Below are 104,792 nucleotides of genomic sequence, written 5' to 3'. Positions count from 1 at the left end.
TTCTTCGTTTAAGATTTTATCTGCTCAGTCATAGGAGCTTTCAGGGGACTCTTCAGTTCCGGAAGTGATGTAAGTGTCTAGGAACAGGTCTGGGAAGTGAGTCTAGAGCCAGGACTGAGACTAGCTCTGAAGCTGGATCAGAAGGTAGGTCGGAGTCCACGTCTGAGACCAGCCGTCTGAGGCTAGATCTGAGACTAGATCTGAGACAAGGTTTGAGACTAGGTCTGAGGCTGTCTGGAGCTAGGCCTGAGGCTAGATCGGAGTCTATATTTAGGACTAGGTCTGAGGCTAGGTCTGAAATTGTCTGAGGCCAGATCTGAGGCTAGCTCTGAGGCTAGGTCTGAAGCTGTCTGAGGCTAGATCTGAGGCTAGCTCTGAGACTTGATCTGAGGCTAGATCTGAGAGTAGGTTTGAGACTAGTTGTGAGGCTATGTTTAGGACTAGGTCTGAAATTGTCTGAGACCAGGTCTGAGGCCAGGTCTGAGGCCAGATCTGAGGCCAGGTCTGAAGCTAGGTTTGAGGATCGGAGTCTAAGTCTGAGACTAAGTTCAGGGCTGGATCTGAAGCTGACTGGAGCCAGGTCTGAATTCAGGTTGGAGGCGCGGTCTTCAACTAGGTCTAAGTCTGAGGCTAGATTTAGAGCTAGATCTGAGGAAGTTGTGAGCCCAAGTCTAAGGTACGGAACGAACTAAATTCTCTCTTTCTTTCTATCTCTCTCTATGTCTCTCTCTCTCACTCTTTCTCTGTCTCTCTCTCTCTCTCTCTCTCTCTTATGATCCCCTTGGATCGAAATCATGCTTGATTTTCAGGGTTATCAAAAGCGAACTCTGTGGCACGATTAATGTGTGCCTACATTATACAGATATATATATATATATATATATACATAACATATACATAACATATATATACATAACAAAGCTTGATAAGCGCCAAGTATCCGTAAGTAGAGCTAAATTCCCGGCAGTCGCGTGCTGTAAACCAACTGAAGATGAGGCGAGTGAATTGCAATTTGCTGCTCTTCTATGCGATTCTCAGTTGGCAAAGTGTAAGCAGGACAGATCAGCTCAGTGATCTATATAAGCATTATATATTCTCCAGCTATTCGTGTGCTGCAATGAGGCGCACGGACTGCGCCTGCTGCAGCAGCAGAGATGCGGAGTCTTTGCCTCTGTGAAGGTGACAAATGGACGCGAAGCCACTTGAGTTGAGTTGACGTAAACTTTCACTTGGAGCTAATTTGCTATGGCTATGGCCAGGTGGGAGCGCGTGAGAGTGGGAGTCTGCCAGCAGCAGCTACTCCTGCTGCTCATGCCTCCGCGTCCGCGTTGTTTGCCTGCCGCGCGCTAACTGCGTTTTGTGAATGAAGCCGCTTTGTTATGTTGCCAACAAACAAACAAGCAAACAAGCCAGCAAACAACATAGCAGCGGGAGCGTTGCCAATGCCCACCACACGCCACCCAACCACCCAACAGCCAGCACCCGCACCACCCACTCCACTCGTGCTTGGAGCGGCGCCATCGCCGCTGCAGCAGTGCTCGGCTGTCGCTCGGCTTGACTCCGGCAGAACTGTTTGTCCCATTTCCGCCGGCTCGTACACGTGCAGCGAGGGTTGCTCAACAAGTTCTAGAGTCAAAAAAAATGGCTTTAATTTATGAAGATTTTAGTGACACAGCAAGAGTGATAGCTTTTTCAACAGCTACAGCTACGCAGCTGTTTAAGTTATTGATCATGTTTAGCTGCTGTAATACTTAATAATCTATGCCATTTAAATATAATTTAAAAGTTGAGCGCTTAAGCTTCGACTTATAAAAGTTTTAGCCGAAGTTTATTGGCTGCTGTTGCAGCAAGACAGCCACAAGTGCAGCTTGCAGTCGAAGCGTTTTTGGCTTGATTGTGACAGTTATTTAAAAGTTGTGTATTTGCTTATATAATGGCATAGATGTAGCTATAAAATAAAATTAGAAAGAATGAAATGTGTTAAGTTATTTATGTTTTATTGCAATTTATTTTTGTATGGCTCTTAATGTGTCAGCTCTTTAATTTGGTTGTGTTTCGTGTGTTGCCTGCTGAGAGTGTGAAATAAAAAAATTAATTAAATTCAAATGCTCAATTTTATTATGTTTCAGCTACAGCAGGCAACTCATGAAACACACCTCGCATATCGCGCTGATTGGCTGACTGGCAACTCGATGAACTCGCACGAACTTTTGTTTTCATTTCAACGCCAGCGCCGAGTGAGAGGGGGGGGGGGGGGGGTTGGGGGCAGGTATTACAATACTTTATTAAGTAAATCCAAAATCCATATGCAAATCAGCTTTGGCTAAATGAATGAATGAATGCGTGAAGGCAAAGCCGTGCCAACTCGCTCAATGTCAACGAATGTTAGATGCAAGAGAGGGGGAGAGCGAGAGGGTGTTGGAGGTGGAGAGTGGGAGTGGTAGTGGTAGTGGGAGTTAGAGGCAGGCTGTGTGAGTATCTGATGGCAAGTGAAAAACTTTCACATTTGTGACAATTTCAAATTCATCAAAGACATGCAAAGTTGTATCAAAAGTTTTCCGTGCGCGTTGGCAATCAAAAAGTAACGAACATAACTGCTCCACGACCCCAACGAAAGTAAAGAAATGTAACTGCTGCAACAACAACAACAATAGCAGCAGCAGCAGCAACTCAAGTAACAACAGCAAATGGCATCGACAACCCAACCAAAGCAAGCCCAGTTCAGGGTCACCTGCCATTCATACACAGAGACACACAGCCAAAGCTCCACCTGCCCAACCCTTATACAGACCATATATAATTGTTATGCCTGGAGCAGACACATATATATATATATATATATATATATATATATACCTATACTATTCAGTTGCAATATCATTGCGAATCGCACTTAAGACAAAAGGCAAATTCGAGTCGCATTAATCAAATCGCAGTCAATACTCTACGGGGTAGCTACTGCCACCCCTAGGCGCTGTGTAATGCACCCCTAACGGAAACTCATTGCTCATTGCCTCATTTCAAACATCTCCGCCAATAAAAATTCAAATTTCTCAGCCGGTGTCAAAGCTATATTTAAGTATATACACATAAAGGCGGTACCAATAGGCACCACTGAGTGCTCGGCCTGGCAGTGATCGACTGCGAGATACTCTGTTCAAGGCACGCAATAGTAGTCGCCTCAAAAAGCGCCTTTCTTTATTATCTATTTATTTTGTGACCCTTAAGGCAATACTCAGCAGATATTATAGCTGCCTGAAGTTTCCTCAAAAGATCTTCTTCGTTTAAGATTTTATCTGCTCAGTCATAGGAGCTTTCAGGGGACTCTTCAGTTCCGGAAGTGATGTAAGTGTCTAGGAACAGGTCTGGGAAGTGAGTCTAGAGCCAGGACTGAGACTAGCTCTGAAGCTGGATCAGAAGGTAGGTCGGAGTCCACGTCTGAGACCAGCCGTCTGAGGCTAGATCTGAGACTAGATCTGAGACAAGGTTTGAGACTAGGTCTGAGGCTGTCTGGAGCTAGGCCTGAGGCTAGATCGGAGTCTATATTTAGGACTAGGTCTGAGGCTAGGTCTGAAATTGTCTGAGGCCAGATCTGAGGCTAGCTCTGAGGCTAGGTCTGAAGCTGTCTGAGGCTAGATCTGAGGCTAGCTCTGAGACTTGATCTGAGGCTAGATCTGAGAGTAGGTTTGAGACTAGTTGTGAGGCTATGTTTAGGACTAGGTCTGAAATTGTCTGAGACCAGGTCTGAGGCCAGGTCTGAGGCCAGATCTGAGGCCAGGTCTGAAGCTAGGTTTGAGGATCGGAGTCTAAGTCTGAGACTAAGTTCAGGGCTGGATCTGAAGCTGACTGGAGCCAGGTCTGAATTCAGGTTGGAGGCGCGGTCTTCAACTAGGTCTAAGTCTGAGGCTAGATTTAGAGCTAGATCTGAGGAAGTTGTGAGCCCAAGTCTAAGGTACGGAACGAACTAAATTCTCTCTTTCTTTCTATCTCTCTCTATGTCTCTCTCTCTCACTCTTTCTCTGTCTCTCTCTCTCTCTCTCTCTCTCTTATGATCCCCTTGGATCGAAATCATGCTTGATTTTCAGGGTTATCAAAAGCGAACTCTGTGGCACGATTAATGTGTGCCTACATTATACAGATATATATATATATATATATATACATAACATATACATAACATATATATACATAACAAAGCTTGATAAGCGCCAAGTATCCGTAAGTAGAGCTAAATTCCCGGCAGTCGCGTGCTGTAAACCAACTGAAGATGAGGCGAGTGAATTGCAATTTGCTGCTCTTCTATGCGATTCTCAGTTGGCAAAGTGTAAGCAGGACAGATCAGCTCAGTGATCTATATAAGCATTATATATTCTCCAGCTATTCGTGTGCTGCAATGAGGCGCACGGACTGCGCCTGCTGCAGCAGCAGAGATGCGGAGTCTTTGCCTCTGTGAAGGTGACAAATGGACGCGAAGTCAGGCTGGCCTCGAGGCCCTGGATGGCATTGCTGCGTCTGCGCTACGCCGGTGAGGAAGGCTTTCACTGTGCCGGGACGCTCATAACAGATCGTAAGACAGGCTGAGCTACAATAGACACTCATATCACATGTCCGTCACTTGCAGGCTTCGTGCTGACAGCTGCCCATTGCGTGGCGCCCTTTGAGCTGTGAGTTCACAAATTGCGCATAACATTTTACAGGGCATCCATGTGCTGGCCATTTACAGGGTATACGTGCGCTTGGGTGAGCACAATCTAAGCACCGACACCGACTGCAAGGTGACTGGCAAAAGAACTATGTGCGTGCCGCCCGTTGAGGATGTGGGCGTGGCAGCGGTATACAAGCACGAGGAGTACAGCTCAGCTGCCAAGCACAATGATATAGCGCTGATCAAGCTGGAGCGACAGGTGGAGTTTAAGAGTGAGCACTGCCAATCTCAGGTAGAAGAAGCTGTGACCGTTATGCACTTTGCTTTCAGAGCACATCAAGCCGATCTGCCTGCCCATCGGTGTCGAGGCGAGTCAGTCCTTTGTGGTCACTGGCTGGGGCATAACGGAGAATGGCACCGCAGTCGATGTGCCGCGCGAGGCAGCCATTGAGCTGCAAGCGAGACAGACGTGCGCCCATACCTTCGACCGTATTGTCAAGCAGAGTCAGCTCTGCGCTGGCGCCACGGCGAGCGACTCGTGTCGCGGCGACTCCGGCGGCCCCTTGTCCTATCCGGCGGTCTATGCGACTCGACAACGCTTCGTCCAGTTCGGCATTGTGAGCTACGGCGCCCGCGACTGTGGCAACGGCTATCCAGCTGACTACACCGATGTGGCCAGCTACTTGCCCTGGATAACTGGCATAATAGGGGCGAATTCCTCAAAAGATTAGAGCAGTTGCAAGCATCAGTATCACGCAATCAAATCAAAACATTATCTTTACATACTCCATATATATACACCAGAAATATGAAAAAGAAACAAAATATTTTAAATAAAAATGTAAAAACGAAACTTTCTAATTATTTATGTAGTAATTTTATTTAAATGTTTTATTTTATTTTAAATGAAATATTTTCTATTAAATTTATAATTGCAAAATTCAATTCAAAATTCAAATCTAGCGCCAAATAATGTCCAAAGTGTGCACAATTGTAAGCTACTTGCTATATATATCTCTCATAGCATGCAGCTTTATGCTGTCAGCGCCACAGCATTTGGCAGCCCTGAAACGCACATACAATGTTGTAAAATGACGTTTGCTGCTGACGTCTCGTAGCCGTCGGCTGTCAAGTGACGTTTGCTGTCGTGGCGTTGACAGAGATAGAAAGTAGCAGCCGCCGCATTGGGTTTGAGTTGTACATCGAACTTTTCCTATATTAAATTACACACCAAAATCACAACAATAATGCAACGTCAAATGCTCGTTCTCTGCTTGATTGCCGTCGCCTGCGCCACGGGCGCCCAGGCCAGCTGCAAGGCCACGTTGAGCGCATTCAGCACACAGGATGCAACAATTTTGACTCAATTGGCGCATGTTGCAGAGTTCACACTGCAGTGCAGCAACTCGGCACAGCCCAGCCTGTTCGCAGAGTTCCCCTGTGGCAAGGTTGTGCCCGTTGCCAAGGTGGGCGACAGCAAATATCAGGTGAGTTAGCGGCCTCGTTCAGTGCAACTAGAATCTCATCCAATGCATTGGCAGGTGAGCTGGGTGGAGGACATCAAGCAGGGCAGCAGCGGCAATGTGCAGGTGCGTCTCTTCGACGAGGACGGCTATGCCAATGTGCGCAAGGCACAGCGCGATGGCGATAAGATCTCCTCAGTCAAATCCTTGCTGGACATCACTGTGCCCACAAAGAGCGCCTACAAGGGACCCTGGATCAAGGCTGAGCTGCTCGCCGCTGTGCTGGTTGGCGGCGTTGCCTACTTCGCCTTCACCACCAAGAGCAAGGTGCAGTCGTAAGGCCGAGCATGTGCGTCAACTTCTTGAATGAAATTCATTCACCGTACCAAGTAGCAACAAATTAACGGCATTAATCGCGATTCATGTGTAGGATTCCAGAGAGATTTTTTCCATTTTCATATCGTTAAGTTTCATAGTTCCAGAATCGTGTAAATAAATTGTTCCAAGTCCAACAACAATTAAGACGACAAACTGCACTTTAATGCATCTAAGTTAAGTTTACTTAAGTTTAACAATACAATTTGTAAGTTGCTTTAAGATAGATAGAGGACGTCTCAGTGGACCGCTCCAGTGGCCGCAGCAGCGGAGAGGCCGCCACCCGCACCTGTGGCTGGCAAGCCACCATTCATATTGCTCTCCTCATCGGATGAAATGTCTATCATGCTCTCCACTCGCGACGGCGACATCACATATACGAAATGCTCAGTGGAGCCCTCGGGCACCATGCCACCGGCAGCCGCAATCAGCGTGGAGCCATCCGGTTGCTGTGGCGGCGGTGTATCGGTGCAGTACTTCAGATTTGCCGTGCTGCCCGACTCCTCGGGCGGCGGCACGCCGTTGCAGTCAAAGTTCTCCAGCTCCAACTCGATGTCGCTGACGATACGCATGCAGCGCATCTTGGCCAGCGATTGGAACTTCATGGGCATGGCGCGCACCTGTCGCGCTAGACTCAAGAAGAACAGCGTATTGGCGTCCAGTTCACGGTTAGCCTGCAGCACAGCGGACACATCCCAGTCGGTGGGAAAACGCGGATCGCTCATCTTACGTGTCTTGGCGGGCGAGGGCTGGGAACAGTTGGATGCGGCTGCATTCGAGCTCGTACAGCTGAGGTTGATGGCTGTTGTCTGCGGCGACGGCTGCACGCGCCTCACCTTTGAACTGGGTGGCGCCGGCGGCGGTGGCGGTGGCGTCGGGTTGCCCAGCCCCAAAGCTGATGGCGCATTGCCATTAAGATTGTGTCGATTGGCCAGATTCTGGAACAGGCCAAGCGGCGCTCCAGCCGCTGCCGCTGCGCTCAGCTCCTTCTTGAAGTTGTCAGCGGCAGCAAACAGATGCGGCTCGATAATCAGGCAACCCACATTGTTGGCTGTGCTGCAGTTGGGCGTCGACGTTAGCGGCAAACCTGCGGCAGCTGCTGCAGCTTTTAGCGTAAACATTTGTGCGGCAGCCGCTGCAGCGGGCAATCCACCAATGCCCATGGGCAAACTGGCCAGCGTGGCCAGAGCCGCAGCATTCGCACTGACTGAGCCCTTGCCCGCGGCACTGAGTGGCAGGGCGGGCAGAGACAGAATACCGCTGTTGGAGCTGCTGTTGCTGCAGTTGGCAGCTGGCGGCGTCATCGAGCTGAGCGTCAGAGGCGCCACCGCCGCACAATTGCTGCTGCCATTGCTGTTGCTATTGTGGTTCTGCGGCGCCGCGCCGGAGTTGCTAAGCGCTCCGGGCGAGACGAGGCTGGGCGGCGTGGCGGCCACGCTCGGCGTCAGTATCGGCGTTGTATAACTGTTCACCGTCTGCGTGCTGAGCGCCGAAGTTGATGCTGTCGCTGTGGCTATGGTAATCTTCAAGTCATCCTCACCTCCATTGCTGGCCGCCTTGGCAAGCACCTGATAGCCGAAGTCACATTCATTGTCGTCCTCATCGTTCGACTTGCCATTGCCATTCGCCGAGTTTCTGTGGAGGATGCAAGTGTTAAAGTGTGATCTATGCGAAATCTAGCTAGGGCAACTCACCTGCCAGGTCCTTGAAACGGCTTCAGGAACTCCATGTGATCCGCGTGCGCCCAATACTGATATTTCTTTGAAGTTTTTGTGCCAACTCGAAAGGAACGCAAATATTTTGTATAACTGTCGCGAAGGTTTTTCCATTTTCGCTTCGAAGCTTCTGTAAAAAACAGACAAAAATGTTCCGTTAGTTTAAAAATGCAATGGAAAGTTAATTATTATTATAGATCTAAGTATACTTATTTCATGAACGTATTTCATACATCTCAACAGTTTTTAATTGCATACTTTTAGAGTGAAATTACTCTTAAAAGGCTATCTATTGACAGCACCCATACACTGCGCGTCATCAGGATAGCACCAATTTAAGGTTGAATGTCATTTATCATCATATAAATCCCACAATGCTAAAAAAAAACAAATTTCTTATAGGAACAGGAACAGGAAATGGCGTTAAGTTTCATTCAAAGGAAAAAACAAATTAGCAGAAGCAAACGAGTGTCAGAGGTGGCACTATAAGGATGACGCATAGTGTATATTGAAACAAGCGTTTGTAAATATTGAATTATATAACATTTGATGACATCCTTTCTTAAGAATTTAAGCACACACACTTCAAATATACATTTATACATACATTCAAAAGCACTTCAAAGCTTGTATCGCTTTTCTAGGCAACAATTGTGTTTTCAGAGATGAGCGTTTATTGCGATCACTGTGACCATGACGTTTAAAACATGACTGAGGCTCAAGTTATTACATACAACTGATACTTCGCATGTTCCTTGTAATAAATTCATTGTTAAATAGTTAAGCTTTTATTTCTTGGTTATTATCTGCACTGTTCAAAGTTTTTTTTTTAAGTGGTCTACGTCTTATTTTAGAGCGAAATACAAATCACAATGTGAATTGCTTAGCTCTGCTCAGCTCTGCTCTGCTCAGCTCAGCTCTGCACAGTTCAGCTCTAAGCATTTACAGTTTTGACAACATCAGATTTTTTAACTAAATATATTCCCAACTCTGTTACTTTCATACGCCTTAGCTGTCCTTCAAGAGAAAAAGGCTTTTTTATAGTTTTGATTTAGTCGATCGTGGTCTGTTGAACGGAGTGGACGTTCGCTTATGCGTCATTTTGAAGGGTAAACAAGTGTCAATTAAAAGTGTGGAGTAAGTGTGATTCCAGGTGAGTGAAAAAAAATTGACACACATACATAAATACAAGTGTATGCACATATATATTATATAAATATTTGTTGCTAAATTTGAGGGCTATTGCAATATTTTCTGCCAATTTCCTTTTCACTATTGTTTTGAATACGTATATATATACAAATGTAAATGTATTTAAGATTTTATGAATTTATGTATGTATGCATGTACTTTAATATAAATATTTGCATTTTAAATTTTCGGGTGCACTTGGAAATATCACAAATAACTTAAGACTTACATTTCCATTAATAAGAATTCCACTCACAATTAGAATTTTTGGTAAATATTCCAATGAAAGTGAAATGCAACAGCGACCAATTGGCCTGCCTGCAACAAAAACAAAGTGGCAACACATTTTGCGTCTGCATTTGTTTTTATGCTGACATTCGAGGAACCGAAGTGAGAAAAGGCGAAATGTGCGTGAGAGTATGAAAGAGAGATTGAAAGAGATAGAGAGAGGGGGAAATCGATGCGCAGAAGCAACAGGGTGTCACAGTTTGTACTGTTACAGAAAACTGAAAACATTACGCTGAATCCTAATCGTATTCAGTAGCTATATTATATTAATATTCCGTGCTCTGTGTTCAACAAAAATTAGTAAAATAGTTATACTTTTTTGTAGTCAATTTTGACAGTGCTCATATTATCCTGTTCTTAATACCACTAGGTTTGTGCATACGTCAAACTGGGTGACGTTAAATTCTCTCTCAGCATCGCACTGACAACAATAACAATAACAGCACCACAGAGCGCGCAGCTTGTATCAGTTTCGCTCTTATGTTTTTGTTTGCCTTTTCTGCGCGTTCGTGTTTTCATTATACTCTTATTCAAGCGATGTTCATTTTGCAATCTTATTTGTAACAATGGTATTAAATTTAATTGTATAATATCAAGTTGCTTGTTTTCAATTAATATATGTATATATGTTTATTTAAAATGATATTGATCTTCGCACTATTAATTTTTTCATAATATATAGATAGGAATACGAAAAAGTGGTCCGAGAAATACGTGGTAGGGTATGTGGATGTTGGTGTGCAAGGGCTGCTTTTCTTGTTTTTGTTTTTGTCTCTCACTGCAATTCGCCGACCGCGGCCGCGTTCTGCACAGCGCCATGCCATCCGCACCGCACTCGCCCCCGCATACAATCATCTGTAGGCGCGCTCACACTCTGACACATGCACACATACAGAATACAGAATACATATATATACGTATATGTATAGACAAGAACACATACACAAAATAAAACGGCCGGCGGTTCGTCGTCGCAGCGACGACGGCAGAACATTTGTCCGCTTTGCTGTGCGACGCGGGCCGCTGGTTGAGTGTGTGAGTTTCGCAGTATATACAAGTATGTGTATATATATATACGTATATGCATGTATGCGATTGTGAATGTTTTCCGTGCACGTAGTAATTGAATTTAAGCGAACAGGCGGCCGCAGCGGTTCTCAGCTACCGCCGCACAACTTCCCTTTTTTCCCGTAAATTTCTTGGTGTGTATGTGTGTATTTGGCTTGTGTTTTGTTGTTGTTTTTTGTTATGCCGCTACGGCGATGTTGGCTCCTTACCCACAGATAATCCAATCTCGTCCGCTATTTGCGTCCAGACTTTCATCTTCACCTCAACGTTCTTATAATCAGGATTGTGATTATTGTAGACGACATCGTACTTCTTGACAATATCAATGAAATCGGATGTATTATCGGAGGTTGTGGAGGATTCACTAATCGCTCGAGCCACTTTCATTTCCTTCATGGCTTATCGTTAACGGTTTTTCAAAAACTTTTTGCAGCGGCGCTTTGGCAGTTTTCACTAATACACACACGTTCGCACGCACGCACGCACATGCATAAGCGACACGAACAGAAATCTTTTTATAGGCGTGTGGGCGCGCTATTGACCGTTGACGGCAAGACCACGACCACAGCGCCTTCCCCCTCCGAACGAACGGCAAAGAACAGGCAAGGCGAAGCGTACAGGCAACGAGCGAACTGCGAACAGCAAACAGCGAGAGACCAGCGAGCGAACGAGCGAGCGACTGCCGTTTTGTATGACCGCCTCGACAAAAGTTGGACACTTGAATGAGGAGAGCGCACATGAGCTGCATGCACACAACCTAACAGAGGCATCGGCAGCGGCGGCAGCAGCAGCAGCAGCAGCAACAGCAGAGACCGCAGCAAGCAGCGGCGCCAGCGACGCGACAGCAGCCAGGCAGGCAAGCAGGGCAACAACAACAACAGTAAGAGCAACGCGCCAGCGTACGAACGAAGCGACAGTGAGGCGAACCGTCGTTGGAGGACGTGTAAAGAAGAACAAGAAGCAGCACAACATCATCATCATCATCATCGTAGTCGCCGTCGTCGTTGTTGTTATTGTTGTTATTTTCGTTGGAGTCGTCGTTGGCGTTCAACGGCAGCAGCAACGGCGGCAGGCAGCCAGCCCCATGACATGCACATACATACATACAAATACACACAGACACAAATAAAAACACAGAAACATAGACATACATTTACGCACACACTGAGCCGGGACACAGCGACAGCGCAGTTTGGCGCTCGCAATAAGCGCGCAACGGTTGCGACGCCATTGCCGCCGCCACAGCGCCGCTCCAACGTTTCTGTCAGCCGCCCACATTCGACGCCCGCTGCTGTACGGAACCGAACGGCAGCAGCACCAGCAGCAGCAGCAACAACAACAAAGCAAACTCAATTTCATGACTACGTTCGTCCGTTGCTGTCGCCGCGACCCACAAGGCAAAAGCATGAGTTTGTTATTGTTGTTGCTGCTGCTGCCGTTTCAGTTTGTTTTTGTTGTTTGATGATGCCTTTCTGTATATATATAATATATATATACATATATATATATGTGTGCATGTGTGTGTGCATAACACGTATATGTGTGTACGAACGTACAACTAACATGCCAGATCTGACGAGTTTTGTACTGAAAATCCACCCCGCTCTTGCACTCCCCGCGGAACAACGACTGTACGGTATTACAGAGGGGTCCTGTTTAGGGGATATGAACAATATTATGTCCCTGAACATTACTAAGAAGATCTAAGACATAAACTAGTCATCAGTTGAATTGAAGACATATCCTAAATACCGCTCTGGTTCTTTAAAAAATTATGCAATAAGTTTACCTGAAAAGAAAGTGAAAATCGGAAGATACTTATCGACACTTCAGTGACTGTACACTATTGCGTACTATTTCTCCCTCTTAGAATTTGCATATGAAAAGCTTTTCTAACGGATGTTCTCAATCGATTATGCACTTATTAGTGAACTCTAAAAGCTCCACCAAAGCTCAGATCACTTTCTTGTAAAACTCAAGTTAAGCTGCGTTTGTGTATTTGTATGTGTGTGTTCACATTTGTGAGCTTTCGGCGACAGGCTTAATACAGTTTATTTACACAGGCATTGCATACACGTGAATTTTGTAAAACTGTTGCACCTTCATTCAACGGCACACAGGCAGTTGGCATTGAGATTGCAGAAACTGAAGTTCAAGGTCATTACTTAGCATACTTATGTATGCACGTATATATATGTAATTGCATATATATTTAGCTCAGCATTCGATTTTGACACCCGCTGCTCGAAGTGATCGTCGTTCATGATGCATTGCACTGCTTCCGATGTCTAAATGCTTTTGTTGTAAAGTTCAAGCGCTGTCGCCGCTCTTATCAGTTGCTACGGCCACCGCCCTCTCTCCGCTCTCTAGCGTTCTCTTGCTCTCTATTTTCGATTCGTACTCTCCATCATTCCCTCTTCCTCTATGTGTATTTTTGCAACACGGCAACTCTTGTTGTTGTTAAATAACTTTTGCTGCCGTTTGCCTCTTCTGCTTTTCTTCAGCTTTGTTTTGAATGTTGCTGTTGTTGTTTTTGCTGTCGCTGCTGGGTCCGCCGTCGCTGCGTTGACTCGCATTTAATTTTGCCATCTCCCTTTCTCGTCTCTTCATAAGCTGCTTTGACTGCGGCCCGAGCGAACGAACAAAACGAACGGCCGCCCGTCGCTGACGTTGCCGTTGCCTTTGCCGTTGCCGTTGCCGTTGCCATTTGCCGCTGCCACTGCCACTGCCGAGCAGCATCCCAAATTGTTTCCATCGATTCAAGGCAGCAACGTTGTAGAATTTTGTGCCAGAGCCACCGCCCCCTCGGTCCACAACATCCCCAGCATCTCTTGCTGCGGCTCTTTTCCTTTTTCAAGTTGTTTTGTTGCCGTCGTCGTCGTCGTCGTTGTCGTTGTCGTCGTCTCGGCCAGCGCCACACACTTGGCCCACTCAGCTGCTGTCGCTGCTGCTGCTGCTGGCTTGCGACGACTGTAGCGAACCTACGACCAGTTCCCTTCCCAAGCACTGCGTCCCGCCCGCACAGCTCCTGCTACAGCATGTGCGTATATGTATGTGTGTGCGATTGTGTTTGTGTGGCGGACTAGCGTGGCCCAAACTAACACGTAGACGTCGACCCGCCTGCATATACATATGTATACAAGCACAGACATACACATATACATGCAGCAGTATATGTGTGTGTGTGTATGCTTGTATCTCTTCAGCTTGTGCGCGTTTTTGTTGCTTTTATTATATTTTTTCGCTTTTCTCTATGTCCCGTACTTCAGCCAACGACGGTGACGATGACGATGACGACGACGACGACGACGGCGGCGGCTACAGCGACGGCAACAGCAGCGGCAGCCAGAAAGCACCTTCCTTTTACCAGCTCCTATTGCGAATGACTGCCGCACACACCGCCAGTTCCCCGCCTCCTGATTTTAGCGCCCCCACCCAACTGAGTGAGCCGCCAGCCGCGTCCTTGTGGCCTCCCCATGCCTAGTCACCAGTTCCCATCGTCATCATCGTTGCCATCAAAAGCCCGGCAGTCAGCCCAGGGACGGCAAAGCGCGTCGCCCTCTCGCTGGCCTCCCGTTCATCTTCCCCTCTCACTCTTTTTCTCTCTCTCTCTCTCTCTCTCTTCCTCTTTTACTCTCCCTTTTCCCTCATCACCAAGTACTAGCGCCGAATGGCTGAGCGGTCGGACGGGCAAAAGCAGGGGGCAGCTGTGCGAGAGGCGTGGGGTGTGGGGCGTGGGGCGTTTGCGTGTGGCGGCGTGAAGCCGGGGGCATGGCTGTGTGCATGGGCGTGTAGAAGTTTGTATGTGTATGTATTTGTGTGCATGACTATATGTATTGTGTGAGCGCGTGTATTTGTGTCTGTGTGTGTGCGCTGTTGTTTTTGCTTTTGTCGCTTTCGTTGTTGTTGTTGTTTCTGCTGATTCTCTGCCGCTGCTGCTGCTGTGTTTGGGGTTTCGCTATCATGTTAAAGCGGCGCGGCCTACAAAGAGCGACGAAGTTGCTGGCGCAGTCACCGCTGCTGCCGCTGCCACTGCCACCGCCGCCGCTTATTTTGAGCTTTTACTGTTGTTGTTGTTGTTGTTGTGGCTGCTGCTGCTGTTGGTGTTGTTGGTGCTTTTCGCAAATCGATAAACGATGTCCGGGACGGGACTGCGGCATAGCCAAGCGCTTTGCGTGTATACCTATATACGATGCGTACATATGTATTTGTAGTACATATGTACACGCTATATACACACATGTATGTGTGTGTGTGTGTGTGTGCATGTATGCGATTGCATGTGTGCCTGTGTGTGAGGCCAAGCGGACCCAACATGTCCCGTAGCTGCTGGTCAACAGTGTTCGGATTTTTGATGCAGTTATCACTGCGCTCGAACTTGTAATACATAAACTGTACATAAAAACAAAGGAATTTGCATGCACATACACATGTGTAAATGCATCTAACTATAATGCACACTCATGAATATAGATACATAGATAGAGGTTCGCTCAAAAAAGAACACGATTGAAAGCTTACTTTTAAGTCCTTTAACAATTACTTTCTAGTATGGGAGATAATGTAATATCCTAACATACACACATACACACACATACAGGCATACATGCATACATGTATATACATATATACATCTACAGTTATAATAGTTCCACTTGTTGGAGTAAGAATTTACATTTTGTATTTGATATATTTTTGAAATGCATGTACAGTGGATATCCGATATAAAGCAAAGTCGCCAAAGTAACGTTGTGTTCTGCGGATATGTATACCTGTATTTTCATTCATAAGAAAATACAAGCACATACATGCCCAAATGCTTATGTACACTATATATATAGTAATATTATATTGTTATATATAACTACTGCATATGAGCAGTCTGATTGTTACTGTAAGCTGAATACTGAATACGTGGTAGAGATAGAGGAAGACAGAGAAAGATAGAGAGATGAAGGAAGAGAAAGATAGACGTAATACAGAAAGAGAGCGAGAGAGAGAGACAGAGATAGGATGGGAACGAGAAGGAAAAGAAGAGACATAAGTTTGCAAGAGAGGGAAAAAGATAGATAGAGAAATAGATGCTGAAAGATAGAGTTAGAGAAAGAAAGTGACTGATAGTGCAATAGATAGAGAGAGTGTTAGAGAGAGAGAGAGAGAGGGGTAGAGGAAGAGAGAAATATATATAAGTGAGAGACAGAGGAAGACAGGGGGATAGGAAAGGCAGAGAGATATTTTGGAAGGGAGCCGGTAAGGGAGGTCAAGCAAAGAGCGAATGATGTAATATTGTAAGAGGGAAAGAGAGAAAAATATACAAGAAAAGAAGTTGGCACGGAGAGAAAAAGCAAGGAAATATATATTTTTGGTTTTGTTAATGCGAAAATTCAGATCAGCTAGATATAAATGAAGTAAAAAAAAAATGAAACCCTCAATACGAAACTTATTAATTTGCAACTGAATAAAAATTGTTATGAAAATTGGCTTAGACAGCCGATTTCGATATATGTATATAGTTACGTATCTACGTATATCAAAAACATCTATTTCTTGATTTTGTCCTAAGTTCTAAACCCTTTTTTCAATTTGTCATTTATCAGAGTTAAGTCGAAATGTCGAACTTTGAATATTATCTGCAAAGTATTGCCGATGAGATACGTAATCCCAACGACCCCAGCAATTTGAACGATTTTTATGCCGTTAAGGATTATGTGTTGGACATACTGCGCCTGCAGGACTCATACTTTGGTCAAATATGCCAAAATGATATATTATTTGGTAAGCGCCAGTAAAATATTTCAATAGCAACCAGTTAATACGAGAGTCGCCCACTTCTCAGGTAGTTTTGGCCATAAAATACGTATCTACGATGACGATGAAATGGATGTTTTGATGGAGCTACGCTTTCCGGCGTACAATAGAATCAAACGGGTGCTGGACATTAATCTGCCGGGCTTTACGTTTCTAGACTTTTCGCAGGCCTGCTTCGATACTATGATAGACCGTTGCCTGGCCAACAATAAGGCCCGGCTTCTGTGTCAGTCGAAGCTAAGGAGATGGATAAATAAAATTTTTACGAATGCCTTGAACAACTATGGTAATGTGGTCCAAGGCGACTACGAGGACTACGAACTGAGCTACGTGTGGCGTGGAGAAACCTACACGATCGAAGCGGTGTCACCCTGTCGCACCTCTTCCATTGACTTTGTGCCGGCCGTAAAGTTTGTCGACTCAAAAGCTTTCTGTTGGCACGGAATACCGATGTTTTCGAGCATTCCTGGCAATATGCAACATTATACATTTATGATTAGCTATTTCAATTCAGAGAAAGGGCACTTGAATTGTTGTGGGCAAACGTTGCGAGATGTTTTGCGCCTGCTGCAGGCTTTACGAAATTCCAAGAAATTACTAAAGCTGCGCTGCACTCACTTTGTTAGCCTGGCCATTTGGTTGGCCAGGCGTGTGGGCCACCAGACTATATTTCATATGTCAGTTAGTGAGCTCTTTTTGATGGTATGTACAAAACATTTAGTTAATTGATTGATTGAGTGATTTTTCGTCCTGTCTGCGCAGCTGTTGTCCGACCTATGTGATGCCTTCTACGATGGCCATTTACGCTATGTCTGGGACCCTGACATGAATCTCCTCAGCAACTTTAAGGCTAACCAGCTATCCCAGTATCATGCCGAATTAGTGCGTGCCTACAATATACTTTATTCATATACGCATCAGCCAACTCTAAGCTTTAAACGTTGCCTCAGCCACTTTACATAGACAAAGCTAAATAGGACAAAGCTTATTTCGCGATGAAAGATTACAATTTTTATATTGTATAATTTTTTAGTTTTGGTATAATCTCTGTTCGATGTATGTAAATGTTTCTTTTAATAAAAAAATAATTTTAGATGTTGTTTTTAATCCCTGAACCCTCGCAAGGTATTTTCTATCCATATTTCCCGCCAAGATTTGAATTTTCCAAAAGACTATTGAATAAATTGGATTTTTCAGTATATTTATAAATATATAGTTAGTTGGATGATCATTCTCTTATAATTAATTGAACAGCTGAAGAGTGATGACTTTTAATAATAAATTGACACTTTAAATGATGCAAAGATGAAAACAACAACAATGAAGCTATAGCGTATTCGATTTCAGTATTTTTGTGTGCATATACTAAATGTAGGCAAAAATAGGTGATCTTAACTAAAATTTTGTGCCTTTATCCTGTATGCAACTGCATTGTCACACTGCATTTACAACAACAATTAAAAGCCCTAACGGCAATATTTCAAACAAATATTTTCATTTTCCTAAAATAGTAACTACTAATTAAAGAAAAGTGGCTCATAGTTTTCTTTTAAATTATATTCTACTATTAAGATGGGTGTTTTGGCCAATAGGCTTCAATAGCTCCACATCCTTGGGTATTTGAATTGCTTTACCTTGTTTGTCCTTAAGCTGTAGTTGAAAGAGCAATTGTACGAGAACAATTACATAATTAGCCAATGCGTTTAATATCTGAAATATAATATATTGCGTATATAGCAAATACAATTTAAATGAATTATTTGTTGAAAGTATCTAACTTAACTACACAAATATAAAAGCAATTGGAATTAATGTTTACATAAATTAAAAATCCATTAAAGTAAATTGAAGATTTTAATGAGTACATAAAATGAATCTGTTGGTTACATGTTTATACACATGAGGCTAGGCTCATATCAAGTAGCTTGGGGATATGTTGCTATGTATTCACTTTCTTAACTGATTATGTGTATACACAATGTAGCTAGAGGCTTACCAAATAGATCAGCGATATGTTGCAGGGAAAACTGGAGCCAATTCGAGCCGAATGGTTATTGTGCATGCGCCAGAGCTGAAAGGATTCGACTGCCTTTTTAAGCGTTGCGGGGTTGCCGAAGTTATTGGCAAAGTTGCTGAGCAGTTGGAGACAGTTGCGTTTCTGGAGAGGATCAGAATATTTGGCATTTGATTTAGCCCAGTTAAGAGAGAATCAGTTTTACCTCACGCTGCAGCAGGTAGCCGTAGGTGCTAATCATAAGTAATTTATAGATGTGCGCCATCAGATGCAACGATATAAATGTATACTGTGTGTCCCAGGCCTCCAAGTGGAGAACCTTCTGGCAGAGCATGTACACAAAGCACGTCATGTGCGCAAAGTCGTAGAAGACGCCAGCGCCGCTAACGTAGCCGCACACACCGTTCATCACGTCCAACAACTGGGAGCAGCGCTTGGTAAATTTAAACAGGTGATCCATGTGCTGCAGCAGCTCATCATGCGAATTGGCCTCGGTTGCCTTCTGGTACTGCTGCTCCACCAGCTTCATGATGAGACGGTAGCGTATGCGCAAGTAGTCCATTAGGGCAATGTGCATGAAGCCCACCGTGCCCAGCATGGAGGTCAGCATCGAATAACTGCTAGCAATGAGTATGGTCGACACGTAGCCGCAGCTGCAGTGCGTCGTATCGAACATCAGCGCCAGCGATGTCGCCACATACATGCAGAGCACCGTCATCGAACCGTACCAGAACTTGGAGCGCGTGCGATGATAGCGCCATTGAACATGCGTGAACTCGGCTGAGATTTGTGTGTCCAGCAGTTGCATGCTAGCCAGCAAGCCAATGTGCCTAGTGCGATTCACATCCAGGGATATGCAGTGCTCCAGGTAGGTCAAAATGCACGAGATGCATTCCCAGGTGAAGATGATCTTAACCAGCGGCGAGAGGCGACTGAACATGGCCTGCGACATTTGTGGATCACTCAGCTTCACGTAAACGCCGCCCACAAATCCACCCAGCAGGCTAACGCGCGCAGCTAGTGCATAGAGAACTCGGAGCCGTGTTGATTTGGGTCCACCCTCGCTCTGACTGTGCAGCCGAAATGTGAGGATGCCCGAATAGAAGAGCAGCCTGTACAGGCTATCGTAGCAATAGACGAAGCCATCGCCTCGCTGTGTGCTCGGTTGCTGCATGCCGTCAAGTAACTGAAGCCACCTGGCTATTGCCACACGGCCCTAAACGATTAGGCCCAGTTAATTGCTATTTGATAAGATCGCGTTTGCTTAATTGAAAACATATTTTGCCAGTTGGGGTTTATTTAGCGCCTTTACGCTTACGTACATTACATATGTCCTCTATCTAAAGCGCATTTTACTTCTAGTTGTTCTGGTTGTTGTTGTTTCTGTTGTTGTTGTTGTTTTTGTTGTTTACTGAGCAGATTTTGTTTAACTCTAGGATTTTATTCAAATATGAAATTTTTTAAACTAAATAAGTTTTTCTGGTTGTCCTTGAATGTGGATGGTGATGGGGCTACATGTCACAAGTACCCCATCTTCAGGTTCGACGTTCCTTCTTATCACCCACAGCTCCATTGCTAAATGCATGATTATGTGAATCGGGTTTCTTGCGTCGCAGCGCCTTCTGCAAGACATGCGCATCCGCTGGCTCAATGCGTTTGTAGTATTGCTCTTTGGTGTCGACGATCTCAAAGCCAAACTTCTTATAGAACTCAATGGCGCCATCGTTGTTGATTTGCACGTGCCTGCCAAGGAAGGTGTAAGGAGATACAATAAAGGAGAGCAGCACACATTTTGTAACCACTCACAGAAAGATGCTATCGAAGTTGCCATCCTTTTCGGCATAGTTTAGTATATGCTCGAACATAATAGTGCCAATGCCCAGACGACGGTACGGCGATAGGCAACCAAGTGTCATGATGTAGAGACGTCGTTTATTGTCCGTGGTATCGATGCGACAGCAGACGGCGCCCACAACAATGTCGTTGTAGTAGGCGAGCTTGGCCAATTCGCCGGCTTCCAGTACGTCGACGTAGAATTTATCATTGTAGGAGACGGGAAAGACAACCGTATTGAGCTTCTTCAGTTGCTTTATGTTATGTGGCGTAACATCGCCCAATTCGATGCTGGACCTGAAATAAAAGTTCGACCACACGATGATACATTTGTTTCTCGTACATTTTTTTAGGTTAGGGTTTCGGCGCCTTTGGCTGTGCTTTTTATGACACAGAACATAGTTCACTTACCTAGTCATATTATATGTTCACAATATTATTTATACTTTAACAATGCGCTTTGCGCTTCAATTTTTGTAGAATAATTTGTTAAATTAGAATAAAGAGGGTACTATCTTGATAAATTATTTTAACGCTGTCATCGATAGCAGATATATTTGTTATCGACAACAGAAAACAGCTGCTAAAGTGATTTAGAAGTAAGACCAATATCGAAAAATACCAAACGATTTGTTTGTTAGAAATTTCGTCACAGGGTGTATAATCGATAACTAAGAACAGACAGAGTCGTATTCTGCTAAGTCTATTGTGAAAATAGTGAGTTTAGATGAGTTTAATTTCATACGCAAAATGAATCCAAATATGAATATGATGCAAATGTCTGGGCCCTCTATGATGCAAGTCTCGCCCATGATGCAATCGTCGCCTCAGCCTATGATGCCCACCGGGCCACCCGGCCCAGTGCCAATGCAGCAGCAGCATCAGCAACAGCAGCAGCAGCAGCAACAACAACAGCAGCAACAACAACAACAACAACAAGCAGAAAAGCTGGACAACATATCGAGAGTAAAGAGCCTGTTAGGACCTCTACGAGAGTCTATGTTCCTAACTATTCGTTCCAGTGCCTTTACGCTGCAGCAAAACAATTTGGCTGACAACCTTAAACGGGATACAGGCGGCCATGGGCATGTGCCCCGATTTGACAAGCACTTGGAAGATTTCTATGCGTGCTGTGACCAAATGGAATTGCATCTCAAAACGGCGATCCAGTGCATGCAGCAGTTGACGTCGTCCCAGCATTATCTCCCCGGAGCTGTGACTGCCATGCGAATGGACAACTTTATGCAGGACAATCCCGCTGGGCCCATTCCATATCCCACTTACTTGAACACAGTTCGTGTCCATGTTCAGTCGGCAAAGGATATCCACGACACACTGATCAGTGCGGCGCAAAATATATCTCAGGCCGATTGATAATTATAGTACGATTATTTTTTTGATTATAATTGAATTAGTTTTAAGGCAAATACCTAGGAAACATTAGATTCTATATTAAAGCAAAGAGCATTATTGATATTATGCTACGTTGCATTGAGTAAATAAAATGATATTCTCATATTTGCATTCATTGATTGTTTTCATAAAAAACACCAGTTTTGGATAATTTTCTTTAAATATTGCTACTCGCAGTATGAAAAGCGCCATCTATGAATTTTGTCATAGAACTAGAAAACAAGCAGGCACGTACACATTGTTCAATTTGTCACTTATTATTATTTATTTTCTACACACTTGGTCACACCGCGGATACACTGAGGCTTGCCTTTGCGGAAATACCGCGAATATTTATTTGTGTATAGCAATTTAACATATTAAATGCGTTCATGCCAATAACTTACAAATAATGACTAGTATACGTAAGAAGAAGAACATGAAATGTGATCCTAAGGCGACCGAGCAGATGCGCAACTGGTTAACAAAGAAAAAAAACACAAATAGGTAAATCATATTGAAAATTAATATAATTTCAACCGTAAATATATTTGCCTTGCAGTGTTCCTCCAGTTCCATTCAATGTATTTAGCAAAGTAGTGGAAAACTTGCCGGACATAGCATTTCAGATACAGTGCAACGAACCCGGCTTCGCGAGCAAATCACTGGATGAGTGCGCGCTCTGGTATTACAATGCATTCTACAGTGAGCCCACAGTACGAACGAAATACGAATACAAGCTGAGATCTTGTCCACTGCGCGTCAAGCAGAAGTTACTGCAAATCAGCTCGGCTAGTTCGCCAGAGACGACTGAAGAATCGAGTGATAATGCTCGAGCTCCAACCGAAGATGGCTACGAGGTCACAGTAAACAAGTGAGTGAACGAATGGCTCAACAAATATGTCATATTTACCATATTTGCTATGTACAGATGTGGTCGCTTCCTGTTTCCCGTTTCGTTAGCCACGTTTAAGCGTTACATCGATAAGGACGAAGTTCTCAACATGATTGTACGCAAGGAGACCAAGGATAAGGCGAAGAGAGCAGAAATCTTACAAAATAAGGCTGTGTGCCAAAAGCTTTTGCGCAAGTACTATAACTCGTTCTACATCAATCCGAGCCGGCGCCACATGGAAAAATGTAAATTTGAATTGGCGCCAGTAGCACTAAGGCAGCAGCTATTTAAAATGGGCGTCCCATTGGATAAGCTAGCTGTGAACACCATGCAGAGGAAGTCAAAGTAAGAAGCGTCTGTCTACATCTGCATTTAATACTTAATGTAACCGACAGAATAAGGCGTGGCCAATCCTGTAAGGACGATGAGCTGAGTCCATTCAGTCTCTGTCTGCCTGTCCGAATGATTAACAAATCTAGGGACTTCAGATTTAAAATATACTAGCGTGTATACATCTCTATATATCACTGTTATATACAAAACATTATATATTTTGTATTGAGGATAATGGAGACTAAAGATCCCAAATTTACTACGTAGGCGCCTTTCTGAACAACATTGTATGCATGACAGCTCGAACGTTTGCAACAGATGTTTGCTTTGACGATTGAGGTATCTTCTAGTCGGGCACTACCGACTAGATCATTCCTGCTTAAATATAAATTTAACGCATCGCTGTTTTACTTGCAGCAAGTCGCGCCATCATGAAGCCCAAGTATCACCTGAAAGTCCACGGGGCAAACATTTAGTTGAAAAGACTTCCGAGCTTTCGTCAATTGTCAGCTTCAGCGAATTCGAAAAATTCATTATCAATATATTTGATATTGTGTGGATGCTAAAGTTGAATGATCCGGAATATTCTTACAAAGGATTCGAAGACTCTGCTTTTGAATATTACCTTGCCTTCTATCTAAAGCCCGAAATCCGCGAGAAATATTCATATCTAATAGCGCCCTGTACAACAGCAATCAGAGATCGCATACTTGCCTTGCCCAACCAAGAGGATAGAAAGACTTTGCTCCAAATGAAGGATCGGGGACAACGCGTGGCTTCATACCAATATGATATTACTCAGCCAACTTTACAAGCTGAATTAGTCGATGTAGTGGCAGAGGAAGATAAAGAGTAAGAGTCCAAAGAGTTCAAAATCTATGGCTACTAATAGTACATTTTCAGACTTCAATCTCCCGCTAAAACTGAAGAGGAGAATTTACTGGAGGTGGTGTCGCCTGGAGAGGAGAAACTGCCAGGGAATTTGCCACCTAGTAAAGCTTCACCGGTAAAACTGTCTGAATGTTTACCACCTATTGGGTTTAAGTTATTCAAACGCTACATCAGAAACCTGGACGACATTGTCCAACAGATGCTGACTTGCGAAGAGTTCAAAGACAGAACTGAAGATGAATGTGCTCTGGAATACTACAATAGATTCTATAGAGATCCACAAATACGTGAACGGTTCGAATACCAAGTGAGACCCTGTCCGGGTAGAATACGTGACAAATTACTATCTCTGCCTGATGAAGATGAACTATTGGTCGACGTCGTCTCAAGAGACGATGAGAGTAATATTTCAAGTACTGCTGAATGTAAAATAATAACAATTGAGGGCAAAAGTTATGAGTTCTTGATTAGTTTCGAAACATTCGTGAAGTATATAAATTATGAGGAACTTCTTGAACAACTGGCCAATGCGTACGGTATGCGAGTGGGAACAGCTAACGAATATCCATCCGATGAGCAGTTAATGAAGCGCTTTTACTATTTGTTTTATACCGAGCAGAGAATACGAATGCAATTCAAATGTCATTTCAATGCAGCTCCACTTGAGCTAAGGGATTCATTAATGCAGCTGGCTAAACCTGTAGGCGAAACAACGTAAGCAAATCTTGTTGTAATATGTCAAGTAAATGCCTAATGAATATTCAATTACAGGGCATTGGCTGAGCGATGTCAAGTTGTGGCAGCTGAAGAGGAAGCAGTGCCCAGCATAAACACAAGCATTAGGTAATTTCAAATACATAATATAAGAAAGTGTGTTTCTTAATTAGTCAAACAAATTACAGTATTGTAGAAAGGTGTGAAATTGGTACCTCCGACTGCGAACTTGATGTTGTGGAGAATCTGGGCAGGTATGAAAATAATATATCTTTCTCTTCGACCTATAATTAATTAGTACTCCTGTTATTACAGCGCTGGTGTCTTTAAGTTTCCTGTTTCATTTGACACATTTATGCGCTGTATCAACCACGAAGAACTCCTCAGGCCATTGCTACTGCGCGTCACACAGGACGAGGCCCAGTTGGCAGTTATGACGACAAGTTCTCAGCATCCTCAGTGCCAGAAGATACTGAAAAGATATTATCGTTCGTTCTATGTGCGTCCAAGCACTCGCAGCTTATACGAATATCGGTTTGCGAATGTAAGTGCTGAGCTATTGGAGAAGCTATTAGAATATGCTGTGCCGCTGGATGAGAAAGCCATGAAGCAGATGGACGACGCAGCAAACGAACTTGCCTTGGCCAACAAGAAGCTAGAGCAGGAGAAGCTCGATGAATTGATGCAAAGGCTACCTGTTACATTCAAAATTTTTGAGCGAAACATTATGAACCTAGAGGAGATTGTACAAAGCATGAAGGGTTGCGAGGAGTATAAAGACAAATCGGAAGATGAGTGTGCCCTGGAATACTACATTGCTTTCTATACGAAACCACAAATACGGGAAAAGTTTGCATATGAATTTAAACCATGTCCGGGTAAACTTCGTGAGAAGCTGCTTCAGCTGCCCGCTGGTAGCTCAGCAACTGAGTTGCTACAGTCCGGTGTAATAGAAAGCGAACAAAACGAGCTCGCTTTACGGCACTCCGAGGTGAAAGAGTCTCAGCCAAAGGAGCAATCCGAAACAATGCCTGAAACACTCGATATTGACTGCAATGCGAATCAAAGGAACATTAATAACGCTTTGGTGCAAAGCGAACGAATTCTAATAACTTTACGAGGCAACACCTATGAATTTCCTGTATCGGTTCAAACCTTTAAGCGTTACATTAACTATGATACTGTACGGATTGAGCTGGCGAATTCCTATTCGAAAAATAAGCAAAAGGTTGAAAAAATACTAAACGATGAGCGTTATGATCTAATATTGTTGCGGCGCTTCTATCACTCATTCTACATCGATCCGCGTGCTCGCCAATTGTGTAACTATAATTTCAATGCCGCACCAGCCGAACTGCAACAGAAATTGAATCAATTCGCCGTGCAGTGCAGCCCTGAGCCTTCACAGCAAACACCCGCAACATCGTCAGATACGGTTTCAGCGTGTGCTGAAGATCATACAAGGAACTCAAGTGATGTCCATACCAGTGACTCAAGTGGTGCAACCAGTGTTAGTCCGGTTGCAGAGTCAAATGTAGAGCAGCAGGCGTTGGTCGAGGCGCAACCGAACACTGACATTAAGTACCCCGTCTCGTTTAATATATTCTCCAACATTTTAAACTTGGATGAGATTGCCCGGCAAATGCAAGAGGAACCGCAGTATGCAAAAGCTACAGTCCATGATTGCATGCTCGCCTACTACGATGCTTTCTATCGCACTCCGGAGGTTCGCGATAAGTACAAATGCAACTTCAAGTCTTGTCCGGCTCTTCTAAAAGCCAAATTGCTCCAACTACCAGCAAACCCACCAACGTCCGAATGCAGTCAGCCAACGGAGCGTAGTGAAAGCATTGAGGACTCAGCTGCTTTGTATGCAGCTAGGAAAACAGAGCTTGAAAAGTAAGATTTCTTATATTTTTTTACCAAATCGATAAACAAGGTTATTTTTAAAACTTGCAGCATGGCTAGGTCAAATGTTGTTAGGTACACGCCATACAACTTGAGGTCTTATATAGAGCTTCGAACGCAGTGTACGAAGAAGCGCGAACTGTTGGTAAAACATTTTGTTGACAAGCAACACTCTGAGCTGAAACAACACTTGGAAACTGCACGGGAAAGCTTGGTGGGCGCGTCTGTACCTGAAAGAGTTCTGGCTGAGGAGAAAGGCTCTGCAGCAGAAGCGACTGCACGTGCCAAAGAGATTGCGGAATCTGGTTCAAAAAAACATATAAGCACAGCAAGATTATCCATATCTAGAACAGTCACAACAACAACGACTACTACAACAATTGAAGAAGCAGCAGAAACTATAACAAATCCAGCTTCAAAGATGGGCGGCCTGGCAAGTAAAGAGGCAATAAGCGCAGCTCAAGCTTCAAGCAAAATATCAGTAACAACTGCAAGTACCGAGACAAGCAAAACTAATAGTGTGGAAGTGGAAGTGGCCAAAACAGCTACTAGTGAACCAGAGAATAATACTAGTAGCGCGTCAACATCCAACATAATAACATCTGGAACTGCACTGAAAAAAACTGCAGCGCCAACTGCGCTGAACAGAGCTCAAGAAGTTGCAACGGCGACTAACGCAGTCAATGAAATGGTAGAAGTTCGGCATCTGAATGAAATATTTAAAGGATGCAATCCTACACAATCTGCCTTGGTCAGAGTGCCTTCCAGTGCATTGACTGCAGTGGAGGAATTCTTTGCTCAAACCGACGAGGTAAACAGACTTAAGTTTAAGAATTATGGTTAACTTAATAACCGATAATACTATTTGTTATTTTAGGTGCACAACATTAGATACCTGCTCTGCACAAGTCGTGGCCTTAAGAACACAATTTGGCGCGTGCTCTCGCATTTGAGCCTCTCGGAGTTTAAGATGTATACAAATATATATGGAGGCACAGCGTTGTATGAGGATGAGAACATTTTGCATTTGTGCTATTACTTCGTACTGAACAGGGGCAACTGGCCGGTTAACTTTTATGTGAAACTGCAACTGCTGCCTCAGCTGCTGCGGAAGAAAGGCGTTCAACTGAACGCACTTGATTTGAGCCAACTGTCACCCAAGATGCTGCATAGCTCAGATCTTTTCCGTTTCACAAATTTTGACGAAATTGTGGAACGCATTTACCATGCACGCACTGGCCAGGCAATCGAAAACTTTCAAGATCTGTTCGATGAGGCTAACAAGTTCTATGCCATGTGCTGGTCGCGGGATCAGTGGCTGTATGAAGTGCCACACATAACAGAGGAGCTGGCCCATTCAATCAATTTTACAGATCATGTACCAATAGATGAAATAAGTCCACCTTCCACATGTGAGCTGTGAATGTCTTAAAGTGCGGTTCATATGAATTAAAGCTCATCTTCTGTTTTTAGTACCGCTCTGCATGAATGAGAGCCAAGCTACCGTCGAGTCCATATCATCCCAAAGCTCACAGGAACAGGAAGAACAGAGCAATGCAACAAGTCCCACTGCGCCTGCTTCAACGACAGAAGGGACTACAGCCATGCCAGACTTGGATGCTAACGACAGTATGATTGATCTAAAATCATGTGTTAATTAATATTTACATCGTTTCAATAGTATTGCAGGCATCTGAATGTCCACCCACACAACTTAATGTGTCTCTACGGCCACCTTGTTTTGTGGACATGGAAAGTGTGTATCCCGCCTCGCAAGCAGCGGAGACCCAAAAGGATCCACTCAATCAGAGTGGTCTATCAGTTCCCGTCAAGGAGGAGCCTATCCAGTTTCTCAACATGATGCGTTTCTCTATTAATAGCAACAATTCCAGCGAAAACTTCGATTGCGAACTTATACCCTCTGAGGAACAAGTCATTAATCTGGACACTGAGGAGGAGAAACAAGCAACCGAAGACTTAGCTTGTTTTGACATAATGGATTCAATCATTGACAACGCGCCGCCTTCTGCCTGTCCAGCCAGCTCAGCTCCTACAGAGGAAGACATATATAAAAATATACTGGCAGGCGTGCATCGGCTAGACGATGAGGTGGAGACGCCCCCCAACAATATGTGGGTGCCTGCGGAGAATCAATTACCATCTGCGCAGACTGAAGAAACAATTGATACGAATGTCAAGCCCGCTCTAGCTGTGCCAGACAAACCCGTTGCGAACAAGAAACAAATGCCAGCAACCAAAAGCCAGGCTCGAAAAAGGCCACGTCTAATGGCTGACAATGTGCCACAGCTGAGGCACGAATTTCGACCCTTGCCGCTTGCAGCTGTGGTTCGCATTGAGCCATATGCCGTACAAATGATGCAGAATGTGCAAAATCAAGAAGAGGCTGCGACCTCCAACCAAGAGGAGCAGTTGCAGAATCATCCCGAATCGCGAAATGCCGTTACTGCGTCTCAAGCGCTCGCCACCGACAACACGTTGATGGAGTCGTCGGAGTTGCAACATTTGCTGGATGCACAATTCGTTAATCAGCGCAAGGTAAATGTTGTAGACCAAGTTAGTGATAGCAATAATAATGATAGGGCTGCGAGACACGAGCGCATTGTGTACCGATCTTTGGAACGATACCTTTCCTTCAGCTCGCTGACGACTGCTCAAATTAGCAGGTATCACATCAATAGCCTGTCCGTGGGCAGCCCGTACCAACAGGCATTGATCTGTGTTAATGGGAGGCACTGCAACGTCTACGGTCCGTTGCTGCATGCGTTGTTCTCGCATTGTACGGCCAGCTTGCGGGCCGATCTGGACTATTTGTTGCGAGATGTCGACGAATTCATCTATAACTGTCGCCAACAGTTGCGTCCGAATTCCACTGAGGATTTGCGTACTCGCGTCTTGTGCACCTTTATGCGAGTAGCAACTCCTTTCGCCTACTTCCGCCTGGAGTTTGAGAACGAGACGCGCGAGTGGGCCGTCTGCAGAGTCATCTGTAAACGGGAGAGGGATAAAATAAAGCCCAAATGTGATGTACAGACTGCGATACGGCCTGAAATACTGGAGCGTATGAAGAAATTGAAATTTTTGTTGCTACACCCTAATATTTAGCTATTTTGTAAAATAAATTATATTATTTATATTTTGTTGCCTTCTATATGTTTGTTTCTTTCTTTTCAGAGGCGGTGATATTATTTGTGAAGAGCAAAGTCTGCGTTCGGTTGCCATTTCAAGCGTATACAACAGTCCTTAGCAGAAAGTATGTTTATCTCAAATTTATTTGGCCGATTTTGGCAATTATAAAATTAATATATACAAAACAAAATGTTTGTATAAATTGGTAAACATGTTAAATTTGTTGAAAGGTGTTGCACGTGTGAAGCATTAAACAGAGCAATCCAAGCGTTTTTATACTTTTTATACTTATTAAATTATTAAAATTTGTGTAAAGCAATTATATATCTTGTTTTTTTTTTTTTAGTTTAGTGCGTCGAGTTTGAATTGCAGCTCAGAAGGTTTGACAGCTCTGGCGGAAAAAATACTAAATCAAAAAATACTAGGTGTTTTTAACAATTTGCCACTCAAATTGGCAAGCCCAGAGCTGCAAGTTAGAGGCTTTTGCAGAGTTGCTTTGCAATTGTTATGCCTCCTGTTAAAGTGAGGTTAGGTTAAATAAAAAGCGCGTAATTTGAATGTTCTGGAAAAATGTCTTCCTCAGCATGAAACTAAAAATTCAGTTATAATTAAGTTTATCAATTGTATCAAAAGTTGAAATTGACTTGGCAACATTTATATATGTAAAATATGTAAATGTAATAAATTCAGCTCTATTTGTATAATGTCAAGTGATGTTCTCATCAGTTGAACACATATTAATGTAATAAAACTCATTTTGATAAATGTGTGTTCCCTAAACCCTATCAACGCTACTATCTAGCACAAGCCTTTCCACATAGCAGACAGGATGACAATAAACTAACAAACGAAAGAAGAACAATTTAATTAGCGATGACATGTTGCCATTTAATTTTCTTGTAAAAAGTGTAATTAAAAATGTTGCGCTTCGCAGCTGGAGCGGCACTAGCAAGGGCTGGGGCAGCGAGGCAAAGGCCAAGCAGAGACTCTCTGTGGCATCCGTAAACAAATATACACAGGCGATCATATATCGGTTGGTCGGTGATAAATCATATTGCGGCTGCCTCTGGTGCATATTAGGCTCTAAATGACGAGATAATCTATGGTCTGCCCGTCTACAAAATGTTGCAATAAAGTGGCAATAAATTTGGAAAATACAAAACATGCTGACAATTTTCCATATAAAGGTGTGCGGGGTAGTTGCCCATGTGTTCAAGTGTGTATATATATGAACGTGTGTGCGTGTGTGTGTAAGGGAGTACGAGGTCCCGAGGACATAGTCGCCGTCACGTCAACACTTTCAACTCTTTTTGTTGTGGTTGTTGTAACTAACTATAAGCTGCCTTTTTGTTGTTCTTTATTTTCACTCGTATCCTTTCGGCAATAAAAATTCCGCTTGCTATTTATCTTGATTGTCCCTTCGCTCAAGTCCAAGTCCTTCTCAACGTTCGGGACACGGGGTCGCAGGGTCACAATTGTGGCATACATTGTATAACAGTGCCAGAGCCAGCGCCACAGCCAGAGCTCGAGCCATTGGCATGGCCCGTGGTCTGTCGCGTCGCTAGAAATTTTTTGCTTAATGAAATGTACATAAAACTAAACGAAATTAAGTTTCTGACGTGCTCGTGCCAAGAGTCCAAGAGGCCCAGCGCCCCATAACCCTTTCCGCATAGCATTTGCGTTCGCGTTTGCTGCGTGTTTATTACCAAGAACGGGGCATAAAATGCAAAACGCGTTCAGCTCTTAGCCCTATCAAATGGCACAAAATGGCCGACGCCGTGTTGCCGCCCAGTCGAAACCCTTTTCCAAGAACTTCGTACGAGTCCGAGAAGTGGTCGCTGATTTCTGTAGATTAAAGCACTTGCCTTAAGCCAGCAGCTGGCCTGTGGTATGAGGGAAAAGCTCATAAAGTCGAAATTAAATAATTTGTCTTCTTAATTTTCAAATAAATTCTTCATCATCCAAATAAAGGAAACCCCAAGCTGCAAAAACAATTGTGCGCAGCACAACCAAAAAAAAAACACTCAGCCAACCAGAAGCGTGGCGAAATCCTGACAACAACAAAACAGCCCAACCACCCAAGCACCCCCCACTCGGTCGCCCCTGCTAGGAATCAGGCAAGTGCACACTCGCAGTCGAGATGTTGCCGCGCAGGGACGTTTTATTAAATTCGACCTATGCCATGCCATGAATATGCGCGCACTGCCTGCGTTCTGGCGTCCTTATGTCCTCATCCTCATCCGCATCTTCCTTCTATGCCCATTCCTGTGCCTGTGCCGCCCTCGCGACAGTTTTCGTATTGTACTTTTTAATATGTTTGTCTGTCTGTCCGACTGTCTGTCGCCAGGCACAAATAATCGTGTACACCATTAATCCTTATTTCACGGCTTTGTTCTCATTTCCCTTGCCTGAGTTCAGCTTCAGCTACTGCTGCTGCTCCTGCTCCTGCTCCTGCTCCTGCTCCTGCTCCTGCCCTTGCAACATCCCCCACCCTGCCGCACAAGTGGCATGTAAGCGATTATCGCTCAGATAAATGTATGAGGCAGAAATACAATAAATGTAAAAATAAATAAAAGGGTGTCAATGACTTTTGATAATAGAAATGATAGTCCAAAATACTCTCACTATACGCACGCCGTTACACTGCGCGAAATGGCAATGGCAACTTATTGAAATCTTAAAATGTGCAGCACAAAATTTTTAGAGATTATTAGAGATTATTCCCTAGTTCCGATTGTGTACATACTTGATGAGGCTTAACAACCGAGTTCATCTAGATGGAATCCGCTTGAATCTTATAAGAGGCCCATGGGATATTCTTCTTTCATTCATATGTTTTTTTTTAAATCATCGCTGATTTTTATTATACTCAAATTATTAAAGTTAAGTTTCGTTTTTTTTTTATTTTAGATATTTTATTATTTTATTATTAAATTTGTTATAAAGAATTTTTCGAAAATAAGCAAAAAGCATGTAGAAATAAATAAATAAATAAATAAATAAATAAATAAATATATGTATATATATATATATATATATATATATATATATATATATATATATATATATATATATATATATGTATATAGACTGCATAACCTTTCTGAATATCTCGCCAATTCAGCTAAGAGCCGAAGCAACGAAGCTTTCGCGGTATATACGAGTCGAGCACTCCCGACTCTTACTTAATTCGGCTGACAATCGTATGCAAAGCCATTTAAGCGAGTTAAATTGGGACTAGCTTAAAAATGCATATATGAAACCTACTCTATAACGACTTTAATATCAAATCACGTTTGAAAAACAAAAAGAATTTGATAAGAATTTATGTTTGCTTAGCTTTAGATAGTCTTTTTGTTAACATGGTCCTTTAGACAATATAGTCTGCTCTCTTACAATTACCTACCTATACAGCCTTGCCATTTTCACTTGCTCAGGTTTTCTCTCAGTGCAGATGAAATCTTGTGGCAAGAAACCAATAAAGTCCAACGACAGCTTTTAGCAATCACAAAACGATTTGGAAGACACGCACAGCCAACCGAACGAGCAGGCAACCAGCCAGCCAGCCAGCCAGTCAGCCAACGAACCAAGCTGGCAAACAAGCAACAACCCCTCGACTCGCTCGTCCTTTGCTGGCAAACATCAATGTCTTGGTCCTTGCTCCTGGCCAGGGCCAGGGCCAGGGCGTGCTCTTCAATAGTTGCGCACGCTTTACGCTTGGCCTAATTGCCGGATCATCAGCATCAAGATGCTGCTGGCAAAGTCGAAGTTGCTGATGCTGATGCTGATGCTGATAATGATTAAGTTGTGCATGATGATGACGATGATGATGATGATTCTGGTCCTGCTCGGAATGTTGGACTTTTCGACATATACAAATTTTTCGGGGGCGCTGCGCAAAATGAAAAATGACAACATTGCCAGGGTCGAGTGACGACCGCACGCATTTCCCAAAAGCTGGGGCAGCGGCAGAGGCAGCAGCAGAGGCAGTGGCATGACTTTGACTGTGTCCTGTGTGCGTGATCCTTTCTGCATCCTTTTGATGATGCTGAGGGTGCGAAACGTTTGAATGCGAAATTAAATGATAAAAGATAGCAAGGACATACGCACACAAAGCGTATGTTTCAGCCAGGAAGGAGGGCGCTCTGAATGGGCAATATCAACCCCCACTCAGCCCTCGCCCATGGCCCGCCCCTCATTTACGCGCCGTCAACGTTGAAGGTCGAGCACCTGTTTTATTAAAAAGCAAATAAGCGAATTGTGCGAAGCCAGGACACCGCAGACAACAGCGACAGACAGCCGAGGGGTATTGTTAATGTTAATGGTCGGGCGGAAGGGCGGAAGGGCGGTTGGGCGGTTGGGCGTCTGGTGCTGTCGGCCAGCTGGGCAGGGTGCGGCACATCTCGTATATATTAAGGCTCATGGACTCATGACTGTCAAGTGGTTGGCGTAGCATAATAATTGTGCATATTTGGCTTTTTAATAAAATCTAATCGTCATGGCATCAAGCGGGCCAGGGGCCAGCAGGGAGTGGATACGGCCAGTGGGTGTGCCACTCGGCAATAGAAATGGGTTTGGGTATTAAATTCGGGTGTGTGAATGGCTGTGCTCTTGCCATTAGCGGCCAAACAGGGGCAGCCTGGGCAATGAAATTTTAATTAAATTTGCCAAACACTTGCAGGTCGGAGATGTATGTGAAGTGCGGATGATATGCATTTGCTGACCCCAACAACACTGAAATCCTAGAGCAAATTCTGCGCAATGCACATGGCTCATTCCTAGGGCTAATAACGCATATCAACCGCAAACGGCTCAATGAGCAGGCACAAGCCAATTGGCAGCGGCTGCTGGACGACGAGCTCCAATGGCACGAAAAGCAACTGCAGCAGCAACTGCAACAGCAGCAGCAGCAGCAGCAGCAACTGCAACAGCAAAATTGAAAATTGACTGGCCATGGCTTTGGCTTTGGCTGTGGCTGTGGCTGTGGCTTTGGCTTCTGCGAAACGAACATGTAAGGAGCTGCGTGGAGACAAAAAGAAACCCAAGCAAATGCCGAACATGAAATTTTTTGAAATTAATTTCTGTTTCTCTTATCGCGCTGGCCACATTGGGTAAGGACGTCCAGTCGCAGTTCGAGCCAAACGACCGGATACTGCGCTAAACGTGATGATGCATTTAAGATTCTTCCGATTGGTCATTATTGCCTGGCATTTAATGCTCCTGCTGCCTCTGCTGACGGCGTTTTTGATTGATCTACTCATTGACGTGCCCAGTTCCCAGTTCCCAGTTCCCAGTGCCCATCTCACAGCTAACAGCTCCCAGTCGCTGCAGATGACAGAAAATCATCATAAGGCAATGACAGCTGCAGGGGCAGGCAGCAACTGGGGGCCTCTGCCTTGGGCCAGATGACAGCCAACGATAAGCAAAAACAATGCCAGCCAGCAATGGTGTTGGCCAAATGGAAGATGATTCAAGGCTTCCATCAAGCGAAAGAATTCAATGGCTGCTCAATAGAGCAAATTATAAATTCATTTCTATATGTTTGCTTTCAAACATTTTTCAAGCAATTACATCAATACGAATACATCAGGTGAAAGTGGGCTAGGAGGAGACTTAAGCAGAACTAGTTGAAGATATGAACGTATATTGAATAGAATCTATGATGAAAGCAAGTTAAATAAATTTAGCTGATATTTTTTGAAACTTTGCCTGGATTGAGCTCATACTTTGTTGATTATTTCTAATCAAGTGAAAAGTTTTTATGACTTCAAGTGAATTTTTTTCCCATCAAAGGTAGCTGCTGGAGTTGGTATTTAATATGTAGTTAGTAGTTCCATTTTTAGATCGAATTGAAGGAAAGATCTTTCCCTTTAGTTCACGTGCCTGCATTGAGCTGCCTGCTAGGTTGAGAGCTAAGCAATTTGAATAGTTTATAGTCTGTTTAACTGCTGTGTTCTGAGATTTCTTTAAGAATTATTATTACTACCTAAACATATAGGTATCTGCATCAGGGTTACGTGCTTAACACATTTTAACTAAGAAAATGTCAGCAGATTCTATCATCATCAGCAGTCTCTACTATAGACTGCTGCTCTCATGTTTCGTCTAAGACATATATTTTGTTTTGATTTTTATATAATATTTAAAAATTATTTTGAATTTCATTTGTATTATTTTCAAATTATTCTTAAGTTAACAAACTTGAGTCATACACTAGTTGACTATTTCTAGGCAGCTTCACTTAGAGTTTTGCTCACTTTGACAATCTGACAAGAATTTCATCTATGATCTAAGATATTTGTATAACAATTGTTGTATATTTTGCAGGCAAAGCGAAGTTGAACGAAGAATAATCTATAAAAGGAAAGATAGCTGCTCACATATGGTGTGACCCTTTAAATTATTGATTCATTTTAAACAACAAAAACATGATCTAAAGCCTATAAAATTTATAAAAGTTAAAATAAAAATCGTTCAAATAAATTGCAATGCTATAATTTTATTTATGCTCTACTCTACTGGAATTCGCTTTATTTAATAATTGTAATAAGAATTGACATTAGAGACATAAGTTCGGCCATCTCCATAGAGATATTAATATATAGACTTAAAATTTAAAGCTCAAGAGTCTTTATGCCTTCAATGATAGTTGGTTGGACTCTTATGTGAATCAAATCTATGCTAGAAGTTTCAGCGAAGACTACTTGACGTAGATATTGAGCAAATATATGCTGATTCCACAGTATAACAGTCGTAGTATAACAGTTTTGCATAGTATAAAAGAGTAGCGAGTAGCGGAAGAACAGTGTAGCTAGTTGCCTATGCTGCTTGAGAGTTAATATAATATTTAATTGCATATAATAAATATATATTACATATTAAAATATTTCTGAATAATTGAAAATAATATATATATATATAAATAATATTTTTAAATAATTGAAAATGTAATATATTTAATAATTGCAAATAATATATATTTAAATTACATTTTTGAATAATTGAAAATAATATATATATATATATATATATATATATATATATATATATATATATATATAAATTATATTTTTAAATAATTGTAAATTTAATATATTTGATAATTGAAATAATATATATTTAAATTATATTTTTGAATAATAGAAAATTATTATATTTTATATTTTTATTTAATTTATGTTTTTGAAATATTCAAAATATATAATTAGATTATAAGTCTTAATAATAATTGAAAATAAATATATACATATATTTAAATTATATTTCTGCATAATTGCAAATAATATATATTTCAATTACATTTTTGAATAATTGAAAATAATATATATATATAAATTATATTTTTAAATAATTGTAAATTTAATATATTTATTAATTGAATAAAAAATATATATTTAAAATATATATGTGAATAATTAAAAATATAATATATTTAAATATAATATATTTAATTGCAAATAATATATATTTTAATTACATTTTTGAATAATTGAAAATGTTATATATTTAAATCATATGCCTTCATTTCAGAAGCGCATGACTTTCACTTGAATAAACACGCCCACGTGGATTGAACTCTGAGCCATTTGTATTAGTTGCCCCTGTCACACGGTCATCCGCGTCGTCGTCGTCATCGTCATCGACAAATGTCAATTGCTTGCAAGACGGCGGGGCGAGGCACGAAAACAACAACAAACACAGCGTGTTGCATGCTCGCGCGTACACGGGAGGCATGCAACGCGTTGCCGCAGCTCCGCTGCCAAGCCAACTGCGCGATGGGAACAACAACAACAACAACAAAGACTCTACAACAAGCGGTCCATGACTAAAAAGTTTCTCAAGCCTTGGATTGGGATCGTGCGTCATGTGTCTCTGTGTGTGTGTGTGTGTGTGTATGTGTTCATATATGGGACACACAAGCGTATGTAGATGTAATTGTATTTGTGAATTTTGTGTAGCTGCCGTCATCATGAAACAAATTTGGTTGCTACTCGTTCGCTTCGATCGTCTGTGGCGGATGGCCAAGGAGGTGGCTCGGTGGAGTGAGCAACTGTTGCTGTTGCTGCTGCTGCTGCTGCTGCTGCTAACAACTGCATTCGAAGCTCGAAAACGCAACGTTTGCCGAGCGAGCAAAACAAAAAACGACTTGAAAGCATTTTGCAGTTGAGCCGCCGTCGCTGCTGCTGCCGCTGCTGCCGCTTCGTGGACTTCATCATCTTTGGGGCAGCAGTTGGCCAGGCTGCGAGACGCCAAAGCGGACGCAATGGCAATGGCAATTTAATGCTGACGAGCGTCGGCCGTTTGTTTGCCCATTTGCCGACGCAGATAAGAAATTTGCGATTGCTGCCACAGAGCGAGGCAGCGACGCAGCCGCGACCAATTGGGAAAACTAGAAAAGCAACAATTTGATTATCCGGCCGTAGCCGTAGTTCCATTTCCAGGTATTGCCAAAGCGCATGCCTTATCAAAAAGCTAAGAGTCGCGAGTCGGCAGTCGGGCATCGGAACACGGCATGAGCAGAAAAGCGATCGTGTTCGATATCGAAAACTGCGCTTAGAATTTCGTCCTGTTGCGATTGCCCATCGCTGCTGCTGCTGCTGCTGCTGCTGCTGCTGCCGAGCATTGCCTTTGGCAGTGCCGCCAAGAACAAATGGTTGTCCGACCAACTGGACGGCCGGCCAATGGGCCCCTAGCTGGACCAGGAGGAAGAGTAGGCAGCAAAAACGCACAGAATATCAAGTCAAAGCGAAGACTGCAAAACAGAAGCACGCGCGGAATGTGAAAAGTTGGTTCCCATGATTCCATGGACGGAGGCGCTGTTCAAAGACACCGAAATTCGTCGTCGTCGTCGTCGTCGTCGACGTCGTTCGTGGGTTTGTCTGTCGTTTTGTATTGTTTGTTGTTGTTGTTGCCAGTCGAAGACTCAGTCGGAATTGGAGGCTGCTCTCTATATATATCTCTCTCTCTCTCTCACTCTCTGTACTCTGCTCACCCAGCTGGGGGCAGTTGTTGCTTTATTTTGCAGCGTTTATCAGCGATTTGGAAGCATTCAACATGCTGTTGCAGAACATAAAAAAAATATATTGAAACATTTCGCATTGCGATAGACAGACGCGCTGCACACCACAAGGTGCCGTAGCGCTGCTGCATGATGAAGCCACTTAGAGCGACATGTTTGGGCCTTCATAATTGCGAGCTTGCCGCTTTCATAGCATACTTAAGAGCGCCCACGCACACGCACACGCACAGGCACACTGAACGCCTCACACTGCAAGCTTTTGGCCAAGTCATTCGCGAGTCACCTCAAAGTAAATATCTTGAAAACATTTTCATTACGTCAATTTGTCGTCGTCATCTTGGAGGTTGGTCTGGTTGCCGCTTCGGTTCGTTGGCTGCCTGATTACGCCTTGGCCTCCACCGGCTCTATTCATAACTGAGCGCAAGATTTGGCTGGCTGTGGGGTTGGCGGCATGCGCACGCGGCATCCCCCGTGGCACCCGTGGCAACGTCGATGGCAGTTCATCAACAGTTCAGCTCGTCTGCCCTACTTGCCGCATTTTTATTCAATTTGGCTCCATCGAAAGCTCATCGAAGCAACGCAAGCACTTCCGCATCTGACCTTGCCGGCAATGGCTGGCATTCGATTAGCATAAGTTGTTAGAGAGTTCAGCTAAATTATCGAATTTGCAAAGTGCTAAATTTAAAAATTTAACACAAATGGGAAATGCCAAAAAATCATTCAGCGAGAAGCGCCTCTGACCTCTGCTGAAATGAAAAATAAAAACAACTTTTATACATATTTTAGTTTAGTTTTTATTTATATAAGATATTAATAGTAAAACAAGTTAGTTTTATATTTAAATATTAGCTAGGCAAGTCGCTGCTTGTGAAGTCTCAATATATTCGAATTATAACTGAATTATATTCGAATTATAATCAATAAACAGCACTGAATTTCATTTGAATATCTTCAATTTTGTAGCTCTTTAAACAACTGTGTAACCACGATCCGCACTCGATATGTTGTCCATGCTAAATCACATATAGTTGGCAGCTTCTTAAAGCTTAATTGGCGTACTTATTGCGCCCTAGTTGAATTAGCAGCTGCCAATTATTTATTGATTCATTTATGGCTTAAGCTATTCCATACTTAATTATAATAATTCTTAAGATATTCTTTTCGGACTAAATATATAACAAATATTGCACATTAAAATGTATCTCTAAGCTCTATGTGTATAACTAAATATAATAATTTCTGAAATCTCTCTCCAGACAAATTGCATTCAAATTTCTGCGTAATATTTAATCTCATTGGAGATAAATTTAATTACAAACTGATGGGCTGTGATATGGGTACTCTAAGAGTACATAAATAAATATTTTATTTATATAAAAATAAATATTTTAATTTTTATATTTATTGAGGGAGCAAAAGAGAATATTGTCCGTCTTGCAGTTCGTTGGGCTGTCTGTCCGATGAACACTAGGCTAGAGACTTGAATTTCGTAATATATAGACTTGATTTCATGCGTCTGCTAAGACATTGAGATTTGGCCAATACGCTCACTAGGGGCATGACAGTTCCGGTAATACTATATCTGTTATGTCACAAAATGAACAAATTAAATTTGGCACTAGCATTGGAAAGCTAAGATCAAAAGAATATGGCTCAATGAGCTCATGGCAAATCGAAAAAAAACATAACTTTTGGAGCTGCTAATTTGACTTGTTTCTTTTGCTTTTTCATCGTGCTCGAGATGAGTCAAATAATAATTCAATTCAATTGTCGCCTTTGCCTATATATAAATAAGTTAGCGTTTTTTTTTTACTTTTTTTTATAAATAAATTTGTACAATGATGTGGAATTTAAAATGATTTAAAATCAAATTGTCTCGGGTGAGTGAGTGTGAGTATTTTTGCGTGTATGCGTATGTGCGTGGGTGAGTGTATTTTGTTTATATGATGCAATATCAGCTATAGTCGGATACTCCCTACAACATGCGCTAATTTTAAGCTACAAATGTTCAAATTATTATTGAATATATTAAATAATGCGTATTTTGAACTGGGAAAATCCATCATGAAATAATATTTTACCTCCATTCGATAGCCAAACTATTTTGAAGAGATGGAGAGTAGCAGTGAGACTAAACAAGATAGATAATAGAAATGAATGTTATTTTGAGTTCTGTCGGAATTAATGGGAATTGCATAAGTGGGCAATATGTAAAGTTTCAGCTTTTGCAAACTAATAAAGCTGTTTCAAAAGCTGTTGTCTCTCTAGGCTCGCTTAGGGAACATATGGATCTTCCAGGCAAACTTATTAATATTCAGTGTGTCAAGGACTTTTTGAAGCCATAAATTTGAAATTGAAATTTCCAACAGCTGCCCCGACGCATACAAATGTAAGAAACATAGCGTCATAACTTTCATTCATACATACATACATAGTTGCTGTGCGGGATATACGACTGAATGAGTGTCAACAGCAACCTCGCTGCTGCTGCTGCTGCTGCTACTGCCTTTAAAAATGCAAATCAAGTTTCAAATATTTGAACAATAATATTTGTGGAATGCCACGAAATGCCTGATGCCCCTTGAAGCAGAAGGCGGGCGAGAGAGCATATTTAAAATGTCGCGTGCCGTTAACTCCAAAATGCCAAAAAGCCAACTCGCATACATTCTAATTAATAGTGCGAGCAGGAATGGTGAGTGGTGAATGGGCATGGGATGGGAATGGGAATTGTGAATGGGACTTGGGTATGGGTAGACAGGCTGGCGGAGTAAATGAAAGGCTCGCTGCCGCATTAGAAAGCAGCCCGGTGAGTCGCACAAGCAGCAGATGACAATGATGAGGCAAACGGGTCTCGATATGGACTCCTTGTCAAATGAATGCATTATGCAAACGTTCTGAATGGGCTCCATATCCACAGCCATACCCCTACCCATACCCATACCCATACCCATACCCCTACCCATACCCAGAGTCCAAGTCATTTCCTTGGTCACTTAGACGCATCCGTCGTGCGTTATCAGCGGCATTCGAACACAGCTACCGGCTGGGCCAGCCAGCGACAGACACTTGAGTGGCCAGGCCGCAACGTTCTCGTTTCGGTTTCCCAGGCAACGCAGCGGGCGCTGATTTAGCCGGCCACCGGGCGCGTCCTGGCTATCGACGACACATTGACAGGACATTATCGGCACACTTGTAAGCGGCTTATCTTAATTGCTACTGACCTGCGCAACGTTGGGGTCCGCGCCGTGTCGTGCCGTTGGCCAAGTTATTTTAAATGCGTTTTTCGAGTGCCTGCATGCGAAATGGAAATGAAAATGGAAATGATGCGACGATCGCCCTCGAGGGTAACTGGTGACTGCATCTGCCTCGGCTTCTGCGTCATATTTTGCATATTTGTGGCAGTCTCTCTCTTTTTTGGGGCCGCTAATTGAAGATTATGCCTAGCGCGTGTCGCCCGGCATTCCGCGGATCGCTGGCCAGCTGGGTGGGATGCGCTGAGCAGCTACAGTTGGGCTGCCAATGCAGTCCACTAAGCCAGCAAACGGGTTACGCATTAGACGCATACGTGCTCCAAAATGGCCATAAGCAACGTCTTGCGTTTCTTTTATTCCGCAGAAGTGTAAATTGCAGCTCAATGTGCGAAATTATCATTTCCATATCGGGTCTAAGAATTTTAACGGCCATTTGTGTGCGCAGTCAGCAAGCAACGACAGCAGCAGCAGCAGCAGCGACAGCAACAAAATCATGTCGACTCGTACACAAACTTGCAACGTGCAATTGGCAACTATCAACTCGCAACTCGCAACTGGCAACTTGCAACTGGCAACTCGCAATTCGCAACTCTGTTGGCGGATTTACGTGGAATTGCAAACGGCTGTCTTCCTGCTGCTGCTGCTGCTGCTGGCACAGACAGGTGGACACCCAATATGGCTATTGAGTTATTCACTTTGACATGCCGGCAGCGACAGTGGCATTCCGCTGTGAGGGAGCAACTGTTCCAGCTGGGCGGTCGCTGCAGCTCCACAGAGCCGCCCCAAAGCGGCCCATGCAGGATGCGGGCTGCTGCTAAACTGCAGCTGGAATGCGTATTAGCAATAACATTGTGCATATTTTATATTTCGGCAGGGCAGCCGAAGAGTTATGACAACGTTGCATAGTTACCAAAGTATTTTTGGTGCGTGGCAATTAGCAGCGTTGCTCATACGTCGCGTTGTCGCAGCACCACCACCAGTCACATGGACGAGCTGCAGCCACATCCTTTCAATGGGCCAATTTGCACATAAGGTCAGCAGCTGCAGCTAGAGCAGCAGCGCAGCAGCAGCAGCAGCAACAGCAGCAGAGTTCGTGTCTGAGTGGTGCATGGAGTTTATCAAAATACGCGAGTGTCCCTGTCTGTGTCCTTTCGCCATTATTGTGTGCAAGCGAGTGTGTCTGTGTGTGTGTGTGTGTGTGTAAGTTCCCTCAGAGGTAACTGTTGTTGTTGCTGTTCAAGTCCAACCCTTGGCAAAGATGTCTGCTTGCTCTGCTTGCTGCTTGCACACACACACACACACACACATACACAATGACAGCAAAACCTGTTTGTACACTCACACACAGACACGGCCAAGGGGTTCACGCTGTGTGCTTGCATGGGGCGGAGACTTCGCTAGCTGCCGTTGTTGTTGCCTTTTTACTTGCTCTTATCTGATGGCAATAAGCCGAAGCCCGAAGCTGCCCGCTCGGCACCCCTCTCTCTCTCTGACGCCTCTCGCCGGCTTGTTGTTGCTGATATGTTGCATGAAATGAATTGTTTGCTTGCCATGCGAATACATCAAGCCAGGCGCTGCTGCTACGCACACTATGGTCGTCCTGCTCGCACGCACGCCATTCGGCCTGGGCGCCGAGTTGGAATGAAACTAAAACTGGAACTGGAGCTGGAGCTGGAGCTATAGTTGAGCCTGTAGCCATAACCAAACTGTGTTGTTTGGCCAAAGTTTGGCAAATGTTGCAATTGCTGCTGTTGCAGTTGTTGTTGTTGTTGCTGTTGCATGAGGTGTGTTTGCCTCGGTTGGTTTCTTTTACGCCTGTTTGTTTTAATATTAAAATCGATCCAACGAAGTGAACTGCATTTGCGGCACTTGCACTTGAATGCATTTTAAAGCAGCTCATTCGCATATTTTCTGTTATATCCTTCTCTCTCTGTTTACTCTTTGTTTTTATGCTCTTCTTTTTTTTGTCTGTCTTTTATCGTATTTTATTTTTACCGAATTTCAGCGATTTCAACAATTTCTGTTTGCATTCACGAGGCATTTGGCGTTATGAAGTGCATATGTGTATGCATGTGTGTGTGTGTGCGTGTGCATGTGTGTGTGTGTTCATACGTGTGCATTATTAACCAAATATTTTATATTCATCTCTGCGTCTGTCTCTCTGTTATGTGTTGTTGTTCTTGTTTTTATTTTTGTATTTTTTTTTATTTTGTATTTCGAGCTGCATTTCATGGCATTCGACTCGTCTATTTGGGCTTACGTGTGGGTCGTGGGCGCAACGAATTCCCTTTTAATTAACTCAATTTCATGCCATTTACCACTTTTTTCTCTGATCCGAACATATTTCATATCTGTTTTACTCACTCCCCACTCTCCCACCCGCTCTCTCTCTCGCTCTCTGTCCCTGCTGCGGTAATCAGTTTTCAGCTTTTGTTTTCCACCGCTTAAATATGATTGCATAAAATAATTGAGAAAGCATGCAAGTCATGCTCGGAAAACCAACAAATATTCAATGTATGCTTTAATTAACAGTTTTCGACAAACTAACTTTTTGATGCTTCATATATTCCATAACACTCTGCTTACTTCGCTGCCTAGTACTCACGGGACTCAAGCATCAGGATACGCATGTGATATAAGGATATTTGTGCGTATAAAAAGTTGTTGGCAGTGTTTAGTGTACCAAACTTTTCACATTTGCTAATTATGTTTTACTCAAAGTTAGCATGAAAAACTAAAATTGTATTTTATTTTCTCCTTGATGATTTTTTTTTGGTTAATTTAGCATTTAATTATCTATAAAATATTTAAATATATTAAGTTATAAATATGTTACATAAGTTTTGTTGCCAGAGAAAATAGTTTACTTATTTATATAATTTTACTTTGTAATTAGATTTAATTTCCATTTTTTATGAATTGTTTTTTTAAAGCTTGGCAATTATTATGTATTTTTTTATTGATTATATACTTATATTTAAAATTTGATATATGAATGATATACTTATATATATGTATACTTATATTTAAAATTTAAAATATATTTTTATACATATACATGTAGCTTAAACTAATTCTAATTGAAAAGTATTTAAACCAATTAAATATTTATATATTTCATTAGAAGTGAAGGTTCTCTGCGGCGATGCATCAACAAACATCAACTAGTGAGTATACGATTTTTTATATATTAAATATTTTTTTAATAATAAAAAGTGCTTTGCTTTGTCACAAACGAAGATGAACTTAAAACTCAAATTGTATTGATAATAATATTTAGGCTTGTTTTTAATTTTCTTTTAGAAAGCTTAGAACATTTAATGTAAATCGAAAGGCAAATTCAATTCGACATTATTCTTCCAATAGATTATATTAAAAAATTTGAAATAAATATTCAATATTTTAATTTTTAATCTTTTCAATTTAATCGCTGGTGCAACATAACAAATTAATATTAAAGAAAATATCATATAAATATAAAATCAAATATTATACTTCTTGACTAAGCTATATACATATAACAAAGGCAAAATATCATTTGTTAAGCATACTTCCCTAGAAGTATATTAATTCACTCATTGTAAGCTACGCCTACAGTGTATCCTTCAGGCTGATCAAGCTCTACGATAAATTCAAATAAAAAATTGAAAACACCTTTTGATAGTCAATAAAGGGATTAGGCACTGCTGATAAGGCCTTGGACTTGAAGAATTCTTAATATGCATTCAGTATATGTATCAGATCGAACGAAACTTAATGTCGTGGAAGAGAAAATATTTTAAAATTGTTGTATGACAATATGAAAAACATTCAATTTGATTGTTGAAATATATGGTATGCTTATTAGCTTCATCATAACTATATAAATTGGTAGAGAAAATATTTAAAAAAAAATATAAAATTATTATATGCCAATATGAAAAACATTCAATTTGATTGTTGAAATATATGGTAAGCTTATTAGCTTCATCATAACTATATAAATTGGAAATCTAGACAAACTGGCAAATGTTTCTCTGTCTACTAGTGCTAAGGTTGATTGCCTTTGATTCAGTTTAATCATAAGAGAAATAATAATAACAAAAAGTCTTTTGATTTAATAGAGAGTCATATGATCCATTAGACTAAGATCTAAGATCTGAATATAGGAAGTTCTCTAGGCAACAGACCTCCTCAACTTGTTTCGTGTCTAATTACGTGTGAGCACTGCTGCCTAATACCTGCACTCAGATTACTGGCTTTAATCTAAACACATGCTAAGAATATGCCTGAATAGAGACGAATCCCATTAGTACTTGAGTACGCTCAGCTAAATATGGCTTAGATTCCACTTAAACACACGCTCAGCATAAGTTAATCTCTTGGCCCAGTCAAGTGAACTGTAAGATATTTAGTTTTATTAAGAAAATGCGCCGCAATATTTCGAAATTGAGTTTATAATCGAGAATAAGTATGCTGCCTGATGTCTGGCCAGAGGAAGGACTTGGGCCAGGGCGAAACTAATAAACTCGCCTTTTTTCTTCGGTCTGCCCACATTCGCATCCTCGGCCGCATTCATGGACTCTTTTTGTTTGAGCCGCGCGCCTCTTCTAATTGCTGTTTAAGGCGAATAACGAGGCGGCGGCTGGATGCTGGATGGTAGATGGTAGATGGTAGATGGTGATGGGCGGGGCGGGGTTACAAAATTTACCGAGTGCAAATGCAGCTCTACAACTGAAGCTCGAACTCGAGCATTTTTGTGAATTATTTTCCCATTATGAACAGATTAGGTTTATTGTGGAGCCAGCGTGGCGCAACGGGCACCAAAAGGAGTTTTCACTCAGGCGAAAGTAAACGGAAAAACAACCCGATGCGAGCTGCCTTCGGTCTAAGATGGCACAAGACGCACCCGCCCTGCCCCGCCGCCTCAGCCGAAAGGAAAGACTGCCTCGCAGCGCTCCTTTCTTCCTGCTGCTGTCCTCCAGTATGTCCTGCCGTCGGCTTGCCTTGTCATGTCATGAAACGGTGAAAACTTCTGCCGTTGCCGTTGCCGTTGCCGTTGCCTTTGTTAGGCAAATTGTAAAGAACAAAGGGGAAAAGTATTTTAACGCGGTCTGAATTTCAAAAGTTTGCCAAGGTGCTCAATGTGAGTCTGTTTGTGGGCATGGAAATGGGGCAAGTCTCTCTCTCTCACACACACTCTCCATCTGTGTGTGAAGCGCAAGGCAGACACTTGAAATTCCCGCTTTGAAGCGTTTGTTTTTATGCGCAATTTTCCATAATTTTGTCTTATTTGTGTAACGTGTAAATTACTAAATAACCAACAATGTCATTCCTTGAGTCGGAGTCTGAGTTGAAGCTGGAAACGTCTCTATATATGCTTGGAGCACACATTAATTAGAATATCAATGAAGCATGCTACTTTTTCCAATATGTTATACAGGAAATGTCAATTGCGCCACCTTCAACAGTGCCAGAGCAGCAGCAGAAGCTGGGAATTGCCTTTCAGATGGCAAGAGATCAGACATATAAATCACAATAACGCCAGCTCCTGTCCTGACGTGACTGGCCAAACCTACAAAAACCGCACACACACACAGACACACACACACACACACAGAGAGACACATGCACATCGAGTGCAACCGCAGGCCGGCGCACAAATGAACCCGAAATGAGAGAAGCATCTCCGGGGCCCAGGAAAAATGATGTATTGCTTTTTTAACGCTGCTGATAGTCTGCGCAATCGCAGGAGCCGGTGACGCCACATGGATGCGGATGCTGCGGCTGCGGCAAAGCGAACCACAGAAGCTGTACCAGTAGCTGATGTAGCATGATTGGATGACTGTCTGCTTGGCTGGCTGGCCGTAATCAGCGCTGCATGTGGGATCAATGGACGGACATGCAGCAAATGAGCAAACATGTGGTCGAAATGTGTTAATTCTACGTTAATTATAAATTGATTTCTGCTGCTGCATTTGCAGATTTCGGGCAGGAAAAGGACATCTGAGAGGGCATAGCCACTGCGGATGGAGAGAGGCAGATGCTAGCTCTCCCGCTCCAGCAATTAGCTGGCAATTCAGCTCTGATCAAATTTACGATTGGCCGTTAAGCATTTAAGAGCCGTCGAGTCGATCGCTACGTGCCAGCGGGGCAAGCGTAAATCTAGAACGGAACGCCTGGCGTATGCCCCAAAGCAAACATTCGACTCCCGCTGGATACGTTGTTTATTTATGTTTGCGTTTGTGGCTAGAGCAAGGTAATGGCCAGGGCTGGAGTGGGGAATGGCACAGTGGTTGGGGGCTGGCACGATCCACGCACATTCGGCGGCCATAAACTGCGATGTCAAAGTTCCAATAGTTCACGCTGCACGCGTCTCCGTTTGTGCCCCAAAATATATATTCCTGCGTCATCTTCTGCTATCTCTTCTTCTTCTTCTTGTTGCTTCCGTATTTTTATTATTGTTTTTCCATCTTATTTATTATCAACTTTAGTGTGTCTCCTGCTGTTGGCATAATTTAACACGTCCAACAATCTGTTGCCGTTGACATCTCTCACAGTTTCTTTGTTTATCTGCAGCAAAATTAATTTTCCTTCAATTCGGGAAATTCCCATTTTCATCTGACTAATTCAATAATTTGTATGCACAAATCTATGGCCTAAAATAGATTCGTAGGTGTGAAGCAAACACGAGGCTCAAATTTTATTCGAACTAAAGAGTGATACGATAAGAGAAATACGTTGAATTAAACTTTTTGCGATTATCTGAAGGAGTAAATGGGTCTGCAGGCTCTATTTTAATCATTATTTCATTATAATATAATATATAATATATAGCATAGCTAAAGTATAGATCGGCTATACTAAACTGCATAATCCGTCCTTAGACTTTGGCCAACTCAACGAAATCCACAATCTTTATAGTCTACGATTACATATATTTATGAATTTATGTGTGTATAGAAATATGTATTTATGTCTGCTCCATCAATACACCCTGCTATGCGATTCTCATTAATTTAGGTATGAATTTGATTGTAGAAAAACCTGCACTTTAAATGTCCAACAATTTTGTATTCTGTGCAAATTGCTATAAAATATTGTCATTCCGATTTCAGAAATGCTTTGGAGTTTGGCATATTATATAATGTTCATAAGAGCTATGACATTTATAAGACTGCTAACATTAAGTCCTCTAAATTAAAAAGGAGCTTCTTGTATTTTAATATCTTAGTCTAACTCTGCCTATATTATATTTTCTTATATATTCTCTTCTTTACTCTGCTCTATTCCTTTCTCTTCTTGTTTGTTCTTTTCTTTCTGTTCGTTTCAGTTTCTTCTCTTTTAATTTAATTTAATTTCTTCTCTTACCTGTTTCTGTTTCATTCTTCTTGTCTCTTTCTATGTTATTCTCATTGTTCTTTAGTGTTTTTTTCTCTCTATTTCAATAATTTTAATGTTCTATTGTGTTGTCTCTTCTCTCGTCTTTTAGTTTCTTAGTTTCTTATCTTCCTTGTTCTTTTCTGTAGAAATCTTCTTCTTCTTCTTCTTCTATTCTCACTTATCATTGCTTTGCATATGTCTTCTTTTTATTTTTTCTTTAGTCCCCACTTTCCCTCCTTGCTTCCATTTTCACTTCTTCCATTTCTCTATGTTCTCTGCTCTGTTGAATAGAAGACTCTTTTTTCTTTTTGACTTCTTTTCTCCCTTCTCATCTCATATTGTCACTTCTCTTTTTTTCAATTTCGTTCTCTTATTTTTTTCGTCTATTATTTTTTTTTCTCCTCATTTTCCTACTTTACTCGTGTCTTCTCTTTTCATATTTTCTTGAGTAAAGATTCAGTTTATTTCCTCTCTTCTCTTTTCTTCTGTTTCTTTCTCTCTTCTTATTCAGATTATGTTCTAATCTCTATTCTTTTCTTATCATTTCTTTGTGTCTTTTATTTTTAATTAACTTTTCTTTTTCCACTTTTGTTTTCTATTTTTTTGTTGTTAATTTTTCATATATTTTTTAATGGTTTTTTCTTTTGTTTCTTCTCTTGTCGTTGCTTTCTTTTTGCTCTATCTCTTCTCTTTTCATTTCTTCAATTCCTTTCTAACTTTTTTCTCAAACACACTTCGACTTGACTTTTGGTTTCCCTCTATTTTCCCTATTTTTTCCTCTACCTCTTTCTCTCTTCTCTTACATTCAATCATCTATTCTTTCCTCTCAACTCTCTTCTCTCATTTCTATCTCTTTATTTCTCTCATATATTCTATATATATATTTTTTAGCCCTAATCTTTTTAGTATACATCGCTTTATATTTCGTAACAGCCTTTGCTTGCCTTCGACCCAAGACCTAGATAGAGGCTTACGTACTCGGTTCTCTCGGAGTCGCCGACTCTCAGGGAAAAGCAGCTCATTAGCACACAATGCGACAATAAACTTGAGATGTTTGCTGAAGCTGATTCACTGCTGGGCCTCACTCACATGTCGTGTGTGCCGTGGCCAGGCGGAAGAAGGAAGTGCCGCCAAAAGCGGAACCATCTGTCGCAGCCCGAAGTTGAGTGACAACGCTTAAGGAACGAAGTGAAAAAGGTGCAGGAGGAGAAACAGAAGCAGAAACAGAAGCAGAAGCAGAGACAGGAACAAAAACAAATTTAAACACTGACCGTGCAGTTATTAAAAAGCGATAAACCCAGGGCAAACGCATTGGCGAATTGTTGAACACCTTGGCGACGATAGGGGCGGCCCAGTTAGCTTCGAGCAGCAGTGCGAGCCGAGCTGGGCTGTGTTTCGAATTATGGAATTCTTATGCTAAAATAATGTGGCCACGGCTGCCACAACTGGCTGCCACGGCCATCGATCGGTAATAAATTTGTTGCCCGAGCTCAGGCTAACCCCAAGGCAGAGGCAGAGTCAGAGCCAGAGCTGGAACCAGTCCGGTCTGGTCTGGTCTGCGGACAGTGGCAAAAAGACTTGATGTAAATACGCACACGGGAGCATGTCGCGCGTTTGTACATTTCTTTAATTCATGAGCAGCAGAGGATCTGCCTGGCTGGCTGGCTGGGAGACAGGCGAACTGTTTAGGCTCGATGAGGCGCGCAAAGTTGACCAACTGCGCGATAAGTCATTGAAAGTCAATAATATGTTACGCGCCTTTCATCGTATTGTATAATAGCCATAACAATAAGAGCGTCCAGCCAACTCAGGAAGTGACTGCGCTGTATCTGTATCTGTATCTGTATCTGTATCTGTGTATCAAGTTGTATCTGTATCTAGACCTCGTTGCGCCTCGTTGCGGCGTCCACAAATGTGTGTCTTATTTATGAGTGGAGCGACTATCTGAGATTTGTTTTTCATTAATTATGCATCTGGCTTTTGGGGCCCCCGCAGTCGCTGCTCGATGATAAATAGCTCGAGATTAATAAGGCGCCTGGCTAAATGGCGTGGAAAACATGAACATGTGATATTAACGTTTATTAAATTTGTTGCTTGATTCGTATCGTTCTGCCTGTCCCAGCCGAATGCAATCATTAGTTGGCTCTTTGCATAAATTATGACTTCGATATTGCTGCCTGGCAGGATGCGAACGCAGTCAGGAGCAATCGTTCGTTTGATTATGTTATGTAACATTGATGCTTATCGCAGCGATTGAGCGGCCAGCCGAGGGCCTCGTGAAAGGGTATATTGGCTGCCCAGTGAGCGGCAGTCCCCATGTGTATTTATGCTCGCCCACAAGCTAAAGAAGAGCATATTTGAAATTATTTTATGTCTAGCTGACTAGCTGTGCGGTTATGCATATGAAGTCAAGTTTGATGAGCTGAATTTGGGGACTTTCTAAGACATTCACTTATATAAGCCATACACATGAGTCTTACTGCATACACATAAGTGTATTCTGATATTAAGTTCTATTATTTTTTGGATATGCTCACTAGTAGCTTCACAAATCAGGCAGGATCTTTGTGTGTTCTAGTGAAGATCATATATTATATTTTATATATTATATAAGACAGATTGCAAATAAAAACAGCAATTAAAAAAAAATATATATAGTATATAATAATATTATTATTATTTTTAATTTATATTTCATATATTATATATATATATATCATATTATATTATTATATTTTATATATATTATATATTATATTTATGATATTATATTTCTAGTTAATTTTGAGCTAAAGGCTTGGAACTTGATTTAAATATATACTTACAGACCTTCTGAAACTATATCTATTAAAGTTTCCTAAAGAAATACTAATTAAAAATGTATATTAACAGAATATTATTTCTATTTCCATTTTGCTAAATATATTAATTCTAAGAGCTCTTTGCGAATGTGTTCGATTTTAAATAAAACGATTTGTTTCACAGTTTCAACGGCTAGCGACCCATTAGTTAATTAATCTAATTTACCATACTCTGGAATGATTTAAAATGCAGTAAAAAAACTAAATTTTATACTGTCTAACAGCTGAAGTCAGAACTTTTTATCTGCTCTACAGTTTGACCAAAAATAATGTGATTAAAAATAAAAGAATTACTATACGACTTGAGAAATCGAATTGGAATTAAAGCTTTGAGAGTTGGAGGGCTGCAGTCATCAAAGTTTTCTTGAACTTGTCTATAGATATAGCTATAAATTATAGAATATTTCAATGAAGGCATGGCACATGCGAAAATATGAAGCTTTAACTAAAATGTCGACACTTTTTTAAAATTGGACGCTTATTAGGCAGTCCCAAACTCCCGAAAAAAAGCTCCAATTTGTTAAGCAATGCAACTATAAGCTCATATATGATCCGGCTGATATCTAAGTTAACTTTTATTTTAAGACTCTATGAACAAAGGGAGGATCTCCTAGACTATATATAGATAGTTATAAATGTATAAAAATATTTATAGTGAGACTTGAAGTTATTTAATAAAAAACACACGCATTTTGATTGTATTCAAATTGTTTTTATTTTAGTCATGTTTTTTTTTTGTTTTATTTTTTATTTATTTTTGTTTTTGTTGCATTTCAATTTGTATAACCTAATTTGTGAAATTGAAAATCGAAGATATTAAACAAAATAAATTCTAGCTTTCAAATTGTTATGTCGAAGTCGTGTACTATACAAGAAATGTTGATTATTATCATTAGTGTGTTTTATTATTATTATTATTAATAATATTATTATCGCTGTAGTAAATTGTTACCAAAAAACTCTAACGCAGATTATGCATAAGAATACATACATATATATATATATTTTTTTTTATATATGTATATGTTATATGTTATATGTACGTGTATATATAATTATATATTTATAATTTATATGTATGCGTGTCTAACTTGCTGATATGGGATGCTAAAATTAGGGGGGCTTGTACAATACAATACAAAAATTACACAATTTTTAATACGCGAATTGTTTACAATATTTAAGAGTAAAAGTAAATTTTAAACCTCACAGACTCACTTTAATTACAAACAAACATTTCATAATTATCTTTTATTGTTTAGTCAGATTTCAGCAACGTTTAACGGAATCCAAAACTGTTCGATATAGGTATATGAGGGGGCGGGGGTGGTGCCAGGACTCAGCTTCATTTGAATCCTGTCTGCTGTTTGCTTAACATTAGCGGAGCTTCCGTTTATTGTTTGTTGTTGGGTTGCCGTTTGTTGTTGTGATTTATTTGCATTATTTGTTGAGTGTCACTTTCATTAATTTGTACATCAACGAGAATTCCCCTCACACCTGTTGGCGTGGCGTGGGATAACACTGGCGTCCTGTCGTCTAGAACCAGTACAGATCCTTTGACGACTCCTGCACTTGAGCCTCCAGACCTTTTTGTGGCCAACGAAATCAACAAAGAAAAGAGCCAAAGAAAAAAAGGAAAACATTTCATTAAAGCACAATCTGAACAGAGGTCAGAAGTCATTGCCATTGCCATTGCCATTGCCATGACAATGGCACACAAATGCCTCAAGTCCTTGCCGCTGGAGTCGAGTGAGTACGCACCTGCCATTGTCGGATAGCTCGAGTAGGCTGCCGCACTCTCCAAGGCGTGCGCCGTCTGCTGGTCGTGGTGTAGTCTGCGAGGAGGCCAAACAAAGCGTTGGATTATTTAGAAAGATATGCGAAAAGCAGATCGAGCATTTAAATATGTGTTAGCTTGGCTTTAAAGAAGATACAAATTCTTGCAAATGTTTCTAGATAATATATTATTATCTAAATAATATATATTATCGAGCATTGAAATATGTTAAAGAAGATAAAAATTCTTGCAAGGGTTTCTAAATTATATATTTTATTTATAAATAAATAAATAAATTTTATATGAGTTGTTTTAAGATATTACACAAAAGTGACTCTGATGCTTCCCCAGTAGGCCGTTTCGACTCCAGTTTACCTGCTCTTATTTAATCTCTTCTGATTTATTTGCCGACTGAGCGAGCTTTTTGTCTGTCCCACCGCCTCGCTGCTAGTGCCATGTTCTTTCTTCTTCCTTAACATAATGTTACTTAACAGTTGTTCAAACTAATGTTATGCTAACATTGAATGTAAATGGAGTAAATTTTTGACCTATGTACATAGTCACTTAGAGTAATTTTTAAAGATATAAAATAGTTGAGTTTCTGCATATTATGAACTGCGTAAAAAGCTTTATTTATGGCTTGATTTGCTAAACAGAAACTATTTATACGAATTGAAAACATATCGTTTCCTTATCCTTTTTGATTTTTGATAGAAATGTGAAAATTTGATAAAAATATGAAAATTGAAAATTCTGATCCCAAATAAGGATCAGAAGAATTTTGAACGTGAATATTTAAATAATTTAAATGAGGTTTCATAATTGTATATATAGACTGAAAGTATTTTATATGGAAGTACTATTAGTATTATATTACTATTATATATATATATATATAAATATATTTTTTTTATATTTATTTATATATAAGAAATTTAATAAAATTATGTCATTCAATTTATTTGAAAAGGAATTTAAATTTAATTTAATAATAAATTAAAATTTAATAAATTTAAAATTTAGTAAAATATATTTAATAAATTATTTTATTTTTATATTTAATAAATATTTTTTTATATTTGTTTATATCATATAAGAAATTTAATAAAATTATTTCATTCAATTTAATTTAGAAGGAATTTAAATTTAATTTAAAATTTAGTAGAATATATTTAATAAATTATTTTATTTTATTATTTAATAAATATTTTTAAAGAAATTTAATAAAATTATTTCATTCAATTTAATTTAAAAGGAATTTCAATTTACTTTAATATTAAATTAAAATTTAATTTAAAATTTAGTAAAATATATTTAATAAATTTCAAATTTAATAAAATTTAATAAATATAATTTCAATCTATATATATGTGTGTATCTCTAATCCAGAAAGCAATTCATCTGAACTTTCTCAAACACACTGTGCGTTTCCCACTCCAGCATGAAGATACAGATTGAAGTTATATATGAGTTAAAGCTGTAATCTGTATAATATATGCAATATATATTATAAATAAAATCTGTTTAAAGGTGACTCCTCTGGGAAAGCCTATCTTAAAGCAACTCTAACAAGTTTTACCCAAGTTTTCACCTCTTTTTCACCCCGCTAATTCTTAAGGATAACTGTCAGGCAGGTGCTATTATATCTATCGCCACATTCGTTTACATCGCAGTCAAAATTTCCATTTTAGTTCATAGTTTGGTATATGAATTGAGAATAATTCAGCTAATAGAGCCATAAAAGCTGCCTCGACAATTTAGCGTTAGACTCACCTTGTGCCGTGGCTATACTGCTGGGGCAGGCGCAGCAGGCTGCCGTACTGGGCCATGTTGTGGTGGTAGGCATGCGCGTGGGCTGCATGCGCATGCGCCGCATGCGCGTAGGAACCATAGTGCGCGGCCGCCGCATGCGGCACCCAGGGATCTGCGGCGTAGCCAGAGTCTGTCGCTGTGCCGTACAAGTCGCTAACCTGGATGTGGACAGAGACAGAGATGGGGCGCACAGATATGGCCGGTGAGCGAAATTCGAATTACAACTTATTTTGCCAATGCGTGCAGCAGTCGGACTTGGGTAATTGCGGCACGTATTGCAGTTAATCGTTTTCAGTTTTCGTGGCCACTGTGGCATTGTTTATGCAGCCGACACTTACCTGTGGATGCGTGGGGGCGGGTATGGGATGCACGTAATTGCTGTTCCAGAACGATGGTGGGAAATTGCGACTCGACATTGGGCTGCTGCTATCTGAAAAGAGTCAAATCGAAAAGCGTATCGCTGTTAATCCACAAGCCAAACCAGTTAGCCGCATTTGACTGGCCGACTCTAATAGGCCAAACTCGAGGAGTGCCAGCCAGCCAGCCAGCCAGCCAGCCAGCCATTCAATTCAAGTGCATAATGATAAAGTGAGCAGCGGCTGGATGCTCGCAAATGGCTGCTGAGGGAGCCACGTACTTGTGTTGTCGTCGGCGCCATGGCTTGTTGCAAATAACTGAGCGGAATGTTTGTTGTCGTTGCCGTGTTCAGGATCATCACTTGTATTAAATGGTTGTAAATCTACGCGCTTATGAAATCGCAGAAGACGAACATGCAGACATCTCCATTATGTGTGGAGAGCGAGCGAGTGGAGTAATGGAGCTGCTGCTGCTGCTGCTGCTGCTTGGAAATTGTTGCCGAAAATAGCAACAACTTTTGGTTGGCTGACTGGCTGGCGTCTGTGGCATGCATGCATGCACATGTGCCAAGGACTGCAACTGGGGACTGCCGCAGTCAGAGGCAACTGAGGCCTGAGGCCTGTGTACATAGGCGCATTTGCGTTGACAACATTCCAAACTCAATTCAAGAGAAAAATATATACAACAACTGCAGCAGAGTCGCTGAACGGGGCATAGACTCCATGAGTAGCTGTTACCGAGGGTAGGCAGCAGCTTTGAGGATATGTTTCGAACTGCCGTCGCGAGTCACAAGTCGCGACTTGCCACGGCACGTTGTGAGTGTGCCTTGAATGCTGATGATGTGGCTGACTTGCCTCCTGCCTCGGGGCTGCTGCCTGTTGGCTGGCTGGCTGACTTGGTTGGTTGGTTAGCGATGCCGCGTGCCCCATTCAGCTGCGTCGGCTGGCAAAAAGTCGTCATCGTCGCCAACTTTGAGCATCATTCACTCACTCGCCCAACTGACGGTCAGGAATTCCCATTAATGTGCAAACAAGCTGCAGCCACAGCAGCCACAGCAGCCGCTGCAGCCAGCCAAGATTTGACAACACTCTCCCGTGCCGACCGACCGCCCGCCCGCACCGTTTTCACTTTCATTGTGCAGCTCAAAGCGACAGAAGCCGCCAAAGTTGAACTACCTGATAGGCATTCACCTTTCACCTGATCTGTGCCAGCCTAATGAAGTCGCAGCCCGATAACTGTTAGCTGATAAGCGCCGATCGCAGGACACACACATGGCTCGCATCCTTTGTCCTTGTCTGCCTTAATTTAGGGCTGCTTAGGGCTCGGCTGCTTGGACTCTGGCATCTGCGCCAGCGGCGGGTGCCAAGGAATTTTAAATCGAATTCCTTGAGCATCTAATTAAATGCTCGCAGCACATTCGAATATCATATGAAAGTGCCACAGAAAAAGAAAACCGAAAAAAAACGGGGGCCCCGTCCACCACCACCACAACAACAACAACAACAACTGAAGGCTGCAGCTGAGAACGTCTCGGGCCATCTACACATTTTCTCTCGCTGTCGATGATATTTTAGGAGCCAGAACAGAAGCCACAACAACTGAAAGTGCAAGCGTGCCACACACTCAACCTGTGTGTGTGTGTGTGCGCCGTGCGAGTGTATCTCGAGTGAGCAGTTAATTGAAATGCATTTTAAAACCGTAATGAGGAATCTATGCGGCATTCGGCATTGGCACCGCCAGACGAACCGCACAACAACAACAACAACAGCGCACAGCAGCAGCAGCAGCAGTAGCAACAACATCGACCACATCGCATTCCGGCGACATTTTATAGCACATTCCAACTAGATATATCTATATATACATACACTTTTATATATGTGTATATATAAAACAACAACAACAACAACAAGCTGCACATCGCAGCTACAACGAGAAAAATCTATATAAATATACTGAATAGTTTTTAAAAGTGCGCACATCAATGCAAAAATCTCTGTCTGTGTGTGTGTGTGTGTGTGTGTGTGTGTGTTAACCACTCAAATAGACAAATGGCCAAAATGAACTTTAAATACCATTAAGTAGCGTCACAATAAAACTAAAAAAAACCTGAAAAAAGTTTTTGTTTTTTTTTTATTTATTTTTGTTTTGTTTTCTTTTCGTTTGCATTGCGCAAGTTTTACAGCCTGCTTAGTGGGTGAGTGGTTTAGTTGTGGTTCCACATTAACTAAAACTAAATGCTTTTCACAAGCTCTCTTATATACTGTCCGTATTAGTTATTAATAACTAAATTTGAAGTTTTATTTTGTTCTAAAATCCTTTCCATTTCTATTCAATCATTTCAAAATCAAATTCAAACTTAAATTTTTTTTATTAAAAATCATTCTGATTGCCATACTTCATATATACTTTAAATATCACACAAAAAAAAAAACAAATTTGTTTTAATTGTTTCAAGTGAAATATGGAGTAACAAATATTTGAATGCAAAGAAATCTAAATACTTGAAAAATATTTATGCTTAATCAGCGTAGCCAGAGTAAAGTAATCAATAAAACAAATACTATTTAGTCAACAACAATTAGAATTTACTTTTCTAATTGCATCGACATTTGAACATTTGAAAAACCAGCAATAGCTCCATCATCACAACTATCACATTTGAGCTAAATTTGAGCTAATATAACATTCATTTCGCTATTTTTAAGAGACTAGTAAGACAACCTCTTGAAAAGTCCTTTTTAGATACTTAAAAATTCTTTATACATATGTACTTAAGGTATTGATAGATCAGATTGCCACTCACTTCTAACACTTCGGATATAGGCGAACTACTAGATGTTTCTTCCATTGGAAATATTGGGCTTGGACCATCTGAAGTCAATGAATACTTAATTTAACTTTATATTTTATGAATATATATTTATGTATATATTTGTATAACAGTTTAAAAGAATAAAGCCAAATTAACATATGAATTGTCTCTTCTCTTTTTTTTCGTTCTCAATGCTTATATCTCTCTTATCACGTATAGCTCTTATCTCTTTTAGATTCTATAAATATATTCTGCTTTCTCTCTTCTATTTCAGCTCTTCTTTCTCTCTTCTATCTTCTTCTTTCTCTCTTTTCCCTTCTCTCTTCTCTTCTCTCTTCTTTTTCTCCTTTCTCTGTTCCCTCTTCCCTCTTACCTCTTCTCTCTTCTCTCTTCTCTCTTCTCTCTTCTCTCTTCCCTCCTCCCTTCTCCCTCTTCCTTCCCCTCTCCTCTCTCCTCTCTCCTCTCTTCTCTCTTCCCTCTTCCCTCTCCCTTCTTCCTTCTTCCTTCTTCCTTCTTCCTTCTTCCTTCTTCCTTCTTCCTTCTTCCTTCTTCTTCCTTCTTTCTTCTTTTCTTTTCTTCCTTCTTCCTTCTTCCTTCTTCCTTCTTCCCTCTTCCCTCTTCCCCATTCCCTCTTCCTTCTCTCTTCTCTCTTCTCCCTTCCCTCGTCCTTCTTCTCTGTTCTCGCTTCCCTCTTCCCTCTTCCCTCCTCCCTCTTCCCTCTTCCTTCTTCCCGCCTACCTTTTTCTCTCACCTCTGAAATTTCTAAACTCTCTACACTCTCCTTCCTTTTCCCTTTCCACTCTTCACTCCTCTCTTCTTAATGCTCTATTCGCCATTCAAAAATCTTGGCATATTAAAAGTAAATTGCCCAATTCCTTGTTTCAAATATTTTACAATTAGATAAATTCGCTTTTTTCAACTATTTCATATAAATGAAATCTTGCTGTAATAAATTATAATTGTTGGGTGTGCCTAGACCCACACCCACACCCGCACACCCGCACACCCAGACACACACGCAGTCTGTTTCAGGTAGCTCAGTGATATTGGAATAGTGATTGAATCTGATTGGATTTATTCAGGCAACATAAACCTGAATTTGCAATTAACGCGCGTGTCGAATGAAATTTTACTGAGCCAAAAATTGCGCAATCAAAGCCCCAAACTGTGAGCCAAGTCTGCCAAAGCACGCTCCCTGCACGCCCACCCCCTCCCGCCACCCGCTACACACACCCCCGCTGATTGCCACCTGGCAAACTGGCAGCCACAGAAACTCAATAAAAGCCAGCTGAGCATTAAATGCGACTCTGCGATTGCCATTGCCGTTGCCATTGCGATTGCGATTAGCGGTAAAAAGAAATAAAGCCACAAATTGTTCAACTGCTCGTTGATTGGCCAAATTCGTGGGTGGTTACTGAGCTGAGCTGAGCTGAACTTTCACTAGAAGAACACGTACGAAACATAAACATTACCTGGCCAAGCTGCTTAGCATGCAAATGTCTCTGTCTGACGACCAACCAGGCGCTAATTGATTGATTGACCACAATTTTGTGCATTTGCCTTACAGCCATTAGCTGCAATTTATGAGCTTGTCAGACTAAATGGGCAATGGGCATGTGCTCCTAAAATATCCATAAATTCTTAAGCTATATATTTTTGTTAAATAAATATTTAAGAAATTGTTTTTTTTTTTTATTGTAAATTATATGTGATTCGTTTTTAGTATTAAGCAAACTTTCCGCCTGCTATTGGATTGCCTAAGAGGCAATTCAGCTGATATCCTGCTTGTCTTGTCTGTGAGCAAGAGCTGTACATAGATTAGATTCTAGATTTTCTTGGGACAAATCAGGCCATTCATTTTTTGGAATTCAAACACAAAAACTTCTTAAATATCTATCTTATATTATTTTAGAGTTTTCGATTTAAAAATGAGAAGAAAATTAGTAAAAATTTAAATAATTTTTTTTCTTCATAAATGATAAATTGAATTTCCTTATTTTTTGTTTTTAATTAAATTGAAAATAATTTTCAATATTTTTTTTTACTATATAAAATTGTATAGTAAAAAAAATATTGAGAATGTATTTTCAATTGAATTAAAAACAAAAAATAAGGAAATACAATTTAGATTCAGTTGAGCTGGTTTTTGGGTCAGTAAGTATACATATATGTATATATATATATATATATATATATATATATATATATATATATATATATATATATATATATGTATATATGTATATATATATATGTATATATGTATATATATATATATATATATACATATACGAAATTTTAATTTGCATTGCAGCAATATATTTTTTTTTAATTTAAAGTAATTTTTTAAATATATGTACAATTTATTTTTTTATAGAACATTCTATGTTGGAAAATTTTTAAAACTTTACTCTATATTTATATATATATATATATATATATATATATTTTTTTTAATTGTTCATGAAGTGAATAGAATATATTGGTCATGGGCAATGTTTGTTCTGCTGTCAGTGCTTGTGTCGCTCTGCAAACCATTTTGATTGGTTGTAGATATTTGAAATTGGGAATTTATACGCCTCGTTTTATAAAGATTAAAGATTTTTCCGATACGCACATTATATATATATATACTTGTATATATATATATATATCAGCAAGTTTTGCTGGAATCTCTAAACCTTTTCCACAAAGAAAACTGAAATGATAAGAAAACCATTTCAGTTTTTTTTCTTATTGTGGCGTGGAAAATTTGTAAATATAGAAACTTTTAAATCGAGAAGGATATGACATCACTGAGATTTTTTTATTGATTTGATCTATATTCAGGAATTTCCAACTAAGATTCAGTTGAAGTTTTTGCAACATTTCATTTGAATGAAAGTTGTCAAAACATTTTAGCAGCTCGCAACACATGTACTTAGCGTTTCGTTTAGCTTGTCGTGTGTTCTAAACAGATGCGAAAACAAAGAATTGCATATATTTTAAAAATAAAATAAAATGAATATGAAAGAGAACGCGAACGGGAACGGGAACGAGAAATTGCGCGACAGGCCACAAAAGCTGACAGGACAGAGAGATGGGGCGAGAGGGTTGAGTGGGTAGGAGGGTAGGAGGGCGAGGCACTGAGGACTGGGGACAAGCATGAACAAACAAAACGTTTATCTTCATTAAAGGAGGTAATTAATTTTGAAATCGAAAGAACAACCGAGTGGCAAGTGGCAACTTGATTTATTTGGTTTATTGTGCGACGCAATGGCATTCGGCGCTGAGACTGGGGAAAAACTGCAAGTTGAGAGGGCCTTCGGAGGGCGTAGGGCGTAGACTGTATTGTCTGACTAAAGGCACAGGCAGACGCTGATCTTATAATAAGCTAAAGACGCGAGGTTCATTTGAATAGTTGCAGCAAAGCAAAGCAAGGCAAAGGCGTTATCCAGAGCAAGAGACAGAAGCTAATCAGATCTCAGTCTAGGATTTCTCGGAAATCAGCATAGGCCTATTTAGTAGGCATGTTTTGCAGCCACTTCCCATGCCCATTTGCACTTTCATTGGCAATTGCACGCGACATTTTAATAACTCGCTCTGATTCCTGGCTAATTATGAGATTTTGGCCTCGGCTCCGGCTTGATTCTTTTGCTGATTCCGGGTAATTGCGAACGCCAACACGCAAACTGACAGCTGGGACAAGTACATGACATGCGCGGGTCTTTTGATCAACATGTAAATGCTGAGTGTGGGCCGTGCGAGGGGTGCGAGTGAGACTTTGTGGCAGAGCCAGTGTGCACCTACCTTTTGTTTCCTTGTTGCTGTAGTTGAGCGCCCGGGAGAAGTGCTCGTCGACAACGCTGGCCGTGTCGCCGGAGTAGTTGGTGAATACAACGCAGGTGGCCGACAGATATTGAGCGCGTCCTTGGCTGTTGCCGCCGATGCCGGCGACGCCGCCGCCACCGCTAACGCCGCCACCGCCGCCGCCGCCTCCGCTGCTGCTGCTGGTGTCCAGTGGCAGCTCCTTGGACATGGCGCCCGTGGCTGAGCCTACGCCCGCCGAGGATGCTGCCCCCGCGCCATGCAGCGAGTGCGGATGCGAGTGCGCGTGCGAATGCGCGTGCGAGTGCGGATGCCGCGGCGAGTCAGGGCCAGAGGAGCAGGATGATTCGTTGTGATGATGCTGTTGGGAGCCCACCAGGCGCGCTGCAAACAAAATCGTATCAAATATCTCATCAGTTTAACGACAACGATAGTACGGGACTGAGGTGCGAAGCTCATTGCATAGCTGCATGTTGTCTGCTGCATTTCCGCAATAAAATATGATATAAATTATTAAATGTTAACTCGTCGGAATGTCGACGAACAATCTCAAAAATGTGCAAATTAATTAACCACTCTCCCTGTCTCTCTCTCTCGCTCACTAACTGCCTGCCTAACCCTCCATCTCTACCTCTCTCTCTGTCTCTCTCTCTCTCTCACATTCTATACATATACATATCGCTCTCTCAGCCACTCCATCACGTTCTTCGCTACATTTAAACGGCAGCACATTCCTTCAGCCAAGGCGAACAATCGATCTTCGACGCTGACAGCCGCAATGCGAATAAACATGCTTATTTTTATTGGACTTATCGCTCACTAAGCTGGATATCAAGATATATATATATATATATATATATATATATACATATATATAAGACTATCAAACTATATATCTAGCTATATAGACGCATAAAACAATATTTATTTTGCTAGTTCTTAGCATTTTTAACTCTTCAATTTCCTTTTGCTTTTTCGAGCTACTTTTCAATATTTACTAATAATTTTATAAATAAATTTTGTGTTGTATTTATTAATAATTTTGTAGCATTTTTAGTATATTTAAAAATATAATTTTTTCCCTAATTTTTTAATATTTTTCTCAGTAAGATTTACTGCATATTTATTTGCGTATTTCTTTTCATTAATCCAAAGCTAATCTGCATCAGATGCTCAACCAAACCTAGCTCTGATCTTAACTGAATCATTTCTAAACAAGATCGAATTCCGTTCTCTTTAGCTACAACATTTTATTCTTTAGAAAAAATTAATTCAAGTGCTTAAAGTCTTTTAATATATCATTTTATAGCAGTTTCAAAGTATAACTTTATATTTTTAAAATAATATTTTAAATATTTAATCTAAAACATTTTAATTTAAATATTTAATTTCAATATTAAAAATGTTATTTTAAGTGTTAAACATTTTAAAAATGTAAGTTTATAATATTTTATAATTTTTATATTTATAAAATATTTTGTATTATTAAATATATAAATTAATTTGTATAAATCGAATATAGAATATAACATTTTTTTAAATTTTTTTATATAGAATTCTTTTTAAATAATTTAATTTTCAAGTAAAAACTTTGATTATCTGAGCTTGTCTTTATTCATTATGCATAGAACTTTGTCGAAATTGTTAGTTTCTTTAACTATTAGTTATTATCTAATGGCTATTGTCTATTATCCATTGTCTATTATCTGTTACTTTAAAATAGCAGTGAAGCCATTGGCTGAGTCAACAAAGTAGTCTGAGTCGAATCTGAAAATCTAGTCTGCCTTCACGTTGCCTCTAAAGAAGGGATATTTGGGCAAATCAACTTCTGCAAATCTATTCACAACTTTTTGGAAAGACTTCAGATTATAAAGAATTAGCTGTTAATATAAAACATGATTTATTGCTCAGTCTTGCTATGTCAACTATGTCCACTGTTCTTGCTCTCTTCAACTAACAGATGAGACTAGCTAAATGCACATTTCTATTAAGCTATATATAGTATATTATATATATATATATATTATATATATTATATATATATATATATATATATATTATATATAAAATCTCTTATCACTTCTGCAGACACTTCTTATTCAGCTGAGTGCCAACTTACCTTCAGCTTCGCTGCGCGGCACGATGAGATCCTCTTCTTTGGTTTGATGTGTTCGGCTGTGCAGGCCGTGGCCGGGGCCGGCGCCGCTTAGCACGGGACTCATGCCGAGGCCGGCGCTGGAGGCGCTGCTGCCAATGGGCAGATTGGAGCCGAGCAGTCCGCTGGCCGGTCCGCTACCGACGACGCCGCCCAGCTGCAGGCCAGAGGAGGACGCTTGGTTGGCAACGGCTGCAACGGCTGCAGCCGCCGAATTGTGGGCGGCAGCAACGGCGGCTGCCGCGGCATTGGCGCTCACCGATGGCGGCAAAATGGGGCTGCAGGGTGAATGGGAGCTGCCAGAGGCGCTCGAGGAGGCGGCCAGCTGCACGCCCGAGGACGAGTACAGATCCTGATTGAACTGAAAGGCATAGAAAGAGATGGCATTAGCTGTGCAGTCAAACAGTCAGGCTGCAGCGAGATGAGTTATGAGCGCGTCGGTGCAAATTGAAAATGACACAATACGAAAATTTATGTTGATGGAAAATGCAGTGAGGCCATTAAATTTACGAGCGTTCGCATATTGTCACGCAGTTGCCCAGAAAATAAGGGCAGCGGCGGCAGGGGCAGCTAACCCATTTGGGTAGGAGGTCACAGCCCGGAGACGTTCACAAGGCGATAATCACGCCGCAATCTCTACGGCTTGGCGACGTGTCAAACATAATGCGGCGCTCGAGACAATTTACGAGCGCGCAGCGACAACTCCCTTAGCTCCACAGCACTGCCCCCGCTTGCCACCTTTCAGCGTTGCACCTACCACGTCTGCTCGCCTGCTCGCCTGCTCTTTAATGAGCCCATTAGCGCAAGCGTTCTATAAGCGGCCGTTAGACGCGCGGCGGCTTCGTTGCGGCACATTTGCGAGCAAACGCTTCTAAATTTAAAGCAGCTACGCCCACGAGTAGGCGCACGCCAATTATGAGGCTGTCGAGGGGTTAATAATGGGTTAACCAGCACGATCCATTTGAAAAGTGCAGCTAGCATCGACAGCTCGTGGCCCCGGATCATGATTTATGTGCAGCAACCCAATGCGCCGGCTGGCGTGGGTGTGTGTGTGTGTGTGTGTGTGTCTAGCAGATACATTCCACAGCAGCACCAGCGGCAGCTGACACAGTTGCTGCGGCATCTCATTTTATGCTGCGGCCTGTTTACAAAAAGTCTTAATTTGTTGCCCCGCCCCTGCCACAGACACAGCCCCACCTAAAACTAATTAGAAAGGGCAAAAGTTGCCCAGTCATCGAGCAGGACGCGGCAAGGTAATGTATCTGTATCTGCATCGGTATCGATAGCAATATCTGCAGCCGTCAATCGGCTTAAGCACATAATCAATATGTTGCCGCCTGGCTGCTTATCAGGCGACACGATCGCTGCCCAGCGCTCAAATTGGCCCAGCCAAGTGCAGTAGCCGACGTGCGAACAATGCGCAGATACAAAAGTATCTGAAAGAGCAACGGCAACGACTGCAGCTGCAGCGCTTTTTGTTTGACTGTTTGTCGCTTTGTCGCTTTGTCTGTTATTAGCTGCAGCGATATTTCGATTATGCTGAGCGCTCAGCGAGCAGCTCACACGGCATAAATCACCTGGCTGGGGCCAGACGAACCTGCGACATCTCTGACTCTGTGCTGTTGCTGTTGCAGCAGGCTTATCGCTGATCGCAGCCCGGACGGCTTGCTGGCCGTTTTGAAGTGCTCGGCAAGAACTAATGGCGATACACACAATAAATTAAGAGAAAGGGCACACAAGCCTTGCGAAACCCAAAAAAAAAGGAGGCAAAGTGTCGACGGGACGACAAAACAGCGCTGCACAGCTTTGGACGTTGGGCAAATAAACCGGTCACCGGTCACCGGTCACCCGTAAGCGATCAACGATCAACGCTTACCGGTCACCGGGCTGGCTGCTGACTCAATCTGCGATTGGCCAGCCGCAGCCAGCCCTAAGCCAGGCTCGCACTCTGTGTGTGTGCGTAGCCAGCGCGATCTTTTTTGAGTTTATCTGGACCTCTTTATGGTCATGCAAAAGCATAGAATCAGAATCGTGTCGTATCGGTTACTTACATAAAAGGCCAATTTCGATTTGGTGCCGCGGCCTTGTATAATTGGAACTTGCGACACAAGAATTTCTTTGTGCCACAGCGACAAGCTCCCAGCAGCCAAACGCAGGACAGCGAGACCCAAGTCCAGAGACCCAAGCAGCGACCCAAGCACACAGACACAGACACAGAGCCAGAGTCAGAACCAGCCCCAAGCCCAGCACCAGACACAGACACAGACCCAGACCCAGACCCAGTTTCGGATTCAGATTCAATGCGAATGTCCCTTTTGGGCAGCACTGTGAAGCGCTGCTGGCATCGTGAGAACTTTTCTGTACTTGTCACAGCAAAAAAAATCAACAATATCTTTGAAATCAATGTTAGCACTAAAAACAACAACAACAACAACAACAATAACAAAAACAAAACAAAGCGCAAACAAAGCGACATTTGCTGGCGGAATTCCTTGAATCTTCAACTGCTGCTGCTGCGTCCACATCGAAAAACGATTTGCGTTTTGCGTGAATTCTTATGATTTGTTAGGTGGATTTAATTATACCTACTCTCTCTCTCTCTCTCTCCCCCTCTTATTCCTTCTCCCTCATTCTCTCTCTGTTTCTCTGAATGTGCATAAATTGCCTTGCCCAAGGCGCAATGCCCAATGCCCAGTGCCCAGCGACTCGAATTGTGCGTGTTTATAATAATTATGTTTGCACACATTTAATTAACTACATTTAACTAAAAACAAGTCACATTGAGGGCATCTGGCATCTACTACTAGCAATTAGTAGCTTTAACCTTTTACCTTGAATCTGGACTGAAGCTGAGCCCTGTTTCAGTGGAGCTAAACTAACAAATTTTGTTAAAAACTTTACGAAGTAAGTTTAAATTTAGTTTTAATTAATTTTCAATGCAATATTATTAACTCTACATTTTTCTTTCACCTTTAATAGTCATTATTTATTAATATCTAAGCTAATAAACTATTTATAAATCGTTAATAATTTTGTAAAGTGGGCAAAGTTTTGTTTAAATCGGATTTAATTTAATCAAATGTCTTAATGTTGCCAAAGCAAATTAAGCCAGGTTTTTAAAGTTAACTTTAATATAGAATAAGTTAAATAAAATATTATTTAATTTAAATTAAGCATTTGGTAATATTTATTTATTTATTTATTTATTTATTTATTTATTTATTTATTTATTTATTTAAAGCAAGAATTCGTAATATTTTTAGATTTCTTATTATTTTAATATTTAAGTTTTTTTGTTTGCAGCATTTGAAGCTAGTCACATGATCCTTAAATATATTTATATATGTTTTATATACACATATATTTATATATTTATATTTATTTATATATTTATATTTGTGCATATTTAGTGTGCGCTTATTTAATAAATTCTGCATATTTAATTGACAATTTCAATTCATAATATTTATTCTCGCAAGACATTAGTAAAAAAATAGAAAATTATCTTTAAAGCTCAGATCAGATTTATTTAGAATTTGCAGGGGAAAATTATACGTAACTCATTTGGAATGATTTATGTTAAATACAATATAGAAAATGATTTCCTATTTTCACTGGGCTCAGGGTATAAAAACGTGGAATTCTCATGTTTCGTAACTCGAATTGTTAATTGCAAAAATACATTTCAGCTGTCGGACACCATTTTGGTATGGTATTTATAAATTGCTAAATGGAGAGTATTTTGAGTCAAAACTATGTTCTGTTGTCTGTCAATTTCTATGTAAACACGTTCCCCAATGTTATCCAGTAATTCTTTATGTTTATGCAATTTATTCTTGTCACAAAGTATAGAACTTCCTACTGTGTGACAAGAATAAATTGCATAACTGCATACTGTGCTGTGCCTAGTACCAATATGAGATCTATAAACATTTTTTATGTTAATAGATAAATGTGATTTATGTATGTATACATATATATTCTTTTTCATTCATATATATTGCAAAGTAGTGTCCTAATATAGTTGGATGCCTCAGCTTGGTCAACTGCAATGTCGCAGCAGCAAGTCAAATGTGAGCTATACTTTTTTTTTGTTTTATTGCATTTGGTAATAATTATATAAATAATATGTAAAATATGCTAGGCAACATCTGAAACCTTTGTTTATGTATATATATTATTTTGGTCTTGAATGAATGAATTATGGTACGCTGCCTGTCGATTGAATAATTTGTATATATTTATCTTATCATTAAAAATCAACTTTTTCTTATATAAACTAAAGCACAAGGCACACTTGGTATTTAATATAACTGTAAAGTAATATATTTGCAAATGTTGTGCTTTAGAAGACATATAAAACAACAGAATACTTTTCTCTGTGAAAGAAACGAGCAGAAGCTAAGCAAAGTTAGAGGAAACTGTCAAAGAACAGAAAACAGTTGAAGACAAGTGAAATACCTGAATCAAAAATATTTTTTATGGAAAATGCTTAGATTTTAAACGAAAATTTAGAGTACACTAAAGATCTAATCGATGAGAGAATAAAATAATAAATTAAGATTCTTGCCTCAGTCAGCATAGGATGAGCTTATATAGGATGAATGGATAGCTATAGTTAAGAGTTAAGAGTTAAGAGTTAAGAGTTAAGAGTTAAGAGTTAAGAGTTAAGAGTTGGCTTACCCTCTCATATTGATAAAATGAACGACTTGGTCCTGCGCGCCCATACAGATATGGATAATAGGCACCGTACATAACTTCTGGGCAGGACACTGCCATCGTCGCAGTTGCAGTTGCCAACAACGCACTCAAATCCCGATCTGTCGATTGAAATTTGTTCGCACAGGTGTATATTATAATGATCGCACACACGCACCACAGAGGCACCACACGCACCACACTAATCACAGTAATCACAGTTTTCCGCGAGCTTTTTCCACCAATTTTCAGTTTTTCTCTCGCTTTGACAGCCAATTGCTATTCCAATTGCCGTTGGCCGTTGGCCGTTTACTGTTAGCTGTTTCTCTGTTTTTGGAATCAGTTTTGAATCAGTCGCGCCTAGGCCTCGGCCGCCAGGCCGACAAAAATGAGAGAGAAAGAAAAAACTCTGAAGTGGGATGAGGCGACGTGGAGTTAGGACTAATTATAAGACCGGTTTCATAGACGAGTTGCAGTATGCGTGCTTTGTTATTGTATTTGTATTTGTATTTGTATTTGTATTTGTATCTGTGTTTGTCTTTTTTGCCAACTCCGTTGGCAATGGCGAATTCCAGGAATGAAAACTCCGCTCGGCTAATTATATTTACATATTGTAAAACACCATCGCGTTTGTATCAAGAGCTTTAATTACTTTTTGTCTTTACTTATATATATTTATTTTTTGTTGGTTTTTCTTTTGTTTGCTACGCGAACTTCTTTCGATGAATTTTCCTCGCTTTTTTCAGCAGCTTTCTTCAACCGCTTTTGCTTTGCTTCTATGCGCAGGCAATTGCAATTATCATTTCCACATTGTTGACTGCTGTTAGTTGTTGTTGCTGCTGCTGTTGCTTGTTTGCTGTTGCATTGTTATTATTGTTGCTGCTTTCCTGGCATCCATTATGGGGCCGTTCCCTTGTCCGAGTTTCCGTTGAAAAAAAGATCGCTGCAAGACGGCAATGAAATGCATTAAAATTGTTGTTTTGCGTCAAATATACGAGTTCCTCTACACATAATTATTTAACGTATTAGTGCAATAGAGAAGCCCCTTTAAACAAAATCTCTTTACTCTCTAACGGATCTGCAGAAATGCATATGCGAGTAATGGCAGCAATTGTTCTATCTTTTGCATACCTGCCCAACTAATTATATCTGTTTTGGCCTATTTGCAGAGTACTCTATGTTTTCTAGACATATAAATAGATCGTATTTTGAATACCATTTCGGGGAATATAAGAGTTTAAAAAAAGCAACGCTGTAAAAGAAGCGACTAATGCGAACACACATATTCGCATTAGTCGCTTATGTATGTATGTATGTATGTATGTATGTATGTATGTATGTATGTATGTATGTATGTTCGTCTATATATACATATATGACCTACCACACATCTGTTCTATGACAAGCATCTCGAATCTTTAATCTTCATTTGAAGTTCTCATTTCATTCTGTCAGCCAAATTGCTTTTCTAAATAATAATTTAATATACTCTAGACTATATATATTATGTATACAATCTATTAAATTTTACTGCAATTCTCTTACACTAACATTACACATTTCAATTTTTATATATTTCATAAATTATATATGTATATCTTATATATTCATATTAAATATTACACAGCGCGAGGTAAAAGCTTACAAATTTGATTTGAATTGGCATAAATATATTTGCTTCCCATTTTTTATTATTTTATTGCGAAATAAAGTTAATTAATGACTGCCGTGATTCAGAAATATGTGTAAATTTAAATTTAAGATGTTGGACAATTCATAAAATAAAGTTAAGGCTTTGATTTTATAGCCAATTTGATTAAACAATGTTGTTAGATGTGATAAATATTATGAGATGATATTTTACCCTTTTAATTTACAGAGAAAAATTAACAATAATATAATCATATAGATAAGCAAAATAATAATAATAATAAAGTTATTAATAATATAACAAATAAAATAAAATAATTTAAAAGGGTTTGATTGAAACTAGAAATCATTAAGCAAAAGTTGTTCTAAAATAATTTGAAACCTTTACCCAAAATTAATATCATACAATGTTTGGCTAAGAATACAATTTAGTATAAGAACAGAAGAGAAAAAATAAAACAGACCATAAACAATAGATTCTATGTAATCTTAAGTTATTAAAATATCTCTACAAATTTATAATGCAATACAAATTTATTTTCACCGAAATGCTCAAAGCTAAAAAAAATATATAACAAAAAATATATAATATAATAGAATATATAATATATATATAACATATATATATATATATATATGCATATAAATATATATATATATTTATTAAATATATGTAATCGTTTAGTGACACTAATTTACTTTGGCATATTCAATTAATTATGAATGAACGCTGACTTCTACTACTGCATATGGGTATACCTTTATAACTATCAGTAATTAATTAGTTTCAAGTGTTGTCTTCTTAATTAAATCTGTCAGTTTTGTACTCGAATTGTAGCAATACTTGAGGCTGGAGTCTATAATTATCATTGTTTATTTTGTTTTTGATGTAATGATAATTATCTAAAATTCTTGTTTAATTAAGTTTAGATATATATATTTTATATAATCCTAAGCCTATAGTTTTTCGTTACATCTTATATTACACATTCTCTTTTAAAATTCCTTAATTCATTAAATTATTTTTATTTTAGATACAATATAATAGTTTTTAAGTAGGCAAGGCCTGAGCTGGACTTAGGCTAGTCTGATTACTGCTATATATGGATAGACGCTCTAAAGCAAGCATCTTACAAATAGATATTCAAAGCACGTCTAATAACAATTATATTCAAAAAAGTAAATATACTATGCCTAATATTGAAGTATATATAAACGAGTAATATCAATATGAATTGCAGCAACAATTTCAAGAAACTTTCACAACATTGCAACTAAATTTGATTATGCATTCTATGCCTTAACTAAGATGTTGATTAAAATATGTCTAACTTGTTCAACATTCAACGTTTTATACTTTTATATTACTAAAGTTTTATATACTTACGCCTCAAGAATACAAAATTTAATCCAATTCTTGCAAAATGTTTTGCTCTGTGAGCTGTTCTCGATTTGTAACTGTTTCATGCACTTTATAAATAAGCAGAAATATATATATGTATATATAAATATGTATGCATATAGATATATATATATACGTTTGTATTTGTATTGGTACTGTATAAGAGCAACACTGGGGGCTTTGTTTGATTCACATTTGGTTAGATTTGCACAGACAGTGACGGTTTAATGCCGTCGTTAAAGCACGCGTTTTGCGTATGGGTTGCAGTTAATTTAAATAGTAATTAAATTTATAAGCACCGGAATTTACACGTGAATTTTTAAGATTTTAACGCTGCTTTTATGGCTGCGACGAAAGCGAGATCGCTGTGGGGCACGGATGGGGGGGAGCGTGAGCGGGAACGGGAAGCGGGAACGGGCAAGGGAACCAGATCGGAAGGCGAAGCGTACACAAAAACATTTGCTCGCGCACTCAATGAAAATATTTTCGCTAAATCCACAAATGCCAAATTCCATAAATTCTTGCGACTCGGCAGCGCGGCAAACGGCGACGGAGACTGCGACGGAGACCGCGCCGGAGATGGTGGAGACAAACGACCGATGCTCACATTCGCTTTCGCATTCACAATTAGTTTACGTTACGTCTGCAGCATTAGTTTAGCTCCAAGTGAAGGTGGAAGATGCATCGACGCCGATTTCGAATAAATCTTTTAATTACACTCAAACAGAATTGCATTTGCTGCGATCGCTCACTTTTTGGCTGGGCTTGAGATGAGTGCGCGTAGAAGAGAACGCGAGCGGAAACGCCGCTGCCGCTCGATTGGAAGGGAGAAAACAAACTGGCTGCCAGCTGCTGGCAGTTGTTCGATGGATGCAGTCGCGACGGCGGCAGCGGCGCAGCAGAAGCGCAAACAAAATGGCATTTCGAGTAATCGCCGTCTCGCTTGCCACTGTCGTCGCATGCAACAGCCAGAGCGAGACAACTAGTGTGGACGCTGTGCGCTAGCATTTAGCAACGCCTACTTTGTTTATGTGTGTGTTAATGTGCCATTTACGTGCAGTGGCTGTTGTTGTTGTTGTTACTGTTGCTGCTGTACTGTAGCTGCTGCTGTTAGTGTTAGTGCGCGGTGTCTGAACAAACGATGCCGCGGTGTGAAAATAAAATGGAGTGCGTCTCAATTGTGTCTTGAAGTAGACGGACTCTCGTACTCGAATATCAGGAAATATTTGCTCCTGCCCTGTTCTTCTCTCTCTTTCTGTTCTGTTGTGTTCTGTTCTGTTCTGTTCTGTTATGGTCGGGCTCTCTGCTGCTTGTCGCACTGTTGTCTGATTTTAAAGTCCGTTTCGCCGATAGCAGAAGCCACGCACAGTTGCTGTGCAACACGTACGTACGTAACGCACACAGATTGAAAGGAATTTGTATTCGTCCTTTTGTTTGACCGAAAAGTATTTGCCAACTGTGTCAACAGTGTTCCAGTTGGACACAACGTGACGTATACGTACGTTGTATTGATAATAATCTGATTGAGACTGAATAAAATTTATTGTGTTCTCCCCGTTGACAAGGTGTTTGTGGATGTATATGAGTGTGTGTTCCCAGCGAACGCTCATCCGATAAGTTGAAAAGAGTATGTCAAACAGCTCTCAGTGAATCTTCATCAGGCTCATGGACAATGCATTAACATGATTGCTTTATAATGAACTCTTAATCAATGACTGACAGAAATAAATTACACAAAATAAGAACTTTAATTATATCAATAGCATATGTATTTATTGCATGCTATGCTTAAGTTATCTTATAGTAGAGTTAGAGTAACTTTTTATAGATTTTTATGCTGCAAAAATTCACTTTCAAATATATTAAAAAATAAATCAAATCAGTTTAATTGAAAAAAAAATGACATGAAAATTATACTGATAAATTATTTGTCTTTAAGATAATTTCTGTTATTTTAAAAAAAGTTTTAGGGACAAACGAGTTGAAGGCACACATAATAGACAGAATTACAGCCATGATACCGAAGCTGCGACTCGCATAACTGATGCATTTTGGCTATAATTCTATCTATGTTATATTCTTTCATTTAGCTTCTTCACTCTAAAGACTTAACGCGGTCATCTTCGTTTCTTCTTTTCATTTATCATATATCACATATCAAAACTAGAAAAATCTTCATGTAAATAAGTTTTTTTAATGATTTTTAGCTACTTGAATATTTTTCTAATCTGCAAATATACGACATATTATATTAAATTCATATAAAATTATATTTACTAAATTATTGAATATATTTCATATTGACAAGGAAATCTTGAAAATGTTATGTATGCTTTTTAAAATACTATAACTAACATTAACTAAACGCATTTTTAAATGCTATTAGGCAAAAAATTCAAATTAATTTAAGCAGCTAGCAGAAATATGACCAAATGATTTGATTTATATTAATTTGCTTTATATTCTTATATACATATATGTAAAAAACAAAATATATATATAGTTTACTTGATATTCGATACATTATATTAATCATTTGACGAATCATATAGAAAAATGAATAAACTTTGAATTTTATATATTGTTTCTTTTCAATTTCGAACTTAATCTTTACTTAAAATAAAAGATAGAACAAAACCTTTAATAATCATGCACTAGAGCAAATGGATAAGAAGGTTAAGGGCTTTCAGATCAATGTGAACTTGACTTTAAGTACGCAATAACATATTCTCAATACATAAAACTGGTAGTCGCAATTCATGATAATTAAAAGCAGTCTAATATAATATTCGATTAAGGGTCAAAACGGAGAGCGAAATAAATGCAACAAAAATTTTAATGAAATAAGAGACTATCAAAACGATTATTGAAGAAGATCTAACGTTGACTGTCTTCATCTTGGCTGCTATAGATATAGTATGTTGCGAATAGTTCTTTCTATAGAGAATTTGAACTTAATGAACAACCAACAAAACATCATAAACCTAGCATTAAAACTGTGAAGGGCATACTATTTGTACAACTTAGACAATTTGATGCCGCAAAACTAAAGACTTTTCCGAATTAAAAGGCGTAGCTTGATACTTGATAAACACCTGTATTTATATTATATATATTATTATATATTTAATAATAAATATAAGATCATTTATGCAACAGAATTTCTCGGATTACCAAACGTCCAATTAGCGTGCATAATAAATCTTAGCACTTTATAAAAAGTGATATATAAATTATAGATATATAAATTTATATATATATATAAATTTATATATATGCTATACATACTGTACCGCCACGTTTATAAAGCTGAGGTACATATATATGGCACATATTCCATATTTGAAGTCGAATATACTCTATTCCCGAAAGATAAACATAGCAGAGAAATACGCATAAATGTATATAATATATTACCTGAATATCAAAACTCCTTTATTTATCAGCAGTTAGAGGGATATGGATCAGTGTATTGATTTGATAAGAATGAAATCTTATCTGCAATATGATATAGATACGGTACAAACTACGAGTTGAAAAAATTTCTTTATTAAATTACAGCAGCATATAAAGAAACGATCGACATCAATCTGTAAAACAAATGATGAACACAGAAAATTACTAAAGACACATGCAAAGATTTATTTTAATCGGTTTTTAACACATTTTGACCCTAAACAGTCTTTACAGTTATTGTTGTCAAACAACTTTGCAGTGTGCAAGTCCTTAATGTGATGGTAAAAACTTAGGAGCGGTTGGAATCAACTAACGTACAAATTATTGAGACTTGGGAAAGTTGTTCACAGTTTGGAAAGTTAGAGGAAAATAAAAAATTTGTATCGAATTTCATTCATTAAGATAAGATCTTCTTTCTTTTTCTTTTGTTTTTAACTGGATCACGTTTAAGGCGTTAATCGCTTAGGATCCCGTGGGAACATTGACGTCTTCCTGATGTTGTCCAAGCCAAGATACAACATAACGACACGCTCCATGCCAATGCCGCCACCAGCGTGTGGTGGACAGCCGTAGCGGAAGGATTCAATGTAAGCAGCAATTTTTGTGGTATCTGCAATGGATGAATGGAAATGATGAGTCATCGAGTCGAGTCCAAGAATAGGACAGCTGGACACATACCGATTCCATGGTGCTTGGCACGCTCAATTAAGTACTCTGGTACGTGTATACGTTGAGCACCCGACAGAATCTCCTCGCCGCGCATGAACATGTCATACGAGTTGGAATACATCGGGTTGTTGGGATCGGGCATAGTGTAGAACGGTCGTATCGCCAATGGAAACTTGTCAAGGATGTAGAAATCGGTGTCGTATTTGGCTTTAACCAAACGACCCAACAACTTTTCGTTTGGCGTTGACAAATCCTCCTCGTCGCCCGTCTCAATGCCAGCCTCACGCAGCATAGCCACGCCATCGGCAAAGTTCAAAATTAGGGGCGGCTCCAAGAACTTGAACGGCTCCACTTTGTACTGCTGGCCAACAGCTTCGATCTCCCGACTGTATTTGTCGCGCAGACCCTTAAAGATGGCTGTAAACGTATTTCCGATCGTGTGCAGCACCTCGTGATAATGATATTTGAAGGCCATCTCCAAATCGAGTCCAACGAACTCGGTTAAATGCCTGTGCGTGTTTGAATCCTCGGCGCGAAACACGGCGCCAACAGTGTAAACCTTGTCAAAGTCGGCTGCGATAGCCATTTGCTTGTACAGCTGAGGAGATTGTGCCAGATATGCAGAATCTACAAAAGTTACAAATTATATTTTTTTACTACATATATTTATATGCCTGACTGAACATACCCTTGAAGTAACTCACGGTGAACACGTTAGCACCTCCTTCACTGGCAGCGGAAATAATCTTGGGCGTGTGGATTTCGGTGAAGCCCTTATCGGATAAAATATCGCGGAAGAGACGACAAACGCCAGCCTCTAGGCGAAAGATTGCCTGGTTGGCTGGTGTCCTCAGGTCAAGCACACGATTATCTAGTCTCGTGTCCTGGTTGACGCGTATGTTAAGTCCCTCGGCATCATCGGCATTCTCGGGTCGAGAAGCATCCTCTATTTGCAACGGCAGTTGTGCCTTCGCCTGCGATATGACGAAAATCTGCTCCACAAACAACTCCAACGACTGCTCGGTACAGGATTCAATTTTATTGGGCACTGCTACAGCTTTCGCTTGAATATCAATGATGCTCTCCTTGGGTATGCTGCCAGCAAACAATCAATCAATGAATCAATCGTAGTTAACTAAAAAATCAATTGTTTTGCTTACTTTCCGGCAAACTTGACCATTTCCTTGGAAATGATGTCGCCCACGGCCAGAATGCATTGAACCGTGCTGCTCTGCTGGCGCAGAATAAGAAAGCACTGTTTTCCCTTGGCACGAGACGTGTGCACACGGCCACGCACCCAGAACAAGCCCTTGCCAATTTGCGCATTCAGTTCGGGCAGCAAAACGAACTCGCGCTCGCTGCGCTTATCTTTCGACTGTATCATCTCGGAGAGGCCATAGCGGGCAGCAGCATGATCGGCTGCATTGTCGCCAGCCGCCTCATCTGCAGCGGCAGCAGCAGCATTGCCGGCTTTCAGCTCAGCTTTCTAAGCAGAGAGTGAGATAAAGTGTAGAAGACATCAATTATACATGTTATCAGTAAAAACTGTGCCACGTTGCAGCTTACCTTGGCCGCTTTCGCTTGCTTCTTGGCTGCCTTTTTGGAGACCGGCTCCTGTCCAGCATTGGCTGTATTCTCCTTGTCCTCAACCATTTTTTGGAATGCAACACAAACGGCTGTAAGATACAAAATATTTTTTGTATAGTTTTACAGTTCGCGTGATAAGCAACAGGCGGGAAGGGGGCATGCATCCGGCACTCAACTATTGCGTCACGCACATTCATACATATATTTATATATATATCATCTACAAGAAGATTCGTTGTATATATAAATAGTCACTAGCGTTGCTTGCACTAATTTGCATATATATTGCAATTGCAAGTTGTTTCTGCCGGTTGCGTACTGCAGTTCAGTCAACCCCACGCATTTCCCATTACATATGGAATGGGAGCCACCTTCTCTTTGTTTAAGTGTAGCGCACACACATAACCTAAACGTAAAGCACTTTGACTACAGGTTTAGCCTTTGTTGCTTTACATTTATTGATTTTGGTTGCACTTCCAGTTATACTTACCAGATATTTCGTAGCCTTTTAATACACAAACGAATAGATTACACGAGTGTCGGAAGCTATTGCAGCATGCTCGGCCGTTGTGCAGTTGGTATTATTTAGGGTATTTTGGTAGGCTTATCGATAGTTCAAGAGAAAATGTGCATTCGATATAATTTAGTGATGCTGTGTTGCTCATGCTCATATGCATTTTTTGTTTATGACTTACAGGATAAATATTACATATGCATAAATGAATGATAAACAATATTTAACTTTAATAGTATCTGGCTTGAGATAGACAACAAACCCATTGTTTTCAAATTATTGACTTTTAAAGTTCGATTGAATGATTTGAAAACTGCGCATTTCTTGTTGGTGGTATGCAGTAAGTAAGAATTACCTCCGTACTCAGCTCGTTAACACTTATCGATATTCAAGTTAAAGTTACTGTATCGATATTTCATTCATCACTGAGAAACAGATTTTCCAGAAGAAACACTTAAGGCAAAGTTTGTTTTATTTGTTTATAGTGCAGTTTTTGTGCGTATTTTACAAGGTATATTTAGCTGTTCTCTTTATTTATAGAACGTACACATTTGTTTGATAAACAAAGTCAAGACAGGTGTTTGTTGTGTTGGTTTTCCCCCATTTTCTTGGTAAGGTGGGCCGCCGAGTGAGTCACCAACCAATATATAACTGTTTTAAAGTACTTTAAATAGACCAACTAAAACAGGGGAAACTTCTAGAATAAATATAGTGGTTCCTAGTGTGACTCTTACTGGTGATTTCAAACTGTACCATTGTTTATACGTATACATTTGTGTAAACTCATAAGTAAATTAATATTTGTATATGCGTGTGAGTGTGTGGACATCTGCAGTAAGTTCACACGTCATTTTTGCTTGTTTTTCGTTAATACAAGCGGAACTGGTTATTAAAAGAATTGAATCAATTAAACATAATGAAATGTGACAAACTCATTAAGATATTAAATTCTTTTGCAGGTAAACGAATAACTATACTAAATATCGAACGACACCAATAACGAAATGCAAGGTGAGTGTTTTTATGTACAAGACTAACTAACGGTTTCTTGGGTCTACTTTACAGTGAATACTCGTGTATAGTGACCCCTTGTCTGTAGCTATCTGTAGGAGCAGATCGTTCAGTTCAGTTGAGCTCAAACAGCGACAAACCAATATCAACAATGTCGTGGCAAAGTGTTCCACAATATCCTCAATATCAAGGTTTACTTTATTTTGCCTTTTTTGTTTACATAAAATTGTTGGCTAATTCATATGGTTTTGCTTTCTGTTTTGTTCTCCTTCGCATGCTTCTGTCGAGTCTCTGTTTTTGCATATAACATATTTGGTCGTGCAACCCATTTAAGTTGGTATATTTAGCGTCGTATTGGTTCGATGGTTTCTAATCTTATCTAAGAGGTTATAAGTAAACGACATACATATTATTTATAATTCAGGAGAAGTGTAAACAAATATCATTTACCTTTCATATCTTCGCTGAGTAGACATTTCAATTACTCAAATCATTTTATTGCATCCTCCATACATAACTTTAAAATAAAATATTTAATATTTACCTAAATCTGCCAATATTTGTTCAAGTTTTTCTATTTTAACGGAAGAACAGCTTAAGATAACAGAAACTATTCGTATAGAGTTTCTTATCTATACGTCAGTAATCCAAAGCATTAAAGCATTACACAACTAATTTAAAAGAACTACTAATGACTGTACTTTTATTTAAAATTAAATCTAGAAAGAACCGACATACATGATGCTATATTACATTATATATATATAATATATATATATAAAGAAAAAATAATTCCTTTGTGTGTCACTCAAGATTTAATATTTTAGAATGAATATTTATTATTTATTTACAAAAATTTACCACTAATTTCTCTGCACTAAGCTGTTGAATGAACTATTTCATTAGGAACTGATACTATCTATTAGATGTTATTTACGATTGTTTTGTTCATAAATTCGTGGAGTTCAGTTTTAGAATATTTCATTTTAATAGAGCTCGGAATTGCATGAGCAGAAATTAGCTATAGAGATAAGATTAATAAACGAGTTTTCATTCACAGATCCCAATCAGCAGTACAACTATGGTGGGTATCCACCACAAGGTGGTTACGGCGGTGGCTATCCACCGCAAGGACCGCCACAAGGCGGATATCCGCCATACGGTCAGGGCGGCGCTCAACCGTATCCGCAAGGACCCTACGGCCAGGGACCTTACGGTCAGGGCCCACCGCCTGGCGGATATGCACCACAGCCGGGTTTCATACAACCACCACCTGCAACTGGATACGGTGCCTACGATGATCCCGAGGGTCAGCCCAAAAACTTCTCATTTGATGACCAGAGCATCCGTCGTGGCTTTATACGCAAGGTTTACATTATTCTAATGGTACGTAGTCAATTTCAACTGTATTTCTATTAAGTTAACTTGCATTTGTTGTGGTTTCAATGGCAGGGTCAACTCGTGGTCACCTTTGGAGCAGTAGCCCTGTTTGTCTTTCACAATGGTACCAAGAATTTTGTTCGGAATAATCAATGGCTCTTCTGGGTTGCTCTGGCTGTGTTGATTGTGACCATGTTGTGCATGGCTTGCTGCGAGAGTGTTCGTCGCCAGACACCGACCAACTTTATATTCTTGGGATTGTTTACGGTGGCTCAATCGTTTCTCTTGGGCGTATCAGCCAGTCGCTATGGACCGATTGAAGTAAGAACTCTCTCTCTCTTCTCAACTGCTATTTAACTTTCATTGATCTTGCTTGCAGGTTCTTATGGCTGTTGGCATAACGGCTGCTGTTTGTTTGGCTCTCACGCTCTTTGCCATGCAAACCAAGGTGGACTTCACTATGATGGGCGGTATATTGCTCGCTTGCATGGTGGTTTTCATGATATTTGGCATCGTGGCCATATTTTTCAAGGGCAAAATCATAACGCTTGTATACGCCTCCTTTGGCGCGCTACTCTTCTCAGTCTATCTGATATACGACACTCAGCTGATGATGGGTGGCGATCATAAGTATTCGATTAGCCCCGAGGAGTATATATTTGCTGCGCTGAATCTCTACTTGGACGTGGTGAACATTTTCATATACATTCTAACCATTATTGGTGCATCGCGGGACTAAACGCAGTTACTGAATTACACTTATATTTGACATACCTTGATTTTATGTTACCAGGCAATGTATGTAATTAGCTTATTAATATTGCCCTAACAGCAGATATATTTTCAATAACCGCGTAATCTCATAAAAAGTCACAGAAACGAAAGCGTTTCAGATTGAATATTTCGAAATGTTTGGTTGCTAAAATATGTAATTTGTTGCCAACTTTCCTTATAGAATGTATTAATTTTAAGGTGAAATGAATAATTAATTCTTTTGTTGTTGTTATGCATATGAATGTACTCTTGTTTATGTCGTTTCAGTTTTCCTTAATTATTAGCTTCAAAAATTACTTCACATACCTGAAATTGATTAAACGCTCTAAACCAAAAACCCGAAAATACCGCATATAAACAATAAATAGTGGTAAACGAATAATAGTTGTTATATATACGTGTATATGTACGTTCATATATATAAGCAGCGCCGCTTGCAGTTGTTAATCATATAAAAACTAAAACCAAAAAAATACCTAAACTTTATTCAATCCAAAACCTCCCGCAAGTATTCTGTAACGACACTGTGGTAAAGTCAACAATAAAGTGAATCTATTTATTTATTAAAAAAAAGAGAAAACAGCAAAAACAACAGTTGTCGTCTATGCTCTGTAGGTATACTAAATGTGAACTCTATGATGGGGCTTTGTGCGACGCTTGTAGGTCTTCTCCACACAGCTCGTTGGGGCGTGACCGGCAATGCACCAGGGACCGGCTGGAAGCAAATGCAACAGTTAATGTGACGACAGTTCGTAGTCAGCGCTGGATTAGTCAGCTTTGTGGTCTTCGGTCGGCCCCACTATCTCATATTTGGGTTATTTCTTATCTGGCGATAAGTGTGAGGCAAGCAAATGTATTTCTAAGAGCTTGTGCTACCCAACATAGTTGCCCAGTTCTATTCGGAAGCTAACAGCAGTGCGTGTGAGAATTTTCGGCAAACAACATCGATAGCTAATACATACCATAAAATGTATCACTACCAGCAAGGCAAGTACAAACAATCGTAAGGAAAGTTCTCAAGATAAGATAATCGCCGATCTATAAATATATATGTATATATGCCATAAGGAAAACGTATCTTTACTCGGCTTTAGCTGCAGAATGCGAATTTCACTCTCCACCTGGATTCACTCAAATTACAAAAATGTTCACCTGCTGAAAGTTCTCTGTGCTGGTTGCGAGTTTAATTTGTTATCGAAGATATTTGATAAGACTAGGGTCGATTGGCTGATTCAGAGGGTCGGTTTACATAATATACCAATCGACTGGTACATAAGAGAAAACACAGGTGTGTCATGTACGAGATATGAGAGTGACGCGTTATCAGCCCCAGACACCAATACCAAAGTAGAAAAAGGGTAACAACAATGTCGTTTACTTCAGATATATAGGGTATTTACCATCTAAGTCGTTATCTGCATCTGTGAGTGTGTTTGTAGCTAATCTGTCAGCCAACTGGCATATGGACAAGCGCAATGAGTCCCAGGTAATATCCATTAGTCGAACGAACCAGTCGCATATAGAGGAATAGAGCTATGGGCGATACACACTTTCAATACGGTTCGAAGTTGCATTGCTCTAGCTTTTAAATTAATTTAAATAAAATCTTTATTTCCCTCTGCTCAGGTGATAACAATGGCGTCTACGGAGATGCGGAGGCGGACAAAAGCTTTGCCTTCGATGACCAAAGCATACGCAAGGGCTTTATACGCAAGGTCTATCTGATACTGATGGTAAGCGGACTTCGATACCTTGTTTTGTCAGTCGTTTCTAATGTGCCTTCAACTAGATGCAACTGCTGATCACCTTTGGCTTTGTGAGCGTTTTTACCTTCTCGAAGGCCACTCAGGAATGGGTACAGGAGAATACGGCACTCTTTTGGATCGCGCTGGTAGGTCGCAGCTGTGAGCATAGTTGAGGGAGTCCTATTAATGTATATGTCTCTCTTGTAGGCCGTGCTAATTGTGACCATGATCTGCATGGCGTGCTGCGAGAGCGTGCGCCGCAAGACCCCACTCAACTTCATCTTCCTCTTTCTGTTCACGCTGGCCGAATCCTTTTTGCTGGGCATCATTGCCGGCCAGTACCAGGCGGACGAGGTGCTCATGGCCGTGGGCATCACAGCAGCTGTCAGCTTGGGACTGACGCTGTTTGCGCTGCAAACAAAATACGATTTTACCATGTGCGGCGGCGTACTGGTCGCCTGCCTGGTGGTCTTCATCATCTTTGGCATCATAGCCATCTTCATACCGGGCCAGATCATCGGACTGGTCTATGCCTCGTTGGGCGCGCTGCTGTTCTCTGTGTATCTGGTGTACGACACACAGCTGATGCTGGGCGGCAATCACAAGTACGCGATCAGCCCCGAGGAGTACATCTTCGCTGCGCTCAATCTCTATCTGGACATCATCAACATCTTCATGTACATACTGACCATCATTGGGCTGGCGCGTAACTAGGCTGGACTGGGCTAGGCTAGGCTAGTCGTTGCTTTATCTAGATTTATTTATTATTTTTTATTACCTAACTGAGATTACGTGTCGGAATTGTTCAAGAAATATATTTACAGCTGACTTATGTAGCTATTTGCGATTTGCTATTGTTTCTGCTCTGATTTGCTCTGGCTGTTGGTTGGCCGTGCTGCGACCCTGTCGCACGCAGCGGTGTCCAATTAATTAAAACACACGAAAGGCCGTAATGTAATTATGTTCAATTGAGATTGGGAGCCGCGTGGCGGAACTGCAGCCCCTTTGGATTAGCGCTCGCCAAAAACCTGTCCACTCGAGATCAGTTGTGCGCGCATTCAAATCGTGTGCAGATCACCAGATCACCAGATCGGGTGCCATGGACTTCGATGAAGTACTTAAGGAAGTGGGCGCCTTCGGGCTCTATCAAAAGATCATCATATGCTCGGTGCTGCTGCCGGCGGCCTTGCCCTGCGCCTTTCACGCCTACAGGTGGGTGCCTGACTGACTGCCTGCCTAGGAGTGATCCATGGACTAGCCACTCGCCATTTCCAGTGCTCTAATGGCTTTGCAGTCAGTTGTTTATTGCAGCCACGCCCAAGCATTGGTGCCGCATCCCCGAACTGGAGCCCTGGACCCAGGACTACCTGCAATTGGTCAAGAATCTAAGTATACCACGGGACAGACAGGGCGCCTACGCAGAGTGCAGCATGTTCGATCGCAACTACAGTGAAATAGTGCGTGTTTCTAGTAATTAACATACATACACAGATATATATACATATATATTAGATATCATTTAGCATTAATCATACTATTTTTACCAAAAGTTTCAGTCATGAAATTTCTAGAGTCAAAAGAAAGGGCAAGTTGAGCGAAGAGACTATTTCTAGTTGAGTGTTTTGAGTGACATTGATATAATATATTACTGAATACAAGCGTTCATTGTTGATTGATTGTTCAGTTATCAGTATTATCTTTAAATACTCAGCAATGCATTTGCCAATAGAAAAGTAAAGCTGAAATGCTTGATGAAATGTCTTATATAGTATATATGCTTGTGACACAGCTATATTAGTCAAACTTTATTTGTGCTTTATACATTTAAATAATTAATCCATTATAGAGCAATTAATAAATTAGACGTAATTATCTGAGAAGTTGCATTAACAAATATTGAAGACCAAATCAAGTGTGTAGATTCTTGTAAGAATACATGAATTATGACTGCTTCCAAACTCCCCAGTTTTTCGTATCTCCTAGTCGGATACGCCCGCCTAGCGCAATCTTAGGATTTTTTCATTTAACATAATGGCTGAGACTTTTTCGAATTATCAAATAACGTTTACATACATAAATATAAATTGCAATTTTCAATAATTTAAATATAAATTATGAATTTAATTAAAATTCAAAACGATTTCAAAGCAGTTCGTTATGTGACTGTTATACACAACTGTTGTCATAGTCTGTCATACAACTGGCATACGCATGCCGTACATATCAAGCAGTGTTTAAATAGGTTGCAATGAAAACAAGCAGTGCACAAGCAGTTAACACCTAACAAGACACATTAAACGGCTGCTATAAGGAAGTTATACGATATGGATACAATCTAATAGATATTATATGTCTCTATTAAAGGTACGCTATCTGGAGTACCGCACGCCATACGAGCTGCAAAGGGAGCAGTCGTCGCGGCTGCTGAAGGTAGACCAGGAATCCATTGTGGCCTGCCAGCATGGCTGGCACTACGACCGATCCATGTATCCCAGCACAGTTGTGCAAGAGGTAACGCTCTGAGCTCCATAATGAACTAGCTGAAGCTGATTTCTATATAAATCACTTACAGTGGAATCTGGTCTGCAATAGCAGCTACTATGTCACCCTGGCCTTGGTGCTCTTTGGCCTGGGCGGCTTGATTGGTAACTATGTGTTTGGCTACTTGGTGGATCTGTGGGGTCGACGTCCCTCCTTCTACGCCTATCTGCTACTCGAAATAGTGGCATGCGCTGCCAGCGCCTTCGCCTGGAACTATTACTCCTGGCTGGGTCTGCGCTTTGTAGTGGGACTCACAGTGCCCGCCATCCTGGCCAGTCCCTACGTTCTGGCCATCGAGCTGGTGGGACCGGATCGTCGCGTGTTTTGCACAATTGTCTCCAACATTGCCTATTCGCTGGGACTTGTGCTGCTCGCAGTGAGTTGAAGTTCGTCTAGAATTGATTTTATATTTAGAGAATTTCTATGGGTTGGAAGGGCGTGGTCTACTTGGTGCGTGACTGGCGCTATCTGACTCTGGCCGTATCGCTGCCGCTGCTGATGCTCTTCTCCTGCTTTTTTGTGCTGCCCGAGTCGCCACGTTGGCTCATCGCTGTGGGCCAGACGAAGAGGGCCGTGCGCATCCTCAAGGTCATGGCTCGGGTCAATGGCGTGCACGTTTCTAGGGACTTTATGGAGCGACTGCAGCAGCGACTGGTCCGAACGCAGCCGGCAGAGGCGTCGCACTACGGCATTTTGGATCTGTTTCGCGGCACTAACATGCGACGCAAGACGCTGATTGTGACCCTGATCTGGTTTGCCAACACCAGCGTCTATGTGGGCCTCAGCTACTATGCTCCGGCGCTGGGTGGCGACGAGATCTGGAATTTCTTTTTGGCTGGCGCAGTGGAGCTGCCCACGTACCTGCTGCTCTGGCCGGGATTAAGTTACTTTGGACGCCGTTGGATTCTGTTCATTTCCATGCTAATTGGAGGCATCGCCTGTGTGGCCACCGTGCTGTATCAGCAGCAGGCGGAGGTGATGCTGCTGCTCTATTGCATTGGCAAGATGGGCATCTCGTCGGCGTTCGTCGTGCTGCCGTTGCTCGCCTCCGAGCTATATCCGACTGTGGTGCGTGGTCTGGGCATGAGCTTCAGCTCGGTGGTGGCCATGACGGGGCCCATATTCATTCCAATAATCAATCACATGGTAAGATCTTGGTTTATCATGCATATCTTTCCCTCAATGCCATCTGCTTGCAGGGCCAGCAGATGTTGGTGCTGCCTCTGATTGTGATGGGCGGATTGTTAATTGTCGGTGGTTTTGCCAGTCTCTTTCTGCCAGAGACGCGTGGCAGAAACCTGCCCCAGACTTTGGAGGAAGGTGAAGCGGTGCCACTTAGCTTTCTGCTTTGCTGCTGTGCGGAATCGCAAACGCCGAGTCGCAGCCAGAACCACAACAGGGGCCTGGGCAGAGGCAGGAGCAGGATGATACCCGAAGAGGCGGCAACTGTCTATCATAGAGTGGGCATTGGAGCTCCGCCAGTGTGTAAAATTGTTTGCAGTATTTGTAAAAAAGAAATGCGAACATTGTAATGTATTAAATAAACAGTAGAAATCTTGTTTTTGGCATAATTTTTAATTTATTTCATTAAACTATAATTAAATAAATAAGAAATTGCAATTGAATATCAAACTAAAAATCAAGCAAAATTTATACCTTAGCCTAAAAGTATGCTTTATAAGATTTGGTAATAAATTATTTGTCAGCCTAAAAGTATGCACTCGAATTTTAATAATTAATTTTAAGTTCTTTTTCGTTGGGATCGATAAATATATACATAATATGTGTATATATGTAAATATATTTATATATATATACATATCTCGATTGGTAAGTTAGTCAACTTTTTTGAAGGGCATCCTAGACGGAAATTATTTTTATAGAGAGACTTTGTTTTTTGTTGAAGTAGCTGCAAGCTTTTAGATTGAAGTGCGTAGACATATGTACAAAGTATAAGTAAACAAACACAAACATATATATGTGTACATGGCTGTGTAATGGCACAACATATACATATATATATAACATATACACATACGTATTTACATATGTGGGACTAGGTATATAATTGTCGTTAAGCTGTCATAAATGAACAAACGTATGCATATAGATATGTAAGTTACAATATACACATATCCATACATACACATACCTATCTACGTATGAGTAAAAGAGCACTTTAAAAGTCCCCACTCAATAGCTTTCAACAAGATCAGAGCATACTGTTGAGTTCTACTTGAAACAACTTTATTTTATAGCTATTTACACACAAACACAATTCATTTGCATACTTACACACAATTATTTGCATCAATTATTTATTATTGTACATATTGATAAACGTTAATCAGCGTAGAGATTTGCGTGTGTGTATGGGAGCGTTCGCATGAGAAAATGTGTGTGAAGTACAAAGTCCAAACAATCTTCAGCCATTTGTGTTATACAAATGCATTCGCCTTATCAGTGGCACGCGGAACGCCGGACCACAACAAATAGAAAGAGCAAGAAAGACACTGGCAGTACGGAAGTTGGGGACAAAATACAAAAGTTGGCAGCGTGACAGGTATACTATATACACAGATATATAAATGGATTTACAATTATTTACAATTTGTTTATATATGAAAATTTATACAGTAAATACATATAAATGTATGTATAGCTAGCTGTATGTATATACACATTTGTATGTATTTATGAAGATGAGCTTCTAGTTATAAATGCACAGGGCCTGCTTTTATTGTTATACTGTATAACAGTATTCGATTGCAGCGGTTGCTAAACCAGCAGCGTAAGATGTGCAATATATGTACATATGTATGCATGCATATCTGCACTTAACTGCCAGTGAAGGTGTCTTCATTGTTTTGTATTCTTAAAATAAACTCTTTAAGGTAAATGTAAACAATTAATTGAATGAGTTTCACTTCATTTAAAACTGTTCCATTTTGTACTGTTATATGAGTATGCATACAAGTGTGAATAGAGTGAGTACTTACATACATACTTACCATACATGTATATGTGTCGAAGTGAGAAACAATGATCAAAACAAACAAGAAAAACTGCCTCGACCGGGTGGTAGATAAACGAAAGACAAAGCAAAAACAAAAACAACAACAACGCTGCCAGATGTCGACAGCAAACCAAAGAAATCCATGTGCATTAAGACATAATGTAATCGCCGTGAATGCCTACAGTCGTATATAAGTAGTGAACACACACACAAACACACTTTACGTTTATATATAAGCATGCAGATGGGTGTATGTATATGTATACATATTCAATGTTGTGCTTGTGACGCCTTCGCAATTGATTAAAACTACGTAGCGCCCGGCATCGGCGTCGGCATCGACATCGGCATCGGCGTCGGCCATCGGCCATTGAGCAGCGCAGTGCGTCGTAGCTGCGTTCAGTGCGATCGCAGACATTGTGCAAAACGGTTCGCATAGGCTGCCGAACGCTAAACGCTGGAATTGGAATTCAAATTGAAATTGAAATTGAGATTGGAAGTGCGCGACTAGCCGCAGGAATTGTGTTAGACCAATTTGAAAGCATTGCAGAGGGCATTATACCCCACCAGCCGAGGCGCAAATAGTTGTCCGAATTACAACAGCTTGTGGTAGGTCGCGCATGTAGCTAGTACTAGGCCACTGTATAAATACGTTCTTCAAGGCTGCACTATCAGCTCTGCCATTTGGCCTCGTCTTTAGGACCTGCTTATCGTGCCACGTTGTTCAGTTTTTTACGCTTTATTGTTAACAAATCAAATTGTTGTTGAATGCGACGCGTGCTCACTGCGGATCGCCTTATCAGTGGTGCGAACTGAACTGTTTTGAACTTGTTAAGTGCCCAAGTGCTAATTGATAATATGTACGAATCGTGCTAATCTTGATAAATTAACTACACTGAATCTAAGACGCAATTATTAAAATAATGTTAATTTAAAATTCCCTCATCAAATTTCTGAAATTTACAACTTTATTTTCTTATTCATAAATTTACCTTTTTACGGTAGTCAAAAACTCGTAATTGTTTCGGAATATTCCCGAAAACTCCCACAAAATTGAATTCATTAAAAGAAATCATACGATTATCAGCATTATCACCAAAAATAAATAGCACACTTAGAAACAACATTTTATGTATATTTTTATATATATATATATATTTATTCACCTACATATATGACTTGACGACACACCAAAAACCCGTATTCATACAAAGCAAAATACATTTGATATATTTTTAGCTTTATCAATTCGTTTTCTTTTTGGAGGCTCGACATATCTGCTCTCTCTCTGTGTTTGCCTACTTTTGACATCAATTTAAGCAACGATCATGGATAGCGTCAAGTCGTTTTTCGCCAACCCCAACAAAGAGAACAATCTGAACAATCAGCAAAATGGCGTTTTGAGTCGTTGGGCAACCTGGAACGGCAATATGCAGGCGCACTCGGATCCGGGTTCAGTGAACCCGACTAGGAGCGACACCAATCGTGGCGAAGCCAAACGCAAGGATAGTGATAGCTACTTCTATATCATGTAAGTGGGATACAAACAATACTGGGAAACAAGGGGAACACATCTATCTTGAATTTCTTATGATAACTAGTATAAAATGTAAGTCAGATATAATAAAAAAATACTGGGCGGGGGGCTTAAAATCTACCTAACCTCTTGCCACTATTTTTAAGGAATATAATATATATAAGCGGTCAGATATAATGAAAAAATACTGGGAAGGTATATAAACTGAATGTAGGGTTTGACTCAATTTATATGTATAAGTATATGTATTGAATCTATTTTTAATTCTTAGTTCTATATAATGCAAGTCAGATAAAAAATATTGGATAAGGTAAGGAATTTAGAGAATATATTAGTTATTTCAATCTATTCATAACTAGATTGAGTAACATCTGTTATATTTCAAATTCACTAACTTCTGGGATGCCAAAAAGGAGTTTAGGGATTTTTACTTTCACATAATATAGTATCAGATATAAGAAAAGTGGGAAGTGTCTGGAGATGAGTAAAATATTTGACTGATATAAAATGAATTCCATACCTCAAAGTATGACTTCCAGGGGTATGCCAAGGAATAGAGATCAATTATCAATTAATTATAGAGATGCAAGTCAGATATAATTAAATTTATATTGATCAAAGGTACAAGAGATTTCTCAGCATATCAGACAATATCAAAATCATATAAATAGTTCAGGCGTTGACTGCTAGAATTGCGATTATTATTTCTATATCAAATAAGTGCTAGATAATATGAAAATAATACTGAGCAATGATAGAAGAAATCAATAGCTTGAGCAATATCTATCTAAACGTCATAACACTATCAAGTATGCCAAATAAAAGTATGGCAAGAAAAACAGTTATAAAATATAAATACCAGATATAATCATTATAATGAGAGGTGGCAATAGATTAGGTGTAACCTATCTTGACTTTCTTATCAGCAGAGAAGACTTGAGTCATGAATTTGTTGTGGTTTCGATTCGCATTATCAGCATTATATATAGACTACACTGCAATATCTTGACAATACTTTTGGACACTCAGGGCTGTTAATTAAAATTAGAGTTTTGCGAGCAGTGTAAACAATTTGTGCGAATATTATTTAACTTTTTAATTGGGGCTCAAACGTTCTCTAGTGCTCTGTACGTAAACCAGTTTTTCGAACGGATCATTGTCATTGCCTTGAATAATACCAGTATCTCGTCTATAAAACCAACTTTCGTCACAAACAATTCCAAATCAGAAGCAAAGCAAAAGCTCTTAACGCCAGAGCTTAAAATCTAAGCACAGCGAGAGAGGGACAGGCAGAGTGAGAGTGAGAGTGAGTGGGAGAGATATCTATAGAGAGAGAGGAAAACCCGGTTTGGGGGATTACGTTGTTCTGGTTTGCAATTCAGTTATGAATTAACAGCGGCAAGCCTCAGTTGGGTATTTTTTTGTCGCGCTTAATTAACTTTATGGCTTGGAGCAGTTAAATATCCGAAAATAAACCCATCTGAAGCCAAGTATAAAGTGCGTGATTCAGCCGCGCAGTTAAAACAGTTTCAATTGGCCAACGGGCAGGAGTAGTTGCAGCGCGTAAGCATCAAGATACAATTAACTATGAATCATTCAGTTTGGATTACACATGCATTGGGCGCCATCTCTAATACTCTTCATCAATCGTCCCTCGTCTATATCAGCTAATGCTCTTTCTATTCATTTCAGGTGGCGGGCTTGAGGCGATATTCCAGCGGCAAGCGAAGCCATATGACATTAGGATAAGCATAATTAGTCTAAAGTTACCTGGAGTGGTTTTTTGATTATATCTAAAATTAGAGACATCGGCGCTGTGACAGACGTGTTTTGCCCTGTTGCACAATCTCCATAACCGATGTTTAGTGATATTAGCTATTTATTTATAATTCGTAATCTGTAAGCTGTAATTATATTTGATAATTGTCTGATCGAGACTGGCCGCTCTCTAACCTATATGGATGCGATAACAGTTATCGGCTTGATTTATTGGCTGCTCTGCATGCTCTTATTTGGACCCATAATGTTCTTTGTCTGCGTCTATTTACCTGAAGTGCCAGTGCGATATGTGAAGAGCTTGAGACAGCAAACCTAGGTCTTTTACACCTAACTTAATTGTCATATATATATATATATATATGTAGCACATAGAATATACTCTGGGTATATTATATTTTATACTGACATTGATACTACTGATGTACTACTATCGACAATACAACACAATAAAATCATTCATGTGGAACATTCAAGCGACGCGTTCGTTTCAATCTCGTCTACAAGGTTTCAGCTCTTCGATCTAGTGAGCGGCTAACCCGTGCCCCACTGGCCTTCCGGCCAGCATTCGCTGAAACAATTTATTTTTATGCTCGCAGTGATACTTGAAAGTGCATTGCACTCTATGGCTCGCCTCGTGTACACAATCTATGGGCATTTCGGATAAATGCTTCTCAAGTGTTTTGCAAAGGAATATGTAAGTCGAGCAGCTCACTGTGTTCACATATTATTGCCTTTGTTTTTGTGCTTACAAGTAATTGCTATTGAATTATTGTTTTTATACCCTGCTTCCACTGACAATGGGAAATCAGGGTATAATAGTATTGGGCAAATGTGTGTAAACGATAGAAGAAGGCGTGGCAGACACCATTAAATATATATATTCTTGTTAAGGGCGACAAGCTGAGTCGATGAAGCCCTGTTCGTCTGTCTGCCTGTCCGTGTAGACGCTCAGATCGACGCGTTCACATATACGGGCAGACGGACAGGGCTCAATCGACTCGGCTTGTTGGCCGTGAACTATCTTGCTATATTGTTAAGGCCAGTTTTCAGTTTGAGTCTAGTTACATACATTATTACATATAATAAATACATCACATACATTCATAAATTATAATATTCACAAAAATGTTAAGCTGCCCCTTCTTAAAGAAGATATACAACTATATGCAAAAAGTTACATGAATAAACTACATAAGCACGATAATGCTCTAGCACTAAGACTTCTGGATGACTCAAGCAACCATAGGCTACTTAAAAGATTTCATGTCCTAGACCTGCCCCACAGAAATAGATAAATATGTAAAGTAGTTAAATATATGGATTGTTCTCATTGGAGCCCCAGCCATCCGGTTAAGTAATATTATTGTTAAAAAATTAGTTTATTGTCTAGTATAAGACAGTTTGCAAAACGGCAAAATTAAAAAAAATGCATCACATACATTACATGCATTGCCAACATCACATATATCACATACATTTATAAATTCTATTTATAATTAGATTGATTTATAGTTAGATTGAAGTTAACAGCTTTTCGTTTTTTCTTTTATATTTTTCTATATTTTAGTAGTCACTACTATTTTTATGAACAACTAAAATTTGTTAATTTTTCTTTCTAAAGACCTGAAGCGCGCAGCTTCTAGTAGCTTTACTAGCAAAAACAAAACAGCTAAATCAAATAATTCAATAAGAAATATTTTAAATATGTACATATTTGCTTTAAAATTTGTTTTCAAATATTGTGTTTATCACTCAATTTTGTGTTCCAATATTTTGTGCTAAGACGCACTACTATTTTAATGAACAGCGCTTTATTTATAAGAAATAGCACCTTTTCACTTAACTAAACTTTTACTAATGACAGCTTGTAACTAATTTTATATTTATATATTTCAAATGTATTGAAAGAGTTCTCTAAACGGCACGGCCTGGCTTGCGGTTACACTGAAACCCAATCTGTGTTACTCCCTATATAAATACATATATATATATATAATATATATATAATATATATATATATATATATATATATATATATATATATATATATATATATAAATATATATATATATATATGTAAGCAGACACTTCTTAAACCCACACTTGAAGCTTACTTAACCTTGTCAACAAGCAACAAATTAAATTTCCCATAACGAATTTGATGCCTTAATTAAATTTTACGATAATTTTTCTATGAATGTTCAATAAAAATAGTTGATGATTAATTTGCATTAACAGAGCTTATCAAGTGAGCAGTACAATTCATAATATATATTTTATATATATTCATAATATATATTTTTTAGCAATTGGCTGAAGCTGAAATGAATCATATTGAAATTCATGTAATGCTCTATATATATATATATAAAAGTTGATCGATTAAGTGTCAAAGCTGCTTGAAAGGCTTTGCGCAGATAAGTTCTAAGAAAACAGTTTTCTCGGCGCTTCTAACCAACGAGAGTATTAGGCATAGCAATAGAATTTCATTATAAGTTTAGCTAAGCTTTTATATGTCGATTTATATACTAAACCTTCCATTACATTCAGGTCCCTGCTGCTAGATTGGCTAAAAGCTACTAACAACTTGCAGAGGAAGAGACTGGCTCAGTACCAGGTCGTTGACAGTCGCGATGTTTTTGTGGTTGGCAAATCAATATGCAAATGGCAGCCGGTGCGTGGGAGTTCGAGATTTCTATAGTAACTCGAATAAACAAAGAAAGGAAAAGCAAGCGTCGAACTCCATTGTTCTATTTCACAATTACGTAAAGTTTAGACTGTGAAAAACATAAATTCGTTCAGTTAATGTCAGGAAAAGGCTTACAAGCTTCAGTGTGTGTAAATTACAGAGGAAGAGCCGTTTAGTTAAAGAGCTTCGTACAAGGTGCATTTACGGCTAAGAATACTGCCTCAACATGCAAACCCCGAAAGTCAAAGAGGGCAAACCGAAGAAGGTAAACAATTATTGCAATCATATCTTGACACAGTAAGACTACACTGTGCAGACTCTTTTGGGTCGAGCACTTGCACAATTCCACAATTTCAAAATTCCGAGCAGCGAGCACCGGGCACCGGGCACCGGGCACATGCAAACACTTTGGGAGCTGTCAACATTGTGATTGCGCCATGGCTACGTGGCGAAGTCGCGTCGTCCTTCGTTACATGATTCTATTTTTGTATTTAAAAATTTGCGATTACTTTTTAATAAGTTGGCTGGAACGTAGCGTAGCAAAAGTTATTGGCGCTCTGATGGAACTTTGTCACGAAACATAATTTGCAATTTGCTCGAGGCGGCGCAGCTCGACCAGCGCAGAGCTGGCATGGGCTGGGGGCTTCGAGTGGGATGTGCAGGATGTTCGCCTGCCGTGTGCGTGCTCACAAAAGGGATGGCACTGCCAGCGTTCAGCTTTTAGCTTTAGATCACTTACTAAATACAACTTTATCTAGGCCTATCTAAAATATGGCGGAGCCTTGGCCAATTGAGTGTCGATGGCAATCAACGGCACCTACCAGCTCCAAACGCAATAAAAGAGTCAATAAATCAGACATGTATATGAGTTGGGCCATAAAAATAAATAGGTAACTCCAGCGACGCCTCTGGGCATTGCCATAATGGGTCGCAAGTCCTACATATTTACGGAAATGTCAACACCCTCTCGACTCCAATCGCATCCTTTGGCCATGACGTGCCGCCGACGTCAGCGACGGAAGTTTTTTGAAACTTTCGCGAACGTCATCAGGCACCTCTTGGCCCATTGGCAGTGCCTAACTCGAGCTAGTCCCAGACCTAGACTCAGTCGTGTTGCGCGCTTCAAGAGGTTCAGGCCTCGTGCTTAAGCATTTCATAGTGCCATCCATCAAAACAGATTGCCAAGATGTGGAAGCTAGCTAATAAGGCCATGGCGGTATATGAGTACATACAATCGTAGACTATCTGTAACTGTAACTATAATTGTATCTGCAACTCTGTATCTGTATCTGTAACTGTATCTGTACCTATATCTGTAACTGTATCTATAACTGAGCAGCTTAGTACTAGATCTAACGCAAGTTGCTTTAGTAGTGCCTACCTTTCTGTGTGTGTGTGTGCGTGTGCAGGTGTATGTGTGTGTAAGAGCAACAAGCCAAGCCAAGTCGAGCAACAAATATGTAAATACAATCTTAGAGACCAACTCTGACATATATATTATATATATATTCCAACAGCTGCAGCTCTGTATATACAAATCCTTATTTCTGTAGATCTAGTCATTGAGTCAAGTTGCTGTATATAAGTAGCTTAGTCCCGCTGCCTGCCAGCTCTCTGTTCCGCACTCGAAACATTAGTCCTTAGCTTGTAAAAAATATGCCACACGTTGATGACGCGCAGGATGAGGGTGCTCCTTGCAGCGCTAGCACGGACGAGCAGGCTGTGACGGAGCAACAGCTATCCGAGGAGGTAACTGCAACTGTCGCCCACCCATCCAGCACCACCCACTTGAGAGAGCTACAAGTGCTTTGCTTTCGGTCTACCGAAGGCAGTTACACTTTCCAAATCAATTTTAAATGCACAATTTTATTATGGGACATTCGGAGATTTGATGCTGTTATTCCTTACCAATGCTCTAATAGATCTGTATACTTTATGCAAAAGTTTTGGCTCTGAACATTAACTCACTGAACTGTCGTTAGGTTAGCTTAATAAGCTAACTATAAAATATTTAAATAGTATCTTTATTTTGTCCGATTGAAATGTTTTCTGTAAAGAGTTATCAACTCAAGGCCCTTGGCTTAGACTTTTGGAAAGAGTACACTTGAAGCACTTGTTAACATGCATGCTGTGGGTTATCAATTGTATTATACTTGAACTGCTCTCGTTGATCACCTAGCTGAAAGTCTGTGCACATTTAATTCGAGCAATTGAAGTTTGATTTGCCCTATAGTATCCTAGCATGTCCTGACGGAAGGTAAGTCTTTGAACAGTTGCGCACTAACGCAAATGCTGCCCACACAATTTACACTCGATTGGCTTCCCTATCCACTCCAAGCTCTAATTTTCTATCAACTCATTTGTTCAATAAACTTTAAAAACAAAAGGTCAGAACATCCAAGGGCAAGGAGGGTGGCGGCGGCGGTGGCGATGCCGATGACTTCGATGCCTGGATGAAATCGCGACAATTGATCAAGCCGGATGACCAATTGGAGCTGACAGAGGCCGAGCTGGGCGAGGAGGTCACCAAGGTGCTAACACCAACCAATACGAATGTGCTGCGCAATTTGGTTGTGTTTAGCTTCAAGGACGGGGAATACGTGCTGGCACCGACGCCGAGCAATACAGTTACTTTGATCAGCTTTGCGGGCAATTCGCTGCACGTGGATTCCGAAGAAGCGCGCTACCAGGTGGAGGAGTCCGACGAAATCGGCTATCCTTTGCCTATGCCCAACTATGCTGTGGTGGAGCAGCGGGAGACTTTGCAGGAAGGCGAAGAGGAAGGCGAAGGCGATGACGATGAGAAGATCGGCGTGGATGCCAAGCCAGTACCCGAAGGCGGCGACGAGGAAGAGGTCGAAGAGGAAGAGGACGAGGAGGGTAAGCAAGAGGGTGAGCACGCGACGGAGGGCGAAGGTGGCGCCGAGGAAGAAGAGCGCGCAGGAGCACAGCCAGCAATACCTACTTCAGGCAAAAAGAAGAAGCTCATCAATCAGTTCAACTACTGTGAGCGCGCCACTCTCACCTATGTCAATCCAAAGCGCGTAAGTAATGAGGGCCTAGACTAACAAGCTGAACTCCGCAGACCTGAACTCAATTGCATCTGCCGCAGAATGTGGACACCCAGACGATTCCTCCGCCGCGCTCACAATTCGGCGGCAACGTGCTGCAGTGGATCATCTATGACAGCTATAACGAGGACTACGAGGAGCAACAGAAAATGGGCCAATTGGCTGGCAAGCGCGTCTCGGCCAAAAAGACTTTCAAAAAGAAAACCGCCCACGCGGAGCAGCTGAACCGCAAATACCTGAGATGCTGGCAGATACTCGAGCGCATGATCAACCAGAACATCTTCGACGACATCGGCAACGACTATCGCTACTGGGAGGATCCGGCCGATGAGTATCGCGAGGGCGAGGGCAACCTGCTGCCACTTTGGAAATTTCAATACGAGAAGACCAAGAAGATGAATGTCACCGAGCTCGTCTTCAATCCAAGCTATTACGATCTCTTCGCCGTTTGCTATGGCTCGCGTGAGTGCAGCGTCTCTCTCTCTCTCTCTGACTCTTCACTACTTGAGGCTTCTTTAAAATTCCTAATTCTCTGGCAGATGATTTCCTAAAGCAGCACAATGAGGGCTACCTGTGTCTGTTTACCGTGAAGAACCCAGCCTATCCGGATTACATAAGTGAGTTAGTTTAGGCCATCAATCATTAGCTTTGACTACGTCTTCTCTTGCAGTTCAAACGGACTGTGGCGTCATGTGCTGCGATATACATCAGAACTATCCCTTCCTGGTGGTTATTGGACTCTACGATGGCAACGTGGCTGTCTACGATCTGCGCGATGGCTGCAAGGAGCCGATGTACGTGTCCAGAGGCGTCAAGTGTAAGCACGGCGAGTGCGTCTGGCAGGTGAAGTGGGGTCCGGATATGGCCGATGGTGAAATCAACTTTTACTCCGTGTCCTCCGATGGCTGCGTCTTCAGCTGGATCCTCATGCAGAACAAGCTGTGGGTGACCACCATAATTACGCTCTATATCGAGAACGGCATTGCGGATGGCCCAGACGGCACGAAAGTAACGCTCAGAAGCGGCGGCTCCTGCGTTCAATTCCATCCGACGAACCCGACCGTCTTTCTCGTTGGCACCGAAATCGGTCTGATCTACAAGTGCAGCACGTTATTTAGCTCCAAGTATCTGATGACCTACGATGCGCACAACATGTCCGTGTATCGCATCGATTACAATCGCTTCGACTCGAACATTTTTGTCTCCTGTAGCGGCGATTGGCGCGTCAAGGTGTGGGAGGATATGCGCGCCGATCCGCTCTTCATATTTGACCTGGGCTCTGCCGTGGGCGATGTCAAGTGGGCGCCGTACTCCAGCACCGTGTTCGCAGCTGTCACCACTGAGGGCAAGGTGCACGTCTTCGATCTCAATGTGAACAAGTACAAGCCCATCTGCGTGCAGGCCGTAGTGCCCAAGCGCAAGAATAAGCTCACTCGCCTGGCCTTCAACGAGAAGCTGCCCTTCATCATTGTGGGCGACGAGAAGTAAGTATTAACTGCGCTGCAAATGTTCAACATATAACTGCTGTCTTGCCTTCGCAGGGGCGCCACCACCTCTCTGAAGCTGTCACCCAATCTGCGCCTCATGGTCAAGCCGCCCAAGAAGCAGCTCTATCTCGATCAGCTAACACTGCAAACCGCCAAGTTAGAAAAGCTGTTATCCTTGGTGCGCGAGCTGCCGGACGGCGATCAAGCACCCGATGTAGCCACGACTGTGAATACCTAGAGCTAATGTATTATATTTTGATAAGTTACATATATAAAATTAGTACAGAGTTCTTTATTGTATAGACCTAACTTTGGCTTTAGAAATTTACATGCTCACTCGCTAACTTAGCCATACCTATATATAGACACCTAAACATATATGCGAACTAGCTATAAACACAGAGATTTAGGAAAGGAAAAAAACACAAAGGAACACATAACCTCAATTTTACAAATATCTTAAAACAACGTTCATATATAGCATATAGTATATAGCATACATGTACAGGAAGTGTGCAATTCAATTCATGCTAAGAACTGAATGCAATTTAGGCTAAGGTAAATGATTATCTACTCCTCCTCGGGGGCCAGGCTATCGGATTTGACCTTAATGTTCTTGGCCTCGAGGTACTCCAGCACGTTGTTGGGGCACATGATGCTCTTGCCGAGGAAGAGCACCGTCGACATGGGATGCAAGTAGTCGGAGGCAAAGGTGGCTGCCTTCCAGCCGAAGAAGCCGCTGGCTCTTACCTCGTTCCCGCTAATCTCGTAGGGCAGCAAGTTGACGCCCACCTGGTTCACCTTGGAGAACTGCACGCGGAAGTAGTGGCCGTCGGTTGCCTTGATCCAGTAGAAGCCTTCGTTATCCACGTGCGGCTTGCTCTGCGACTTCTTCATGGCATTCGAGCGCTCCAAGTCCTGCACATTGAAGCTGATGTCTATGTCGTAGGCGTCCGGCGAGAGCTGATTGCTCTCGATGGCACTTTTGAGCGCATAGTTGTCCAGCCAGTAGCGTATGCCCACATTCTCGAACTCCTCGAGCACATGGTTAAAGGTGGTCTTCAGCTTGTCCAGGCAGCAGGGCGGCGTGTGCTTGCCCAGATAGTAGTAGAAGGGGCGACTGTTGTAGACGCTGCCAATGCACGACTTTGTCGTGCGCTCACAGCCAAACAAATCGATATCCGTGACAGCCGGCAGACTAAAGTTGGAGTACGAGAACTGTGCGTCCAGCACTGGACTGTGCGGCTGCCAGTTGCCCTCGCGGGCTGCGGCCTTGCCGCCCAGCTTGTGAGTGCGCCTAACCAGGCGCTTGATCTGCAGCTTCTTGTACATCTCGCGGAACTGACGACGGCGCAGCTCCAGGCGTCGCTGTTTCGTGTGGAACGAGGCAAACAGCCTGCGCCCCTCCAGAAACGATTGCGGGAAAACACTTGTCTGCGGAAGTGAAATAAATGCGATAAGAAAGTAACTTGTGATAAGTAAAAACGTTGCGCTTGGTGGCATCGACTGCATAATACTCGTTCACGATCCCAAAACAGCCAAACTAAATGCAAAGCTAATTTGAGCGACCTAAGAAGTGTTTATATGTGAAGGAGCTCTTCTGTGGAGGAGCTCATTTGTGAAGGAGCTTAGCTATGAAGGAGCTCATCTATAGAGGATCTCACCTATAGAGGAACTCATCTGTGAAGGAAGTCATCTGTGAAGGAACTCATCTGTGAAGGAACTCAATCGTGAAGGAGCTCGTCTGTGAAGGAACTCATCTGTGAAGGAACTCATATGTGAGCAGCTTAGCTATGAAGGAGCTCATCTATAGAGGAGCTCACCTATAGAGGAACTCATCTGTGAAGGAACTCATCTGTGAAGGAACTCATCTGTGAAGGAACTCAATCGTGAAGGAGCTCATATGTGAAGGAACTCATATGTGAGGAGCTTAGCTATGAAGGAGCTCATCTGTTCAGGAGCTTTTCTATGGAAGAGCTCTTCTGAGGAGGAGCTCATCTGTGAAGAAGCTGACATGTGGATTAGCTCATATGTGGAGCAACATATCCATGGAGGAGCTCATCTGTAAAGGAGCTTATTTATGGAGAAGTTCAGCTGTGGAGGAGCTTAGCTATGAAAGAGTTTATCTGTGCAGGAGGTTTTCTATGGAAGAGCTCTTCTGAGGAGGAGCTCATCTGTGAAGGAGCTCATGTGTGGAGCAACTTATCCATGGAGGAGCTCATCTGTGAAGAAGCTCGTCTATGGAGCTTTGAAGGAGCTCATCTATGGCGGAGTTCAGCTGTGATTCAAATGCAAAACTTGGAAATCCATTAAAGCAGGAAAAGTCTAAACGGAGGACGACTGCGCTACAACTCAAGCCTTGGCGCAATCTATAGATAGAGTCAATAGCACACATAATACAATAATTATATTTTAGCCAATCGCACACGATCCTAACGAGCTTATGCAAACATAAATTCTATTCTATATAGATTTGCTGGAATCTAATCCAAATTCTATCTTATTAATTTGTAACATTCCGATATATAGAAATTTTTAACTCTCCACCCGATATATCCGCAACTGACGGACATTGAACTAAGCTAACATACTCTTTTAACATCCTGAACGTGCCTACAAAGCAAGCATATAGTTAGCATTATATAGATTACCGTTAGATTGGCAATCTTTGCCTGCACGTAGAGCATCTCCGGAAAGGGCAAGGCAAAAGGTTCCGGCATAGCGCCAAGTGCTGCCACGTCAATGAGTATTGCGTGCTTCTGCAGAAACTGTGAAGCAATGAAAATGATTTTAGATACATATATATATATAGATCAGATAGATATAGTTGTCTGATTGATCGCTTACCAAATCGCAATGCGTGCTATCATTGCGCGCTTCCAATTCCATGGTCCAATTGGGCAAGTCCAAGTTGAGCTTCGCACAGCTGCTAAAGGTTTTCGGATTGCCGGCGAATGGTATGAGGAGCAGACGACGCACTTGCTCCTCCGGCGCAACAGTCACCCGCTGTGCCTGGCCTTTGCCCGACTTTGTGTTCATCTCTCGCAAGATTTTCTGCAGCAGATTCTTGCTGCTCAGCCGCACGCTGTCGGGCATCAGCAGAGCATATTTGGTGTGTATGGCGGCGAGTGGATTCAGCTGCTCCCGCGTGCGACGCACATCGAAGGCCAAGCTCATGAAATGCACGGTCTGCTCCTCGCCGCTGGTCAGGTTGCGCTCAAAGCTGATCGGCGGATAGGCGTACTCGGCGGCGCCCTCCTGCAGCACCAGAATGGGCATATTGGGCACCACGTCCAATATGCTAAGAGAGTCGAGAGTCGAGTGTCAAGAGTAGTGGACATATCCGATTTGAGCTACTCACCTATCGATGCTGGGCCGCAGATCCTGTTCGAAATTGTAGTGCCCGTAGAACACAATTGTTATGGACTTGCGTATGTGCTTGTTGGCATTGCGTGCCTTGTCCTTTGGCGAGAGCTTCGGTCCGTGGGCCGTTTCGCCCTTTGGCTTGGCATCGGCGTCCTCGCCCGTCAGAGCGCGACTGATGCGCCGCCAGAGGAACGTGTTCCAGGTGTAATAGAAGAACACCAAATTGACAATGATGAAGCCAACTAGCAGCAGCTTAACCGAACGTAATCGAAATATCTTCATGATGCTGTGACTCCTGTGACAATTGGTAATGGGCAGCCCAGCGGCTTATCCTTGTGTATCTCTGAGCTCTGCGCTGTCAGCTTTATTGGCCATTTATCGTCTGAATGTTACAGGAACAAGTCGTATTCACTTTGGGGCTTGTTCCGGTGTAAACACATTTCATTTAATATTTTCTTGCATTTGTTTTTATTTTCGATTCCTTTTCAATTAGCTTTTCTCGACTATTTTTCATCTCAGAAGCTTTTAGCATTCGAACAGCTGATTTCCTAGTGGAATAAAGCAGCTGGTTTGGCAATAAGCTAAAATGCCGTTAGGGATGTCCTGTGCAAGCTTTCGCCTAAGCTTTTTCATAAATAACTAAGGATGCGCAACATACCCTTAATGCATGCAGGAAGCTCACCCAAACTCTCCCTTAAAAAGTAACATGGAAAAAAATATTAAAAACTAAAAAGCTAAATTTAATAAATAAAAGAAAACCAAGAAAATAATAAATAAAGAGCACATTTTTAAAATGTATAGAAATATTGAAGTTGAAGTTGAAAATAATTTAATTAAATAATTTTGTAACATTTTTCAACATTTTTTGTTTGCTTTTAGCAAAAATAAAACATATTTTGAAATTGATTTCTTTAGAAGTTTTAGAGTATTTATATATATTTTATATTTATCTATGTTTAAAATAATTTTAAAACCAATAAGTATAGTTTTACTAATTAAAAAAAGAAGAATATACTAAATATTCTTTTAAAATTTCAAAATAATTAAATTAAATAATTTCTGACATTTTTCTTTTTTTTTTCTTTTTTTGTTTGCTTTTAGCAAAAATAAAACATATTTTGAAATTGATTTCTTTAGAAGTTTTAGAGTATATTATATATATTTTATATTTATTATAGGTTGATATTATATATGAATATATTTTATTTTATATAATAAATTGTATATATATATATTTGCATTGGTTATATACGAACATAGTCAGAATATTTTTAGAGCTTAACGTAGAGATAAGAAATAATTTATATAAATTTTAAACATAAATTTTAAGTATAGACATACAAACACGAAAAAACACATACATACAGGAATGTTCACAAAAATAGTAGCGCGTCTGAATTTTGAAAAACAACATTTGGTGATAAACACAATATTTTGAAAACAATTTTAAACGAATATTAAGATTGGAAAATTTTTAATTAGTGAACAAAATAATATCTTATCTGTGAAGCTGTTTACCTTGAA

At 40.7% G+C, this 104,792-nt stretch overlaps 16 protein-coding genes across 24 annotated transcripts; 10 read left to right on the top strand and 6 right to left on the bottom strand.

Moving 5' to 3' along the window:
- Window positions 1–713: 713 nt before the first annotated feature.
- LOC111605422 (serine protease grass-like) lies at window positions 714–5,443 on the top strand (the record flags this gene model as incomplete). The annotated part of the gene is made up of 7 exons (XM_030226142.1): window positions 714–764; window positions 1,102–1,179; window positions 4,244–4,324; window positions 4,378–4,567; window positions 4,622–4,664; window positions 4,724–4,917; window positions 4,976–5,443. Coding segments are annotated over 7 exons (1,038 nt in total), but the record flags the coding sequence as incomplete, so codon positions are not given.
- A 290-nt stretch (window positions 5,444–5,733) lies between these two features.
- On the top strand, window positions 5,734–6,626 carry LOC111605406 (translocon-associated protein subunit delta). The gene is made up of 2 exons (XM_023323907.2): window positions 5,734–6,132; window positions 6,187–6,626. The coding sequence occupies exons 1-2, from the start codon at window positions 5,893–5,895 to the stop codon at window positions 6,445–6,447; spliced, it is 501 nt and encodes a 166-aa protein (XP_023179675.1). The 5' UTR covers window positions 5,734–5,892; the 3' UTR covers window positions 6,448–6,626.
- On the bottom strand, window positions 6,552–11,482 carry LOC111605401 (forkhead box protein C2). 2 transcript variants are annotated; one of them, XM_023323900.2, is made up of 3 exons: window positions 10,955–11,482; window positions 8,178–8,328; window positions 6,552–8,118 (listed from the first exon to the last, which is right to left on the bottom strand). In XM_023323900.2, the coding sequence occupies exons 1-3, from the start codon at window positions 11,139–11,141 to the stop codon at window positions 6,723–6,725; spliced, it is 1,734 nt and encodes a 577-aa protein (XP_023179668.2). In that variant the 5' UTR covers window positions 11,142–11,482; the 3' UTR covers window positions 6,552–6,722. The 2 variants fall into 2 exon arrangements, with proteins under 2 accessions (XP_023179668.2, XP_023179670.2); XM_023323902.2 differs by lacking the exon at window positions 10,955–11,482 and adding an exon at window positions 9,619–9,772.
- On the top strand, window positions 9,198–17,660 carry LOC111605403. Its single transcript, XM_023323904.2, has 4 exons — window positions 9,198–9,351; window positions 16,343–16,520; window positions 16,582–17,255; window positions 17,316–17,660. Exons 2-4 carry the CDS (start codon window positions 16,355–16,357, stop codon window positions 17,514–17,516), a joined length of 1,041 nt encoding a protein of 346 aa, XP_023179672.2. The 5' UTR covers window positions 9,198–9,351; window positions 16,343–16,354; the 3' UTR covers window positions 17,517–17,660.
- A 216-nt stretch (window positions 17,661–17,876) lies between these two features.
- On the bottom strand, window positions 17,877–19,792 carry LOC111605402 (putative gustatory receptor 47b). Its single transcript, XM_023323903.2, has 3 exons — window positions 18,773–19,792; window positions 18,550–18,711; window positions 17,877–18,263 (listed from the first exon to the last, which is right to left on the bottom strand). The coding sequence occupies exons 1-3, from the start codon at window positions 19,739–19,741 to the stop codon at window positions 18,108–18,110; spliced, it is 1,287 nt and encodes a 428-aa protein (XP_023179671.1). The 5' UTR covers window positions 19,742–19,792; the 3' UTR covers window positions 17,877–18,107.
- Window positions 19,793–19,826: 34 nt separating this feature from the next.
- Window positions 19,827–20,952, bottom strand: LOC111605405 (probable N-acetyltransferase san). Its single transcript, XM_023323906.2, has 3 exons — window positions 20,812–20,952; window positions 20,374–20,697; window positions 19,827–20,310 (listed from the first exon to the last, which is right to left on the bottom strand). The coding sequence occupies exons 1-3, from the start codon at window positions 20,817–20,819 to the stop codon at window positions 20,103–20,105; spliced, it is 540 nt and encodes a 179-aa protein (XP_023179674.1). The 5' UTR covers window positions 20,820–20,952; the 3' UTR covers window positions 19,827–20,102.
- Window positions 20,953–21,043: 91 nt separating this feature from the next.
- LOC111605404 (mediator of RNA polymerase II transcription subunit 29) lies at window positions 21,044–21,832 on the top strand. The gene has a single exon (XM_023323905.2). It carries the CDS (start codon window positions 21,151–21,153, stop codon window positions 21,772–21,774), a length of 624 nt encoding a protein of 207 aa, XP_023179673.1. The 5' UTR covers window positions 21,044–21,150; the 3' UTR covers window positions 21,775–21,832.
- Window positions 21,833–22,033: 201 nt separating this feature from the next.
- On the top strand, window positions 22,034–29,944 carry LOC111605410 (protein telomere ends associated). The gene is made up of 13 exons (XM_023323912.2): window positions 22,034–22,299; window positions 22,355–22,666; window positions 22,724–23,032; window positions 23,438–23,872; window positions 23,924–24,625; window positions 24,683–24,754; window positions 24,814–24,879; window positions 24,941–26,524; window positions 26,585–27,344; window positions 27,411–27,945; window positions 28,007–28,162; window positions 28,215–29,089; window positions 29,726–29,944. The coding sequence occupies exons 1-13, from the start codon at window positions 22,205–22,207 to the stop codon at window positions 29,732–29,734; spliced, it is 5,910 nt and encodes a 1,969-aa protein (XP_023179680.2). The 5' UTR covers window positions 22,034–22,204; the 3' UTR covers window positions 29,735–29,944.
- A 23,313-nt stretch (window positions 29,945–53,257) lies between these two features.
- Window positions 53,258–74,092, bottom strand: LOC111592699 (protein vestigial). 3 transcript variants are annotated; one of them, XM_023305081.2, is made up of 9 exons: window positions 73,399–74,092; window positions 72,632–72,714; window positions 69,580–70,537; window positions 64,861–65,257; window positions 62,724–63,125; window positions 56,101–56,192; window positions 55,724–55,920; window positions 53,935–54,008; window positions 53,258–53,759 (listed from the first exon to the last, which is right to left on the bottom strand). In XM_023305081.2, exons 3-9 carry the CDS (start codon window positions 69,673–69,675, stop codon window positions 53,710–53,712), a joined length of 1,308 nt encoding a protein of 435 aa, XP_023160849.1. In that variant the 5' UTR covers window positions 69,676–70,537; window positions 72,632–72,714; window positions 73,399–74,092; the 3' UTR covers window positions 53,258–53,709. The 3 variants fall into 3 exon arrangements, with proteins under 3 accessions (XP_023160849.1, XP_023160858.1, XP_023160865.1); XM_023305090.2 differs by having other exon boundaries at window positions 73,855–74,092; XM_023305097.2 differs by lacking the exon at window positions 73,399–74,092 and adding an exon at window positions 72,956–73,076.
- A 2,172-nt stretch (window positions 74,093–76,264) lies between these two features.
- Window positions 76,265–78,965, bottom strand: LOC111593274 (aspartate--tRNA ligase, cytoplasmic). Its single transcript, XM_023305948.2, has 6 exons — window positions 78,849–78,965; window positions 78,338–78,447; window positions 77,932–78,257; window positions 77,460–77,866; window positions 76,781–77,398; window positions 76,265–76,712 (listed from the first exon to the last, which is right to left on the bottom strand). Exons 2-6 carry the CDS (start codon window positions 78,422–78,424, stop codon window positions 76,549–76,551), a joined length of 1,602 nt encoding a protein of 533 aa, XP_023161716.2. The 5' UTR covers window positions 78,425–78,447; window positions 78,849–78,965; the 3' UTR covers window positions 76,265–76,548.
- A 308-nt stretch (window positions 78,966–79,273) lies between these two features.
- On the top strand, window positions 79,274–82,220 carry LOC111592893 (protein lifeguard 1). Of its 2 annotated transcripts, none has more exons than XM_023305337.2 (5): window positions 79,274–79,383; window positions 79,938–80,074; window positions 80,944–81,269; window positions 81,336–81,584; window positions 81,643–82,220. In XM_023305337.2, the coding sequence occupies exons 2-5, from the start codon at window positions 80,035–80,037 to the stop codon at window positions 82,000–82,002; spliced, it is 975 nt and encodes a 324-aa protein (XP_023161105.1). In that variant the 5' UTR covers window positions 79,274–79,383; window positions 79,938–80,034; the 3' UTR covers window positions 82,003–82,220. The 2 variants fall into 2 exon arrangements, with proteins under 2 accessions (XP_023161105.1, XP_023161114.1); XM_023305346.2 differs by lacking the exon at window positions 79,938–80,074 and adding an exon at window positions 79,832–79,883 and having other exon boundaries at window positions 79,275–79,383; window positions 81,643–82,219.
- Window positions 82,221–82,937: 717 nt separating this feature from the next.
- LOC111593336 (protein lifeguard 1) lies at window positions 82,938–84,603 on the top strand. Of its 2 annotated transcripts, none has more exons than XM_023306058.2 (4): window positions 82,938–83,024; window positions 83,664–83,770; window positions 83,827–83,928; window positions 83,990–84,603. In XM_023306058.2, the coding sequence occupies exons 1-4, from the start codon at window positions 83,006–83,008 to the stop codon at window positions 84,494–84,496; spliced, it is 735 nt and encodes a 244-aa protein (XP_023161826.1). In that variant the 5' UTR covers window positions 82,938–83,005; the 3' UTR covers window positions 84,497–84,603. The 2 variants fall into 2 exon arrangements, with proteins under 2 accessions (XP_023161826.1, XP_023161818.1); XM_023306050.2 differs by lacking the exon at window positions 82,938–83,024 and adding an exon at window positions 83,532–83,597 and having other exon boundaries at window positions 83,990–84,602.
- Window positions 84,604–84,839: 236 nt separating this feature from the next.
- On the top strand, window positions 84,840–87,855 carry LOC111593873 (beta-alanine transporter). The gene is made up of 6 exons (XM_023306941.2): window positions 84,840–84,994; window positions 85,077–85,239; window positions 86,147–86,293; window positions 86,355–86,699; window positions 86,759–87,469; window positions 87,523–87,855. The coding sequence occupies exons 1-6, from the start codon at window positions 84,882–84,884 to the stop codon at window positions 87,853–87,855; spliced, it is 1,812 nt and encodes a 603-aa protein (XP_023162709.2). The 5' UTR covers window positions 84,840–84,881.
- Window positions 87,856–88,866: 1,011 nt separating this feature from the next.
- Window positions 88,867–93,145, top strand: LOC111593882. 4 transcript variants are annotated; one of them, XM_023306960.2, is made up of 3 exons: window positions 88,867–88,886; window positions 90,579–90,870; window positions 92,569–92,827. In XM_023306960.2, the coding sequence occupies exons 2-3, from the start codon at window positions 90,668–90,670 to the stop codon at window positions 92,579–92,581; spliced, it is 216 nt and encodes a 71-aa protein (XP_023162728.1). In that variant the 5' UTR covers window positions 88,867–88,886; window positions 90,579–90,667; the 3' UTR covers window positions 92,582–92,827. The 4 variants fall into 4 exon arrangements, with proteins under 4 accessions (XP_023162728.1, XP_023162743.1, XP_023162720.1 ...); XM_023306975.2 differs by lacking the exon at window positions 88,867–88,886 and adding an exon at window positions 89,693–89,948 and having other exon boundaries at window positions 92,569–93,145; XM_023306952.2 differs by lacking the exon at window positions 88,867–88,886 and adding an exon at window positions 89,693–89,948.
- Window positions 93,146–95,392: 2,247 nt separating this feature from the next.
- LOC111592795 (dynein intermediate chain 2, ciliary) lies at window positions 95,393–100,204 on the top strand. The gene is made up of 6 exons (XM_023305205.2): window positions 95,393–95,609; window positions 97,732–98,388; window positions 98,457–98,877; window positions 98,955–99,032; window positions 99,086–99,899; window positions 99,957–100,204. Exons 1-6 carry the CDS (start codon window positions 95,571–95,573, stop codon window positions 100,138–100,140), a joined length of 2,193 nt encoding a protein of 730 aa, XP_023160973.1. The 5' UTR covers window positions 95,393–95,570; the 3' UTR covers window positions 100,141–100,204.
- A 268-nt stretch (window positions 100,205–100,472) lies between these two features.
- On the bottom strand, window positions 100,473–103,762 carry LOC111593991 (fukutin-related protein). The gene is made up of 4 exons (XM_023307086.2): window positions 103,264–103,762; window positions 102,750–103,203; window positions 102,554–102,670; window positions 100,473–101,336 (listed from the first exon to the last, which is right to left on the bottom strand). Exons 1-4 carry the CDS (start codon window positions 103,548–103,550, stop codon window positions 100,473–100,475), a joined length of 1,722 nt encoding a protein of 573 aa, XP_023162854.1. The 5' UTR covers window positions 103,551–103,762.
- Between the last annotated feature and the right edge of the window lie 1,030 nt (window positions 103,763–104,792).

This window comes from Drosophila hydei, unplaced genomic scaffold (genome assembly GCF_003285905.1).
Source record: "Drosophila hydei strain 15085-1641.00,03,60 unplaced genomic scaffold, DhydRS2 tig00000060-arrow-pilon, whole genome shotgun sequence".
NCBI lineage: Eukaryota > Metazoa > Arthropoda > Insecta > Diptera > Drosophilidae > Drosophila > Drosophila hydei.
The sequence above is the reverse complement of the archived record's forward strand: the minus strand, read 5'-3'. Positions and strand labels throughout refer to the sequence as shown.

Coding starts and splice junctions, on each gene's coding strand:
- LOC111605406 (XM_023323907.2), top strand. CDS start 5,893: ATGCAACGTCAAATGCTCGTTCTCTGCTTGATTGCCGTCGCCTGCGCC. Junction 6,133..6,186: donor TGGGCGACAGCAAATATCAG/GTGAGTTAGCGG, acceptor ATGCATTGGCAG/GTGAGCTGGGTGGAGGACAT.
- LOC111605401 (XM_023323900.2), bottom strand. CDS start 11,141: ATGAAGGAAATGAAAGTGGCTCGAGCGATTAGTGAATCCTCCACAACC. Junction 8,329..10,954: donor CGAGATTGGATTATCTGTGG/GTAAGGAGCCAA, acceptor TGTTTTTTACAG/AAGCTTCGAAGCGAAAATGG. Junction 8,119..8,177: donor CCGTTTCAAGGACCTGGCAG/GTGAGTTGCCCT, acceptor CATCCTCCACAG/AAACTCGGCGAATGGCAATG.
- LOC111605403 (XM_023323904.2), top strand. CDS start 16,355: ATGTCGAACTTTGAATATTATCTGCAAAGTATTGCCGATGAGATACGT. Junction 16,521..16,581: donor CCAAAATGATATATTATTTG/GTAAGCGCCAGT, acceptor CCCACTTCTCAG/GTAGTTTTGGCCATAAAATA. Junction 17,256..17,315: donor TTAGTGAGCTCTTTTTGATG/GTATGTACAAAA, acceptor CTGTCTGCGCAG/CTGTTGTCCGACCTATGTGA.
- LOC111605402 (XM_023323903.2), bottom strand. CDS start 19,741: ATGCAGCAACCGAGCACACAGCGAGGCGATGGCTTCGTCTATTGCTAC. Junction 18,712..18,772: donor GCTACCTGCTGCAGCGTGAG/GTAAAACTGATT, acceptor GATCCTCTCCAG/AAACGCAACTGTCTCCAACT. Junction 18,264..18,549: donor ACATATCGCTGATCTATTTG/GTAAGCCTCTAG, acceptor ATTATATTTCAG/ATATTAAACGCATTGGCTAA.
- LOC111605405 (XM_023323906.2), bottom strand. Junction 20,311..20,373: donor AACTTCGATAGCATCTTTCT/GTGAGTGGTTAC, acceptor CTTCCTTGGCAG/GCACGTGCAAATCAACAACG.
- LOC111605404 (XM_023323905.2), top strand. CDS start 21,151: ATGAATCCAAATATGAATATGATGCAAATGTCTGGGCCCTCTATGATG.
- LOC111605410 (XM_023323912.2), top strand. CDS start 22,205: ATGACTAGTATACGTAAGAAGAAGAACATGAAATGTGATCCTAAGGCG. Junction 27,345..27,410: donor TCTTTGCTCAAACCGACGAG/GTAAACAGACTT, acceptor TTGTTATTTTAG/GTGCACAACATTAGATACCT. Junction 28,163..28,214: donor AGACTTGGATGCTAACGACA/GTATGATTGATC, acceptor TCGTTTCAATAG/TATTGCAGGCATCTGAATGT.
- LOC111592699 (XM_023305081.2), bottom strand. CDS start 69,675: ATGGCAGTGTCCTGCCCAGAAGTTATGTACGGTGCCTATTATCCATAT. Junction 56,193..62,723: donor CAGCAACAAGGAAACAAAAG/GTAGGTGCACAC, acceptor GACTCTTTTCAG/ATAGCAGCAGCCCAATGTCG. Junction 54,009..55,723: donor CAGTATAGCCACGGCACAAG/GTGAGTCTAACG, acceptor GCCTCCTCGCAG/ACTACACCACGACCAGCAGA.
- LOC111593274 (XM_023305948.2), bottom strand. CDS start 78,424: ATGGTTGAGGACAAGGAGAATACAGCCAATGCTGGACAGGAGCCGGTC. Junction 77,399..77,459: donor CACCGTGAGTTACTTCAAGG/GTATGTTCAGTC, acceptor TAACTTTTGTAG/ATTCTGCATATCTGGCACAA. Junction 76,713..76,780: donor TGCCAAGCACCATGGAATCG/GTATGTGTCCAG, acceptor CATCCATTGCAG/ATACCACAAAAATTGCTGCT.
- LOC111592893 (XM_023305337.2), top strand. CDS start 80,035: ATGTCGTGGCAAAGTGTTCCACAATATCCTCAATATCAAG. Junction 81,270..81,335: donor AGGTTTACATTATTCTAATG/GTACGTAGTCAA, acceptor TTTCAATGGCAG/GGTCAACTCGTGGTCACCTT. Junction 81,585..81,642: donor GTCGCTATGGACCGATTGAA/GTAAGAACTCTC, acceptor TCTTGCTTGCAG/GTTCTTATGGCTGTTGGCAT.
- LOC111593336 (XM_023306050.2), top strand. CDS start 83,573: ATGGGCGATACACACTTTCAATACG. Junction 83,598..83,663: donor CGATACACACTTTCAATACG/GTTCGAAGTTGC, acceptor CCCTCTGCTCAG/GTGATAACAATGGCGTCTAC. Junction 83,929..83,989: donor CACTCTTTTGGATCGCGCTG/GTAGGTCGCAGC, acceptor TCTCTCTTGTAG/GCCGTGCTAATTGTGACCAT.
- LOC111593873 (XM_023306941.2), top strand. CDS start 84,882: ATGGACTTCGATGAAGTACTTAAGGAAGTGGGCGCCTTCGGGCTCTAT. Junction 85,240..86,146: donor ATCGCAACTACAGTGAAATA/GTGCGTGTTTCT, acceptor TCTCTATTAAAG/GTACGCTATCTGGAGTACCG. Junction 86,294..86,354: donor CCAGCACAGTTGTGCAAGAG/GTAACGCTCTGA, acceptor AATCACTTACAG/TGGAATCTGGTCTGCAATAG.
- LOC111593882 (XM_023306960.2), top strand. CDS start 90,668: ATGGATAGCGTCAAGTCGTTTTTCGCCAACCCCAACAAAGAGAACAAT.
- LOC111592795 (XM_023305205.2), top strand. CDS start 95,571: ATGCAAACCCCGAAAGTCAAAGAGGGCAAACCGAAGAAG. Junction 95,610..97,731: donor AAGAGGGCAAACCGAAGAAG/GTAAACAATTAT, acceptor TAAAAACAAAAG/GTCAGAACATCCAAGGGCAA. Junction 98,389..98,456: donor CCTATGTCAATCCAAAGCGC/GTAAGTAATGAG, acceptor CATCTGCCGCAG/AATGTGGACACCCAGACGAT.
- LOC111593991 (XM_023307086.2), bottom strand. CDS start 103,550: ATGAAGATATTTCGATTACGTTCGGTTAAGCTGCTGCTAGTTGGCTTC. Junction 103,204..103,263: donor CTGCGGCCCAGCATCGATAG/GTGAGTAGCTCA, acceptor CGACTCTCTTAG/CATATTGGACGTGGTGCCCA. Junction 101,337..102,553: donor CAAAGATTGCCAATCTAACG/GTAATCTATATA, acceptor TCACTTCCGCAG/ACAAGTGTTTTCCCGCAATC.